Source organism: Malania oleifera, chromosome 9 (assembly GCF_029873635.1).
Source record: "Malania oleifera isolate guangnan ecotype guangnan chromosome 9, ASM2987363v1, whole genome shotgun sequence".
NCBI classification, from domain to species: domain Eukaryota; kingdom Viridiplantae; phylum Streptophyta; class Magnoliopsida; order Santalales; family Ximeniaceae; genus Malania; species Malania oleifera.
The window spans coordinates 96,330,051-96,474,229 of NC_080425.1; the positions used below are offsets into that span (position 1 = coordinate 96,330,051).

The 144,179-nt window shown below is 37.0% G+C and overlaps 3 protein-coding genes across 16 annotated transcripts; 2 read left to right on the forward strand and 1 right to left on the reverse strand.

The window, feature by feature from the left end:
* The first annotated feature begins 16,796 nt into the window (after positions 1-16,796).
* LOC131165072 (clustered mitochondria protein) lies at positions 16,797-73,384 on the forward strand. Of its 3 annotated transcripts, none has more exons than XM_058122735.1 (29): positions 16,797-17,170; positions 18,134-18,355; positions 19,536-19,597; positions 19,910-20,099; positions 20,235-20,372; positions 20,478-20,634; positions 20,849-21,042; positions 21,127-21,228; positions 37,749-37,884; positions 38,041-38,169; positions 40,512-40,902; positions 41,376-41,480; positions 41,673-41,791; positions 42,400-42,508; positions 42,610-42,750; positions 51,169-51,303; positions 51,395-51,565; positions 57,237-57,323; positions 61,807-61,938; positions 62,237-62,389; positions 62,735-62,803; positions 67,882-68,040; positions 68,481-68,537; positions 68,641-68,681; positions 70,231-70,350; positions 71,132-71,441; positions 71,520-71,627; positions 71,702-71,773; positions 72,492-73,384. In XM_058122735.1, the coding sequence occupies exons 1-29, from the start codon at positions 16,816-16,818 to the stop codon at positions 72,957-72,959; spliced, it is 4,632 nt and encodes a 1,543-aa protein (XP_057978718.1). In that variant the 5' UTR covers positions 16,797-16,815; the 3' UTR covers positions 72,960-73,384. The 3 variants fall into 3 exon arrangements, with proteins under 3 accessions (XP_057978718.1, XP_057978720.1, XP_057978719.1); XM_058122737.1 differs by having other exon boundaries at positions 16,820-17,170; positions 72,502-73,384; XM_058122736.1 differs by having other exon boundaries at positions 16,827-18,025.
* Positions 73,385-75,468: 2,084 nt separating this feature from the next.
* LOC131165074 (FT-interacting protein 1-like) lies at positions 75,469-78,996 on the forward strand. Of its 2 annotated transcripts, XM_058122739.1 has the most exons (2): positions 75,469-75,899; positions 76,146-78,996. In XM_058122739.1, exons 1-2 carry the CDS (start codon positions 75,551-75,553, stop codon positions 78,758-78,760), a joined length of 2,964 nt encoding a protein of 987 aa, XP_057978722.1. In that variant the 5' UTR covers positions 75,469-75,550; the 3' UTR covers positions 78,761-78,996. The 2 variants fall into 2 exon arrangements, with proteins under 2 accessions (XP_057978722.1, XP_057978721.1); XM_058122738.1 differs by having other exon boundaries at positions 75,551-78,996.
* A 142-nt stretch (positions 78,997-79,138) lies between these two features.
* LOC131165075 (uncharacterized) lies at positions 79,139-114,434 on the reverse strand. Of its 11 annotated transcripts, none has more exons than XR_009139404.1 (5): positions 114,131-114,422; positions 97,484-97,588; positions 96,009-96,732; positions 79,647-79,828; positions 79,139-79,547 (listed from the first exon to the last, which is right to left on the reverse strand). XR_009139404.1 is itself a non-coding variant. In XM_058122741.1 (4 exons), exons 1-3 carry the CDS (start codon positions 114,254-114,256, stop codon positions 79,647-79,649), a joined length of 342 nt encoding a protein of 113 aa, XP_057978724.1. In that variant the 5' UTR covers positions 114,257-114,422; the 3' UTR covers positions 79,139-79,547. The 11 variants fall into 11 exon arrangements, 1 of the variants encoding a protein (XP_057978724.1); XR_009139413.1 differs by having other exon boundaries at positions 114,147-114,419; XR_009139405.1 differs by having other exon boundaries at positions 79,647-79,757; positions 114,131-114,402.
* Between the last annotated feature and the right edge of the window lie 29,745 nt (positions 114,435-144,179).

The following is a 144,179-nucleotide window of genomic DNA, read 5'->3' on the forward strand; positions in this document are numbered from 1 at the left end:
ATGAAGGGGAGAGTTCGTCGACGAGGAGCCTTCTTGACCTCGTCGACGAAGGCCAGTGTATAAATAGCTCGAACTTCATTTTTAAGCATAATTTTCAGCTCAGAACCCTCTCTCTCTCTCTCTCCTCCCTTCGGTTCTCCACCCTTCTCTCTTCGATTTCGGGCTGAATTTCGGCCGGTTCGAGGATCTGAAGCCACCACGACACTCGTGTACAAGTTCTCTACATATCTATCGGAGCGGATCGTCAGTGGAACTCCGTTGAAATTCATCCTTGAGTTGAGGTAAGACTTTTTATGCCAAATTTGATCTTTTCGCAGTTATAGAAAATAATACTTACATGAAAATATTGAATTTTAGTTCTGTGAGTTGTTTGTTTTAGGGTGTTGCTCGGGGAACCCTGCGGGTGCAGAACAAGTAGGTTTTTAGGGGTGTTTTCTTTTCAGTATCAAGTAAGGGAATAAACTAAAACAGTTATTTTCCATGCAAATTATTATTATTTATCAGTAAATTAATTTTCAGGAAAGCATGTATTATATCTGTATATTACGAAGGAAATGGACATTTGAGAAAATACTGCTATTATGTTGAAATGTATATATATGTATGAGATGCTAGAAATTATGACTTTAGAGGTATGGTTTTATACATCAAATGTGTGGCATGAATATTTCTTTACGTGAGAAGTATTATGATATGACAATGTTATGAATGAAGCTTGTTTTCAGGAATATGAAATAATACAGTACAAAATGATGTTGAAAATACATGATAATTGATTTATTATTCAGAATGATATGTATGAGATATTCGGCGCAAGGCCGTGATTGATAGCTGGCGCGAGGCCGCGTTTTACTTATAATTTTAGCGCAAGGCCGAATTTATTAAATATTTGGCGCGAGGCCATATTTATGAAATATTTGGCATAAGGCCGTATTTATGAAATTATAGAAAATGCTATAAATCCATTTATGTTAAACGCTATATTATCATGTATTATATGTTATCAAAACCTGGATGTTAGTTTAATTCAATTCAGGAGCACGGTATCATAGCTTATAGATCAGATGTCTATGTTCAGATTGGTGCTAACCACCCCACGAGGGGGTGGGAGATGGATAGTCGATGTGGCTTTCAGTGTAGAGTTGTAGACGTCCACCTGGCAGTCCAAACCAGGGTGTGGCGGGCCGATCGTACTTACAGACATTTTTGACTCGGCTGTGGTCGGCCAGCCATTGTCGGGTCTAGCTTTCGGGCTGCACAACCCATCATGGGGGGTAATACATGACGTCAGCTAGCTATTCATCCTGGGTATGTTTTCAATATTATTAGCTATACCAGACAGTTATAATTAGTATGATTTATTAGAAATATGAAAGTATACATTCTTACAGTTATTAAATGATGAATGATTTCTGGTATGAAGATTGTACTGTATATCTATATTATCATTAAGTATTCATGTTGCCACACAGCTGTATTTTGTTTATTTTCCCTTATTGAGAAGTGTCTCACCCCCAAATATTAAATGATTTTCAAGAAACCTGGAAGGACAGGCGGGTCGTGGCCGCCGTTGAGTCTGTCGTGCTACACCGTTAGGAGGGTAAGTCTTGAACTAGGATCAGGAAATTATGATGTGGGATCCTAGAGATATTTTTTAATTTTGGGAGATGTATATAAACACAATATTTTGGGATTATAATTAACTATAGTATTATATCTTTTGTGGTTATGATGATGATATTTTACATTTACTGCTGCCTAGGTTCCGCTGTGAATGGCAGGTGTCCCTGTTACCCACAGGTTTGGGTTGACTATTTTATGTATTATGTTTTATTATATGTTACAATAAGCAGGACGTTACACCCTGGCCAAGTTGACAGGGTTTTCGGGTTGAATTTGGGTTAACACCCAGATTTGGATATTTTGAACTGGGGTCTAATACCTGAATTATGTTTGGTATATTTTGGAAAAGTTATTTATTTTGGTTTTTTGAATTTAAACTCTAATTGTATAATCAAAATTCAACATTTCTAGAAATTGAAAAAATTAAGCTTAAAATTAACACATACCTACCTTTGTTCCTAAATTTTCCACTTTACAATCTTCTCCTCCTTTTTCCCGAGCCTCTAAAACCCTTTTCTACAAAAACTATTGCAATCCAATACCTTTTTTTTTTTCCCTCTGCTTCTCTTTTGAACCTCAAGCTCTCCAGCTCTTCTTTCTAATTCTCACAAACTTTTCTCAAAATTCTCAACAAATAATTAACTTCTACAATCCAATACCTTTTTGCTCCTCTATTTATCTTTTGAACCTCAAGCTCTCCAGCTCTTATTTCTAATTCTCACAATTTTTTATCAAAATTCTCAACAAATAATTATTTTCTTTACTCTTTGGATCTCAGTTTCTATGTATGTCATTCTCCCTTTTTGAAATCGACTAGTTATAGACTTGGTGGATCAATTCAATTAATTCCAATTTGATCAATCAAAATTAAATGCAATTGATCAATTTATGTTTGCATTAAACCATAATTTCACCCACATGTTACTTATGAAAATTTCCATATGTCTAATTTCTATATTTTCCCTTTTATGCTTGTAGGTTTAAAGATACTCGCCTACTGGATTTTTTTTCTTCATTTTCCTTTTCTATTTTTTTTAATGTATTCAATTTTTAATTTTTTTCCATGTATTCAATTTTTTTTCTTGTACTTTTCCATTTTAATGCATTAATAAATTTTGCCCAATTTTATGTTATATAAGTCCAGGCAAAATTGTGTGTCTACACCTTTATTTATATATATGTTGGGTAACTAAATATTATATCTCATATAACTTTGATATTTATAAGTGCGTACAAAATCGAGTCTACTAAGCAATCATGAAGGTCATGCGCAAAGTAACTATATACACTAAAATATTTTCTCTGTAAGCACAAAAATGACTTTATGAATAGTGATCATTCCATGCCTCAATTTTGATAAATATTTATATTTTATTTATTATTAATTTTAATAAATTTTTATTTTTGCTTTTATTGTTTCTACAAAATTTGCAACCTTTGAAAGCTATTGAATTTATTTTACATAGCTTATTTTAGTTTGGAAACCATCCAGTTAAGGGGCAATGAGGTTTGAGAGGAAAACTACTCATTCGATATATAGCCATTCCCAGTAATCCAATCAAATCTCATGCCATGAACACGGTATATTATAGTCACACATATGTGCATATTGATTTGCTACGTGTATATATGCAATATGTTAGGATCCTATGAGCAATCAAAAAAATTGGGACACTAGAAATTTACATGGTTCGGTCAAGATCAACCTACGTCCACGGAGTACACGACAAATTCACTAAAAACCGCTGGAACGAAATACAACTCTCTTAGCTTCTCTCTTCCTCACACTCTCTTCTTCCTCTTTTTTCTTCTCTGTATATCATCTCTCCAAGCTCCTCTATTTATAGGTAGCTTGGAATCAATTACAATAAACTACATTAAATAAAAATGAGAGGTTACATTCATTAAGATAAATGACACAGCTTGCAAACACGACACATCTTGCAAAGCGCATTTCTAGCTTAGCGTCTCACGCATCTCCAGCTACAACAATCTCCCACTTGGAGACGGAGACGTCTCCTCAACCAGTATCAGTATATGAATAAATGATGTGCTCAAAATATGTCTTCAGGCATGAAGACCAACTGAAGTTAAACACAACTTTAACTTCTCTGTAGTCACCACCTTAGTTAACATATCTGTCGAATTTTTGCTACCTTGGATTTTTTCAAGTGTCAACATGTCTTCCTTTATTAGAGATCTAACGAAGTGATAACGCAATCTAATATGTTTAGTTTTGGAATGAAATGCGGAGTTCTTTGCCAGGTTTATTGCACTTTGACTGTCACTGTACAAAACATTCCTCTCCTCCTTTAATCCAAGCTCCGTTAACAAAAGCCAAATCATCTATTTACTGGCTTTTGTCACTGCTACATACTCAACTTCTGTAGAGGATAAAACAACAATCTTCTGGATCTATGACATCCAACTAACAGCTATTGTGCCAACAGTGAATATATACCTAGTGGTGCTTCTGCGATGATCAATTTCACCTGCAAAATCAGCATCTACAAATCCTTGAATTTTCAAATTGCTTTTGCCGAAACATAGGCACTTATCAATAGTGCCACGTAGATATTTCAAAATCCACTTCACTGCTTCCCAGTGTGTCTTCCCTAGATTTGACATATATCTGCTGACAGCTCCCACTACTTGGCTAATATCTGGTTTGGTACCAACCATAGCATACATGAGACTTCCAATGGCTAAGGCGTATGGTACCTTAGCCATGAAGTCTTTTTCTTCATCTGTCTAGAGAGACTGATCCTTAGAGAGACGGAAGTGACCTGCCAATGGTGTATTTACAGCTTTGGCGCTGCTCATGTTAAACCTCTGTAAAACACGACTGATGTACTTTGACTGAGATAACTGCAACATACCTTGTTGCTTATCTCTAGAGATCCACATCCCAAGAATCTGCTCTGTAGGACCCAAGTTTTTCATATCAAATTCCTTTGACAATTGCTGCTTCAATTTTATGATCTTTTCTATATCTGATCCTACGACTAGCATATCATCAACATATAACAGTATAATAATATAGCTAGTACGATACCTTTTGAAGTAGCAATAGTGGTCGGTATTACACTTTTGAAAATTATTCCTTTACATATAGCTGTCAAATTTCTTGTACCACTGTCTAGAAGCTTGTTTGAGACCATACAAACTCTTTTTCAATTTGCATACAAGATTCTCTTTTCCTTTCACTAAGAAACCTTTTAGCTGTTGCATATAAATTTCCTCATCAAGATCACCATGAAGAAATGTCATCTTCACGTCCAACTACTCAAGATGTAAACCCTCTGAGGTAACAATACTCAAAACAGACCTTATGGTTGTCAACTTGACAATTGGTGCAAAAATATCAGTTGAGTCAATTCCTTCATTCTGTTTGAAACCTTTGACTACTAACTGAGCTTTATACCTTTTAGATCCATCATGCTCTTCTTTGATCGTGTACACCCATTTGTTGTGAAGAGTCTTCTTACCATTGGGCAACTTAGCTAGTTCCCATGTTTTGTTGGAGTTAAGAGACTTCATCTCGTCTTTCATTGCAAGCTCACACTTGCTCGAATCTCCTGCCTGACATGCTTCAACATAGCATTCAGGTTCTCCTCCATCTGTAAGAAGTAAATGATTCACATACCTCCTGTTTGGTACATGTTGCCAAGAAGATCTCCTAAGCTCTAGTGCTGGAGTAGGAGATGGTGGTGCAACAATATGCTCCACATGTTCCTCTACTTAAGGATTCTCGGTATTTTGCTAAGAAATCTTGGTGTTTTGCTGATGTGTCCTTACACCTTCTAATACATCATCCACATCTACAAAGGTTGTTTCAAACTCTGTAAACTCTATTGTGTGTCTATCTTTGTACATCACATTTTTATCAAAAATCACATTTATGCTTCTGATCACCTTTTTATTTTCATCATCCCAAATGCGATACCTATATTCATATCCACCATAACCGATGAAACTGCATTTCCAAGATTTTGGATCCAGCTTATTCTTGTAATGATCATTGATATGTACATATGCAACATAACCAAAAACTTTCAAATGTGAAAGTCTTACCTCTTTATTGCTCCATACTTCTTCTGGTAGATTATAGTCCAACGGTACTGATGGACTCCTGTTAATCAAATAAGCTGCTGTGTTGACTGCTTCTTCCCAAAATATCTTTGGCAAGCCTGACTGCATACGCATGCTTCTGGCTTTTTTTGTCAACGTTATGTTCATCCGCTCGGCTACGCCGTTGTGTTGAGGCGTACCTGGCATAGTTCTTTCCATTCTGATACCATGCTCATAACAGAATTTCTTGAACTCGGTGTCAACATACTCACCATCGTTATCTGTTCTCAGCTTCTTGATTTTCAAACCAGTTTCGTTTTCTTCCATTGCTTTCCAAATTTTAAAAGTATCAAAAGCATCAGATTTATATTTCAGGAAGTAAACTCATACCTTTTGTGAATGATCATCGATAAATGTGACGAAGTAATGCTTCCCACATGTGGAAGAAATGGTTGTTGGTCCCCATACATCTGAATGGACTAACTCAAGTCTCCCTTTATTTGGGGTACTGATGTTTGTCTAGAAACTGACTCTTTTTTGTTTCCCAAATATGCAATCCTCACACGTGTTAATTCTCACCAACTGTAAATCACTCAATTTACCATTTGAGTGCATCACCTTGAGTCCCTTCTCACTCAGGTGTTCGAGTCGTTGATGCAATATGTTTCTATCATCATTTCTTATAGCAACTGTAATAGACATTCATGCATTAGGAGTTACATAAAGAGTACCACTTTTCTTACCTTGTGCAATCGTCAGTGCATCCTTCGAAATCTTCCATTCATCACCAATGAAAGTTGTATTATATCCTTCATCTACCAGTTGACCGACTGAGATCAAATTCTTCCTCAGGTCTGGAATATACCTGACATCTCTCAGTTTCCATACTGACCCATTCATTTTTATCTTCACTGTCCCTTTACCAGCAATGTCACAAGGTTGATTATTACCAAGATATACTTTACCGAAATTACCTGATGTATACTCCTCTAGGCAATCTCTACTGCAAGTGGCATGGAATGAAGCTCCTGAGTCTAACACCCAAAACTCTTTTTTTCTCTTCAAAGAGCATATCAACATATCATCATTTTCTGAAGCAACATTTGCCTTTGTCTTTGCCCTCGTCTCATATTATTTTTTCAGACTTTTACACCGGTTCTTGTAATGACCAGTTTTTCCACAGTTCTAGCACTAAATAATTTTTGTGCCTTGGGAACCTGTGTCGTGAGAACCTCTAGGATTTCTGGATTTAGACCACTTGGGCCTAGATTTATTGCGGTTTTTTGATCATCCATGCCTATTTCCTCTGCCTCGACTTTCCATGTTCAAGGCTAAACTCGAAGTGGAGCCATGGTTTGACTACTTTCTAATTTCATCCGTCAAAATCATGCTGACAACCTCATCGTATACAAACTTTGATTTCCCTGCGGAGCTACTGATGCCAGTAACAACACCATTCCAACTTTCGGAAACTTATTGAGAATCAGTAGGGCACGAATCTCATTATTAAATGTTATCTCGACTGAAGCGAGTTGATCCGACAACTCGTTGAAATTATTCAAATGCCTACTAAAACTTTCACCTGCAGACATGGTCATTGTAAATAATATTTTCATAAAATGTACATTGTTAGCGGTTGACGGTTGCTCGTACGTAATAGAAAGCGCATCCATTAGAAACTTGGTGGATGATATATGCTTGATATTGAATGCCACAGACTTTGACAACGTTATTCTGATGGCTCTAAGAGCTTTTCGATCAAGCAACTCCCACTTGTTCTCATTCATAGATGCTGGCTTACCCTTTAATGGTAAGTGCAACTCCTTCCCAAGCAAATAAGCTTCAATCTACATCTTCTAGAAACCAAAATTATTGTCATTGAACATTTTGATCTTTGAACTCTATTCGATCGACATCTCGATTCGCTGATCTAAAGATAAAATTAGCTTAAATGGATAGAATGGTTAGATCCGAAACGGTCGAAAACCTTAAAAATTGTTCAATTTATTCGAAAAATAGACCCAAAATGACTCCAAAAAGCCTGGTCAAATATTAGGTCAAACCTAGTCAAAGTTGGTCGACGATGCTGACGTGGCATGTGGGGCCCACTTGCTGATGTGGTGCTATGGGGCCCACTTGCTAACATGTCACTATGGGGGCCCACTGCTAACATGGCATCTAATGTGTCACCGTGGGACCCGAGCTAACGTGGCAGATGACGTGGAGCTAACTCAGTGCCACTGACATGGCCGGGTCTAGAGCGGGTTGGGGACCGAGTCTGGGTCTGATCGAGGGTTGCTAGGTCGGGCTGAGGTAGTTTGGGTGAGGAAGACGCGTGGGCGGCAGGTCAACGACGCGCGACGAGACGTCTTGCTTCGGTGAAGTGCGTTTTGGCGCGTGTATCTCCGTTTGAGCTCCTTTTCGAGCTCCGATTTGTACCGTTGGCTTTGTCTCGGTGAGGTGAACGTGATGGTGGCCTCAAAATTCAATTTCGAGCCACTAGACAGAGCATTGATTTCAGTGAAATACACTAATCTGGTTTTTTTGCTCAAACCGGGCTTTGATATCATTTGTTCGGACCCTGTGAGCAACCAAAAATATTGGGACACCAGAAATTTACGTGGTTCGGTCGAGATCGACCTACTTCCACGGAGAACACCACAAATTCACTAAAAAATCGCCGGAAAGAAATACAACTCTCTCAGCGTCTCTCTTCCTCACACTTTCTTCTTCCTCTCTTTTCTTCTCTGTATATCATCTCTTCAACCTCCTCTATTTATAGGTAGCTTGGAATCAATTACAATAAACTACAGTAAATAAAAATGAGAGGTTACATTCATCAAAATAAATGGCATAACTTGCAAACGCGGTACAACTTGCAAAATACCTTTCTAGCTCAGCGTCTCATGCGTCTCCAGCTACAACACAGTAGTTCAATGGTTGTGTACGAATATAACAAATTTGCACATGGCATGCATGTGTGTCACGGTCCGCCTTTTTCACACCATTGTGAAGGGCCGTGCGGCGCTAGCTAAAGCACTCTTGCTTAACTAGCCAGCCTTTTGTTTACCAACATTCATCCACGGAACACTTTCATTAACATTCAATCAGATAGCAACGGAAATTATAATCAATTCATGAAAGCCGTGGCAACCAAGCAGTAAATATTGAAGCAAACGTAATTCATTAACAAATCCTCCGTTGACATGTTGTACTTAGCGAGGGAGGCAAGTAGGCTAAGCACGTTGACAATTGCTAGTGAGTTTTACAATGATTGATGAACACTCACCCTCCCCTAAAGAGCTTTCTAGGCCATTCTCACTCTAGCACTAGGAAACATCAAAGTGACCGAGGAGTCATACTGCCTTATTTGGCTTACAATGAAAGAAATACTAGGAAATAACCCTACACTAGTATTTACATGATGGAAACCCATCCCAAACACACGAGATAAGCGGTCATAGGCAAGCATAATGCCCTGAACAAGCTTAGCCCGTGACATTCTCCCTCACTTATGCGGTCGACGTCCTCGTAGACTTTTGGCGGTAGGTACACTTCAAATTTGTCCACGAACAGTTGAATATCTTCCGCAGAAATCCAGCTGATTTCTTTGTCATCAAGGCGCTTCCACTTCACTAGGAACTTCTGCCGCTTCTTCCTTGAGGATATGAACTTTCTGCCTGCACGGATCTCTTCAACATCATGTCTGTCAGGTGGTACTGTCTTCAACTCTGCGCTGTTTGACTGACTTCTGCTCAGGTCATTGGTGTTGGCGTTGAATGGCTTGAGGCAATTGACATGAAATTGCGGTTTTCTCTGTTGATCTGCCCACTTCTTCATCTGCTTAGAAGCTTTCTCCAGATAGACTTGGGCAAAGTCTGCATTCTGTCTCCCTCCACTGGTGAAGATGTATGCCTTAGGACTCTTTCGTCTGTACGGCTCGCCCACTGTGTGAGGTAACAGCGGCAGCTGGTCTATAACAAGCTCAAAAGGGCTCTTTTTGGTTGTTGAGCACCTTTGGGCGTTGCCACAGAATGGAGCCACATCAAGTAGTTGCACGCCATTCTTCCGGTTGTCATTGACACAATGGCGCAAGTACTCATCTAGCAGCTCTCTGAATCTCTTCATCTGTTCGTCTGTCTGTCGATGATAACTCGAAGAGATGTCAAGGTGTGACCTGAATATCCTGAAAAACTCTATCAAGAAGTTGTCAGTGAACATTAAATCTTGGTCACAAAGAATAACTTGGGGAACACCCCAATATCTCACAAAAGTCACAAGGAACAATTGTGTCGTCCCCTCTGCCGAACAGTACTTTGGTGCGGCCATGAAAGTACCATACTTCTTCCGCTCCCCCTTGTCTTGTTGGCAAGTGAGACAAGTTTTGGTATAATTAACCACATCATCCCGCGTGTGCGGCCAATAATACCTTCCCAGTAGTCCTGTCATTGGAGTCATTCTCCGCGAATACCCCTTAACGAACTTCCTGCAGCATCCAGTAAGGCCAAGAAAGGAACGCAACTCCTTCACTGTTGTGGGGATCTTCCGTTCTTGAATCATCCTTACCTTCTCCATACCCCTCCGGATACGACCTTGTTCAACGACTTGACCAAGGAATTTGTTGCTCTGCCGAGCGAAAGAGAAATTCTCCTTCTTTACATTCAGACTGTTTCCCTTCAGCCTGTCGAACACCTTCCGTAGATGCTCTTCATGTTTCCTCTGAAACGACACCGATACTCCCAACGGTGTTTTGGAAGGGCGAACACATCCCGCTTCCACTTCATCAAGCTGTTTCCCCAACTCTACTATCTCTCTAGGCGCAATCCAACATGGCCTTTTAGTAGGTGATTTCACTCCTGATAACAACTCGATCTCTTGCTCCACAGTCCGTCGTGAAGGCAAATTTTGAGGCAGCTTATCCAGCAACACCTCCTTATCCTCATCCAACACCGCTTGGATGGTCGTAGGCTCCAGCTCTTGGCCTACTTCTTTGTCTACCACCACCGTGGCTAGACGTGTCTGCTCACCCTGACCCAATCCTTCATTGAGTTGTATGGCTGAAAGGGACTTCCCTTCGTCTCCTTTCGTTGCAACGACTTGCACCATGCACGAGTGATCTCCCATCAGACACAGGGAACCAGCCGAAGGCATCAGCACTGCCCTCGTCCCCATTAGGAACTCCATTCCTAGAATGACTGGATAGTCATCCAATGGCACCGCTGTGAAATTCGCATGACCTTCCCACTGTCCAAGCTTTATAGCCACTTGCTTGGCTACTCCCAGAGTAGGCTGGGCTACAGAGTTAACTGCTTTCACGCGTCCTGTATCCTTCTCTAAGGATAAGTTGAGTCTTCCTGCTTCCAACTGCGAAACAAAATTATGAGTAGCTCCCGTATCCACCATAGCGCGAGTACTCTTCCCATTTATCCTCAAGTCCACAAACATTAACCCTTTTGCTCGTGTAACTTTCGGTGTTTTGGCTTGCTTTTCCAATGCGTTCACTAACCGCACTGAACCCACCCTCGGGGCTTCATCCTCTTCCCATCGTCTTCCACTGCCTGTTCTACAATGGAAGCCTGTAAGGCATTAAGTGATGCTTTGTGAGGGCACTCAAAAACTCTATGAGGACCTCGACACAAGAAACACTCAATTTTACTCTTCCCCTTTATATTGGGTGTGTTGAACCCTCGAGATGACGAAGCTTCCTGTGAGGTTGATGAATTAGGGTCGGCTCCCCCACTCTTGGGTTTGCCATTCTTGAAAGACTTTCCACCGTTTCCCTCTCCGCCAAACCGTTTGGACGAAGTGGTCTCATCACCAGCGTAGTCTGTCAAGCGTTCTGCAGCCGCTTGTGCAGTTGACAAGTCTTGAACCCTTTGTCTATGAAGTTCAGTTCTTGCCCACGGTTTCATCCCCTCTAGAAAATAGAACAACTTGTCCTTCTCCGACATATCCCGAATATCCAACATTAAAGCAGAAAATTGTTTCACATAGTCACTGATTGAACCCGTATGCTTGAGATCTCTCAGTTTTCTCCTTGCATTATACTCAACGTTCTCAGGAAAGAATTGGGCCTTGAGCTCTCTCCTCAAGTCTGCCCAACTATCAATCACACAGTTTCCATTTTCAATTTCTCTGTACTTGGTACGCCACCACAGTTTGGCATCACCAACCAAGTACATGGTCGCAGTATCCACCTTTGCCTGTTCTGAGGCCATCCTCACAACGCGAAAGTACTGCTCCACATCAAACAAGAAGTTCTCTAACTCCTTGGCATCTCGGGCACCCCCATACGTCCTGGGTTCTGGCACCTTGGTCTTGCTAACTCCCGGAGTGTTGGAGTTCCCCATAGCAAGAACCATCACATTTACCTTTGCATCCAGATCTGCCATCCGGGCTTGCAAAGTTTCCACAGTGTGGCGAAAGTCCTCTGACATGTCGCCTATCAAACCTGCTTGATGTTTTTGTGATCCCCTCACTTCATCAACAAGTTCTCTCATCTGGGCCACCTCCGCGGCCATAGTGTTGGTTGACTCTTCAACCTGTGCTTCCAGCACGCTGATCCTCTCAGCATTGTTTGGTGCCATGGTCACTTACCAAAGCTTTCCAAACCCAACAACGAAGGTAATCGAATTCACGTAGCAACTCAACCTTGGGCTCTCACCAAGTGTCACCGACTTGGGCTCTGATACCAAATGTCACGGTCCGCCTTTTTCACACCGTTGTGAAGGGCCGTGCGGCGCTAGCTAAAGCACTCTTGCTTAACTAGCCAGCCTTTTGTTTACCAACATTCATCCACGGAACACTTTCATTAACATTCAATCAGATAGCAGCGGAAATTATAATCAATTCATGAAAGCCGTGGCAACCAAGCAGTAAATATTGAAGCAAACGTAATTCATTAACAAATCCTCCGTTGACATGTTGTACTTAGCGAGGGAGGCAAGTAGGCTAAGCACGTTGACAATTGCTAGTGAGTTTTACAATGATTGATGAACACTCACCCTCCCCTAAAGAGCTTTCTAGGCCATTCTCACTCTAGCACTAGGAAACATCAAAGTGACCGAGGAGTCATACTGCCTTATTTGGCTTACAATGAAAGAAATACTAGGAAATAACCCTACACTAGTATTTACATGATGGAAACCCATCCCAAACACACGAGATAAGCGGTCATAGGCAAGCATAATGCCCTGAACAAGCTTAACCCGTGACAATGTGCACGACATTTCAAAAATTAAACACATTTTTTCTTATGGTATTTGCACTATGTATTACTAAAATAATTTATTTTTATAGTGCTTTTATATGAAAGTGGACCAAAAAGAATGATATAAATTTGACCAAGAGGCCAAAGAATAGCACAAGAAGTACATGCAAATCAAACACAAGTGACGTTAAATTATCACTTTATTTAAAAACTTAAGCTATTAAGTTGTGGGTCAATAATATATATCAAACTTTAACACTCATCCGCACGTGCAGTCCAATAATACGTGGAGAGATAAACACACGATAAATAACACTTATGATAGGGAACACAAATTTTTTTTAAACATCATAAAATAAACACGGGCAACAAGACTAGAACTCAGGACTATCGAAAAATCGACTTTGATACCATGTTAAATTACCACTTTACTTAAAAATTTAAACTTTTAGATAAAGTGGTAATCTAATAAGTGATTCACATTGACTCCCTACTAGAGAAAGTGAGGGTATTGCATGTGACTCCCTTACTTTCATTCGTCACGGAAAACAAGTTAGTAGTAAATTTAAACTCAAAAATACACTCAATTATCTGCTCTCATCAATCTAATTATAAAGTGGATAATTCATTTATTTTTCTCCTCACCTTACTAACTTTGATTATTTTAACTTCAATTTATATTTTATATATAAATATAGATACGTGTATGTAAATATGTATCGTTTTGTCATTAATTTTGATTATCTATTTTTCTCCTCTCCACTAGTTGCTCACGTGGCTCATACAACATATATTATTTTTTTTCATCTCTCATTTTATAATAATCCTTTGCTTTTAATTATGCATCATTCCTACTTTTCTACGCTAAATGCCAAGTCATGTGCCATTAATAGGCCCTAATAAAGTTGCTACCCATATGCTATTTGTCTTACTCTAGAACTTAAACATATTAAGAATTGCACCTTTAATTCAAACTTTATGGTTGAGTGTTGAGCTACATAATGTCCCACTTTGGAAAGGAAAACGTCTTACTTCTTCTTCCTTCATAATTGACCGATAACTCATTCATTATTTACAAAATATATTAATTAATTGCATTTTAAATTTTCGAGGAAATTTTCGTGAGTATTTCTTATCATGAGTAATCTCGAAATGATTAAATTCATCAATGAAAGTGCTACTTAAATTTTTTTATTTAAATTTGAAAAATACAGATAAATTAGTTTAATTAAATGAATCTATTCTTTAGGTTTAACTCACCCAAACTAAAGATTTGGATTTTTAAATTGTGTTGGATGGACACATTTGATAGAATTGGTTAAGATAAATATACCACCATGGGTGTTTCCCTTTTTTTTTGACCAAATTATTATTAGATTTTTATAATGGAAAACCTTTGATAGAAACAAATTTTCTTCCTCATATTGCATTTCAATTTTGATTATTATCAATATGCTGTTGCTTAGGTAGTTAGATTGTGAACAACGATTTTAAGCATTTGTACTTCGACATAATTAGTATGGACAATTTGAGTTTCGTGTTTGTTGAAAAATATTGGAATAAAAATCTTGTGTCATTTACTAATTGTTTCTCTCAAATTTTCTAGTGCATCTTATATCTAATTTTGTTGACACTGTATACATATTTATAACACTATAGTGCGATATTTGATTAGTGTAACACTACTCTACAAATTTAAAACAAGTTTTAATAATATTAAAAATGAGTTACATTAATAACAACATTAATACGAATAAAAATATTTATCTTCAAAAAAAAAAAAACCATAAGAGTATACAATAAAATATAATATTTTAGGAATATTATGCATATTGTGTAATATATTAAAATATCTTGTCATTATTGTATGTTATGTGATGGTATAATATTAGTATATAGCATTTAATATCATATAAGGTGCTGTAAACATTGCAAAGTCAAACAAATTATCAAGTTAGCGTGCGATATTCTCTAAATATGGTAGTTTTTTTATTGTAGATATTACTCATATTTTCATTTAATTTTATTGATGGAAAAGAAATATCGTCACCCTTTTAATATTTAGGAAAAAATACAGAGCATTTTTAATTCAAAGTTTTATTCGGCCTTTATATAAGTAGGTCTTTAATATAAATTTATTAATTAGGAGTCACCGGGAGTTCTTTTCAATTTCAACTTAATTGAAAAGAACGTTTGGTCATAATATAGGCAAAATTACAGTATTTTAAACAATGTATTCGACTTTGACCATCATAATATACTAACAGTTCAATTAACTTTACTTATAATAAAATTCAAGAGTTTCTAATTTCCCTTCAAAAATATCGTAGAAAAGGAAATATATATATATTGGTTATGAAGGAAAGGAAAGGGAGAGGGAAGTTAAAATATATAGCAAATAATTTGTATACATCATTAACATTTGTTTTTTCTTCTTAATTTGTTACAATAAAAAATATTTTTATTACTATTTGAAATAGATATTAAATAAAATGAAAAATGAATTTCATTCTTATTAGACTTTCCTTTCTGCTTTTAAGTAAAATAATTAATCCGAATTGGCCCAAAGGATTCAAATAAATAAAGCTAAAAAAATTTAAAAATTAAATTGGCGTAGAAAATAACCAACAATAAACTCTAGCAAGTGATACCAAACAGTTATATAATACTAATTTGTTAGGAATCTTAGTATAATTTTTATGAATTTAAGGACAGATTTTCAGTGTGTATAATGTTCAAACTTGTGAGAAAAAAGTGTATTGTTTTTTTTTTTTTATAATAATTACAGTAAAAAAACATGACACACTCATGCTTAAATTACTTTGAAAGGTATTTAGTTATGATCAAGCTGTAAAATTATTATTTATTATTACTATTATTTAGATAAACCACATACTCAGCATGCCCAACTTTTACCATCTATAAGCTTTCAATAATAAGATTGATCCTTAATTTGTATCAATCGATATAATACACACATTGAACTTAAAACTTTTAGAGCATATCCTTTAAATTGAGTACTAAAAAAAGATAAAAAAAAAAGTTTAGTATCCATATAATTATACTAACATGATCTAATATCAATTTAAACCTAATCTCGTAGTAAACAAATCGAATTCAAGTTAATACATATGCTATATATAAGAAAAATGGGACAGTCTCCACTATATTTGCTTATAGTTATCATTCCTATACCGACAACAATACGTTTATTATATTTTTTTCTCCTAAAGGCCAAAATGATAAGTTTATTTAAATTAAAATAAATACGATACAATAGTTATTTGAAGTAATTTACTTTTATTTTCTTGGGTAACACATAATTGAAGTAATTTATTAGAATGTTTTAAAAATTATTAAGAAAGGAGTTGAATTCAATGGTAAAATATGAAATATCAAAATAATTAAAGCCAATAATTCACCTCGTAAAATATATTATCAAATGAAAAGGTAAAAAGGAGCTTGTCCAATTCAACAAATTGACAAAAGAATATGAAAATGTATGGTTCCGAATGGCAAAAATTTTCTCGAGAAAAGAAACCTATTATTTTACAAAGAATGCAAGTGGCCAGAGCGTCAAAACCCTAAAAACCTTAACTCATTGACCACCAGCCTGACCATATAATGTCATCGTTCGATGCCACGAAAAATATCTACTATATATATCGCTTATACACGGACTACGGTGCCCTTGCAGAGAGTACCCGTGTACTCGCTCCCCAGCCCCACTGGAATTCCCAAACTGCCCCCCGGTGACACGCTGCAGCAGCGGACAGCGAGTAGCCGAGACAATTCTACAGCTAGCGATTGGAGGGAGGAAGCTGCATGCCGGACCCAGGCTGCTAGGGCACACGCGACTGAGGACAGAGCCAAGGCCAAACAACAAAAGGAACCGGAGGAGGCCCAAGCCCATGCCCCCCCGCGTCTGCTGCGTCTGCAGTTCACAGCAACCCACTACTAGGCTTTTGGCCATAGCATTTTATAGCAATCATAAAAACTATAGCACGGCAATCAAAACCAGAAGGCCGATTCCGCCGTCTCTCCACCATTCTCTGCTCTCTCCCTCCTCCCACCCCCGCCTCCAGACCTCCGCTCGCAGCACCCCCGCTATTCCTCCCCTCTCTCTTTCTCCCTCTCTCTCTCTCTCTCTCTCTCTATATATATATATATATATATACATATATAAGTTTTTGTTTTCCTTTTTAAAAGAAAATCTTGCGCTATTTGGTTCGGTGCTTGAGCTGCGATTGGAGGCTATTCTTGCTGGTAACATCACTTGGCAGATGCTCATATTTACTTCCTATTTTAAATTTGTTCCGCGTCGCGTTGATGATTTTCCGTTCTAGAATAAATTTTCGGTATCTACTCTAAATTTGCGGTTTTGGGCATCTGCTATTGTGGACGCTGGTGGGATTTCAAGGGAACTTATGCGTTTATTTTTGAGTCTTTCTTCCTGAAGTTATCATGTAGTTATATGATAGTAGTTCTTGATGTATGCGTATTGGAGTGTATGCATTTAAGATTTTTGTACATTCCTATGGCTGGGGATGCAACCAGAGTGGTTTTCCTTTTTTTTTTTTTTTTTTTTTTTTGTTTTTTTAAATTGGGTATTTTTTGATAGCTATTTTTTTTGTTTTTTGTTGTTGTTTTTTTTTTTTAAATCCGATGGACAGAAATGGTATTGAAAATGTATGTTTTTGTACATGTGCATGTATATGCACTTGTGTACTCATCTGTATGTGGACTTGTGGGTGCATATATGTATTTGGATGTAAGCCAATTGGCTTATTGTGCTTTTCCATGGATGCAAAATATTGTGGTTTTTGTATTTTCTAAATTGGCTATTTTTGCTTACTTGTAGTTTTTCTTTAATCCAACGGACAGAAATGGTTTGAAAATGTGGGCATGTATATGTGTTTGTATGTCTACACATGAATGCATACGTGTATTTGTATGCATATTCATGTTTATATCCATGCATGAGAATCAGCGCATAATGTGCATTTGTCTGTGTTGTGAGCTCCTTGTACATTGATATACTTGTTCGTTTAGTTGAAAATGATATTTGAAAAATTTGAGGCAAATTGTATTTGTTTGTTTCTTGGAAACTGCATTTCTAAGGTAAACGCTGTAAACTGAATTTGAAAATTTTCTCTTCTCCTTGTGATTGTATTTTTACTTCTGGAGCTTTAGTTTTCATGCCCCCATCTCTTGTTTGAATGTCTGTAGTATACATGGCTGGGAAGTCCAACAAAGGGAGAAATAAGAGAGGGCCACATAATACTACGAGTTCTTTGGAAAGAGTGGTATCATCCGATGCTCTCCCAAATGATAATTTAAGCTCTTCAGACTCCAAAGTCGATGCTAATGGAGTTCCAGATGTGGATGAAACTTCAGAGGCCAAGTTGGATGAGTCCAAAGTAGCAAGTTCAGTGAACCAGGTGAAGCAAGGTAATGTTATTTTAATAATTCTTTTGGCATCTTATTCTCAGGCAATACCCCAGCATTCTGAATCTGCAAGCATATTGCTCTGCCTCAAGTATCATGTTTTGTCATTTAAATGAACAAGAAAAGTAAAAAGCTCCTGTGGGAGGAATAAAATCAGGCGTTCTATCTAACCAAGCTTACCAACCTGGTGTTCTCCAATACACAAGTTTGATGCGGTTGTAGCGTCAATATTATGCAGGGTTCACTGGACAGGATTGGGAGTTCTCATGCCAATTTGGTTACAAAAAACTTGAAAAAGAGCAGATTCTGACTCTATTCCTTTGTACTCTTTGCAAATTTTAGTTTGCAGTCTCAAGCTAATTTGTTGGGAATAACTTCATTGTCAATCTTTCTTTTTTGGGTCACATTTATTTCGCTTTCACATGTAGAATGGGCTTAAAAATTTATTAGCAATTATGGTGCTATTATTTTTTATTTTTGTTGGTTTTAGTTGTTTGGCCATATAGTTTTAGATCACTCTGCAAAAAATGTTTAAACACATTGGTTCCACCATCTTATTCATGCTTTCTTTTGCTTCACCACAAAGTGGAGCTGATCCCTTCCCCATTTATGTACATGAAAGTTGTTAATTCCTTTATTTTATTTTTTTTAAAATTTTATTTCACAAGAAAAAGCAGAGTAGAAATCCAAGGAGCAGTGGGGGGGGGGGGTGGGGTTGCCAACCCAGTAGAGTAGATTTTCTGAATTTGATGACTTTTCATATTGTAAATGATTCTGTCTTACTACTGTTAAGGATTGATAATTTGATATACATTGTTGGCTCACAACCTAATAGCTTAAGCTTTTAGGTAAAGTGTTAATCTAACATGGTATCAAAGCTAGTTATTAGGAGGTCATGGGTTCTAATCTTGTTGCCCACTTTTAATGTAAGTTTGTTAAAAAAAATTATTGTGTTCCCAATATGGGCTTTACTCATTGTTTGTTTCTCTCCACGTGCTGTCGGGCTGCACGTGCGGGGGAGTGTTAAGGCTTGATATACATTGTTGGTCCACAATCTAATAGCTTAAGCTTTTAGGTAAAGTGATCATCTAACTACTAAATTTGGAATTCTACAGCATCTTATTTCTATTTTTATGCTTCCATATGCACATACCTTATCTGGAATTATACCTCTGCTTTGCAGGTGAACTCCGTCTCTATCCTGTTTCTGTCAAAACACAAGGTGGTGACAAGCTTGAGTTACAAGTGAGCAATCATGACACTGTTGCTTGTGATTTTAGTCTTCTCAGTGATTAAAAAGCAAAATGCAAAATCATATATGCACTATTGAATGAGAAGTGTTGGTGCCCATGAATACTATTGTGATTTTTATCATCTTCGTAATCGTATGCGTCTGTAGTGGCAATTGGAGAATTTATCATTTTTTTTTGGATTCCTTGTTATTAGAATTAGAAGTGCTGGCACCCTTGTTTTATGGATGATTGACTTTTAGTGCCTTATTTGTCCTACTCCATTTTCCAATTCTGATGATGTTTTCAAACTGCCTTGCACATGCAGTTAAACCCTGGAGATTCTGTTATGGATGTGAGACAGTTTCTTCTTGATGCACCGGAGACCTGCTTCTTTACATGTTATGATTTGTTGTTGCATGATAAGAATGGTTCAGTTCATCATTTGGAAGATTACAATGAAATTTCTGAAGTTGCCGACATTACTACTGGTGGTTGTTCCTTGGAAATGGTTGCTGGTATGTTGATGCTGTTTTGCTTTTTACATTTTTTATTTAAATTTCAGCTTGACGTTATTACTGAATGTGTATGTCTATATGTTTTCTTGCAATGAAATCGTTTTGTCGTATCTAACATATAAGTAATTCTTGCAGCGTTATATGATGATAGATCGATTAGGGCTCATGTTCATCGCACAAGAGAATTGCTTTCTCTATCCACACTGCATGCTTCGTTATCAACATCACTTGCTTTACAGCAAGAGACGACACAAACTACAACAACTTCATTAGGTTTGGGGCTTTTAAGCTGCAATCTGTGTTCTTATTTTCATTATTTTTTTTTTCCTGTTATTCTGTCAAGATTTAATATGTTTCATCAAATTTATTGTGATTCAGACACAGTTAAAGCTGAAATACTAGAGCTTGATGGTTTGGGTTTTATGGAGGATGTTACGGGTTCACTTCGTAATTTGTTATCAGCATCTTCTAAAGAAATTAGATGTGTGGAGAGCATAGTGTTTTCGTCATTCAATCCTCCTCCAAGCTATAGGAGGTAAATACCTAAACCTTCCAAAATTCTTGATCACCCTTTAATTCCTTCATGTTTTTCAGCTTCCTTTTCTACTGGGCAGCCTACATGATTGAATCACTTATCATATATTTATTTAAAAAATTATAGACTTTTCCGTTGATGTCATTATATTTGTTCGAAAATTATGTACTTCTATGAAAGTGTAAGTAGCACATTGTGTGTTTTTGTTATCCAGGCTTGTTGGGGATTTAATTTATTTGGATGTAGTAACATTGGAGAATAATAAGTTCTGTATAACGGGAACCACAAGAACTTTTAATGTGAACTCAAGCACGGGGAATACTCTTGACCCAAGGCCAAGTAAGGCTAATACAGAAGCTACTACCCTCATTGGACTCTTGCAAAAAATTAGCTCAAAGTTCAAAAAAGGTAACAAATTAATGCTTTCTGTATATGTTCATTTGGCAACAACTAATTTATTTTCCTCCCCCCCCCCCCCCCCACTCCACCTAGCTTTTCGTGAAATTTTGGAGCGGAAGGCCTCAGCACATCCTTTTGAGAATGTTCAGTCTCTGTTGCCACCGAATTCATGGCTGGGATTGTATCCAATTCCTGGTAACTTCAATTTTGAAGAAGTTATATTGATATTTTGCAATGCTTGGGTGATTCATCTCTAGCTTCAGCAGTTGTAGAAATCATGCATCTCTTTGAAATTGTTTCTTTCTGCTATAATTTTAATGCAAATGACATGATTATGGCTGCAAAATACCACTCAGGAAGAGAAGTGGCTGCAAAAACACCACTTTGAAAGATAATAGAGGTTGTGGTTTACTCTGAACAGAGGGCTTAGGGGCCGTTTGATGAAAGTAAGCATCAAATGCTGAATACTAAATGCAGTTGTCAATCTGTGAACAGTATTCTGAATACTAAAACCAATATTTGAAATCATTTATTTGTAACTAACCTCTGAATATTTGCACTTTGCCTGTTTAAAACCTGTCGAGCACATCTGTTTGTTAAAAATAAGAGGAATTTTAAGGAATCTAAACATATATTTAATTGTAGTGAAAATAATGTTTCTCAAATGCAAAACATAAAATTTTAGTCAAAATTTTTTTCTACTAATACAAATGTTATAAAAATAAAAATATTATTTATTAACAAAATTAAAATATTTTCTGCTAATAGAAATGATAGAACAACAACAACAAAACCAAGCCTTAAGTCCCAATAAGTGGGGTCAGCTACATGAATCATTTTCCACCAATTTATGTGATTGCTAATAGAAATGATAAAAAATAACAATTTTAGTTATGAAAAAAATAAAAATATTTTCTGTTAATACAAATAAAAAAATAAAATATTATTTAAAGGAATATTTACAGGAAGAAAAGGAGTTTGGCTGACTAGGGGAGGGAGAGGTCTGAAGGGAAGAGAGGTCAAAAACAAACAGACAGAGTTAGTGCTTTCAAAGCCGGAGACCCAAGACCCAAAAAGCAATAGAAAGTTTTGGGCTTGATGGGGCCTGGCCCAGAATATTTAAAAAAAAATTGATAAAAAAAGTTTATCTTTGCCCTCCTATCTAATGACACTTGTGAAAGAGTGCGTGTTAAAACCAGGCTTCTCCATCCCTTGTGAGACAAGCTTTTGCAACACCTCCAGTGTGAGTCTCAAAGGGTTGCTGCAATGGGGACAACAACACTCAACAGAGGGAGAGACCCAAATGGAGGCTTCTTTGAGAGAGGGGAACCACTGGTTATTGTCTGGACGCGTCGAGAGAGAGAGAGAGAGAGAGTCAGTTTGCTTTCCTCAAATTGTGAAATAGCACAAGTATTATGAAAATAAACTAAACAATAACAGCCATCCCTAGAAATCTTCTTGGCTTGTATCATCATTGCAAGCCTTTCAAGTGTTCACAAGCTGTTCATGCGCCTAACATAAAACAAAATACCTCAAAAACAAATGCCTATATTTTGAGAGAGGGGGACCACTGACTGTTGTCCTGTTGTGTCAAGAGAGTGAGAAAATGCCTATATTTCGAGAGAGGGGGACAACTTGCTGAGAGAGCAAGTATAAAGAAAATAAATTAAACAATAACAACCATTCCAAGAAAGGGAGGGAGATTCACTTAGCTTTCTCCAAATTGTGAAATAGCACAGGTTTTATGAAAATAAATTATACAATTACAACCATTACAATAAATCTTCTTAGCTTGTATTGTCATTACAAGCCTTTCAAGTGTACACAAGTTGTTTGAGTACCTAACATAAATCAAAATATCTCAAAGGCTCATACAAATGCCTATACCCTGCTTGGCCAGCCAGTGCATAAGGTGAAGTACTGTCTGGAGGTTTAGGGACTTTAACCCAAGTGGAGGCACAATCTGTGGTATTTTTCCACAACATTTCATATAAATATCCACACCTTTTTCATTTTGAATGCTATGTAATTTAAACAAGCGAGAATAACTTTTACATCTTTGTATACCTCCTATAAAATGATTCACTATTCCAGATTTATATTTATATATATAATATATATATATATATTTATTTATGTATGCATGCATGTATGTATATGTATACACATGCAAAATATTTTTTGTCATTTTCCACAACAAAATCATCAAAATATAATAAGCAGACTCATCTCAATCATTCTGAGTTTTATATCATGGAAAATTTGAGAACACCTTTTTTAGACTTGCTAAACAAATGATTATGCATATTTTTAATGATATTTTGCTAAAAGGATTCAACTAACAAGAGTTTATTACTTTGTCTCCATTTAATTTGTTTTTTGCCCTTAGTTCCCTAGTGAATGAAATAGAGATTAAAGCTACTTACCTCAATCATCTATCTCTCAAGCTTTGCAGATGCTTTTCTTGATTTTTCTGAATTTTCTGCATAATTTCCTCCCTCCACTGACTCCTTTGTCTTCCCTTCTTCCTTTTCTAACTAGAAGTTAAAGATTTACAGCTTAGTCTTAAGTGTTGTGTGCTGAAAATAAAAGAAACATAAAGTTGATGGGGGAACAGGAGAAGTTATAACCATGAGCTGTAAGTGTCCTATCAGGTGTCTGTTTCTAACTTTCAATATGTCAACTACCCTTCTTTTATTTATTTATTTATAATTTAATCCCAAATCTTTGTCTCTTCATTCTTTATTTCATTCCCGCCTTTCCTACTTCGTCCACACTTGAAATTTATTTAGTTAACTGCACTTTTGTGCTCATTAACTTGAAGAGCACACTGCATTAACTTGAAGAGTACACTCTGTATTAACTTGAAGAGTACACTTTGTATTAACTTGAAGAGTACTTGCCTACTTTTTCTTTTAAAAATAATTTAATGCATACACATGCTTGGCATAATTTTTTTTTTTTGGATAAATAAAAATATAATAACAGAAAAAACTAGGTACAATGAGAGGAGTTCTCCTAGAACAAAATAAAAAGTTACATTCAATTACAATAGAGTTACACCCCAACCCCTTCGCATGTTGGATGATGAGAACCTCCCAAAAACTTGAATGAGCCCAAGAGGCCAGAAACACAATCTATCCCATAGCGCTCTTCTGGATTGATCTTTAGTCCTGGAAGGTTTTTGAAAATTTTAAACGAAATAATGATCTTCGGAATCTCATGACATTTTCCTCGAGACACGGCATAATATTATGGGCAAACTAGAGATGTGACACCTCCACCTCCTCCCTCCTAATTGATAAGCCTCTTGTCACACCTTCACATTCTGCATGTGCAGAAGCATCCAACTAAAAATATGCACCACCACAATTTTCAAAAAATGGAGAGAATGAATCCCCATTTCTAAGGCCCCTAGAAGCATTAAACCATATTGAGGTTGACGTGGCGACCATTAACAATAACTGACAAATTGACAAGCTCAAGCAACCCCTAATCCACTTTCTCCTTATAGCCTTAAAGACTTGCCTAACCATCACTTTATCCAAGAGACCCCAATTCATCATATCATAATGTTTCTTGAATTCCAAATTGAAGGTTTAACCCTTTCTATCCCTCTTCCTTGCATCCTCAACCACCTCATTAGCCACCAGGCACCAACATGACATCTAAGATTTGCCCGTCTTTAATGAAAGTTGAGCCATAGTCATCATATCACCCAAAACCTCTCCCAATATTTTAGATATAACCTTTGAAAGAATCTTGTATAGGCTAGTGACCAAACTAATAAGCTTGGAAGTCCCTCACCTTTGTTGGCCTCTCCTTTATAGAAATTGTGACTTAAAAAGGTAGAATTCATCCTTTGGGCTTTGTTATGGGCCCCTGGTGTTTGCCTATAAAGCTTCATCCTCCTTCCATGAAAACTTTGTTAACTATGGGCTGGCCTAGCCTCTTGCTTTGGGCCCTCCCAAATATGGGCCATAACATTGGGTATCAAGATAATTCGCGCTTTGTGTATCTCTTTTAGATGTCATATTCAAATTGGAATAATTTCCAAAAATAGTAGAAAATCTCTTTGCTTAGATACTTGTCACACGTCTTAGTCAGACTTACCTTTCTAGGAGCTTATCTTTTCCCAACCAACTCTCATTGGAGTTTCTCTATTGTTGGAGAGGTGGAGCTTCAATTCTTGAAAGGACTGACTTAGTTTATGTCTGCTAAGGCTTGATATACATTGTTGGCTCCTCAACCTAATAGCTTAAGGGCTTGTTTGGTTTCATTTTTGTTTTTGATATTCTATTTTCGTTTTATATAGTGAAAAAACTAATTATGAAAATGCATTTGTTTATGTTGCCGGTTTTTTGTTTCTATTAATTGATTTTAGTTGTTTGCAAAAAAAAAAAAAAAAAAAAAAAAAATATTTTATGTTTTTAGTTGTTTTGTCAACTTGGTGCCAAAATATTAGTATCCATAATTAAATTTTTTTGGATTAAATCATTCATTTTATCCATGCTATATAATTAAGATTAAAATAAAATGATCATATGAATTTAAAATATAATTAAAATAAAAAATGGCCATAATAATTTAAAAAAAAATAAAAAAATAAAATCCATTTACAAAATATTTTTGTTATGTTTCAATTGTCATATACAATAATATTGTTCACGTAAAATGAATTTTAAAATATAATAATTAGGTAAAATAATTATAATAATTTTTATTTTTATTCTAGTAGTTCAAATTTATATTACTTTGTATTTGTTGAGGTTTTGACTAAATGAATGACCTAACTTGAAGATAGGTCTCTCCCTCCATTTATAATACAAATATAATATATTCTAATGACAATAATACCCTTACTAACTCTCACTAATTAACATACTAACAGACTTAATAATAGTACTAGAAGACATAAATAACCTCTAACACTCCCCCTCAAGTTGGAACATAAATATTACATGCTCCTAGTTTGTTATAATTAAATTTAATATGAGCACCCCCTCCCCCCCAAAAAGCTTTGCTAAACAAATCAATAAGCTGCATATCAGACTTCACATAAGCGGTAGTAATGAGCTTCTGCACAAATTTCTCTTGAACAAAATGGCAATGAACTTCAATGTTTTTTGTTCACTCATGAAAGACCAAGTTGGAGGCAATATGAAGAGCAACTTCATCATCATACATCAACTTCATAGGCTGAGAATGTGAAAAACCTTTAACCAGACAAGTTCACAAGTAGTGTGAGCCATAGCTCTATATTTTGATTCAACACTTGACCTGATCACCACAGTTTGTTTCTTACTCTTTCAAGAAATCAAATTACTACCAACGAAGATATAGCACCCAATTGTGGATCTTCGGTTGGAAAACCTAGCTTAATCTGCATTTGTATAGCCATGAATATAAATGTGGCCTTGACATGATATAAAAGACCTCTCCTAAGTCCCAAGTGCACCTTTGAGATATCTCAAGATGCAAAATACTGCGTCCCAATGACTTGTCCTCAGAAAATCCAAAAATTGACTCACAACACTTGTTACAAAAGATATGTCTAGCTGAGTGACTATGAGAATTCAGCTTTCCAATAAGTTTTCAATATATTCTAGGATTAGGCAACAAATCACCCATATCCAACACTAACTTGATGCTAGGATCCATGGGTGTATCAACCAGTTTGGATCCCAACAGTCTAGTTTCATCCAACAGATAAAAAACATACTTCCTCTTCGACAAAACAGTTCCCTTACAAGATCTAGATAATTCTATACCCAAGAAGTATTTCAATGGTCCCAAATCTTTGGTTTGAATTTAACTTGTAGAAAAAGTTTGAGACATCGAATACTTTTATCATCATCACTTGTAATAACAATATCATCCACATACACAACAAGAAGGATCCTATGTGATGAAATATGACGATAAAACATGGAATGATCCATTGCACACTGTTGAAAACCAAACTCAAGTACTATAGCATTGAAACTACCAAACCATGCTCTGGAGATTGTTTTAAATCATATATTGCCTTCTTGAGCCAACACACTAAGCGTGACTCCCCCTGAGCAACAAACCTAGGTGGTTGCTCCATATAGACCTCTTCCTCAAGATCACCATGCAAGATGACATTCTTCACATCTAACTGATGTAGAGGTCAATGACAATTGGTAGCCAAGGAGATAAACAGACGTATTGATATAAGTTTGGAAATTGGAGAAAAAGTGTTAGAACAATCCAAACCATACACCTTAGTATACCCCTTAGTAACAAGACAGACCTTCAGACGGGCCACAAAACTATTAGGGTTGACTTTCACAATGTATACGCAGCGACGACAAACCACAAACTTGTCAGGAGGAAGAGATATCAAGTCTCAAGTGCCATTGTCCTGTAAAGCATTCATCTCTTCAATCATAACATTCCTTCACCCAAAGTGGGTTAAGGGTTACGAAATAGATTTAGGAAGGGAAGTAGATGATATAGTAGTAACAAAACAATAATAGGAGGGTGATAAGAAGTCATAACAAACATAGATGGAATGGGATGTTGGGTACATGTGTGTTTACCATTTTGAACAACAATGGGTGGATAAACATCATGAGAAATATGATCATCAGACTAGGAAACCAAAGGCATGATAGTAGAAGCTAGAGGGGACTCTCTTCCTTGGAGCCGCCATTGTGAATAAACCTACAAATTAGGACGATAGAGACGACGAGAAGGACTTGAACTACATGGAGACTTAGATGGTTGATTGGGCAAGGATAGCAAACTAGAATATGGAAGATTAGGTAGAGGAAGAGACTCAGTGAGCTTAGAAGCACTCAGGGACTGGGTGTAGTAAAGTGTTGACTCAAAAATGGTAACATCTGTAGAAACAAAGAAGCGATGTAGCGCTGGACTATAACAATGATCTCTTTTGAGTATATGAGTAGCCCAGAATGGAACATTTTATAGCACGAGGATCCAACTTATGCATCCTAGGAGTTAATTGATGAACAAAGGAGGCACACTTGAATATACTAGGAGGGAGAGAGAATAAAGGTGAATTAGGAAAGAGAATGGAGTACTAAGAACAAAGGATGGCATCTTGTTGATTTGATAGCAAGGAGTAAATACAAAATCACACCAAAACACTTTAGGTACATGCATTTGATAAAGCAAGGAGTGTGGGCATAGGATGATTGATGGACAATACTAAATTGAGTCACGTAAGTAGTGAATTGTGAATTGAAATACTCTTTAGCATTATCACTTCGAAGTATTCGAATTGGCAAACCTAATTGAGTCTTTCTTTCAGAACAAAAGGCACAAAATATATGAAATTACTCGGAACGATCTTTTATTGGATATAACGAAGTCATTTTTGAATAATCATCCACAAAGGTTACAAAGTACTGGAGGCCCAACTTGGATACAACTATACTAGGACCTTAAACATCGGAATGGAAGAACATGAAAGGGCTTGCAACCTGTTTATTGACTCAGGAAGCAATAGGGACACAATGGTGCTTTCCCAAATAACAAGACTCACAATCAAGACTAGAGATGAAACTGTAGTAAGGAACATGATGTTTCAACTTTTCCAGTGAAGGATGACCAAGGTACCAATGAATTTGGAGAGGTGTAGCAGCAGCAGTGCAAGTGGTAGAAGGAAATAGTGGCGCAAAGTGATAAAGTCCACCAGTTTCACACCCTCTGCCAATCGTCTTCCTCGTCTTCAAATTGTGAATAACCACATAATTAGGGAAGAATGTTGCTGAACAATTCATGGATTTAGTAGTTTTGTTAACAGACATAAGATTGAATGGAAACTTGGGAATGTATGAAACGGAAGGAAGAGAAATAGAAGAAGTGGGATTTTTAGTTCCAATTTCCTTGACAGCAGTGGTGGATCCATCAACAAAAGTATGCGAGGAAAATTTGTAGGATATTGAAGAGTAGAGAAGAAGCTAGGTATACCTGTGATATGATCAGTGGTAGTAGAGTCTATGACCCAAGGATTAGGATAAGAAGTATTGGATGACAGGCATATTGTGGGATTGTTTGGGAAATAGATGAAATGGGAAGAGAAGCTTGTTGTGATGCTTGATATTGTTGGAACTTAGAACGCTCTTCCTCTGACATGTGTACAGTATGTTGCTCCCCACTCGGCTCTAAAGGCGCGGAGATGGTGGTGGCTGCATTGGCTGCCCCCAAAGGTGTGAAGTTGGTGGTGGTTGCATTGGCATGTGAAGGTCTACCGTGGAGATCTCAACATTGCTCAATGGTATGATTGCCTCATCCACAATGAGTGCATTTGCGAGGAGTGCCTCTACCTTGTCCATCTCTACCACCACCATCGCTCGAACCACTTCAATAACTTCTACGGTTGTTTGCTAAAGAAAGCACGGAGGGCACGAGAATAAACATCATCAAATGATAGCAACTTTGCACTACTAAGTATCTTGGGCTGGACTGCCTCAACTCGGATCTCAAGCTCACTAGAACTCAAAGAACTATCATATGCACCCTCTGCTTTTGCATCTCACAAACGTTGGTGGTTATCAGTTGCACGATGTTAAGCTCCTCATGAATATGTTTCATCTCCAAAATAATCTGCAATGCTCCTATCTCCTTGTTGTAATTGAAAGTACTCCTGGGGATAGGTCTTTCATATGTGTAATGCTACTAGAGTATAGAAGCTTGGCATAACCCCAAATCTCCTTACACGTATCTAGATGCATGCACGTTCGTGCAATTTGTGACTCCATTCCACAAGAGACAAATAATCAAGGCATATTCTTGAATCCACACTTCTTTTCTCTTCTCATCAGAAAGATTAGATTGAAGCAAATGGTAAGATTTTCCACATCTTGCTTAACCAACCTGAATAACCTAGACCATTGTACATAATTCTTTTTCCATCTAAGTTTTGAGTTGTTATCTGTGACAGTGATGAAGGAAACATGTTTTTAAGATTCATAGACTCCATCCCAACACCCACACACTAGCAGTCATACCAATGTCAAGCAAGAAGAACAGTCAAAACTAATTGGGACAAACGCACCACAATCTCACAAATCAACTTACGAACACTGCCACAGCTCAAAGAAACTCACAAAAAAGCCTTTACGAACACCAAACAACAACTTACATATTACCACGAGTGCATGATCAAAATAGATTGGATCTCTGAGTAAAAAACATGCCCAACAACTTAATAATATGGTCTAGAGAAGGAATTATAGCATGGCTGAGGAGAAAATAAGAAAAAAGTGGCTGGAAAATCTCTCATGCGCTGGTGCGTGGGGTTGGCACTGCCGGCAGTTGGCCTGTGCATATGGCGGTGCATTGGGCACTTTCCAGGGATGGGGTTTTGTGGGGGTAGGCTTCAAAGGGTTTTGTTTTTGGTTATATGGCTGGTTTTGTGAAATAATGAAGGGTGGAGGTGGATCTGAGAAGGGCAGCGACAGGAAGGTGTTTTCAGCAATGACTGAGTATGATAGGGCTTAGGTTGGATCACACTTTGATACCATATTGAGATTTGATTAAATGAATGGCCTAACTTTGAAGATAGGTCTCTCCCTCTATTTATAATACAAATCAAATGCATTCTAATGACAATAATACCCTTACTAACTCTCACTAATTAACATACTAGCAAACTTAATAATAATTCTAAAGGACATAAATAACGTTCATAATAGTATTGTTTTAACCATATTTTTTAATTGTTACTTGATTTAAGAACATGAGCATTTGTTTAATCAAGTTTTTTATTTGGTTTAGTTCTAGAAATATTGACTAAACATGTTGCTAGTTTTCAGTTTTTAGTTTCTTTTTTTGGCTTTTAGTTTTTGTTTTTGGTGGTGGTATCAAACGGCTCCCTATTTAGCTTTTAGGTAAATTGGTAATTTGGTATTCTAACATGGTATCAAGGCTAGGTTGTAGGAGAGGTCCTAGGTTCTGGTCTTGTTGTCCGCGGTTATTGTTTGTTTGTTAGGAATTATCTTATTCCCTTTGTGGATGTTTATCTCTCTACGTGGTGTTGTGCCGCACATGCGGGGGACTGTTAAGGTTAACGACTTAAGCTTAAAGCTAAAGTGGCTTTCTAACAAAGGCTATGATCTTTCCCCACATTTGTAGAGCTGCAATCAAGGCAACACAGATTCTAGGTAGTGGTACAACTCTAAAACATAAATGAAGGGATGAACATATCTGCAGTAAGCTAAGGGAAGGGTGGTTGAGATGGTTTATGCACTTGCAATGTAGACTGAGGGTGTGTTTGTTTGCACGTAATAGCCTCTAAATAGAGCCTAATCTCTTAATGGTCTAATATTAAGTGAACCGATATTAAGTGAATCTCCTCTGACCAAATCAGCGTCCTCCCTCTTGCTGATTCGGTCAGCACCAAGCAAATGCCCCATTTCTGACTTAAATGGCTCTCCTCTCTTCTCCTTTTTTCAAGCTTTTGCCCACAAATTAATTACACAGAACCATGGCTTTCCTCCTCATGGATTATGCAAGATCGATCACAAGGAGGAGCAGGCATGGAAGAAGACGAAGAGGAGCTCTTGAAGATCAATCTAGAGGTTGTAAATTAAATCCCTTCATTGCCTGACCAAAACCACCGCTGGAATCCTTCCTTGATTTTCTAATTTTTTGGACAAAATTTAAGGGATTTAGGAACTTCAGCGAGTACTCCTATTGAGGAAAAAGTAGAGGCATAGTGTCACGGACCCCCAAAATGGAACTCAAGTAAGGACCGTGTGGCACTCGTTGAGAGCTCTCCCTCGACGAGTCAGCCAAATCTCACACGTTCAAGCCTGCGAGCATGAGCACCAGGTGAGTCTGAATACTCAAGAGAAACAAGGAACAATATGATATCACACGAGCAATATATTCACATACACGGAATAAGGCTACAACAATCAGGTATATCACAATCCAAGGCAACAAAACACCATAATGAAAAGGACTACTGTATTATTCAAATCCAAGAGAATAACCATACAAACGTTAGCACAAATAATCATATATTCATTCTAAATCCTTGGAGAATACAATTATAGCAATATCTCTTCCGCCCTTTTCTCCATTACATTGTCACTCCCTAACATCCTCCCCCACTCATTTTGCAACCAATTCCTGGTGAAATGGTATGCTTTCAGGTAATTTCCTTTGTATGGACCATCCAGAGTGTGCGGGAGAGTCGGTTGTTGACCTGTCACAATCTCAAAAGGGTTTTTTTTAGTCGTAGAAGATTTCATAGAGTTAAAACAGAATGGTGCTGTGTCCAGCAAAGTAACCCATTTCTTCTGATTTGAGTTGACAAAATGTCTCAAGTATTCTTCCAGCATCCCATTAAAACTTTCGGTTTGACCATCTGTCTGCGGGTGGTAGCTGGTGGACAGATTAAGGTTTGAACCCATAAAGCGGAAGAGTTCACCTCAAAAGCTCCCAGTGAATTTGACATCCCTATCACTGATTAGGCTTTTTGGAACACCCCAATATTTCACCACATGCTTGAAGAATAGCTGAGTCGTCTTGTTTGCTGAACATGGCTTCGAGACTGGTACGAAAGTTGCATACTTTGAAAACCAATCAATCATCACTAGAATCGTGTCATACTCTTCTACTTTTGGCAACGAAGAAATGAAGTCCAAAGAGACACTCTCCCATGGCCTTGCAGGAACTAGCCATGGCTCCAACAAACCTGAGGTTTTCTTTCTTTCTACCTTGTCTTGTTGACAAATTAAGCAAGTTTTGGTATAACTCATCACATCGTCTTGCATATTCGGCCAATAGTACCCTTGTGTAATCAATGCATGAGTTCTTCGCCATTCGGGATGACCAGCCCACAATGTATCATGACACTCTTTCAGTAAGGTTTTCCTCAAGCTTCCAGCTTTGGGCTCGTAGACTCTCTTGCCTTAGTAAATTTGTTAACGATACAACTCTTCTAGAGTACCCCTTTATAAACTTTCGATAGTAGTTGGCTAGCCCCAAGAAGGATCGCAGTTCTCTAACAGATGTAGGTGCTCGCCATTCATTGATGGTTTGTACTTTAACTGAATCCATCTATATTTGACCCTTTTCAATGATATGCTCCAAGAATTTAACATGCTTTTGAGCGAAAACACACTTCTCCCCTTTTACATATAACTGATTTTCTCGGAGTTTCTGAAAACCCTTCCGAAGGTGATCTTTATGTTCTGCTAAGGATGCGCTGAAAACCATTATGTCATCAAGGTAAACGACCACAAATTGATCGAGGTAGTCCCGAAAAACCTGATTCATTCAAGAACAAAAGGTAACAGGTGCATTTGTTAGCCCAAAAGGCATGACAAAGAATTCAAATGCTCCATACTGGGTGACACAAGTGGTCTTAGGTTCATCTTCCTCTACAATGCGCACTTGATGATATCCCAATCTCAAGTCCAGTTTAGTGAAATATTTAGCTGTACCTAACTGGTAAAAAATATTGGCAATCAGTGGAATGGGATACTTGTTACGAACTGTCACCTTATTAAGAGCTTGATAATCTACACACAAACGCAAATTTCCATCTTGTTTCTTCTAGAATAACACTAGGGCCCCAAAAGGTGTTTTTGATAGGCAGATAAATCTTGCTGCAATTAGATCATTTAGTTGCCTTCTAAGTTCAGCTAAGGCGGCGCCATTCGATAAGGAGCACGTGCTGGCGGTTTTACCCCCGGCAAAAGCTCAATTTCGTGGTCAATCCGTCGTCGAGGTGGTAAAACCCTGGGTAGCTGTTCTGGGATTACCTCCTTAAACTTTTCTAAAACTTCCTTAATTTCAATTGGATATTCTCTCTTCATTTTCTGAAACTACTGGTAGAACCACGAAAGAAGCTTCTCCCCTTTTTACTCCCTTCTTGAAATGGAGGGCTGAAAACAACTTCCTCTTATCAAAATTATTGTAGGTTGTGGGAACCGCATAGGGTGTATCTCCCATTATCACAAGACAATTCGCAGCTGGGATCGGCATTGAGTGTGTCACTTTAAGAAAATCCATCCCCAATACCACATCAAAGTCATCGAGAGGTGCCACGGTGAAATCAATTGTTTTAGCCCACGACCCCATTTGCTAGGCTACTTTAGGTGCCACTCCCACTGTGGTTAACGCTTGAGAATTCATTGCTTTCAACTTCCTCACATCCTTATCTATTTGTAACTCTAATTGTTGGGCTTCTGAATCAGCAATGAAATTATGGGTGGCCCCTATATCAATCATGGCCTTGATTTTCTTCCCATTCAAAAGTAGATCAACATACATTAAGCCCTTCTCCTGCGATTTGTTGGTAACTACTTGACGCTCTAATGCCCCCAAAAATCTCAATGCTCCCACCATATTCTATTGTTTTTCTGGGGTTGTTGTCGGGGTTTCGATTTCCCTTCGAAGGGCCTTTAGAGCATTCAAAGCCTTTCGTTTAGGGCACTCCGCCACACGATGTGGTCCCATGCAAAGGAAACATGAGACCGGTAACCGATGCTCCCCACCACTTGTTCGTCCGCCCCTCCACTCCCTATTCATGGGCGCTCTTTTATCTTTCCAAGAACTATTTACCTCCCTATCCCTTTCCCCATTTGTGGGCTTATACACTTTATTGGGTTTGAGATCATTATTGGCAGACGTGGGGAAATTTCGCTTCCCAGTATTGTCTGAAAAATCATCCAACCGTTCAGTGGCAGCGAGGGCGGAAGAGAGATCACTAGCACCTTGCTGGCGCAATTCATTCTTTGGCCATGTCTTCAAACCCCGAAGAAAATGAAATAGTCTATCTGACTCGGTCATGTCTATGATGTCCAACATCAAGGCCTAATATTCTTGTACATAACTCCTTATTGAGCCGGTCTGTTGCAATTCCATTACTTTGCACCATGCTTAGTACTCTACATTTTCTGGGTAGAATTGAGTCTTCAACGCCTGTTTCAACCCCTCCCAAGTGTTAATGACACACTTGTTGTGCTGAATATCATTCCATTTAGTTCTCCACCACAATTTGGCATCCCCAACCAGGTATACGATTGCCATATTTACCGGGTCCACTTTTAGATCCACTTGTGAGCACATGAAGTAGTGCTCCATATCAAAGAAGAAATTATCCAGTTCCTTTGCATCTCGTGTACCCCCAAAACTTTTAGGTTCCGGTACCTTTAATCGAAAACCCTCACTTGGATCTGTAATCGGCCTTCGGGCTATCTATGCCACTGCATTCACTTTCACCGTCATCTCTTGTAAATCCCTCTAAACCTGGTCCACAGCACTTTGGATATTGCCCATCTCCTTCAAATCTTCCTTCAAAGCAGTAATGGACTCCTTAACATCTTCTGCAAGGAAATCAAAATTATCTGTTAGCTCCCATAAGGAGGCCTCAAGCTCTATTGGCTCTCCTTGTTGGGATGAAAGAGATGCCAATATGCCCTCAATATGTTCCAGCCTACTCTCAAAGGCTTCCAACTGCTCGATACTCCTCTGGAAGGCCTCAAGCTCTCTTGGCCTTTTCTCTAGGGATTTTACGCGTGGAATGAATTTTTCAAGTTCCTCAAGTCTCTCTACAAATTTTGATACCCCATAGAGATTTTCTCTAGGGTTTTCTTCAGCGACCTCAAGCTCTGTTGGCACGCCTTTCTCCTTTATCAATGTTGCCACCAACCCTTGGAGTTCATAGCACATTGTCTCCAAGGTTACAAGTTTTGTCTCAAGCGCCTCAATGTGCTCAACTTTTCCCAACTTGTTTCTCATGTTACCACTCATGGTGCTCGCACACACTGTGCTTTGATACCAACTGCCACAGACCCCCAAAATGGAATTCAAGTAAGGGTCGTGTGGCACTTGTTGAGAGCTCTCCCCAGACGAGTCAGCCAAATATCACACGTTCAAGCTTGCAAGCACGAGCACCAGGTGAGTCTCAATACTCAAGAGAAACAAGGAACAATATGATATCACATGAGCAATATATTTACATACACGGAATAAGGCTACAACAATCAGGTATATCACAATCCAAGGCAACAAACCATCATAATGAAAGGGACTACTTGTATTATTCAAATCCAAGAGAATAACCATTCTAATGTTAACACAAATAATCATATATTCATTCTAAATCCCTGGAGAATACAATTATAGCAATATCTCTCTCCCCCTTTTCCCCATTACATTGTCACTCCCTATACATAGCAGTTGGACTCCACAGGGAGAGAAAGAAGAAAAATATTTTTATTAAAGAATACTTTTGTTTTTTATAACATTATTATTAAAAGAAAATATTTTTATTTTATTAAATATTTTTTTAATTTTGTACATTCGCACTAATAATATTTTAAGTGAAATGTTTATGGGAGATGTTATTTGTGCCATGATAAAAAAATTATTTTGATATTTGATAACGTATCTTATTTTTTTAATATATAGATCTGCTCGACAGGGTTATAATAGGAAAAACACATACATTTAGATGTTAGTTACCAAAAAACTGATTTATTTAGCATTCTGAATCAAATACTGGATGTAATTATATTCAGAACCGCGTTCATAGATTCTGAGTTGCATTCCGTGATTGTATCAAATGCCCACCAAAGTAACGCACCAATGAGAATGTGAGAGTTGGTTGTTCTTAGTTGGATTGAGGTTATGAGTTAGGTTTGACAGCATCTCAACTTTCAGAGGATATTGCCCTATATTGTGCAAAATGGTGGAAGAGGGTTATGTAGCTGATCTCATTTAGAGGGACTTAAGGCTTGATTGTAGTTGTTATTGTTGTTAACCACACAAATCATGCAAAGATATTTGTTTTAACATGATATTTGAGCGGCGGCGTTATTGCAAGCTCCCTTTGGAAATTGACTTCTCTCTGTACCTTCCCGTCATGCATCCTCTGTAATTCTTAAGATTGATTTTACCTCAGTTTCCATTTTCTGAACAAATGTTTCATGTTGAAAGTTCTTTTGGACCTTATTTCATTACTTGAATATTTTGATTCTCAACCAATTAGGCATTTGTATTGTCATTTATGAGGTGAAAATGATGTTGCAGTATTTTGATTGTATTTTTGTCATTTTTTCATATATAAATTGTATGGGAGGATCTCTTATTTCTTCTTATTGTATATTCTTTCTAAAGAAGGTCTTTTCTTTTCTCACAAAAATGTACTTTAGTTAAGGTAAATGTTCAAGTCCATGCTTAATGAACCAAACACAATTTTTTCTCCAAATGTGCATCTAAGCTTTGCAATAGTATCTTGTTCTTCTTTTAATGTTCAAGAATGTTATCTTTTTTCTTCTCCTTTAAAATTTTATGCCTTGGAAAGGTCTCTAGTTATCTTTAATCCTGGTAGCCTACAGCGCAAACAACTGTGCAACGGTACAAACTTTTTTCTCACTATTTAATGTAGGGATTTGGCTAGTAGATTATTATTATTATTATTATTATTATTATTATTGTTATTTTTTAATTTTTTTTTTGTGTGTGTATGTGGAGTTAAAATGGATTGCATCTATCACCATAGTGCAACTATATGATAGTACTTTTTATGTCTAATAATTGAATAAGTTTGTTTCTTTTTAAGACTATGGTACTGGTGATGATGCGAATTTTTGAGGATTGTGTTATACTGGTTGTTGGAGTCATGAGGTTGCTTGATGTCACATTAACTTTTTCCTTAGCTTTTTCCATTTTCTTTGTTAATTTGAGGTTTTTCTTGGCAGATCATAAACGTGATGCAGCCAGAGCTGAAAATGCCTTAACCCTATCATATGGAAGTGAGTTAATTGGCATGCAGAGAGACTGGAATGAGGAATTGCAATCTTGTCGGGAGTTTCCCCATACCACTCCTCAAGAAAGGTGTGTTTTTAATATTTCTTCATATTTTTTCTGTAGTTCTGTATTGTTTGCCGTTTCTATGGATTGGTATACTATTTGTGCAATTTTTACTGAATGCGGAAGTGGTCATGAGGCTTATTCAATTGGCAGTACTATAACTTTATAATTTTATTGCAGGATCTTGCGGGACAGGGCTCTCTACAAAGTGACTTCTGACTTTGTTGACGCAGCAATAAGTGGTGCTATTGGAGTCATCAGCAGATGCATTCCTCCCATTAATCCAACTGATCCAGAGTGCTTTCACATGTTAGTGTAACTTTGAATGAGTACAACAGCATCTTTTCTACATTTTGTGTTCTTGCAACTAGTTTGTTTGTTTTTTTTTTTTGGTTAATAATTGGTTGGATAACATGATTTTATAATTTTTATGAGATACTTATATGTTAGATTTTAAATGATGTACAGAAAGAATCACTTTTTCCTCCATAGTTTAATGCTGACTATGTTTTCCTTGTCTGAAGTTTGCTAGCATGGATATTAGTGTTGCCTATTTTCTCATGCTATTTTTATAATTTCAATCATTTCATGGTAATGTATTTACCTAAGTTTTGGGATGATTGGACATAATGTGTGTGTGAGAGAGAATTTTCTGGATTGAAATTGAAGTGTTTATATTGAATAGGTTTATCTTTGTTGATATATCTTGCATGCCTATGTTTTTTTTCTTTTCTTTCTATTTTTTAAAGCTTTTTGTTTTATTTTGTTTGTTGGCTTATTTCACAGCTGTCTGGTTGGTTGGGAGCAGTGTTTGTATGGTTTGGGTATTGATCATGATAATATAGGTTCCCATTTTCATTTCTCAATCAATTTCATTCCATAACATGTGTTGTAAATACTGTGAAAATTGTCATTATATTGTGTTGCAATCGACAATGCACCATCAAACAAACACGATGCCATCATTAATGAAACCGGTAGAAAATAAACAACAGTGACATTTTAAGAAATCACAAAGCTGGCCCTTCCACGGATTGTGGTGTTTTCTCCTATTTTCACTACGGTTCTCATCTTATGTGATGGGCTTGCTCAAAAATAAAATATTAATGTAATGAACATTCAACTTCCAAATGATGAAGCAGGTGGTAGTAAATTAATTTGTAACCCGTTGGAAATACATATCTTCTTTGAAGTGATGATGTTTTATGCTCTATCAATAGATTATTATTTTTTATTTTTATTTTTATTTAAAAAAAAAAATCTTGATAGGTATTTTTCATATCCTGCAAGCTGCTGTTGCACATATTTTTTTTCTTTATATAATTTCTTTCTTTAATCTGTTTCACTTTTGTTTTCATGTTTATAATGCTACCTGTAAGAAAAATATTCATGTTTTTAATGCTACCATGCTTTGATAAAAACCTCATTTCTGAAGTCATTGTGTCTAAATTCATATAGCAAATTGCATTTTTCTAGTGAACTTTTGTTATTGTTGTTATTCTTTTGTACTTGTGTTTTTGTTTTTATTGTTCATTTATTTAATTTTTCTGATTTAAGCATTGAAACAGTTTAAAAGTTCAGGGTAGAGCAAAACTAAGGATGCATATAGCTTCCGCCAATGAATAAAGGACTTTGAATGAAGTCACCTGGTTCACCACCCAAGGACCCATCTCCTTTATTCTTCTTCCCTAGCAAGAAGTCATATCCTTAATGACTTCATAAAATCCAAATCGCCTGCAACAGAGATTAAGAGTACCTACTGTTCCCCATTGTGTGGAATAGTGAGTTCTAACTTGGAATAACTTGGAAGAAGATGGATTTTAACTCTTTGGAAGAAGAGGATTCATGTGGCTGACCCTACTTAGTGGGACTTGAAAGTCTTAGTTGTTGTATTGTATTCATTTGATAGCAAACATATATTGGAATATACTAAGCTAGTGTGAGTAGGAGACATTTTTGTTAGTGTCTATTTGTGGCTGTGTAGGCAATAATTGTAGCTTGTGGCAGGTATTTGTTCCTCCACCTTCTCAAATGTCAATGCCATCAACTTATTTAAACCATGTTCCACTAATTAGGTGATTGCATAAAGCATTATTTTTAGCTGTAGGTTTGAGATTTATCACTGTTTTATTTTTTACTGTTCATTTTTTATTGTGTAATATGGGATTACCCTATGGAAGAAAATGAGGGAGGAATTTTATTATTATTATTATTATTTTTAATTTGTTTATGGACAGCACTTTATGTAAATAGGGGTAAGGCTGCATGGTGCATACGCTATGATGATCCTCCCCTACCCTCATAAAGTGGGGAGCCTTGTTGCCCTGTGATGCCCTTTTTTCTATTATACAGCACTTTATGTAAATATTTTTCATTTTAAAGTTGAGTCTTTTTCTATGCTTATTATATGCTTTATAGAATTCTGAGTGCTTCAGTGCTTATTTACTTTTCAAGGATAAAATTTGAATGCATGTTTACCTATTTGGATAAATAGTGTACTTTCATTAAAAAAGATTCTAAAAGGTGGCGCTTTGTATGGTTGTCATTCCTTTGTACTGTCAAATGCATCTCTTGATTCACCATTTCCTGGTTTTTTTTTTTGCATTTTTTTTTTGTGTCTAACATCTCTCTCACTAAATTTTTTATTCTAGGTATGTCCACAACAATATATTCTTCAGTTTTGCCGTGGATGCTGACCTTGAACAGCTGTCAAAGAAACATACATCAATATATTCAAAGATCGGGAATGTAAGTTCCATAAATGGTTCATCTGAAAAGGCTACAAACAATTTGTTGCATGGAGCTGCTGGAATTCCCAATGGGGGGAACCCTGTTGCCTCAAATGCAGAGGAGCTCAGTGGAGTTCTGGATTTGGCACCTGAATCTGCTGAAATGCAATTGGCCGACAGTGAGCAGGCAACATATGCTTCAGCAAATAATGATTTGAAAGGCACAAGGGCATACCAGGAAGCTGATGTTCCTGGGCTCTATAATCTTGCGATGGCAATTATTGATTACAGGGGGCATAGAGTAGTAGCACAGGTGCGTATTGACATTTCAAAATCGACTGCATTTTAAGACTTCATTGCCACGTTATGACCATTATAAATAGAGAGGTTATAAAACATTTGTGTGGGTATGCAATGAAATTGGGAATCGCCTTTTCTTTTCCCTTCATTTTTAAATATTGTTTGTCCATTGTCTCCCACGTGTTGAAATTGCTCATTTGCATCAGTTACAATCTTTAGAAAATTGTCATCAGCAGAAAATTGTTATCATAATGGCCTTGATAATCATATTTATTAACCAAACTAGCTACTTGATTGATTTCACATTGTCAGTGTCTACTGTTTGGCGTATTGTATGCTTTTCTGTGTCATTACTCGTATTCTCTAATTGTTTGTGCGTCCTTTGATGTGTTCCATGTTCTTGTCTTACTTGCTAATGGGAAAAATTGTTTTTAATATATTCCATCAGCTTAGTTGCTCTTCAATGTTCATTCCTTTGCTTTTCAGAGTGTTTTACCTGGTATCCTTCAAGGGGATAAATCAGATTCCCTTCTGTATGGATCTGTTGACAATGGGAAGAAAATCTGCTGGAACGAAGATTTTCATGCCAAGGTGGGTAATAACTTGGAGTTTTAACTTACTTTATTGTTTGTCCATCTTTCTAGTGCATTATTTTTGTTGCGACTCTATGAGAAAACCTTTGAGCTTCTTTTGTTTATGGAATCCCGAAATTTCTAAGTTTAGAAATTGAAGCTTTGAGAAAGAATTTCTTTGTAACAAATGCAATGCCCTGTTCCCACCTAGGTACTGGAGGCTGCCAAACATCTTCATTTGAAGGAGCATGCAGTCCTTGATAGTTCTGGAAATGTTGTCAGATTAGCTGCGCCTGTGGAGTGCAAGGGAATTGTTGGTAGTGATGACAGGTAATCACTGTCTTGTACTAGCTTTCTGTCTTTTGTGCTTTATTCTGACCTTTGTTGTTGCTTGTTTATCATTGTGACAGAATTGCTAGTTTTGTTTGCATAAAATTCTAAATTTAGAGACTTTCTAGGAAACCATTTAATGAATCATATGATATTTTGAAATCAACTGAAAGCTAGAGTGGCTTAATTTCTCCAGTGTATCTGTAAGCATACTTATTCATTCTGTAGTTTCTGCATCAATAGTTATACAGATGTGGTTCATTAAACATACCTCTGTGGGGTTATGAGAAATTAATTTGATTGAGATGGAGGGTCTGACGGGATAAGAACAGGAGTTGAGGCAGTTATAAAAAATATTATAAAATTTAGTTTTTTGTTAGTTTAACAAATTGCATTGAATGGCAAAAAAGGTTCAGGTTGCTGATACCAAATCATTCGAAAAGGCTTAGTTGTTGCTGTTGTTGCCACAGTGTATGAACAGAGAACTTTTCAAGCATCTAATATATGAAGCATACTACGGATTCATAGTGATTGGTTTTTTGAGTACTATTACTTTGAAGATTTTACCATGTTGTTTTGCTATTTTTGTGTTCTATTTTCAATTTCAGGCATTATCTTTTGGACTTGATGAGAGTAACTCCTCGCGATGCAAACTATTCTGGACCTGGGTCCCGTTTTTGTATTTTGAGGCCTGAACTTATTACTGCCTTTTGCCAGGTAAAGTTATATCTGTTTTTGTTTTTTTTTATCAGCGTTATTATTGGAATTGGTTTTTAAGTATTCCCTTTGTAATATTATATTTCAATTATTTTGAGAAGGCTGAAGCCGCAGAGAGATCCAAATGTAGGGCTAAATCTGAGGGAGAGGTTCATGTTGCTGCTGATACTCCAGATACTAGCAATATTCTTGAAATGGAGAGAATTGAGAAGAATGTTGTATCGGAGGCTTCTGATTCCCAGGTTAAGTGTGTTCTTTAACTTACTTTTGAAGATGCAATTGTTTTGATTTCGACACTAAAGCATTTAGCTGGTCTTATGTATACATGATGACATGCCTTTACTGTTTTGTGACGTTCCCTGATCTCCTTATACTTCTTTTTGCTGTGTAGGCTATTGTACTTTTTAATGCATAAACAGCTGTGTGTTGATGTGAATTTAATTTCTATGGGCAACATCCTGTTTGATCTCTCATTCTTTCTCCTCTCTTTCTCTGACATATACACTTATTACAGCTGTGGATAATCAAGTTGATTCACTGAATGGTCATTTGTGTTGCTCTTTGATGTCATTCTTAATTGTTTTCTTATATCTGTTTCATTTGCCTAACTTTTCATTCTGTGTTCTTTGTTTGAGCTCCATTTATCTTAGAATAACGTTGCAAACCTCTTGATTAAGCTTCCCATTGATTTGTCATTTGCCCTTACTTTGGTTTCGTCAATCAAACCTTATCATCAATATCATAATTGTCAAAACTTATGATATACAAGAAAATATTTGGTATGGTAACTCTGTTTAGGGAATTGATATGTATCACTAAGAAAATTGATGTAGGACAAGAAGCAAGACCTTGGGAAGATCGTTTGGTCGAGGAATTGCTGAGTTTAGTTAGCAGTTCATTAGGTGTTTAGTTGTATTTTGTGTATTTGGGGGTTTGTTTGTAGTATTTGTGTATTCTAGGGGTATGTTTGTAATGTAATGTAGTTTTAGGGGTTTATATGTAATTTCATGTGAAGAGGCTTTCTTATAAATATTGTGTGAAAGCCATGTTGTAAGCAGTTATTCTTATTTGTTGAATTTGAGAAGTGAATCTGAGTTCTCCCTTGTATCTCCTCTCTCCTCCCTTCCCCCCACCCCTTCCTCTTCAATCTCTTCTAATTGATAAAGAGCTAATGGTTTGTCTAGTGTATCTTATGATTCATGAGAGGATACAATATTCACTACACTGCTATGATTAAGAAACTTGTGGCTCCCTTTTCTTCCACATTTTTATTTTTTCTCCCCCATTTCTTTAGGACTTGAAAAAGCTATTTCCAAGTCCTTAAAGTTAAATGCTCATGGATATTAAGGCTATAATTGTGTTTTTGGCAACTTCTTTTATTTATTTATTTTTTTGGGTGGGGGTGGGGGTGGGGGTGGGGGGGAGAGGGGGGTGTGGGGGCCGTAAATAGACTAGAAATTGGTAATTTGTTTTTTATCAGCAAAATGAACTTTATTAACTGGGTATCATGGGGATGTGAACCTGGTATACAAACAGAACAAGGATCTCCCACCCTCCAGGGTGTCACAAAAATCCAGAATTACATTATGATCATTCGAAAACTGCCCACTGCTGCATGGTCATGGAGAAGGCCCTGCTCCAAAGGTTCCTGGTCCAGGCAGTGCAGGAGGATGTGGTGAACTGATTCAGCATCAACCATACATAGAAAACACCTGTTGGCAAGGGTCAACTCTCTTTCTGCAGGTTTTCAAGGGTCAAAATCTTCTTGTGTGTTGTCTCTTAAGCAAGAAAATCCATTCTGGGGCGGTTGTCTTCTTGATGCGTTTCCAAGGGAAATTGCTGCAATTTGTTCCCATTGTGTAAGTTTCCAGTAAAAAGATCTGACAGTAAATCTATGGTCACTATCCAGGACCCGTTTTGGGTTGGTTGGTGGTGTTTTGATACCGGAATCTGTACAAACTGCTGTAAAAGTCATTGAGGTGATGAATTTCCCAATCTGCGACATTTCTAATGAAGGGAATCTTCCAAAGATCCTATGATCTGAGATCTAAAGATGTTGATTGGTGAAAAGCTGAAGATGGAAGGTAATTTAGCATTAGGGACCTTTGGCCGCACCAAACATCATGTGAAAAGTAACATTGTCCCTGTCCCCCACCTGAAATCTGATATAGGGGAAAAATTGTCTAACCCTTTCGTGATGAATCCCAAATCCCCACGCCATGGGATCCTCTTTTAGCATGAGTAATCCATTTGTTGTGCTTGAGCCCATATTTAGAAGCAATGATTCCCCACCAAGGTTGTCTTTTTCCTTCATGAATCTTCACAGCCATTTCCCAAGACGGGCTTTATTGAAAGTGTACAGGGATTTCAGCCCCAAACCTCCCGAAAGAGCAGGTTAATAACTGCCTATCACTTGATGAGGTGGTATTTAAATTCCTCCCCCAAGCACCCCCAAAGAATTCAGCCAAAGAAGTCTCCTTTGAATTCCTTCAAATACTTTGGCAACTGAAACAGGTATTGGAAAGGGGGACAAATAATTGAGGGAAGGTTAGTCAAGGTGCTCTTGATGAGAGTGAGTCTCCCATTGTTTGACAATAAGCTCCTTTTCTAGCATGCCAATCTTTTCTTGAACTTTTCAATAATGGGGTCTCAAACTCCTTTATTTTTGAATTTGACTCCAAGAGCCAAGGTATGTCCGGCTAGGAGAGAGCCTACTTTGCGAACCCCAACTGGGATGATCTCGCTTTTCCCCAAAATGCTGAGGATTTGGAGGGGGTCCTCTTCACAAAAAGGGATGGTATCATATGCAAAGAGAACATGTGAAACTTCCGTCACCCTCTTGTTTTTCGCCCACGTGAGACATAAAGGAGCTCCCTTCAGTAAATTTATTCAGCATGAGGATTAATATCTACATCACCAAGATAAACAAAAAGGGGGATAGGGGGATCATTTTATCTCAAGCTTCTAGAGGAGCTAAAGAAGTCAGATGGGTAGCCATTAACGAGCATGGAGAAGCTTGGAGTTTTGATGCATTGTGCAATTCATCTGCATCAAAGCTCCCCAGAACCCATTTAAGAATATACAGAACAAAATTCCAATTGACGTGGTCAAAAGCTTTCTCCATGTTGAGCTTATGCATGACCCTCCTTTTTTTTCCTTATGGTGGCCTTCTACAACTTCATTTACTATAAGGGCTGCATTCATGATCTGTTTGCTAGCCACAAAAGTGTGTTGGTGCTGCCCAATGACTTGTGGAATGGCTTTTTTGATTCCCGCAACTAGGACTTTGTCTAGGATCTTGTAGATGCATCCCTTAAGGCTGATGGGCGAAAATCCTTGATAGTGTAAGTTTCTGCTTATTTCAGAATCAAGGTGACAAAGGTGGCACTGCTTTTTTGAGAATATCATGCTTGATAAGTCCCCTGTTTGCTTGAGCACGCCAAAGCATAGTTTGAAAACCTGGACTGGAACGGCTGGCCCAACTGGGTTGGACTGGAACGGATCACCTTTCCGGTCCAGATGACATTAGAGACTTGGAAATGAAATGAGCCGGATCTAACCCAGCCAGACACGGGTGACTCGGCCTAAATCGATCAAACCTGTTGAATCGGACGGGTTGATCCAGTTCTCACTGATACATGAAAGGCGTGTGTTGAACTCGGGGCCTCATGCTTGAGGATTAGCTGCACTGCCATCAAGCCAACATCCAGCTTCTGCTCATATTCTCCACTAAACAATTTATTTCCTCTATATATATGTATTTATTTTATTTTACACCTATATAATATATCTTCCTTATCCATGCTTTCACATTAACTACCCCTAACACAACTTAAATGAAATGTTTACTGAAATTAAACTTTCTTTGAATATTTTTTGACTATTAATGTGGTCTTATTATTTAATAAATTTCAAGAATATTTATAAATAAAATTATAATTACAACCCAAATTATTTTTTATTACAATTAGCTAATAAAAAATTACGAGTCTAATCATATATTTGTATTATTATTATTATTATTATTATTATTATTATTATTATACTACAATGCTAACATCACCAGTTCAACCGACTCACTAGTCTGATCGGTTGGACAACATAGTGGCTTCACCAGGTCAATCTCCGGGTTTTAAAACCATGTGCCAAAGGGAAACTATCCAGGCCAGGTGCTTTATCCCAGTTACTTTCCTCGATGGCTTGAAGAATTTCTGTTTCATCAAAGGGCCTATTAAGCCACACCATAGTAGAAGAGCTAAGAGATTTGAAGTTGATTCCATCCATTACTGGTCTCCGTGCTTCAAATTCATCATAGAGGTCCTCATAAAAATCACAAATTTCCTTTTTGATTTCCTCACCCATAGTCATGGTGTCCCTCTCAAATTCAATGCTGGATAGAGCGCCAAATATTCTGTGGATGTTTGCATCCAATGAAAGAAATTAGTGTTCTGATCTCCTTTAGCCATAATGCTCTAGAATAACGCTCTTTTGTCACTCCTTATTGGCATTAAGACTGTGGCTGAGCTCCTGCCTGTCAGGTTCTTTGATGCCATTAAGAGTTGTTGCCTTTTTCTGTGAACATTTCCAGGTACTTTTGTTCCATGACTTCATGTTTTCTTTTAATCCCTTCAATTTTGACACAAGAACAAGTTGGCTTCCCCTTGAAATGTGGTGTAGACCACCCTTGCTTAGCTTGGACCTTGAAACTATTGTGCTTGAGCCACATGTTTTTGAATTGAAAAGGGTTTGGCCCCTATTTAACTCTTCCCATGTCAAGGAGTATAGGAAAGTGGTCCGAGATGGGCTAGGTAGGAGATTAATTTTGGGTAAGTGATTTCGCAATACCTGTCAATCCTTGAGAAAGAAGCGACTCTCTAGAGTTGGACTAAGTGAAAATGCCACCCATGAGTGGAAGATCAATGAGGGCTTTCTCATGGATGAAGTCTAGAAATACTCATACAATTGTTATTTGAGTTCCAAGGGAAATCCACATGCAATCCTCCTTTCCCCATAAACCTTTTGACCAAAAACTGATCCACCTCTACTTCAGTTTCCTGCAAACAAAAAACGTCACCTCCCCAATCTTTGAGAGAGGACTTGATTAAAGTCCTTTTAGATCTGTCATTGATTCTCTTCACACTCCATGAGATAAGCTTTCTCAACATGATCCTGACAGCTGCAAGCTTCCGCACCGCCATTTCATAGCACCCTCCCAGTTTTTCATAATTCACATGGAAATTCCAGTCATTTTAACTTCCTGTTGGCATTCAACTTCTCACTGCTGCCCATGGGTTTTTTGCTAATAGTTCTTCCCTCCTTCCTTATCTTTTTTTTTTTTTTTAAATTTATTTGAGCAGTCTCATGGCTGTGTCTTTGAAGCCTTCAAAGGAGATTCCGATGGTTTTACTAACCAGCTTCATCTTCTTGAGAACCCAATCAGAGACCTGCTCCTTGAAGGAGGTGCTGTCTGGATCTAAACCATTCAGTAACTCAAAGTTGGGGCTGTCTTGCAAAGCTTCAAAAGCATTATGGGGACTGGAACTAATGCCAGGCCTCCAGTAATGGCCGGAGTATTGGAGTATTCCAGCTCCAAGACATTCTCTTCTTCATGATCATTTGCTTTCTAAGAGTGGGGGATCCTATAGAGAAGCAACTTCCCCAAATCTGTCTGTCTTCTTCTTTACACTGCCTGGGCCTTTATGGAGCCTGAAGGAGGTTAAGGAATTTGGCCCCAAGGTATATGCTTGTGAAGGTTAGAAGCTGAAAGCAAAACTCCTATGGCTGTGGTACTAGAGCCCAGGTTGAGGTCCACTCCAAGATCTCCAGTTGCTGTCCCTGTCACATGCAAGCCTTGTCATTGTTCAAAGATCAAGCATATCATCATGCGTTACTGCAGTGTGGGCTAGAACACAGTTTCTTGTGGATTCTGAGCTGGAACTACTTTGAGAGAGGACACCTTCTTCTCCATTTGCCTGTTGGTCGGTGTCAACCTTCTTGATGTAGAGGCCTTGGACTTCCTTTTCAAAGTGGGATCACCCAACCACATTGCTCGATTGTCTTCAATGAGATCTTCTGCCAACCCTCGGGTCTTGGTGCTTTTGAAATCTATGTATCTCCAGTTGACATTGATTATCTCCATTAGGGCAAGGTATTTTCCTTGTTTGCTATGAATGAGTCCTCCCAGACTGCAAGAAACCGTTTGATCTCATCAAGCTCCAGAAAGATGGAAATCCTCTTGGCTCTTTGGTGCTCCTCGATTTTGAGGATGTTGATGCTCCTGTCTTAGAGGCATATCTTAATTGGCAAAAAAATCTATTATACGTCTAGTAGATCTTATGATTCATGATATGGTACAGTATTCACAATTGTCTTGTAGTGAAGAAACTTGTGGCCACTTACCCTTAGTTTTTCTTACCCCCCCCCTTTTTCTTTTAAGGATTGAACTTCAAAAAGCTACTTACAAGACCTTAAAGACACATTTTATGGGATATTAAGGCGATATGGTGTTTGTGGGCATATTTTTTTGGTTCCACAGAGCTTTTTTTTTTTTTTTTAATTTCTATAAATGCATGTTTTTTGGAAGTGAAGGGGGTATAGAATTTAAAGAACTTTTAATAATTAATTTTCTTTTTCTATTTTTTTTTCAAATAAAATCAGTTCGTAATTATATTTTTATATTTTATTTATTTCTTTTTGCTCTTTATGCAAGCATTTGAAAAGTAGAGCAAATCAGGAGTGAACCTCCATAGGTTATACCCATAATGATTCTTGGAAATTGAGGTTTAAGTGAAATAAGTTGTATGCAATTTCTGGTTTTTCTTGATGTTTTAACCAATTTGACAAATTTGGTATATGATTTTGCTATGTTAAATAAGTCACTCATATGGTACTTTTGTCTCGCATTTAACAACTTTATGGTATCCATAAATGGTTTATTTGTTACACGATACTTCATTTTATTGCTATAGACAGACATGTTTCATTTCTAATTCTATAGCATTTATAAATAAATTTTGTACTTTTAACAAAATTAAAAGTTTCACACACATTATGATACAATGCATGATGCAAAAAATTGGAAAATTGATACATGAAAAAGCAATAGAGTAAACATATTTTCCATATATCAAAGTAATACCATATATTTAAAATCACAGCAACTGATTCTAGTTGAATCCTATATAAAAAAAATCATTTTCTAATCATTATTAATTATTGGGTAACTCCATCCTAAATATGGTAATTTGACTAATTCGTAGGAGCGTTACATCTAATTAATTGAATTCAAGTTGTCTTATCCAAAAAACAAAACCAGAAATCCCTAAATGAGTAAGCAAGGAGAATAAGCAGAAAGCATTTACTATAATTCCATAAATGTTTTCTACTTAATTATTTATAATTCATACAATAAACTAATTAATGAAACACTTTACCTTCAAAAAAAATTGTCCCTTCGTCAATGCCTCAAAAGATCTTTAAATCTTCAAATCTATCTTTAAATTTTTTATTCAAATCAAGCTTATTCAATAAACGCACCTAAAAATCCTAATTAGTAAACAGTAACACAGAGGACAAATCCCTAAATTATTTTCCGGTCTATTACTTGTATTTTATGCATTTAAACACAAAGTACTGCTTGGGCTCAAGAAAATCAACTAATCATCCCTTCTTTGATCCCCTAAGAAGGCCTTCATCCCTTTGATTTTTTTTTTCCCTCAAATTTCTTAAGATTGTTTCTTCGAATTGCTCATCCTCTCATGTCCTCACTCTCCGTTCTTTTTGAATCGCAGTCTGATCCCAAAATCCCCTCTCTTTTAATCAAGGCACCACAATAGGTGCTCCTGTGGAGACCCTAGAAGTTGAAGGAGCATGAGCTGCTGGCCTGGAGTCAACAGAGGGCTGTCCTATTGGTTAACCCCAACTATGTTCCTGTTTTTTTTGAAATTGAAAAAATGCCATAATTTTTTTTTTCATTGGGAACATTTGACACCTACTTTCCCCATGCTACATCTGCCCGTGGATATGATATCTGATTTGTCAACTATGAATCAATATCACCAATGAATAGAATACCAAGAGGTTTCTTCTGTGTGGTTCCAGCTATTTCTTCTGTTATTGTTGCAAGAATATGAAGGCTACCCAGACATAAGCTTATTGTCATCAAAACAAACTTGTCCCCTCAATGTCCTGTGGTACTTGGAGCTCCATCTAACATGCCTTTTGTTTGCTTATATGTATTTGGTTGGAAATACTTGGGATTCATTTCTAACCTAAGCAGCTAAGCCTCTGTATCCCTTAATGGTACATGTCTATGGAATTTTTTTACATGCTATCTACCAGTATAAGGAAACCATATGAAGGCTTTTTAGGTGCTGTCTAGTACATTTATCTTATTATTTTTGCAATTTGCCATTGGCATAAGAAATATGAGACTATGGAAATATTTATTGAGAAAAATGTGACTCTATATATATCCAGCTCCGACAGTTATCTTGCTACTCTCTGGGCAAACCTTAAATTCACAGATTTGCCTTAATACTTTATTTCTTTCAGTCATAAGATATCTGTATATAGGGCAACAGAAATTCATTCTAAGTTATGCATATATTAATATGCTTTAATATGACATATTTAGATGTAATTTGGCATCTGTACTGCAGGACATGAGTAAAGCAGGGATAACTGACACTGTTCAAGAATGCCATTCTGCGCCCGGTGCAACCAGTGAATCATATGAGGAAATACTTTTCAACCCAAATGTTTTTACTGATTTTAAGTTGTCTGGGAATCATGAGGTAAACTTTGTATCTTCTTGATCAGAGTTTCTTCTTTGAGACAATTCCAATTTCAGATTCTCATTTTATTCATCTCTTTCATATTCACTAGGAGATAGCTGCAGATGAAGAAAATGTGAGGAAAGCAAGTTCGTATCTTACTGACATTGTGCTACCAAAGTTCATACAAGATCTTTGCACGCTTGAAGTTTCACCGATGGATGGTCAGACCTTAACAGAAGCTCTTCATGCTCATGGAATTAATGTTCGCTATATTGGAAAAGTAAGATTGAACTAATGAGTTAATGATTGGTTTCACTTGAATTATTGTTTGATGCAATTACCATTTTGATTTTGGCCTATGCATAGTCGTTGGAAGGAGAATTATTATGTTTAGTTTTGAATTGAAAGCTCTAAAAAAAGTATGAAGTGGTTGTTGGGCTCATGGTAGATGTTACAATGTGAGGTTAATGAGTTGGGAATGTAAGATGCCTAGGAGATTGTGAAAAAAGGGGGTTTGGTTCAGGAAGTGGTGGCTAAATACTATCATGATGTTTTACTGTTATATATAGGAAACAAAGTTATAATGTGTGGATGGGGACATTACTAGGGAGATATGGTCACGTAGAAGTAAAGATTGTGCTATGTTATCCTTATGAGGGGATTATGGAGGAATTGCCTAATTTTGGACACTCGGGTGTCGAACATGGGGAACTGTATTATGGTATGGTTTTTTCCCCCTTGTCAGTTGTTTTCTTTTTTTTTTTTTGGTGCATTTGGGGGGTGGGGGGGGGAGTGGTGCTTTAGTTCAGTTTATGGTCCTTCTAGACCAACCATTAGATCCCTGTTTGGGAGGAGTTTGGGGCTGAGTATGGGTATCCTAGATGGGTGATTGGGGGTCACTTTAAAATAGTTAGATTTCTGTTGGATAAAAGGGTTGTGGGAGACATAGTAGTTAAAAGGCGCAAGGCACAGTGAGGCGAAGAGGCTTGCGCCTCAAACCAGGTGGGGCGAGGTGACTTGCAAGAGGCGACGCTAGGCGAGACGAGGCGCACTGGGGTGACAGGCGCAGTGAGTCGCGCCTTGTGAATTTTTAGTCATTTAAAGGAGAGAAATAGCCACAGCCAGACCCGTAGCCCTCATTTGACTCGAACGAACGTAGCCCTAGCCCCTTTCGGCCCTTCGAAGCCTTTCGTGAGTTGGTCTTGCACATTCGAACCAGCAGGAGCCTTCGCGATCCTTCAAACCAGCAGCGTGAGCTCGTCTGCGAGCCTTCGAACAAGCCGGAAGCCTTCGGGACTTCGTCTTCGAGCTTTGAACCAGGATCGTGAGTTCGTCTTCAACATTTTGAAGAAGCACGACCCTTCGCGACTTCGTTTTGAACCAGCATGAGCCCTCACGAGTTCATCTTCCTGCCTTCGAACCTTCGTAAGTCTTCTTCTTCTTCTTCTTGCATCCTGCTTCTTCTGCTGCTTGCATCCTGCTGCCTGCTGCTTCTCTTCTTCTTCCTCTTCCTCTTCTTCCTGCTGCCTGCTTGTTGCGTGCTGCTGACTGCTGACTGCTGCCTGCACTAATTATTGACACAAGTATGATAAAAAGTACCTTTTTGAAAAAAAGAACTTTTTATGACGTTCCAAAAAAGGGCTAACAATGATGGAAAGGGTCTGAAAAGGGGTTTCTTCGGTAGTGTCTGTTAGGCCTTTTGGTTGGTGAGCAGTTTTGGGGATGTTTTTATCTCTCTTCTTTTAAATTTTCTTTTTGGGACTTCTTGCCCACTTTTTCTTGTGTGCTCTTCCTCTCTTGATGTATCTTCTTTTTAGTCTGAAAAAAAAAACCATAGCTAAGTTTCTTGCTGATATGTTGAGTTCCATTCTTAGTGATATCATTTCTCTTGCTCGATGTGCCTGTGTGAAGGAGGCAAATCGCAGATGTTATCTTGATTGAAAGTGAGATGGTGGAAGATGTCTCCCATAGAAAGGAGGATGGTCGCCATATAAAGAAGAATGACATTCTATTCAAGTTAGATACTGAGAAGGTTTATGATAGAGTTAGTTGGGAGGTCTTTGATAGGTACTTGGGAGGAAATGATTTGGAGTCAAGTGGAGAAATTGGATAAGGGTGTCTTTATCTAGTGCTTATTTCTATGTGATTACTAGTCATTATGGCATGTGCGTTGCATGTGATTGTATGTGATTAATATTGCATAAAATATTTTTTAATTTTTTATTAATTTTACACATATTTTCAAAGAGAATTAATAATATATCGTCATAATTTTAGTTTAAAAAGATTAAAGTGTGAATATTCAAATTTCATAGTTATTTATAAAAAATTAATACTTTGTTTCAAAATTATAAATATCAACATCGACATGAGACTATTATAACACCATGTGAATGTAAGGTTGTGAAAAAACTTTAAAAATATAAGATATGATAGACACAGATACTTTTTTTACATAACATTAGAGATAAAAAAAAAAAATTAATTGGTAGATTTTTCAATTTTTTCTCTTTTATGAAAATCTAAATACATGACCTCTTCTGCGAAAAATATGAATAATTTTATTATCATTTTAAAATTGTTAGTTGTTACCTAAAATATTAACTGTTATTTTTTTTTATTTAATGACCAATTAAAGAGTTTTTTAAATTTTAAATAAATTTCAACTTTATTATTTGGAGGGTATTTCTAGGTCTACAAATTCATTTATAAATTTATTTTTTAGAAATTATATTATTATTTATCTAAATGATGCTAGACACCTCACAAGAACTTTAGAAGACATCATATGAATCTACCTTTTTTTTTGGGTTGCACATTTTATAACATTTATATTACCATTGCATTATTTTATTTATTGAATGCATTTTTTTGGTCCAAATTTTGACCTGTTCAAAATAATTTTTTAAAAATGTAGATTTATCTAATGTTATCAAATTTTATTTTTTTTAGAAAATTTTTTCTTCTAAATATAACAATATTTCAATCTACAAAATTATGTACACTATTTGTACTTTATATATGTTATGTGTATATACTGCCTTTTTTTTTTGGTTAAATTTAACATATCTAAAATAAATTTTATAAATGTAATTTTATCTAATTTTGGTAGAATTTATTTTCTTGTAGGAATGTTGTGTATTCCTTAAAAAATGTAGGATATTTTTGCTACAAAAGAGCTTATTTTTTAGGTTCAAACTGTAGCATATATAGAATAGATTTTTATAAGTGTATTTTTATCAAATTTTGATTGCATTTATTTCTTGTAGGAATGTCTTGTATTCCTTCCAAATATAAAATATTTTTGCCACAAAATGAAGTAATTTATTTGTACTTTTATCAATTTACTTGTAATGTCACGTGCGTTGCATGTGATTACATTAGAACTAATATTATGCAAAACATTTTTATAATTTTAAATAAAGTTAAAGAATAAATAATATATTATCATAATTTAGTTTATAAATATTAAAGAATGAATATTCACACCATGTACATACAGAGACAAGAAAAATCTTAAAAGTATAGGATACCATATGATAAGAACACTCTAATAAAAATTATGAAAAATATTAAATTTTAGTATGTGCATATTATTATAGATAAAAAATTTAACACCCTATTGTTATTATTCTTTATTTTGTATGAAATCTCAACATATGACTTTTGTTAATGAAAATAGTAATAGATTTATTGCACTTTATATGTTGTGATTAGCTACCGAGACCTTTATAATTATTCATATTTTGGTTTACTTAATGATCACTTGAGTTTTTTAAATTTAAGATAAATTTATAATTTATTATTTGGGATACTTCTAGTTCTATAATTTTAGTTCTAAACTTTATTTTAGAAGTTATATTATTATTTATCTAATAATGTAAAACGCTTTTAAAACGCTATTATATTTATTGCATTTTTAAATAAATCTGTTTTTTAGATATCAAGTCCTAAATTATTTCAACTAAAATTTGAAATGGGAATTTTTCTAATTTTATTGAATTTAATTTTTTTAGAAATACTTTGTCTTAGTTTTAAAAGATAATATATATTTTTTGTTACAAAATAATTTATACTATTTGTAATTTTGTAATTTTATATATGATATTTATACACACTGCTAGTTTATTTTCTTTTTAAACCAAATAATGTTTCCCTTTTCATGCCCAAACATTTAATTTATGCAAAATATATTTTATAAAATTATTTTATTTAATTTTGATTGAATTTACCTTCTTTTAGAAATGTTTTGTGTCATCTTTAAAATATAATGATATTTTTCAGTAAAATAATTTATTCTACTCATACTTTTATTGATTTATAATTTAAGTGTTGATATCATCATATCAATAGTCGGGTGGAGGCGAACAATAATCGGGTGTGGACCACTAAAGCATGTTAAGGAAACTCATTTCCTGGAATGTGAGGAGATTAAATGACAAAGATAAAAGGAGTCTAATCAAAGACCTTCTTAACAAATGGAGAGGTGACCTTGTCTGCTTACAGGAAACTAAAGTTGAAATTAATTTTTAGTTAGAGATCTTTGGGGACGGGAGAATTGTGGATGGATCTCCCTTGGTGCTGTGGCATGCAGGAGGCATCCTCATCATGTGGAATCTCAATGTGGTGGAGATGATTGATAATTCTATGAACTCCTCTCTCTCAAGCTTGCTTGGAAATCTGGATGACAATTATCTCTGGGTTCTCATGGGGGTCTATGGCCCAGCGAAAGGACCTTGCAGAAATTTGTTTTGGGATGCACCATGGGTAGGAGGTTACTTCAAAATGGTATTGTACTCCCATGAAAGAAGTGGTGGCGGAGTGGAGAATATACCTATGAGAGAGTTCCTAGACTTCACCAATGTGAATGCTCTGATTGATCTCCCTCGCTGATGACACTATCATTTTTTGTGAGGATGACCCTTTCCACACTATGAATTTGAGATATATCTTGGCGGTTTGAAGCGGTTTCAGTGAAAGTTAACCTTGGAAAAAGTGAAATCATTCCAACTGGAGGACATGTAGATGTGCTTTTTCTTGCTGGTCTTCTGGGCTGCAAAAATGGTGCTTTCCTTATTAACTACCTTGGGCTACCTCTCAGTGCGATATTCAAAGATGAAGGAGTGGGATCCCATCATTGAAAATTTTGAAAAGAGGATGGCTGGACGGGAGAGTGATGGTAGAGATTTGCATTTGGACTCGTCGGGTTATTATTTGTGTAAATCTTTCTTCTTGAAGATATTAAGGTTGATGTTGGTTTTTTTCTATATCAGGATTTTTTGGGAGGTTAAAGTTCCTTCTAAGATAAATGCCATTTTTGGCTGGTAGACTTTAACAGAGTTATCACCAACAATCTGCTACAGAGAAAGAGGCCTTCTAAAGCTTTTTATCCTGTTATATGTCTCATGTGTGGGAGTATTTCAGATGATGCATCTTGTTTGTATATTAGTTGTTCATTTGTTTGGAGCTTGTGGAATATTTTTTTTGGAGTTCTTGGTGATGTTGGCGTGTCCAAAGTCAGTGGAAGAGCTATTAACCATTTCTTTTACTGGTTTGGGGAAAGGTAAGGATGTTAAAAGGCTGTGGAGGTGTGCTCTTTGTGCTATGTTATGGGGAATTTGGCTAGAAAGGAATGCTGGAACTTTTTCTGGTAGGAGATTATCTGTGGGACTTTTTGGGATAGGGTAGAGTACTTGGCTTCTCTTTGGACTTGTAATGCATACTGTTTTCAAGATGTATTCCAGGATTAGGGGGCTTTATTAAGTTGTAGTTTTTATTTTCTCTGTTTTTTCTTGAGTGAGGCCTTCTTGTTTTCCCATTTTGTATCTATTGTTTCTATTTTTCAATAAAGCTTCTTTTTCCTATCCCAAGAAAAAAATGTTTGGGCTTATGTGTTTTTTTTTATTTTCTTTTGTTTATATTGCTTTCGACATGGTTAATTTTTTCTCTAGGTGGCTGATGGGACCAAACATTTACCTCATTTGTGGGATCTTTGTACCAACGAGATTCTTGTCAGGTCTGCAAAGCACATCCTCAAGGTAATCAGCATCATAGTATCTTCATTACCCTTTTAACATCTTTTGTTCCAAAAAATTTTCTTCAATTGTTCACTTATATTTTTTTGTATGGAATTTTACTTGTTGAAATGGGAATGGTTTATGGCATGGACTGCAAGTGTGATATCCTGGAAATATTACTCTTTATCATCCCATAGATTGAACATGATCATCAAGTTGAAATAAACCCTCATCAGTTACAATTGCTCCACCGTAGCTTTAGTGACCCACTTTTGCTTGATCATGGGAATGGCTAAGTTCCAAAATTTCGTGGTCCAAGAACAATGCAAAAAAGGACGTATTCTACCATTTCCGCCTACTCTAGACATAAAAAGCATCTATTAACAAGAGAAGTTCTGAAGATTGTTCATGGTAAGGATCTCCTGCCAAGAGTCGCTTCCATGTGAAAAAAACAACATTTGTAGAGGCTTCCGATTATCAAATAAGTTTCCAAGGGAATTTGTTGCTGCACTCATCTAATGAAGGTGTCTTTTTCACAAGCTAGCCTGAAGATGGAAGGAAAGAAGAGATAAGCTATGATTTGCCACACTAGATATCATGCTAGAAGTACACATCCTCTCCATTTTTCACATGAATGTAAACGAGAGAGAATAATTTCTCCCATACTCTCATATACCTCCAAACATGTGTACTTTGAGCTTCCTTCAATTCTTTTGAGGTCCAACCATTATGATGGATTCCTTACTTCATAGTTGTGATGTCCCTCCAGAAATGATTTTTCTCTGCTATGAATCTCCAAAGCCATTTCCCTAAAGGATCTACTAAAGGTAAGAAGGGATCTGAGGCCTAGACCGCCCTTTTCCAATGGTTGTTTAACCAGTCCCCCATTTAACAAGATGATATTTAAAACCTCATCTGTATTTCCCTGAAGGAATCTTCTTTGGATACCTCCATTCTCTTGGCTACTGCACTGGGGATAGGGAAAAGAAACTTGGAGGTATACTGGGAAATTGGACAAAGTAATTTCAATGAGCATGAGTCTAGTGCCTTTTGACAAAAAGTTCCTTTTCCAACCAGCAAGTTCTTTTTTCAAGCTTGCCAACAATGGGGTGCCAAACACCCGTATCCTTGAACTTGGCTCCTAAGTGGTGGCCAAGATAGTTATTAGGAAAGACTTCTAGCTTACAGCCTAGGAGACTTGCAAGTAAAGGCCCATGAGCACAAGTACCCATTGGTATGATTTTCACTCTTGCCCAGATTCACTTTTAAGGTTTAAACTGCTTCGAAACTGAGGAGAATGCAACTGCCCAGATGTCAAAATAATTATGGAGTAGGGGCGGGGTTGAGCACTTTTAAGAAATTTGAGTTCTGAGTTGGATTGATCCATTTTGGCATGTTTTTTCTTTTTTGTTGATCTCATTTTTGGTGAAAGCACTAGGCACAATACATAGGGCTGTTGGAGGCTACACAAGGTGCAGAGTGCGAGTTTGTACTCGAGTAATTAAAACACTCATCTTTGAGTTAAATGTATAACAATATATACGAAAAAAGATTTATAACCTTGTATTAGGATAGACTGATAGAGCTAAAATTCATAATAATAATTTCTAAAATTATATGGTTTAGTTCATTATAGTTATACTGTAAACTACTGAACAATAAAGAAAAAAATGAGATGAATCAGGCAGTAGGTTATCCTTTTGCATTATACGGCTATGTTACTTCTTTCTTCTTTCAGTACTTTGAAAAAAGGGAATATTTTCCCATAAAGAGTTCATCTTAAGCTCAGGGAAAAAGGAAAATAAAAAACAGGGGTGAAGATTGGGAGCCAGAGAACTGCAGAAAAAAATGCATTGCAAAGAATAGAGGAAGGAGGATGTAGACATGGTGTCTGCTGTAGACTGCCCAGAGAAAGAATCATTTGAAGTCAAGGGGAAAAATTGCGAGCAAAGAGAGGAGAGAAATGGGAGTTGAGGGGATCACATATCCTTCACATAGTAGAATTTGCCCCCGAGGAAAGTATTTCTGACAAAGTGGTGATATTAAGGGAGGGGAAAGGGAGTAGGCATTGGATCCCTGTAGAGAAAGTAGAAGAATAAAAAAAAAAATGTTACAGATAGATAAGATAGCATACCTCATAGACAAGCGATGCAGTCACTGGCATGGGTGCCCTTGTTGTTGTTTCTTTTTCTTGGCTAAAAATTAGGCACGCCTCCTTGTTAGCCAGTTAATATAAGAGTTCATTAAACAATTTGGCAGGCATGGTGTACAGCTATGTAAAGCTATATTTAATAAATAAAATTTTTTGATGTCATACTATTGAGGCATGCCGTTTCATGCCTACATAAGTTAGGATTGTACACCTCCACACACCTTAGTGAATGTTCCTTGCCTAAGGATTTAGAAGCACATCATTCTTGGGCCTTTATGACTTCTGCCTTGTGCCTCTTTGTCATCTTTGTCATCCCAGTTAGTATGCTCGAGAAACAATTGGGTTTAGTGAACTATACCCTAAAATTAAAACAAAATTTAGCAAATATAATTTATTCGTCACATAACAGTTGAGATGTGTCTTTCCATTATGCAAACTCAAAAGATTTGTTTGGTATAGAAGAATGGAATGGAATTGGTATAAATAAATTTACATATTTTTCATAGTGTACCAAACATTGTTTGGTTATGTTTCAAGAAATTAGAAAAACAAAAATTACAAGAAAAAGAAGACAAGTCATTCCCCTTTGCAGCAAAAACAAAAGCAAAAAATACAAAGTAGTTTAATCAATGCTATCTTCCAATCCCTCTGAATATTAGACAACGAAATACCCTTGAGAACCCCAAAAGGATAAGCGCAAAAACCCCAATGCATTGGGTAAGTGTGGGTGTGCACTTTGCGTCTGGTGCTCCTAAGTGAATGTGCCTCACCCAAGGTCTTAGAAGTGCATCGCACATGGGGCATTGTGCATTTGTGCCTCAAGCATGTACTACATTGATTAATTCAGCTTAAAAAAAATCAACACTTCCTCCTTTTTCCTTGTTTATTTATTTATTTATTATTTTAATGTTTAAATTTTATGACAACTCTACAATGAAGTAAGGTTTGCCTACATTGACACATTGGTGTGGGAGGTTTTTTGTAGCCATCAGCCCGCTACCTTTCCTAAGTGTTTAGTCCTTAGAAGTCAATATTTGGAGGTTGGGTTTTCCTGCGGTGCACATTTTTGCTTATGCTCACAATAAAATTGGTTAGTTCAACTGGGACAACAAGCCTAAAATAAAAATGAGGGGCAACCTTGCAGTTTAGAATGACACTGTTTACAACAACGAATGGGCTTGCTACGTTTCTAGTTTTTAGGGTAGATCGAAGGAAATGGTGCGTTGGTAGCCATCAGATGAATTTTGATATGATTAATGATGTTTTTAGGTGATTTATGGGATGAAGTAAAGGGGATGAAGTTCATTGGGAGAAGTAGAAAGTGGGGATTTGATTTTAGGATTGTGGGTTAAGGTAGGATTAGATGTTTCATGTTTTGGAAGTAGTAGTTTCACTTTTTTGTCTCATCATTAAAAGCGTGCAATATCTGCAGGGATGTTGTATTGATTAATGTAGACTATTGCACTTGTAAATTGTTAAGTGCCAACATTAAAACATTTTGTTGAAATTTAGGTCCTGTTTAGTTGTGGAAAACTGTCTTCATCTTTTAGTTTTTGTTTTTTTTAATAATTACCAAAAAAAGGTTAGATAATTTTTCGGTTTTGCAACATTTGTATTTAAAAAATGAAAAACCCAAATCCAATCCAAGCCTCAAAATCCACGGCTCCAAACCCTGCTGTGTATAATTTTGGAAAATTAAAATACAAGCAGGTTTTTGTTTTTTTTTTTTTGTTTTTAGTTTGTAATCTAGAATTAAAAAATGAATAGATGTTTTGCCCAACCAAGCAAACTCTTTATTTTTAGCCAAAAAATAAGCTGGAATATTTATAATTCGTTGGAAAACTAAAGCAAATGTTTTCCACAACTAAGCTGGCCCTTAGGTGTTTTAAGCATAAAAAAAGGCTCCTACTTAAACAAGCACTCCTTTTTTACACGTGTACACATAGGAAAACTTTTTCTAATATAATACCCAATGAAAATTATAGAAAAAATGTATAATATCCAATGATTTTGGGGAAGGGAGAGAAACTATAGCATGCATTCTTTATTTCTGAGTTGCAGATGATCAGGTAGTTAGCATCCACATTGCTTTGACAATTTTTTTATTTGTATTCAGATGCAATTATTTTAACATAAAATAAAATGTTGTGTCTAATTTCTAATAAATTTGGTTTTCTAATTAAATGAACAAACAATTTGCACAAGGATCAATTGATATATAAATGCATGGATGATTTTCTCAATCAGATGGTTTGCTTGAGGAAGTTCTCCGATTGTTGGCCTATAATCTTGTCATTGTGGTGATAATTGGCTTGGCTCATGTGTTTGCCCTTTCCTTCCATGGCTATGCAGGATGTCTTGAGAGAGTCGGAAGATCATGATCTTGGACATGGAATTTCACATTTCTTCAATTGTTTCTTCGGAAATTGTCATGTTGTTGTAAAGCATACTGCTAACAATATGCAGTTCAGGACTTATAGGAAGGTACCATAAATTCATTCGACGAGTAATTTCATAATTTTCTTTAGATTACTTGTTTTATGCTTGTTTCGACTCTGTTCTCTAATTACTAGTTCTTGAGGCCTTGTGAGAGGAAGGTTGAACAATTTAAACTTTTGGAAGTATCTCTAGAAAATAAAAAAAAAAATGTAAAAATTTTTTAAAAAATTATTAATTTATGTTTAAGGTTTCTCTGTTTTAAGGGCTACAATGGTGTCTTCATACATAGTATCCTGGAAAAAACAGTGAGCTTGAGTTTTTGAATTGCATGCAAAATTTACAGGACCAATCAGGTCACCAGGCTGCAGGCAAGTCTCGGGGGCAAGCAAGATTGAAAGGTGGAGCACCTGTGAGGAAGAATCAGTCATCATTTATGAGCTTCAGTTCAGAGAGATTGTGGTCTGAAATTGTTGAATTTGCAAACCTCAAATATCAGGTACCACTGACTCGACTGGCTCCAATTTCGGACATGCCTTAGAAATTGGGTGCAGTGTTCAATAGTTTTTCTAGTCAGCAATTGCATCGTTTTTTTTCTTATGCAAATTTTTAGAATCTGGGTATTGTAGGATTTCATGTCAAGGCACGTTTTAATTTCTCGTCTTACCATATTTGTGGTGAGGGGCCATTTTCTTAATGCCTTTGTTCTAGGTGGTGTATATTGGCCTCTAGATGATATTGGAAACAATGGATCATCCCAATTTCTATGAGACATCCTAACCTGTGGTGTCACTCCTTGCTGTGGGGCATAAGTTTATCTGAAATAAACTTTGTTTTGATGTAGTTTGAGGTACCAGAAGATGCAAGAGTGCGAGTAAAGAAAGTTTCAGTCATACGTAATCTTTGCCAAAAGGTAACTTTGATTTTCTATGGATTTCAGTTGTAATGCCATTATGTGGAGTTTGGATTTTGCATTAAATCTTCACTGTCTCAAAATTTGTTGTTTTCTGTCTATTTGTTGCAACTTCTCATAACGCTACACTGGTTTGATGCCTGGTTTTGATTTATTTGTTGTTTGTTAGGTTGTTATAAACAAGTTATTAAAGTCATAATCCTACCTAGGATCAAGTGGTTAGCAAGATTTCTTGTGAATTGGATAAAAAATCTAAGATTCTAGTAACTATATAAATAACTATGATAAAATGAATTTGAAATGCTATTTTTTTTTTTGCTATTTTATATTATATAAACCAAAAAAATTGGCAAATGTTGAAGACTCAAAAACTCACAAATAGTCGTATGGTAGAGCCGCATGTGACAAGAAAAGACGGAATAAATAATTATAAAAAACAAGAACATAAATTTTAGTTAACAAACAACTACACAACAAACACCCAAAAAAAAAGTGTCTTAGCAAATGAAAGCCAAACTATCAAGCTAGCCTCTCATTATTAAGCCAATTAAAGCTTGATATACATAATTGACCCACAACCTAACAACTTAAGCTTTTAGGTAAAGTGGTAATCTAACATGGTGTAAGAAAAGGTTGCTAGGAGGTCATGGGTTCTAGTCTTGTTGCTCACATTTATTATTTGCTCTTTAAAAATTCCTTGTAAATACTGTGTGTTATCTCTTCACGTGCTGTTGGGCTGTACTTGCGGTGGAGTGTTAAGGCTTGATATACATTGTTGGCCCACAATCTAACAGATTAAGCTTTTAGGTAAAGTGGTAATCTAATAAAGCCTATAATCATCAACGTCATTATCATTATTTTTGCCAAATGCATTAATGTATTATCTATCTTCATTCTTAATTTTGAAAGTCTGCATCACTTAATAATCATCAATGAGAAATTTTCTCTAGGTGTATTAAGAGGTTGGATGGGTGCTTTATTTTCTCTAGTTGGACATATTACTCTCATTCAGTATTGCCTTTCTAGTATTCCTCTTTATTTCTTGTCTATGTTTGGAATTCCTGTGCTGTAGCCATTAATATTGAGCAAATCATGAGAGACTTTCTTTGATCCGGAATTTCAGGAGAAAAGTATCATTTGGTTAGTTGGGAGGCTGTTTGTGGGTCTAAAATATAGGGGGATTTGGGTCTTCATACGTTGGTGTTTGAGAACATTGCTTTAATGGGTAAGTGGTTGTGTTGTTTTCCCTCAAAGGAGTCTTCCCTTTGGCACAAAGTTATTGAAAGTAATTTGGCTTGTAGGATAATGAGTCGGATGCTATCTTGGGGTTGAGATTTTTTAGCGAAGTCCTTGGAAGGGTATTTCGCTGTTAAGTCCTCTTTTATTCCTTATGCAAATTTTGTTGTGGGAAATTGATACGGGATTTGGTTATGGGAAGTCATGGGTTTTTTTTTTTGGGGGGGGGGGTGTTCTTCACTTTGCACATATTTTCCCCATTTGTATAGATTGTCTCTTTGTTGAATGAATCTATTTCTTCATTTGTTATTTCAAATGGGGCTGGATTCTTTTGAGATTTCCATTTTTTTAGAAATTTTAAAATTTTAATGATAGGGAGTGATGGAGATCGCCTCCTTATTAAGTTTGTTGGATGATAGGATTCTTTGAGAGGGGAAGGGCTTCTGTTCATGGTTTCTTGATTCTTTTGGGAAGTATTTCTATTTATTTTTTCCTCTCTTTTGGAGCATTTGACCATAAAAAACTTGTCCTTCCTGCTTCATTGTTCTCTCTGTAAGGCTAAAGTCCCCTCAGAGATTGGGCTTTTATTTGGTTGGTTTTCTTAATAGAGTTAAATGTTAACATTAACAATTTATTGCAGTAGGAGGCCTTTTAAGGCTTTATGTCCGGATCTATGTTCTTTTTGTTTTGAAAATTCAGAACCTACTTCTCACCTTATTTCATTGATCCTTTTCATGGAGGGTGTGGAATAATCTTTTTGGCTTATTTGGTGAAAGTTAAGTGTACTCAGAGTTGATGGAGGATTTTTTTTTTTTTGCTATATTATTTTTCAGATTTTGAGAGGGCTAAAGATGGTTTTGTTACGGAGATAGTTTATGATAATTAGGCTGTAAATAATTTAGTTGAAATATTTTAGTTAATATTTAGATTGTATATAGCAGAAAATTAGGCTGTAAATAATGCTGAAAATCTGGCAGCATTTAAGTGGTGAAAATATGCTGAAAATTGGGCAACAACTATGTAAATCTCTTCTATATATAAGGAAAGCAAACCCAATGGAAAGGGATTCAGACCAAAATTAACAGGTTTGAAAATATGGAGCTGTGTGATATTTGTAGTTTTTGGGGATTTGATTGGAGTGGGGTGCTTGTATTTTTACATGGAAGAGGATGTTTTCAATCATGCTTTGGCATAGGATTCATTGTATCTGGCCTCCTTGTGGGCTTTTGCAGGAGGATGTTTCAAATTCCTCCCAAAACTGTCGAATCACAAGATGGATAATCCCTCCAAAAAGGCGGGATCAGCCTAATGTGTATATAAATACAGATGTGTGCGCGTATATATATGTTGAGGTGGGGTTGCTCTGCTGAACTACTTCCTATTACTGGCCGTACCTCTACCAATGGCAGGGGTGGGTTGGTCCGGAAAGGTGGTCTACAACCTGCATGGCAAGGCTCAACAACAAAGTAAGGTGGAGAATCTCTATCGTGATGGTTGAACTTCATAATTGATTCATGAATCACCATCCAAATCTCATCTATAATTCTTGTTTGTGTATGTGAAGAGAAATTTTATTTAGTCAGTCCATTGCAAGATTTTTAACCCAATCATGGCTTCTGGAGAAAGCTAATACCATACTAAACTTGATATTGGCATGAATGCTTTAGAACACGTTACATAATCGTTATCTCAGAACCCTAAATTTGGAATTCTGATGTTTAAGTGTAATGTTCCCCATATAAAATACTTTTAAACAATATGCAATATTAGAGCTTAATACAAGATGAACATAATGAGCAGCAGTGTTCTTAACGGAAAAAATAAAAAATAATGAGCAGCAGTGTTAGTGGCCACATGAATTGACTTATGGCAGGTAGCGGAATATAGGTTGACTCGTAGCAGATCAGCATGGCAGTGTTTCAGCACTTTTGTACGTTGAGCATGACAGTGTTATGATCAGTAATTCAGCATCATGAAGGGACTTAGTATGGATTTTTCTCACGAGGGATTTGTCACTTTTTCTTCTTTATTTTTCACAAGCACTCCCCATTCCTGATTTTCCTTTCATGTCTATAGTTGTGCCTTCTCTTCCCCATGCATTTAATGCTGCACAAAGTATGGTTTAGTAGGAGCCCGACAAGGTGTCGCCATTAGACACAAGAATACTTCAATTTTAACCTCTTTGCTTGAATGTAATACGCACAATAAAAGTTAACATTGTGTTCTCTTGAATATAGGAAATTTGAATATTCAATCTTCAAAGGTAGGTTAACAGATAAATTGATTTAACTTTAAGCAAATATACAGCAATAACTCCTCAATTTCAAATTTAAATGTTGAAGGTAGGATAGAACACTCGGAAATATGGATAAGATTGTGTCCTTTTCTTTAGGAACACCAAATATTCAATCAAAAATATAAGACAACAGATATTACAATTTGACCATAACAAATGTGCAACAAAAACTCCAATTTAAATTCAAAATTAATGCACATAAAGGGTCAAAACTAGTTCTGAAACTTGCAGCTCACAATTTCTGTATTAAAATATAGGGCAAAAGATACTCACCTCCCCTGAGGTTTGCCAAAAAGACAGAGACCTCTCCTAAGGTTTCATAAATGTTACAAACGTCCCTTGAGGTTTCAAAAATGTCAGGGACCTTCCTCGAGGTTTGTCAAAAAAAAAAAAGAAACCTCCTCCTTAAAAACTTCTCTTTTTCCAATATACAAGAGGAGGTTTGTGTCTTTTAGACAAACATCAAGGGAGGTCATTGGAATTCTTGAAACCTCAGGAGAGGTCTTTAGAATTTTTTAAACCTCAGGGGAGGTTGTTGGATTTTTGTGAAACCTCAGAGGAGGTTAGTGTCTTTTGCCCTAAAATATATTAAAAAATCTAATTTTAATGCTCTGTTATCATGTATAAATATGGATTTGGACGTGGTAATGCTATATGAATTACTTCTAACATAAATATCCTAATATATAAATTTAAAACAATAAAGTCCAAATTTTCACAAAATGGTACTTTTTTGAGTCTACTCCCAAGTTTTCTCATGACCACATGCGTGTCATAAGTGTGCTTGTGCTGACTATGATCCTTCTCATGGTATGCAAGAAACATGTATATTTAACTTGCTAATATATTTGAATTCACATAAATGTCATGTATTGTGAGCAACAAATTCACATACGAATCATCACCAAGTAAAACTTTGAAACCATCAAATCATTAACTCAAAATAATAAATAAACACAATATGAGACAAATAAGTTTAGTTGTCATCAAAATCAATCTCTAGGGACAATGCTTACATCATTATAAGCATGCCCTAGTGTACCGTCTTTCTGAGCACATACCAGCCTGCAATACCATAAATATTGTTCCTGTTAAAGTAGTATCTTTGATCTCAACTATTTGATATTGACAGCACGGATGCTTTTTCTTCATTGAACTAAACAGAAATTCTGCTGAAAAATTTGTTATGCATGCTATGTGACCTGATTTTATTATTGATACTTTAAGAAATGAAATAAATCCTGAAAATCCATTTGTAGGCAGGCAACTCTCTGATTTTTGGCTACAATGGAATTTCTTCAATCTATCAATAATGCATGACACTATATAGTGAGTAATTATAGGAACACTTAAGAACAGGATGTGGCCATGTTGAGACCTCAAAATTAAAAAGAAATGTATTTTCCTACATGAATTTTCATGTCATGTATCCAACTTTAATTTTTGTGGTGGTGATTTATATTTTAGTTGTGTTGATTCTTGAGTTGATTATTAAATTTTCTTGCCTAATTTTGCAATTAAGTTTGTTCTTTGGTGTTCCTAACAGGTAGGCATAACAATAGCTGCGCGCAAATATGATCTCGATGCTGCAACACCTTTCCAAACATTTGATATCTTAAATCTCCAACCTGTTGTAAAGCATTCAGTTCCAATTTGTTCAGAAGCTAAGGATCTTGTGGAAACAGGAAAGGTTCAATTGGCTGAGGTATGTGCCTTGGGTTGTCATCTTTACTCAAGTGTATTGTGTAATTGTTCTTGAACATGCTGGTGTCGAGTTTGGAATGTATTCAAGAGTAGGAATTTTTAGAGAATTCTGGAAAATATGGATGTTTGAACTGATAGGTAAATCTGTCCAGGACAATGGGAAAAAAGTTGTGGTTAAATTGGAACCAAGGTGGCAATATTTATAAAGATGGCTATAGTGTGATCCAGAACTTATCTGGAATACTTTGGGAACCATTTTTGTGTGATCAATCTGGATTGTATTATAAATGTGAGGATCTGGTGATGTAAATTGATGGAAAATTAACACTTAATTTAGGTCCTGTCTGAATGATGAGGAATTTGTCATTTGTTGTTAGAAAGTACAACATTATAAGGAATAAGAAGATTTGTGGTAGCTAAGTCTTTTTATTCTTGTTTCAGGGAATGCTAAGCGAAGCCTATACATTATTTTCTGAAGCATTTTCAATACTTCAGCAGGCATGTTGTTCCATTATCTTGCAACTTTCTTCTTTCACTTATTTAAGCCATTTTAATGTTCTCAATTTATGGTGTTTTATGTTCTGCTTATAATTGGATTCAGGTGACTGGTCCAATGCATCGGGATGTTGCTAACTGCTGCCGGTAATTCTCTTCAGCTTAATTAATTCACAGATTTTTGTTTTGTTGACTCTTGTTTCCTTGACCTTAGTGAATGAGAATTTTAGATAAAGCATGTTTTGCTCTTATTTTTTTATTTTAACCAAAGTTTTAAAAAGTGAAGGCCTAAGGCGAGATGTTTTAAGAGGCAAGGTGTAAGCCTTAAGGCATTGGGACATAAGTCTTTTGAGAATTTTGTTTTAAATAAAAATATGTAAGTAAATTACATATTTTTAAAAGTTAAAAAAATTTAAAAAATCACGAATATATAAAAAAATAAAATATAATTTCCAAACTACTTGTTGCAATTCAAAAATTGCTAACTTGAATTCTTTGCATAGATCATGATGATATAGCTATAGCATTACAAAACTCAAATTATTTTCAAGATCTAAGATATAGCTTTCAATTATTTTGAAAAAGTTGAGGAACAAAAGTTATAAAATTCAACTCATGGACATTCCTTTTATATAATCATGGAGTTAAATTTTCTAGCCCAATCTAACTTGAGAGAGACCCAAAAAGCATATGCCTCAATTAAAGACACACAAAAGGCGTGCCTTCTGTATAAACGCATAAGCCTCATCTTGTAATGCATTAGTCTTGGGAGTTGGGATTTGGTATTTTAGGTTGAATCTCAAGGTGTTTTACACATGCCCTGCCTTGAAGACGAGCCTCGATTGGTCCTTTTGGAACATTGATTTTAACAATTAAGCATTATAACTAATTATATTTATTGACCTAAACAGCATCAGTACAACCAAATAAATTGTTGAGACACCTACTATGCAATACCAGCAGTATTTTCTTGGTTTCAGTTTATATCAAAATAAAAATTATTAGTGAGAGGGAGCAACAGGCTTTCATTCAGTTTCTGTATGAAGGTGAAGCTAATTTGAGAAATTTGTATTGTGGCAGTTATATTAGGTTGTCAATCTATGGGTTTCCTTTGGTTACAATAGTTTCTTTAGTGGAAATTGTCAGTACTTGGCTTGGCCTCTTTATGGTCTTTTGCAGGATGTTGTTTTAAAGTGGTGTTCAGATTTTTTGAGGTGAGAGTGGAAGGCTGCCTTATTTTGATTGTTTCCTAGTCTTTTTTGGTTTTATTTTCTTCCTTTGGAGGATGTCTTATTCACCTCTTTGTACATTCTTTCCTCTACAATGGACTCTCCCCTGACCTATTCCCTTGTAGGTTTAGTTCTTGGGAACAAGCGGTAGTTAATATGGTATCAAAGCTGTGGTTTTTCTTGCAGTATTGGCTTTGAGTCTCAGTTCTGTTTGATTACCCCTCTGTGTGAGGAGGCACTATTTTTTTTCCCCTAGAGATGTGTTTCTCTTTTCTCTTAATTCTATATAATTTTGGTCCATTGCCTAATCATTTGGGCATTTTTGGATTTGCTTAACAGACAATTCTGATTGCCAAGTTTATTTGTATTCTGCTCTTAAGAACATGGTGATAAATGAGTAAATGAGTGGTGGTTATGCAATTTATCTGCAAAATAATAGTATATATTTTATTGTTTTTTAATTTCAGGTACCTTGCGATGGTTCTCTATCATGCGGGTGACATGGCTGGAGCCATAATGCAACAGCACAAGGAATTGATTATAAATGAACGGTGCTTGGGTGTGGACCACCCTGATACTGCTCATAGGCATGGCTTCCTTGGCTGTTTACCCTTAACTTCTGTCTCATTCACTTGGGAATTTTTTTAAAATGTTTTTGGACGTGTAATAGAGAATAATATAAATGAGGCATGGATCCATTTATAGAGTCCATTCATCTTGAGAAGTAATATAGAATAAATTTCAAATGAGGCGGTTTGGAATTATTTCATAAAAGGTTAGGGCTCTGATTCGGATAGCCAAGAGCAAGGTCAAAAAGTTTTGCTTGAACAAGTTAGTGAGCTCTAAGATAAGACTGTACTTTGCTCATTTTTCTCGCAAATGAATTTGGATAAAATCTCAAGCAGCTTGACTTCTTATGCATGCTTGCAGTTCTGAAATCTCAATAGCTTCTTGAAACAAGCTATAGCTTTTCTCCAACATTTAATCAACTGAAAATTATGATCCAAGGTTTGCTAATTTCTTGTGAAAGCAATGCTGGATGAGTCTTTAAGTCAATCTCAGGTTGACCTCTAAGCTTGCTCGATTTTGCAGCCATCTAAAAGGGCAACAAATTGAAAAGATACCAGTGTCATGCCGCAAAAACCTTAAACCTATGCAACAATTTTGTCACTCTGCATGCTTAAAAAGGCAAACCTATTCTATATTATATAGTATAATATATAACTTCGTTTCCTTACTGTTCTTCAATTAGTCCCACAAAGTGATGTTTTTTATACCTCTCCCTTGTTCCTGTCCATTTTCCACTCCCCCTCCCCAACTCCTTCCCTAGTTCTGCCTCTTACTTGATCTCCAATTATGCCATTACAGCTATGGCAATATGGCTCTTTTCTACCATGGCTTGAACCAGACAGAACTAGCTCTACGGCATATGTCCAGAGCACTGCTTCTACTAAGCTTGTCATCTGGCCCAGATCACCCTGATGTGGCTGCAACTTTTATAAATGTGGCAATGATGTACCAGGATATTGGAAAGATGGACACAGCTCTTCGATATCTGCAAGAAGCCTTGAAAAAGAATGAGAGGCTCTTGGGCGAGGAGCACATTCAAACTGCTGTATGCTACCATGCTCTTGCTATTGCATTCAACTGTATGGGTGCCTTCAAGCTCTCATACCAGGCATGCCCTTGGGAACCTTTGTTTCATGTTGTAGGACTATAATTGATGATATACTGACCAAATAACGTTTTGGAACAGCATGAGAAGAAAACTTATGATATACTTGTCAAGCAACTAGGAGAGGAGGATTCGAGGACCCGGGACTCACAGAATTGGATGAAGACATTTAAGATGCGTGAGCTTCAGGTATATGCATTCCAGGCACTTATTCTTAAAAAAGATCTTCCTGTTTTTTTTAATCTCATGTCTTTTGTTGATAGATGAATGCACAGAAGCAGAAAGGGCAAGCTCTGAATGTAACTTCTGCTCAAAAGGCTATTGATATCTTGAAGGTGAAATTGGACTTCCATTCTCCTGTTAAGTTTTAATGTTCCCTTATATCTTTTGAAACTAGTCATAGTGCAGTTTTTGCCCTAGGGATTAGTGACACTAACTGTGCCAGAGGAGGAAAGAAAAATTCATCCTGTCTGTAGACTAGAAATATTTCACCATATTCCTATTTTATTTTACTTATAATTTTCTCTGTTTGGGTTGCTGATAGAATAGTAGAAGCTCGAATTTTTGTTCCATTACCTCTATATTAGTGCAATGATGATTGACACCCGTACATATGTATTATGTATCATACACATGCATGTATATTTTTTGTGCCTGTGTATCCAGTATTTGTATATTTTGTTTTACATTGTAAGTGCATTAGTGTTTTGTTTGAAAACATGAATTTGGAGCTTTGGAGCATTTGGACAAAAATTAATATAACCTTGATTTGAATTACCAGTTCAAGGTTCTTTTTTCAGGTTTTAAGAGTTGGAAAACCACAAATATTTAGATGGCCTTTTCCCTTATTTTATTTTATTTTTTTAAATTGCGAATAATTAAAGAAATCAACACAAGGTAGCATGAAGAACATAACATATTTTTGTCCATCTAGGCATGTACTACTATTTTTGTATTTTTCTCAATTTTAGAAATTTCTGATTTGTGTGTATAGGATGTGTTGGTGGCTAAAAAGCTGGATATTCCTTTGAAATCTTTATTTTTGCGTGGTAGGCCCATCCAGACCTGATACATGCATTCCAAGCTGCTGCTGCAGCTGGAGGTTCTGCGAGTGCTGGTTCTGCTTCCAACAAATCTCTTAATGCTGCAATAATTGGTGAGACTCTTCCCAGAGGAAGGGGAATAGATGAGAGGGCTGCTCGTGCAGCTGCTGAAGTTAGGAAGAAAGCTGCAGCAAAGGGCCTTCTGATACGCCCACATGGTGTTCCAGTCCAAGCTTTGCCTCCATTAACCCAACTTCTAAACATAATCAACTCAGGGATGACCCCAGAAGCTGTTGAAACTGACCAATCGGATCAATTGAAGAAAGAAGCAAATGGGGTTCCTTCAAATGGCCAAGGAGATGCCAAACATGACCAATCCAAATCAGGACAGGAGGATCAAACCCCCGTTGGATTGGGCTCAGGCTTGGCCTCATTAGATGCCAAGAAGCAGAAAACAAAACTGAAAGCCGCAGCTTGAGGTTCCAAATGGTTGAGATCCAATTGATTGGCAGTAGAGCCCAAGAGATGGTTTGTAAGCATTAAGAGTGGTCCAAGTTCCCATTTGAGTGGAACTTTCTTGCCTTTCTCTCTACTCTTGGAAGTCAAAAGAGTAGTGGGATGTGCCATCAATACCCTTCTGTATTCCATTCTTTCAATAATCTTGCTCTTGGTTATGGATTCAGATTCCAGCGAGCATCCGGTCAATTTCACTCGGACAAAATAAGTTTACCAAGGTACAAGCTGATAGAAGAATATATATAAAAATATTTTTTCTTATGGTCTTTTGTGTTGGATATGATTAGTGAATTTCAGTGTAGCCTTGAGCCCTGGATTCCCTTGTAAAACAGTTCGCGCTGCCATCTTACCAGTTTTGAATGGAATTTTGATCTTTCATTTGATCTATGATTGTGCGTACTCAATTTTTGACTGATTATTCTAGTGCTAGTTTATTAGTGCATTTGGTTTAGATTATTTCATAATAGTGCAAATATTTAAAAAAAAAAATTCTGGGGATGCTATGAACTTGCTCCTTTTTGTTATTTTAGTGCCCTGTATGATTTTGTTTACAAAATACTTCGGAGATTTTTAAGCTTTGATGTTCTGATACCCGCATCCAATTCTACTGACTTATCCGAGCAAGGCATGGTTCAAATATGTTCCTAATAACTTCCTATGGAAGCGTGCTATTCTCTAACCAAATGCTTGGAAGGTCTTTTTTAACCAAAAAAAAAAAAAAAATTACATATTCGTAAAGGTTAGATGACTTTAGCTTTTCTTATTTTATATAATAAATCAACAAATTCGAAAAGATTGAATGTACAAAATAGTTTTTAAAAAATAATACACGTTAATATTGAAAATTGTTGTTGGTATAATCAAAATTATATTTTAATTTGAGATACAATGGTTTATTTTTTTGGCTTGAAAAAGACCTAATAAATTTTAACTTAAAATTGACTTTTCATAAATCTATTTTAAAGTTCAATTTTGTACATAAACTAACTTTTCGTAAGATTATTATTTTTATACATAAATAGAATTTCCGTAATAATAAACTTTTTTAAAACCAACCGTTATGCATTTGTATATTTCCAAATTTGAAAAAGAAAAAAACAATACTTTAGATAAAAAAATCTCAAAAGGTTGTGTATATATATTCTTTCATTTTCCAAATTACAGACAAAACACCTTAAAAACTCAAAATTCTATGACAAACTCTCCATGTATATAAAGAATTAATTAAAATAATACACATGACAAAATCATTTTAGATTTTAATGTATACATCCGATATATTTAATAATTTTTCAAAAGAAGTGTTTCTAACTCTTCATGTGGAATTTATGGATAGGGTAGAAATGGAATTGACATGGCAAGGAGAGGAAGTTTATGCAATTTCAACACTAAAATGGATGGAAGAGAACTCAAAGATACAATAATTAATAAATAAGATTAAAGTGGCTAAAGAGAATGAAGTACAGGGAATAAGCTATAGGTTCTGCTCTTTGCTTTTCTTTCAGCCCCAACGGTGACTTTTTTTTTTTTTAACTCTCTCTTAGTTTCTCTCGTCTCTTTTTTCTCACGTTGGCCTTGCTGCCCTAAGAAGAATGGTATGTCACCAAAATCACACAGCTCCAACTAAAGCATTTCTAATCAATTTACCTTTTACCCCCTTACAATATAAACTGGCAGGTTAGTGGTGTGTATGTGCGTTTGGGACTTTTTTCTTTAATAATGAAATCAAATCACAAAAATAGCTTAACCATTTAAGTGTGCTCTTAACATACAAGCTAGTATTTGTATTCTTCCTAAATATACTTCAGGATTGTCTCTCCAAGATGATGAAACAATCACAAAAACATAACTACTTCACTCCAACAATGAAAATAAATGAAAAGCAGCAGTGGTCGATCTCATATCCATCTCCAACACCAGCTTTAAAAATATGCAAGAACAGAGAGTTCGCACATGCACAAAGTTAAAATGCAAATCTAACATGTCATTTCAGCTTATTTTAAATAAAGAGGTAATCTTTGTCATATCAGGAGAAGCTATAATCATTTGCAGCAAAAATTCCGCTTTTCTAATATGAGGGGCGGCAATTGGGATTTTGTTTCATGCATTCCTGACCCCATTATTCTGAAGTAGCAACTCGTCAATTCTTTTTTCCTTTTTTTTTTTTTTTTCCCTTTTTTTGAAAGGGGGGGAGAGGGGGGGGGGGGGGGGGGGGGGGGTGTTGTTACTTGCAGACTTGAAAGGAGGCCACTATTCACTTTATTGCTTTTAATCAAAAGCTTGTGCCTTCCCTCCATTTCCCTCCAGCAGCTTGAATCCACATTTTCTTGCAGAGCTCAAAGCTTCTCCATCAAAACATTCTTTTCTTCCACCATCAAAACAATACACACCGCATGAGAGAGAGTTAGAGAGAGCATAAAAACTTAACTATTCTTTTCTTTATATTATTCTTTTCTAACTAGAACTTCTTTGCTTCTAAACTGAGTTTTGGCTTGCTTGTTGGTGTCTACTTCCCTGTTACTTCTCATAGCAGCGAAGGAGGAAAAAAGGAGCATGGAGCTCGTGGTGGAAGTAGTGGATGCTCATGATCTTATGCCCAAGGATGGTGAAGGATCAGCCAGTCCATTTGTAGAAGTTGATTTTGAGAACCAGCGAAGTCGAACCAGAACTGTCCAAAAGAATCTCAACCCATTCTGGAATCAGAAGCTTGTCTTCAATTTTGACACGACCAAAAGCCACAATCACCAGTCCATTGAAGTCTGTGTTTACAATGAGAGGTCATCTTCAGGCCGCAACTTTCTAGGAAGGGTCAGAATTCCATGCTCAAGTATTGCTAAGAAGGGTGAGGAAGCTTATCAAAGATTTCAGCTAGAAAAGAAGTGGTTTTCATCATTTGTCAAAGGTGAGATTGGTCTGAAAGTTTATATCTCAACCAAATCAGAAACGACATCTCCCCCATCTTCTGCATCATCATTGCCACCAACACCAAAAACGCAGCCACTGCCACCACCTACGCCTCCTTCTCCTCTCCCTTCCACTGTTTCCATTTCCAAAAATACAAATCCTATTGATAATAAATCCACTGCTCTTGCTCTTCCAACAGCTGAAGCTTCTTCTGTTTCTGACATTCATAAAGTTATTGCAGCAGAAACTGAAAAAGAAACTGCTACAGTCTCGGGACTCGGAAATTCCAGTTGTCCTGCTGCAGCATCCAAGTCTACTGGCAGTGTTCCTGCTCAAGCACCAAAGAAAGAGACCAAAGAAACTGTTGAAGTTAAATTAGCAACCACTCAGCACATACACAAACACCAAGTACTACAGCAGTCAGGCCTGTCGATGGAGAAACGAACACAAGGTGTGCCACTGACCATGCAACAGGTTAATCCACAAGCTAACCCTAACCCCCAAGAGGACTACAATTTGAAGGACACAAACCCTCAGCTTGGTGAGCGTTGGCCTAATAGTGGAGCATATGGAGGAAGAGGGTGGATGAGCAGCGAGAGGTTTACAAGCACTTATGACCTCGTAGAGCAGATGTTTTATCTCTTTGTTCGGGTTGCGAAAGCCAAAGATCTTCCACCCAGCTCCATCACTGGAAGCTGTGATCCTTATGTGGAAGTGAAGCTCGGGAACTACAAAGGAAGAACAAAGCATTTTGAGAAGAAAATGAACCCTGAATGGTACCAGGTATTTGCCTTCTCAAAGGACCGGATTCAGTCATCTGTGCTAGAAGTTTTTGTGAAGGATAAAGAGATGATTGGGAGAGATGATTATATTGGAAGGGTGGTTTTGGACTTGAATGAGGCTCCCACAAGGGTACCCCCCGACAGTCCACTTGCTCCCCAGTGGTATAGACTAGAAGACCGGCGTGGGGAAGGGAAGGTGAGGGGGGAGATTATGCTCGCTGTTTGGATGGGAACGCAAGCGGACGAGGCCTTCCCCGAGGCTTGGCATTCGGATGCTGCTTCTGTCTATGGAGAGGGTGTTCTAAACATCCGATCAAAGGTTTATGTATCCCCAAAGTTGTGGTATGTTAGGGTCAATGTTATTGAAGCTCAAGATATCCAACCAAATGACAGAAGCCGCCTCCCGGAAGTTTTTGCAAAAGTTCAAGTTGGGAATCAAGTGCTGAAAACAAAGATATGCCCAACTCCCACCACCAACCCACTGTGGAATGAAGATTTGGTTTTTGTAGCAGCTGAGCCTTTTGAGGAACAGATGATCCTTACAGTCGAGGATCATGAGCACCCCTCAAAAGATGATGTGCTGGGGAGAATAAGTTTACCACTCAATGCATTTGAAAAGCGACTTGACCACAAACCAGTCCTTTCTCGCTGGTTCAACCTTGAAAGATTTGGTTTTGGCATGTTGGAAGCTGACAGGAGGAGAGAACTCAAATTTTCAAGCAGAATTCACCTGAGAATTTGCTTGGAAGGTGGATACCATGTGCTAGATGAGTCAACAATGTACATAAGTGATCAAAGGCCAACAGCAAGGCAGCTGTGGAAGCAGCCTGTTGGGATATTAGAAGTGGGAATTTTAGGCGCACAAGGGCTTCTCCCAATGAAGATGAAGGATGGACGAGGGAGTACAGATGCTTATTGCGTGGCTAAGTATGGCCAGAAATGGATACGGACCAGAACAATTGTTGACACTTTCAATCCCAAATGGAATGAGCAATACACATGGGAAGTTTATGATCCATGCACTGTAATAACGCTGGGAGTTTTCGACAACTGCCACTTGGGGGGAAGTGAAAGAACTGGTGGCACTGCAGCACGAGATTCACGGATTGGGAAGGTACGGATTCGGTTATCAACCTTAGAAGCTCATCGAATTTACACACATTCTTACCCACTGCTCGTTCTACACCCGCCTGGGGTGAAGAAAATGGGAGAGCTCCAGTTAGCGATTCGATTCACTAGTCTCTCGCTGGCTCACATGATATACATTTACGGGCACCCGTTGCTTCCAAAAATGCATTACTTGCATCCATTTACAGTGAATCAAGTTGATAACTTGAGATACCAAGCCATGAACATCGTTGCAGTAAGGCTTGGGCGAGCTGAACCTCCACTCAGAAAAGAAGTTGTGGAATACATGTTGGATGTTGATTCCCACATGTGGAGTATGCGGAGAAGCAAGGCAAACTTCTTCCGAATTATGTCACTGCTTTCGGGTATGATCTCCGTGAGTCGATGGTTTGGTAATGTCTGCCACTGGAAGAATCCCATCACGTCAGTTCTGGTTCATGTTCTGTTTCTTATACTGATCTGGTACCCAGAATTGATACTCCCAACTGTCTTTCTCTACATGTTCCTCATTGGAATATGGAACTATAGGTACCGGCCAAGGCATCCTCCCCATATGGATACCAAACTTTCATGGGCAGAAGCAGTGCACCCAGATGAGCTTGACGAAGAATTTGACACATTTCCTACTTCAAGACCACATGATATAGCTCGAATGCGGTATGATAGACTTCGAAGTGTTGCAGGAAGAATTCAAACAATTGTGGGCGACCTAGCAACACAGGGAGAGAGATTTCAGTCTCTGCTGAGTTGGAGAGACCCAAGAGCAACCAGCCTTTTCATAGTGTTCTGTTTGTGTGCAGCAGTGGTTCTTTATGTCACCCCATTTAGAGCAGTCTCTCTAATTTCCGGTTTGTATATGTTGCGACACCCTAGATTTCGAAGCAAGTTGCCTTCAGTTCCCAGCAATTTCTTCAAGAGATTGCCAGCTCGAACAGACAGCCTGCTCTGATACTATTTAATTGAAGTTCTAAAGTCCAGTATGCACCTTGCTTTCTGCAGGTTTATTTTATTCCTTGTATTACACCAATAAGTGCTCCACTTGAACTTTATTCATGATTATGTTTCTTTGTAAAATTACATAGATGTTTGTTTGAAACACAAGGGCATAATGCCTAGAATCCATGGCTGAAAGTTTCCATTGTAAGTATTTATACTCCAAGAATTTGTGCTGTTGGGTTTCCCTTATATGTCTTGAGTAGTTATGTGTAATTACCATTGTAATATCTGCACTAGCTAAACAATCCAATTCCCAAAATGCACTGCAATGATGTACGATGAGGTCAGCCTCAATATATCACTAAGGATACATATTTGAAACTAATTTTAATTTCCTACTAAAAGAACAAAAACTTTATATATCTTATTTGGACTCTAAATAATATAATCCAAAAAATATTATCAAAAGATAAACAAGAGAAAAAAAAACAGTTGCACAGAAAATTGCCTGGCCTAATGAAATTTTAAATATTTTTTATCACCAATGAAAATCATAAAGTACAGCTCAAGATTAATCTCAGACGAAGCAGAAAAATAAGAAAGCATAAGAACTGACTCATCAGCATTTTAGAACTGCTGTTCCTTTAGAAGACAAGCTCACGAGGTTTCATGCTGGCCTTGAGAGAAAACCCAGCAGCCAAATACGTTTTCAAGTCTGGAACTCCCTCAATGGATTTTGTTAATGGTGTATCAACAGCTTTCTGATCATCCTTTTTCTCTTGTGGGAGCACATCCTTTTCCTGCATATTGGCAGAAAATATTAGGTTGGGGGAAAAAATGACATCTACTGTGAAAAGGGGAAGCAGGAAACTGAAGGAAATACGAGTTGACAATCAGACCTATTTTTCTGCTTCAAAAAACTCACTTTCTCCCGTCTTTTTCTTCTTCTCAACTTCTTTTGCAAAATACTTGTCATCAAACTTGTCAACATTCACCCCAGGGATGTCAACCTTCATGGAAGTAGCAATCACATAAGATTGATTCACACATCTCATGGAAACACAATTTATCTTAAATGGTCCTGTCACAGCAAGAAGAAAAAAAAATTTAGGATCCATGTATAAAATATAGCAATTAAACAACAGGGCAGTGAAAATTTCTACTGTGAAAACAAAAGTAAATATTAGTGTGAACGAAGTTCCTACCATGACTTCAGGACATTGTATGAAGTGGTTAAGGCATATTAATTGATCTTGGTCTAACTCAATTTTAGAAGAAATAAAAACTATGCATTTAAACACAGTATAATATACAAGACACATTTATAGCAAGATAAGAAAACATATTAAATTAATTCAATCATAGATACCAAAAACCCAACTTAAAGGATCAGGAATTCAAATCCAACCTAGGTACCGCCAATTCCTGGATTGTACAATGTTCAGGAAGAGCTGCCATTTGCCTGTTCACTAGTTACTACCTGCTTTTAAGATCTTCAAAATTCAATCATAGCCTGGGTCATTAATGTGGAGCAACACAATGAACAACTCTTAGTTCACTGCAGTGAACACAAATCAACCACCAATCTATGACAGTAACAGGAATTTTGTGGGGAATAGGAAGAAAATAAATGAAAAGAAAGTAAAAAATAAAACATAAGAAAATGGGATTTCAATAAAAATCTTCAAATAATGATATATTTTGATTGAACTAGAAAAACAGTAATCAGAGAAAACATTCATAAAATATAGGGGCAAAAGACACTAACCACCCCTGACGGTTTGATAATAAGACAATGATCTCTCCTGCGGTTTCAAGAATTCCACAAATCTCCCTTGTGATCTGCCAAAAAGACACTAACCTCCCATTGTATTTTGCAAAAAACGAGTTTTGAGGGGTGTAAGTATCCCAAAAATCAAATGTCAAGGGAGGTCCCTCAGATTTTAGAAATCTCAGGGGAGTTTGCCAATCCTCAAAGGAGGTTAGTGTCTTTAGCACAAAATATAACTAGCATAGTCCCATCAGTGAAGGGTCAACAGACTTAACAATGGTTTATTTTTCAAAGAACATGCATCCAATAATTGAGAAGAAAAAAAGGAATTACATATTTACGTCCAATTAATCTTTGATTCATAAGCATGTAGCAAAAAGGTCACTGCTTAAAATCATGAATGTTCCTTAAAATTTTGTTCATGCCACTTACAAATGAACATGGCTCCTACCAATGAATTTCAACAGAATCTTGACTTCAAGAATTATTTTCTTAAAAAAAAAAAAAAAAAAAAAACAGAAGTGCACTAAATACACTCATAATATTCCAAGCAATGTTTAAAAGGCGAAGGCATAATGCAAGGTGTTTTAAATTTCAACTCGTCAATGAATTTTCAACAGAATCTTGACATCAAGAATTATTTTTAAAGAAAACAACAAAAAATGCACTAAACACACTCATAATATTCCAAGCAATGTTTAAAAATTAAAAGGCGAAGGTATGCAAGGCATTTTAAGCTTTAACCCTAATGAGGTGAGCTATAAGCCTCAAGGAATTAAAGTGTATGCCTTCTAAGATGTTTTTGGTATATAAATATATAAACAAATTACATGGATATTTAAAAAAAAACAAAAAAGGATAATTAGGAAAATTACAAACAATATATGTAAACTACTTGTTGACTAATCAATGCATACAAACCAGATCAATCAAGTAAATTATGATATGTGATAATCATAATCATAACATCACAAATTCAATTGCTTTCATGATCCAAGATTAAACTTTCAGTTCTTTTTGGAAATTTAAGGTTCAACAGTTCTAGAGATTCTCTTATATTGTAGCATTTCACATTCATTTCTTGTATACATCTTACTAAAATTTTCCAGCCCCAGTTTCAAACTAAATTTGACTAAAAATTCACAACAAACTCCACCAACAACACTAGTAATGTGAAGTTTTCTTTTGCAAATGCATGACCCTGACTGTATTATGTGTTTGGCTTTCAGGAGTTTGGTATTTTATACAATGCCTCGGGGAGTTTTAAGCATGCCCTGACTTGAAGCCTTGATTACACCTTTTAAAACACTAATTCCAATTGCACCTTTTGTACATCCTACCTTAATATTGGCAGATTTAGGTACATCATTTGCATCAGGAATTAAACTAAACACAAGCAGCATAATGTGTTTGATTGATGCCTTGCATGCATTAAATCTCATCAGACTAATAAAAACATGATCAGAAATTCCGAAAAACAAGCTAATTTAAAGATGAATCACATTCATTTCGATATAATTCTCACATATATTTATTCCATCTTATACCTCAAAATAAACAATACTGGTACTTGGTACTTATTTTTTTCCTATATCATATAAAATAAAAGATCTGCATGCTGTTAGCATTGCCAAAGGTTCGCTTCTTAAACTTATTTATTAAATTTATTTTCACTACACACATTGAATATTGGTTATTAGTAGGTTTTGATTTATAAAATTAGCATATGCATGTGACTTACTAAAACATAACAGATAAAGAACATGCATCCATCGATGGATCCATGTCTGAATTGAGACAAATATATCTCAGTGTTGATTATCATCAAACATCATTCCCAATTATTTACAATAAAAAAAGGGTAAATTGATATTTCTATGGCAGAATATACTAAAAATAATTTAAGGAAAATAACATATAAAATATTACAGTTAAAAAAAAAATTGAAGAAAAGAATAGAATATTTTTCCTTTATTCTATGATTTAAAAATAATAATAATATTTTTTAAAAATATTGATAGAAGGTTCAAGCATCTAAAATGATATTACTCATAGAAAAAGTGACTTTATGTAATTTTAATCTTTGAAAAGATGCCTTGTAACTAAATATATCAAATCAATGAATGAGCTAAAAAAATATTTGTGCATTTTGATCTAAAAACAATAAAATGATTTTTCATTCTGTATTTCCTATAGGAATGGTCCAAATGTAAGCGTGATAAGTACAAAATAAAATTGTATCATACAAAAATAAGAGTGCATTTACTACAGAAGTAGACAAGAAAGCAACATAAATGGTTGAGCAAGAGGCGAAATAATAGCACAAGAAATACATATGAATGCAATTAATATTGAGGATAATGATGAAAAGAATTGGATTGCTTTGAAAATTTTCTTTAAGTCATGAGTTCTTGTCTGACAATTTTAGAGTATTTCCTGTTAGTACTTTTTTTAAAGCTTACTGACATTTTTTTGCCTTATATGTTAGGTAATTTAAAAAAAATATATTAATAGAAGGTTCATGCATCTAAAACGATATTACTCATATAGAAAAAAGTGACTTTATGTAATTTTAATATTTGAAAAGATGCCTTGTAACTAAATATATCAAATCAATGAATAAGCTAAAAAAATATTTGTGCATTTTTATCTAAAAACAATAAAATGATTTTTCACTTTGTATTTCCTACAAGAATAGTCCAAATGTCAGTGTGATAAGTACAAAAAAAATTGTATCAAACAAAAATAAGAGTGCATTTACTACAGAAGTAGACAAGAAAGCAATATAAATGGTTGAGCAAGAGGCGAAATAATAGCACAAGAAATACATATGAATGCAATTAATATTGAGGATAATGATGAAAAGAAATGGATTGCTTTGAAAATTTTCTGGAAGTTATGAGTTCTTGTCTGACAATTTTAGAGTATTTCCTATTACTACTTTTTTTAAAGCTTACTAACATTTTTTTGACTTATATGTTAGAAATTTTAATTAACTAAAATTGATCTATATATTACTATTTAAATTTATTTAATATTGCTTTTCCTATTGTCTACTAAAAAGCTACTTTCTATGGCTATATAGACATCAACAAGTGTCACGAGCCGACTATTTCACACCTTTGTGAAAGGCTCGTGCGGCGCTAGCTAAAGCACTCTTGCTTAACTAGCCAGCTTGTCATTTACTACAATTCATCCACGAAACACTTTCATTATCATTCAATCAAATATCAGTAGAAGCAGTAAGCAATTATGAAAGTAGTGGCAAGCAAGCAGTAAACATTGGAGCAACGTAATTCATTAACAATGCCTCCGTCATTGTATGTTTAGCAAGGGAGGCAAGTAGGCTGAACACGTTGATAATAGCTAGTGAGTTTTACAAGATAAATGAACACTCACCCTCCCCTAAAGAGCTTTATATGTAATTCTCGCTCTGGCACTAGGAAACATCAAAGTGACCAAGGAGTCATACTAACTTATTTGACATAAGGAGAAATAGAAAATAAACCTACACTAGTATTTACATGATGGAAACCCATCCCAAACGCACGAGACAAGCGGTCACAGGCAAGCATAATGCCCTGAACAAGCTCAACTTGTGATGCTCCTCCACTTATGTGATCGACGTCCTCGTAGACTTTGACGCTAGGTACACTTCAACTTTGTCCACGAATGGTTGCATATCTTCCACAAAAATCCATCTAATTTCTTCATCACCAAGGCCTTTTCACTTCCTTAAGAACTCTCGTCGCTTCTTCCTTAAGGATGTGAACTCTCTATCTCTAAGGATATCTTCAACTTCACGTTCGTCAGGTTGAACTGTCTTCAATTCTACTCTGGTCGACTGACTTCTGCTTGGATCTTCGGAGTCGGCGTTGAACGGTTTGAGGCAGCTGACGTGAAACACATGATGCAATTTCATCCAAGTCGGAGGGTCGATTCTGCCCAACTTTGGCTAAGATGGGGACTGGTCTTTCATATTTGCGAAGTAGTCACCTATCTCGTCCTCGTAGTGACTTGATCTATTGAGAATTGAGCTTAACAAGCACCAAGTCACCTACGTTGAAGTGTTGCGGTCTTCTCCCCAAATCTGCCCACTTCTTCATCTGCTTAGAAGCTTTCTCCAAATAGGCTTGGGCAATCTCTGCATCCTGTCTCCATTCTGTGAAGATGTATGCCTTGGGACTCTTTCCTCTGTACGACTCATCCATTGTGTGAGGTAATAGCGGCTGCTAGCCTGTAACAAGCTCAAAAGGGCTCTTGTTGGTTGTTAAGCTCCTTTGGGCATTGAAACAGAACTGAGTCACATCAAGTAGTTGCACCTAATTCTTTTGGTTGGCATTGACGAAATGGCGCAAGTACTCTTCTAGTGGCCCATTGAATCTCTATCTATCCATCTGTCTGTGGATGGTAACTCGAATAGATTTCAGGTTGTGAATCGAGGATTCTGAAAGTTTTGTTCAAAAGTTTCCGGTGAATCTTGAGTCTCGGTCACTAACAATGTCTTGGGGAACACCCCAATATTTCATAATATTCGTAAAGAACAATTGTACAATCTCCTCTGCCGAACAGTACTTTGGTGTGGGTATAAACGTACCATACTTTGAAAATTTGTCTATAACCACAAGTATAGACCATGCATCTCCCACTCTAGGCGGGTTGGTGATGAAGTCCAGTGAGACACTTTCCCACGGTTTAGATGGCATTGGTAGGGGCTCCAGCAACCCTGCAATTTTCCTCTGCTCCACCTTATCTTGTTGGCAAGTGAGACAAGTTTGGGTATAATCAACCACATCATCATGCATATGTGGCCAATAACACCTCTGCTTTAGTAAGGCCAAAGTGCGCTGCCATCCTGGATGTCCGGCCCACATGGTATCATGACACTCTCTCAACAGTGTCTTCCTCATATCACCAGCTCGTGACACAAAGAGCCGACTACCATGGGTCATCAACAATCCGTCTTCAATCCAGAACTGACGTGCTTTCCCTTCTTCGGTCAACTTCATTAGGTTATGAGCAACTGGATCTTTGGCTAAATTCTCTTTGAGCGCTCCCGCATTGTCGTGGTAACAATACTCACAGTCAAGTGTGCTACCATCTGCAAGGCCGCCAGCTCAGCCTCCCTACTCAATACATCCGCAACTTGGTTCAAGCGCCCCACCTTGTGCTCAAAGGAGAAATCAAATTCTGCCAATAATTCATGCCATTGGCCTTGCTTGGGTGTCAACTTCGGCCGTGTGAAGAAATGGCTAACTCCCGAGTTATCTGTTTTCACCACAAACCTTGATCCAAGTAATGCCCCCACACGTGGAGACAATGTATCACCGCTAGCATCTCCTTCTCTTAAGCTGTGTACTTCCGCTCTGCTTCACTAAGTTTACGGCTCTTATACGCAACAGGATGTCCCTCCTGTAACAAGACTCCTCCAAGGGCGAAGTTTGATGCATCTGCTTGTACCTCGAAGGATTTTCATGATGTCCGGAAGAGTAATTACTGGATCTCTCATCATGGCATCCTTCAAGTCATCAAAGGCTCCCTGACACTTCTTAGTCCAGTTCCACCCATGGCCCTTCTTCAATAGTTCTATCATAGGAGTTGTTCTTCGCGAATACCCCTCTATGAACTTCCTGTAATAGTTGGCAAGGCCAAGAAAGGAACGCAACTCCTTCACCGTCGGGATCTTCCATCCTTGAATTGCCCTTACCTTTTCCATATCCATCCGGATATGACCTTGCTAAATCACATGACCAAGGAATTTGATGCTCCGCTGAGCGAAAAAACACTTCTCTTTCTTCACATATAGATTGTTCCCCTCTCAGCTTGTCAAACACCTTTCGTAGATGCTCTACATGTTCCTTTAGAGTGAACTGTAGACAATAATATCATCCAGGTACACCACGAAAAACTTGTCGAGGTACTCACGAAATACTTGGTTCATCAAGGTACAGAATGCTGCAGGCGCATTCGTCAACCCGAATGGCATCACCAAGAATTCATACGCCCTATACCACGTCACACAAGTAGTCTTCGGCTCATCCCCATCAGCAATCCTTACCTGATAGTAACTTGACCTCAAGTCAAGTTTAGTGAAGTATTTGACATGACTTAACTGATCCAACAAGTCAGCAATCAACGGAATAAGATACTTGTTGCGCACTGTCACCTCGTTAAGCGCTAGTCTACACAAATCCGCATGCTCCCATCATGTTTCTTTTGAAATAACACTGGTGCTCCAAACGGTGCTTTGGAAGGGCGTACATATCCCGCTTCCAACAACTCATCAAGTTGTTTCCTCAGCTCTGCTAGCTCTGGAGACGCCATTCGATATGCCCCCTTAGCAGGTGGTTTCACCCCTAGCAACAACTCAATCTCATGCTACACACCCCGTCGTAGAGGCAAGTTATGAGGCAACTTATCCGGCATCACCTTATACTCATCCAACACAACTTGGATGGTCTTAGGCACCAGCTCTTGGCCTAATTCTTCATCTACCACCGCCATGGCTAGATATGTTTGTTCACCCTTTCTCAATCCCTTCTGGAGTTGCATGGCTAAAAGGAACTTCCCATCGTCTCCTTTTGTCGGAATGGTTTGCACCATGCACGGATGATCTCCCATCAGACATAGGGAACTAGCAAAAGGCATCAGCATGACCTTCATCCCCTCAGGAATTCCATTCCTAAAATGACTGGAAAGTCGTCCAATGGCACCACTGTGAAATTCGCATGACCTTCCCACTATCCAAGCTTCACAATCACTTGCTTGGCTACTCCCAAAGTAGGTTGGGCTACAGAATTCACTACTTTCATGCATCCTGTATCCTTCTCCAAGGATAAGTTGAGTCTCCATGCTTCTGGCTACAAAACAAAATTATGAATAGCCCCTATATCCACCATAGCGCGGGTACTCTTCCCATTGATCATCAAGTTCACAAACATCAGTCCTTTTGCTTGTGTAACTTTTGGTGCTTTCGCCTGCTTTTCCAATGCGTTCACTCGCCGCATTGCACCCATCCTCAGGGTATCCTCCTCTTCCCCATCACTTTCCACTACCTGCTCCGCATGGAAGCTTGTAAGGCATTAAGTGCTGCCTTGTGAAGGCACTTAAAAACTCTATGAGGGCATCGACATAAGTAACACAAAATTTTACTCTTACCATTGGGTGCGTTGAACCCTTAAGATGAGGAAGCTTCTTTTGAAGTTGATGCTTTATAGTCGGCTCCCCCACTTTTGGGTTTACCCTTCTTGAAAGACTTTCTGTTGTTTCCCCCTACGCCAAGCTCTTTGGACGAGGAGGTATTAACACCAACGAAGTCAATCAAGCGTTTCATGGCAGCTTGTGCGGCAAACAAGTCTTGAACTCTATGCCTGTGAAGTTCTGTTCTTGCCCACGGTTTCAATCCCTCAAGAAAATAGAATAGCTTATCCTTTTCCGACATGTTTCTGATATCCAACATCAAAGCAAAAAATTATTTCACGTATTACTTGATTGACCCAATATGCTTGAGGTCTCTCAACTTTTTCCTAGCATTATACTCAACATTCTCAGGAAAGAATTGGGCCTTGAGCTCTCACTTCAAGTCTGCTCAACTATTCACTACACAGCGTCCATTTTCAATTTCATTGTACTTGGTACGCCACCACAGTTTGGCGCAACCAACCAAGTACATGGTCGCAGTATCCACTTTCACCTATTCTAAAGCTGTCCTCACAGCGCGAATATGAAACAAGAAGTTCTCTAACTCCTTGGCATCATGGGCATTCCCATACGTCCTGGGTTCTGGTACCTTGGTCTTGCTAAACCCCGGAGTGTTACAGTTTCCCATATAAAGAACCATCAGATTCATCTTTGCATCCAAATCAACTATCCGAGATTACAAAGTTTCCACAGAATGGTGAAAGTCCTCTGACATTTCACCTATCAAACTTTCTTGATGTTTTTGTGGTTCCATCACTTCATCAACAAGTCCCCTCAGTTAGGCCATCTCCATGGCCATATTGTTGGCTGCTATCTCAGCCTGTGCTTTCAGCACATTGATTCTCTCAGCATTGGTTGGTGCCATGGTCATTTACCAAAGCTTTCCCAATCCCACAACAAAGGCAACTCAATTCACGTAGCAACTAACTGAGCTCTGATACTAGATGTCACAGGCTGACTATTTCACACCTTTGTGAAAGGACCGTGCAACGGTAGCTAAAGCACTCTTGCTTAACTAGCCAGTCTGTCGTTTACCACAATTCATCCACGAAACACTATCATTATCATTCAATCAAATATTAGCAGAAGCAGTAAACATTGGAGCAACATAATTCATTAACACCACCTCCCGTTAACATTGTGTGTTTAGCGAGGGAGACAAGTAAGCTAAACACATTGACAATAGCTAGTGAGTTTTACAAGATTGATGAACACTCACCCTCCCCTAAAAAGCTTTATATGCAATTCTCACTCTGACACTAGGAAACATCAAAGTGACCGAGGAGTCATACTGCCTTATTTAGCATAGGGAGAAACTACTAGTAAAAAATAAACCTACACTAATATTTACATGATAGAAACTCATCCCAAACGCACGAGACAAGCAGTCAGAGGCAAGCATAATGCCCTGAACAAGCTTGGCTTGTGACGAAGCAATGAGTTCAAATGCTGCTTAATTTTTTTTTTTTTTTTTTTAAAAAAAAACATAAATATGTAATGATCTCATTGCATAAAATGCAATGATCTCAGTTGCATAAAATATTATTAGCTTGCAATCATCACAGCAATGCACGTGAGGGAAAAAAAAAACAGTTTCAAAATAAAAGGTACCAATAAAAACAGAATCACCCTTATAGATGTTCTAGATCTCTTATCTCATCATTTCCCTCCTTTCTATGACATACTATAAAACACAAAAAATGAAACAACTCATCAATCACCATTAGCAACTCAAACAGAAGCTACTTCAGGAAAACAACCCTTTTTCCCTTAAACATTCTAGCCAGTATTATTAGAATCGTCCTTGGAGTAATACTAGCCCCTACAAAAAAGAAAGACAAAAATGGAAAAGGAAATGAAGTCAAGACCTTTTTAAAAAAAATAAAAATAAATCACACATTATTTATAGGACATAAAAAATAAAAATAAAATATAAAAAAATAAAAATAAAAAAACCAAAATAAACCAAAAAGAGAAAACCAAACACTCAAATCAATCTGTTAATCAAAACATGTTCCGTAAATGAACACAACACAATGACTGATAAATGAAAACACTATCATATAGGAACTTGGAAAACATGGAGAAAGAAAATATATAAAGGAACAAGTTTTTCCTTGCTTGGTTATCTAAGAAAATAAGAAAGAAAATATATAATATAGTAAATCAAATAGCAAAATTTGTACTTTACATGACTTCAACCTGTGATTTTTCTTAATTTTCACTTATATTTGAACGATTTTCATTCCTAATAATGTTTGATAGAGAAAATACAATGGAAATTTTTTTCCCCCTTTTATTTTCATGTTCTTTTCATTTCTATTACAAAATACATGACCCAAGTGGAGCCTAATTTAGCAGGATAAATAAAAACTAAAATCACTCTCTCTCTCTCTCTCTCTCTCTCTCTCTCTCTCTCTCTCTCACACACACACACACACAAACAAAGGGATTTGAGCTTGGAGTGTTTGATAATTTTCTACAAATTACACATCATATACAATAGATTGTATGAAAACCTAAAATAAACAAAGGCAAGAAAGTAGAAAAATAATCCTGAACAATTAAATCGATCTGCTAGTCTTCAATATCGAGAAGAAATTAGGACATGCTTTACAAAAAAAAATAAAGACAATGTAAAAATTGATAAAATGAAAACACTAAGGCCTTATACAGATGGGGTATTTCAAGGAGATATTTCATATATAATAGGCACTAAAAATACCATTTTATTTTTTTTATTTTTATCAAAGAAGACAATTTATTACTATCTATATGGCTAAGTACAAGTCTTTGAGGGCAAGGGTCTACCTGATCCATAGAGCAGAAAAACTAAAGATAAACTTTAAAATAAAAATAGTACTATTATGTTTATTTAGTCACAATACAGCAGCCTTCAAATCTCTTTTGAGATTGGACAGTGAATATCCCCAGAAAAGTCTAAGAGAGTGCACCCAAAAGGAGGCCAGGAATATCAATCTCTCCCATAATAGTCTTAGGGAAGTTGTGAAGCCCTTAAAATTCAAGCGTCACTCTCAATCCACAAGGTCCTAACAATGGTGAAAACTGTCACACTCCAAAAAGCTCTACCATTTCTATTTTTCCAAAGCCCCCGAAATTAACCAACAACAACTCTCCCACCTTTCTCTATGTCATCCACTCTTCTCCCAAATAAGAAAATAGGACATTCCAAAGTTGTGATGCCACCCTACAGCGCATAAAAAAAAAGAAAGAGTGATAGTTTCATTGCATTCACAACACATAATGAACATGTTGAGACTGAGAGCCTTGTAGGGCTTTCTTCTCAAGAGTAGATCATGCTTGTTAATCTTTTTCAGAATCACATTCCAAACAATGGTCCAAATCTTCTTGGGCACCTTAACCTCTGTTTGGGGACCTGCTAGAAGGTAATATAGATGGAGGCGAGGGTTGTGATTGTCAAGCTCTCTCTGAAGATTGAGTTATGGTGGCCAATAATGAAGATAGGTGTTGTAGGTGTGGCTATGTGGTTCAAATGAACAAGGACAAGCTTCCGAAGTCAACAACAGACACCGCTAATCAGCCAAAAATCGCAGTTATTCGATTGGAGAAGAATGTCCACATAGTCCAAGTATCTAGGGTTTTGAAAGGAGCGTGGAAGCAAGTGAAAGCGTCTAGGATTGTGCTTGGGGAATACGAGACAAAGAATATTGGGCCGGGGAGTTTTGTTTTCTCTTGGACCTAGGCTAGGTAATTAAAAAAGGAGCAATTTCTATTATAACTAAGTTGGGCCAACTTATTGAATAGGGCAATAGTCTTGGTAAAAATGAATTTGGCCATCCTTTGGGAGGAAACGAGGTTTCTTATGAGTTGGATCATTCTCAAATAGACCATTTATTTAAATAGGCCCATTGTCTAAATAATGTGGACCAAGCCCAAAAGGTTGGCGTAAATGTTCAAGGAACAGTTTAGGTCTCAGTTGGCGCCCAAGAGGGTCCTTCCAATGAAATTTCTAAAGACCAAGGATGTTTGGCTGGGAGTGATGGATAAAAAATAGAGCACTTACGTGAAGCAATTATGGAAGGATCCTCTCAGCTAGAGCAGCAATTACCAGAAGGTGGAGGTCATGCTGAGGAAGATCATAAGTTTCCTACATTTCAAACCCAGGATTTTCCCATTGATTGGTGTAGGTAGACAAGGGACATAACAAATATGTTGTCTTCTAGCAGATTCTAGGTACAAATCATACCTCGCAATGTTCAGTTTCAAAGTAGATTCTTGATGGCCAAGAGGGTTTGCCATATTCATCAGAAGGAAGCAACATTACTAAAAGGGCTAAAGAGGAAGAGGCAATGAAGGAAAGTATTGTTTCAAACAATTCTAGAGTTTTGGTCGATGATTGCATTTTGGAGGAAGAGGATTCTACAGCAAAGGTTTACAATGGTGATGGTGTTTTGGTTAAAATATATGATGCCTCAAACCTTAAGACAAAGGGATCTAAGGGTCCCAAGGTTATACTTGTTGGAAGATTGTGTAGATGGATGCAGATATGAAAAATTGCTTGAAGAAAAAAGAGAGCACTCTGGTGAGGTCGTGCCAGAGATTTTAAAGAGGAATTAGGAGTGATAGTCATTGTGGAAGACATTAATGCTAAGAAAAAGACGGGCAATTTTTGTGATGGAGTTAGCGAAGGAAATGAGGTATTGAAATGGGAGGATTTATCAAATAATGAAAGCAATGATCTTAGTGAGTTTGATTGTGGTAGGGGTTTACTAATGGATGAAATTAGGGAACAATATGGATACGTTTCTGACTCCACTAATAGTTTAGGGAACTTATCATATGTACATCCATCCCCTTTGGAAGGATTGGAGGGGATCTCTACATTTGATAATGACTATTTGGTTAATAAGAGGCTACACAAGGACATTATTTTACCAACACCAATAGAGGAGATTTCAGGAAACGATTTTGAAGTACAAGATCCCATGGATAAATTGGATTTAAATTTTTGTGATCCTGGGGGAAACGAAGTGCATCTTGAGGGGTGTAAAAACAGAGCTAAAAAGGGTCAAAGGGAGTTTAGATAACTTGAAGAGTTTGGTGAAGTATGAAAGAAAAGGATTGAAGAGGGGGTTCTTTGTTTAATTATTAGTTTTTATTTTTTTATTTTTATTATTTTCATTTTATTTTATTTTATTTTTGTGTGATGGACTTCTTGTCCTCTTTCATTGTAATCTCTCTTTCTCTACTTAATATACCTTCTTTTATTATCAAATATATATATATATATATATATATATATGATAGCCATATGTTATAAATATCCACTAATAGTAGAAAATACTTAAATGTTATATTATTTTACTTAATATATAATATTTAAATGTTAATTAAAAACAATTAACATAATTATCAATTAAATTGTAATTAAAAATATTAATATTTTTAATTTAAAATATATTAAAAAAATCATATATTATTTTATTATATATTATAACATATCTATAGATGAAATATAGCAATATAAATTCATATAGCACCTATAATAAAAGTGAATATCCAAATACTACTAACTTTAAACACAACCAAACACCACTTGTAACTTTTCAGCATTCTCCAATTTAGCACTAATTAAATTCAGCAATTTATTTTCTGAAAAACACTTCTCCTTAAGTGGCTCCAAACAATACCTTAGCCCTCCAAAGAAAGTGATTCCAAGGGAAAATGTTAGGGGCTGGGGATTTCAAAAGGTGTGCAAGAAAAATTTTAGAAGTGAACCTACCTAATGAATCACCCTCCCACACTCTCTCATCCTCTAATGGAAATAATATGATGGTCCAACAAGTGAAGTAGCATAGTGAGCTCATTAATGTCTCTTTCATTGAGATACCTGAAAAAATGGAAATGCCGTGAAGAAAAGTGCCCCTCAAAAGAAATGAAAGAGATGATGGGAGCATTATGCAACGATGAAAGCTTAAAAAGACGAGGAACCTTCAGGTCCAATGAGGACTCCCCCACCCACACATCCTCCTAAAACAACCATTTTTACTGTTACCCACTTTGTATTGAATGAGAGGAACTAACTAAAACCTAGGATACAAATTTCCAAGGACACGCATTAGGGATGATACCACTGCCTCTCGTATACCACCCGACCGTTCCGTTGGATCTCATACTTGCTCTTTATCACCTTGTGCCACAAGTAATCAACTTCCAATAGGAACCTCCAAAGCCATTTGCCTATAAGAAAGATGTTTTTAACATTCTTGATGCCGAGACCCCTTTCACAAGGTCTGCCAACCGCCTCCCAACTAACTAGATTGTCTTTCCTACCCTTCCCCAAACCCAACCAAAGAAAATCACTTATCACCCCTCTAAAGATCTGGCTACTTCAGAGGGAATCTTGAAAAAGGAGAAGTAATAAAATGGGATGTTGGAGAGGGAAGCACTAATGAGTGTGGCATGGCCCCCGAGTAAAAGTATGCCCTCTTCCAACTCTCCACTCTCCTATCCACCCTTTTTCTAGCACAAAGTCCCAAAAGGCTTCAAACTTTGGGTTACCTCTAAAAGGGAGACCAAGATAAGCGAGGTGCCAATCAAGGGAAGCACAACCTGCTAACAATTTGAACTTCTAAAAGACCCTTATTCTATCTATCCCTCGCCCTTCCAACCAAGTCCAATCGTACCACTTGCACCATAGGGATGGATGTTGGGTTATGCTTGGAAAGCTTGTCCTTTCCCTCTGAATTTTTTAGTAATTGTTTTTATTATCATTTTGGAAATATAATGTATAAACTCCTATTGAAGTATCCAAACAAAGTCAAAATGCAGGATTTTATCTTATGTTTACCCACCCTCGTTGGAAGGTCTGGAGGTTGTTTCTACTTTTGATAATGATGGGTTGGCAAATCAATTTCAGTGTGGGGATGGAATTTTGCCCACACCAGTGGAGGAGGGTTCGAAAGAGGAGATAGAAGCTCAAATTTTAATGGATAAAATGGATTTAAAGCTGAGCGATATTGGAGGAAATGTAGTGTGTTTGGATGGTGGCAAAGTCAAAAGGTGAAGGGTCCAAGCCTCCACTGGTGTGGGCAAAATTCCATCCCCACACTGAAATTGATTTGCCAACCCATCATTATCAAAAGTAGAAACAACCTCCAGACCTTCCAACGAGGGTGGGTAAACATAAGATAAATCCACTAACTCATCGCAGAAGTCATAAATGTACCCATATTATTCCCAAATCTCATCCAACAACAACCCCCAGCACAATGAAAATCGCTATTATCATCACTTTATAAATCTGAAAAATCCCCCTAATTCTTCACCTCCTTACCTTTTCTAATCTCATTAGAACCTACAACATTATTCTTAACTTGAGGAACTTCCACAATACCGAACTCACCCTTAGAGTCTCTCCTTAATACCTTTGTAGTAGACTCACCAGAATTTTCTCTCTTATCTTCGATTTTCTTCTACATTTCAGCGCCCCAACAAGATGAATAGTTAACAAGTACCCCATCCAGAAGTATCCTCAAGTAGCAGAAAAACAAATCTGGACACTAAAATCAAAGGCTTAAATAGAGAGAGAGAGAAAGAAACAGAGAGGTTATGAGCTTGGAGAGAAACGTGAACATGAAAAAGGATGAAGTTAAAGCATTTTTTTTTTAAAATAGGACACCATATATAATTAGAATAAATGAAGACCCAAAATAAACCACAACTAGAGAGAGAAGCATAACTTATTGTACAAGTCAAAACAATGTAATGATCAATAACATGAACATACTACATTAAACAGAAAAACAAAATAAAAAAAATTATTGGAAATTAAATTAAAATTTTTTGTTCGTTGTGTTTGGTACAAGTATTTGGACGGCTAGGAGGCCCCAATACTGACATAGGGCACAAATACAACATGACATTGACATGGTGATACAACGATTTTGGAAAAATGAGGATACAACAATTGTAAATTAATATAAAATGCATATATTTAGGCATGTTTTCCTTTTGAAATGACAAATATTGACATAATTCTAATTTAAAATAAAATATAAGGATCTTCATACACAATTCTACATTAATATTAGAGAACTCGAGAAACTTTCATCATTCTTCAACAACCAAAAAATCATCCGAGGTTTTCAAGAAAAATACAAAGAGTACAAAAAACAAAACATAAGGAAAATATGAAAACAGAAAACAACATCCACCAACTAGGGATTTCATTTTCACCATCACTGTCTCTAAAAAAACACACCTCCATATCTGGTTCATTAAGGAAAAGACACACAACATTAAGTACCTCTGTACATCCAAATGGCTCATCCCAAGTATCTCCTCCAATCTCCCACAATGAGATGACTAAAGGCAAAGGCACAGTGAGTTGTGCCTCGATCATGCTACCTTTTACCCTTTTGGTTTTCACCTTTTTCAAAAAAAAAAAAAAATCTTCTATTTCTCACTTTGAGCCCTAGGCAGACCTCTCTGCATATTCAAACCAGTGAAAGAGCCTTTGTCTTCGAACCAGTTGGTTCGTGAGCCTTCATCTTCAAACCAGCAGCTCTCTGCATCTTCACGAACTAGCAGTGCAGGTAGGTCCAACCAATGAGGCAACTGAAGGCAAGAGGCAAAGTGAGTCATACCTCGATCATGCTACCTTTTACCCTTTTGCTTTTTACCTTTTTTTTCCGAAAAAGAAAAAAATTACTTCTATTTTTCACTTTGAGCCTAGGCAGACCTCTCAGCATATTCAAACCAGTGAGAGAGCCTTTGTCTTTGAACCAGAAGCTCTCTGCATCTTCACAAATCAGCAGCCCCCAATTCTTCTTCTTCTTCTTCTTCTTCTTAGTAGATTGAAGTGCTGAAGCATTAGAGACAAGAAGCAGCAGGTTCTGGAAATTTTTTCTTCTTCTCTCTTGCAGACCAGGTTTCAGAAATTCAAAGCAGCTCAACCGGTGTTTTCTTCTTCTTCTTCTCTTTCCTCTTCTTCTCTTAGAGCAGTTTGTCTATCCAGAGAAGATATGGCTCTGGATTTCAGAATTCAAGTCAGTATATAGTTTAATGCAAGTTAGTATATATAGTTAATGAATTTCAGATATAGTGAAGGACTAAAATCACTAAAGAGAGACTTTTAATCTTGCTTCTTATGAGCAGAGCATACATAGTTTAATAGTTGTAGGAAATAGTGAAATACACAACAGTATACATTTTTCACTGAATTTTAATAAATGTGTGCCTCACCTTTGTGAGGCATGTGCCTTTGCCTCACTCCTTGCGCCTAGGATCCAAGTACCCTCTGTGCCTTGGTGCACCCTTGTGCCTTTGACTACTAGAATTTAGCTGGCATCATGTCCCTCTAGAATTAGCGGAAATGAATGGGTAGTCCACTTCCTCTCACAACAAAATGATGAGCAAGGTTATCCTAGAAGCTTGAAGACAAATATGAACCATGGAGATACCACCAAAACTTTGGTCCCAGGGTGTATCTATCTTGCATAGATTCAGGGCCAACAAATACATCCATGAAACAAAAAACCTAGCAAATTCCACATTTGCATTATTCATATTCTCAGGAATGGGAAAAAGTCCTTTGAATACATTTGCTCCTTTCCTAAAAACATTATCTACATGTGGAACAACACAATTTATACCTAACGTAAGCCATTGCTAGCTACATAACCTAAACGATTTACATACGTTTGTTAGAAAAGGGAGTAATGAGCTCATAATTTACAGAACTTGAAACTTGAAAGGTTATAAAAGGAATAAAGAGATCACCTTGGATTCAAAAAGTGAGCCAAGCAATGAAGTGATGTACAATTTTTTGTCCATCGAGCAACTGGTCTGTTTTATACACCATCTCACTTCTTCTATCATGGTGTCCTATATTTCATACAATAAACACAAAATAGTTTTATCATAGATGGGAAGATTTCAGTATCAGCTACTCAAAGCATATCATAGATAGGATTGGTGAAAGATTAAACATAATCAACTTTTCCGCACCAAACTTGATTTTGAAATGATTTTCTTCACATGCATAGTTTTCCCAATATCATCTTCTTTATAAGAAACCCACTCATCACTAATGACCATGCTTTGGAGGCTTCTATTTATCAATTTCATCCTTTTAAGCATAATTACCACTAAGGCAACTTAGTATCAGCTACGGTGAGCAATTTGAGTGGCACATATCCATTAAAATTTTCCAATCCAATCAAGTGATTGTAATGAAAATGTGAATGAAGCATTCTTCGTGATATTAGTGATTCAACTACATTCCCGATAAGCAGTTTCATTTTGCTCGGTGTTTTTTGCTGCACATATATTCTTCAAAGTAAGATTAAGTGTGTGTACCGCACATGGAGTCCAAAAAATACATAAGACAGTTAGACTCCACAATTGACTCCACACAATTCATCACACAGGCATTCTAAGTTACAAATTTGGACCACATTTTCTAATTCAACCTCCAACATTAACAGGGCAATGTAGTGCTTGTCCTTGTGTTCTTTTGTGCCATCAACAACCTTAAACAAAATTGGATCCCCTCCTAATATAGTCATAAAGTTAAACAACAGCTTTTTTTGTGGACCAATCCACTCATACGACACAGTAACCACCCTTTTTTCTTTCCAAGTTTCCATAACTGATTGCAACTTACTTTCAATCATGGCTATCAAAATCCCAATTTGGATCAAGCAATCGTACGATCCAGACTTGCCTACTCGAACCATATCTTTAGCAAAATCTTAATCAGGTAGGATCCTAGTAGGATCCTATCTGAACCACTAGGATCTTAGGATCGCGATCACACTTGCGATCGACCAATCCTACTTGTGCAATGGAGTACGGATTTTTCCTATTTAGGATTTTAAAGAAAAAAGGCCCAATATATATTGAATCTTATGATCCACGATTCAATCCTATGATCCAATCCTGCAGACCCTCCCAACAATCCTATGTAGGATCCCGATTCTTACAACCTTGTCTCAATGTGTGGCTCCTCCTCTTGTAAAAGAGTTGTTCTCAAAGTTTTATATCCTAGAGAAATAAAACCAGCAATAGGATTGTTGGCAGCATAAATAAATACTTCCACATAATATGGATTTCTAGCAAAGGGTAAACCATGAGAATAAAACATCCTTACAACCAGGCATTTCAAACGGTCCTTCATTTCCATTTGAAATGCCTTCTCCAATGGAGAATTTCCAGCCCCTTTTTCCTCTTAAACAAAGGCAAATCCCAGGCAGTAGATTGGACACAAAGTGTGGTGGAGCCAAACAAGGCAACAGTACTTAGGCTCTTTCCTATTTTCTACTTCATTTTCCAATCTCTGCATTTCAGCAAGATACTCCATAGACAACTTAGGACATGCCATTATTCCTAACCCTAGAATTTTCAATAGTGAAATTTTAGTCTAGAATATGAGCCCTCGTGTAAGAAAGCTGACTATAGTTGCATTGACAGCTGGAAAGTCCTCATCAAATTTCCTTAGTTTACTAACAGAAACCCAAACTGGGGCATTATCATCCAATACACAGTTGTAATATAATCCAACTTTACTGGTTATGGAAGTAAAGGATGATGAAATCTCTAAAGCCAACAATGTCGCACAATGTGCACTAGTTCAATACACTCTAATCCAAACAATTAAACAAATGAAAGCTAATTGTCTAATCCTAAGTAACTAATATCATATTATCATCCATTTACAAAAAAGAAACAAACGAATGAAAGCAAGTTAACTTAGCTAAGCAACTAAGTAAGAGCAGTCTGAGTCCCATACTCCTGTAGCAATATTAATATTAATAATTTCACAATAATAATGAAGTACTTATCAAAATATTAATATCATCCATTAATTTAAAAAAAAAAAAATAGATAATAATAATTGGAAAAAAAAAAAAGGCAATGGGCTCATGAGCATTAGCAAACTGCAGAACTCGTAGTCTAGCAAAGAGGGGAGGAGGTTGGGAATGAGAAAGGGAAGATGATGGAGGAGAGGAAGGAGGGAGGGAGTGAAGGACTCATAGTTCCAACTAGGAAGCAGGAAGAGCCTTCAAGAGTTCTTCCTTCCCCAACAATTTTAGGCCTTCAAAAGAAGAGGCTTCAAGAGAAACCAATATCAAAATCAAACAAAGGATAGGAGGTTCAGATGTCCAACGAACTTGTGAAGCTGGGAAACTGAGAGGTATAGCAGGATAAGCTCATGGCCACAAACTAGGACTCTGAACAACGAACTCAAGAAGCTTGAGTACTTGTCTACCACTTTTTTTTATAGGGTATAAAGTGACAAAAGGAAACAAAAAAAGCAATGTTTTAGCTGCAGGCATGTCCTCGATGTGTCAACACTATTTTGCACCATGTCTGGGGTTGTGCAAACGTGTTTGTAAATAAAAAATGTAAAAATTAATTTCCAACGTGTCGAACACACCATGTCAGGCATGTGTCAGACGTGTCAGTGTCTGACACATGTCAAATACAACACCTCGGCCTCTTAGGAGTGTCAGTGTTTCCTACTTGGAGGGTCTTTTTGGATTGGGTAATATATCTAAAATGAATTCATGTATCGAGGTAAATAAACCACATAAAAATAGATCTAGGTATGTGCATAAGGCTCCATGTGAAGCCATTTTTTTTTATAGCAAAAGAAATTCATTAATAGGAGGAGAATTTAAAACATCAAAAACAGAAATCAAACCAATCAATTCCTCCAATATCTATTTAAATCCCAAGAGCTAGCTTCTCTAAAAATTCCAAATGTAATACACCACCATAAAGAAATCAAGAACTGAATCTTTTCCCGCACCAAATATGAATTCAACTCCTTCCCAGAAAAAATCCGCACATTACATTCCAAACCAAGACCCCATAAAACTGCATACTTACTACACTTCCATAGAGCTGCCCTTTCCTTCCTTCTTCCAAAGCCCGCAAAAAAATGTGATTAACAAATCTTCCACTAAGGGCAGACACAACTCTCTTCCATAACACCGAACAATTTATTCCAATTCCTCCATGCAAAATGACAATGCAAAATGAGGTGAGAGGCTGTTCTGGAATTCTTATACAAAACATGCAAACATCTAAAGGGAGAGCCTTCAAAGGTCTCCTAATCTGCAGCAAGTTACTGATATTAATTTTGTTAACCATAGCCAACCAAGTAAACACTTTAATGTTTAGGAGAACTTTAACCTTCCAAATAACTAAATAAAGAGAAAAGGAATAATTTGAATAGGCCAAAAATTCAAAGAATAATTTACAAGAAAACACCCCCCAATGATCTAGACACCAAGAATGAACATCCCTACCTGAGGATAATTTGCACTTGTTCAATACGGACAACAAAAAAGACAACTCCACCATCTCCCTATCATTGAGTGGTCTCTTGAAATGAAGATTCCAAGAGACCGCAGGGCCCCTCCCACTATCCACAAAGAAAGAAATAACTTTGTTTGGCTCGGAGCACAATCTAAAAAGGCATGGAAAAGAAATGGGAAAAAAATCATTTCCAAGCCACAGGTCTTTCAAAAAAATAATTTGGGATCCCCTCCCCACTACAAATTTAGAGTGAGGGATCTTTCTGAAAATGAATCCATGGAATCCCTAAAGAAAATCTCAAGCTAGTATTGGTATCCCACCCATTCTCATCCAACCCAAATGGCATAGGAAATTATATTAAGGGGACGTGCCATAACCATTTAGCTAAAAAAGTAGTGCTTTTAGACACCAAGTTACCAAGACCCAAACCTCCCCCCCCCTTTTACTTTTTAGACTTACAAACCTCCGCCCAGTTTACTAAATGGTCCCTATGACCCCTCAGAATAGGGGTGAGCATAATTCGAGTTAAACCGAATTAACCGACCGAATTCGGTCGATTCGGGTCGGTTATAATATAGGTTATGTTCGGTTTGGTTTGAGATTTGGATAATTTCGGGTATTCGGTTTTCAGTTCGGGTATGGGGAATCTTTAATTCGGTTAACTGAATTACCCGAAGTACTAATTAATTAATAATTAAATATAAATTAGTTTTAATATATGATATATGTTAAATCTTAAATGTTTAATCTTAAAATATCCATTTTATCAATAAACTCTTTTATTAATTAAGCTGGAATTGGTAAACTAGAAACAAAATTTGCAATCATATTTTGTTTTTATAATTAATTTTAAATTTATTCGGTCAAATTCGGTTAACCAAATTATCCGAAAAGTTGGTTCGGTCGGGTATGGTTCGATTACAACAATTAATTCGGTCAGTTCGGTTAGGGATTAGTGTTAACCGAAAAATTCGGTTAATTTGGTTAATTAACCGAATTTGGCCGAACCGACCGCTTGCACACCGCTACCTCAGACCAAACCACAAAAAATCCCTCATAATTCTCTCAAGCTTACTCACAACTCCCACCAAAATTCTAAAAACAGATAAAAATACAAAGGGATACAAGAGAGACAAGCCTAGATAAACGTAATTCTACTGCCAAATGAGAAAAGGGCACCCTTCCACCCATCTAATCTCTTCATAATCCTCTCCACTATTGGACTCCAAAAATCTGCCCCTCTTGGATTCCCACCCATTGGAACCCCTAAATAAGATAGGGGATTCCAATAAACCACACCTAGTGTCTACTGCCCAAACTCTAATCCTCTCATCAAGGAGATTTAGGGCTGGTAAACCACTTTTCCCCATATTAATCTTAAGCCTAGAAACTATCTCAGAAACATTAAAATACCCAAAATCCTTCTAAACAAAAGATTATGGTCATCAAGAAAAAAATCATTATCATCAACAAATTAAAGATGAGAGACTACTACCCCCTCATTCCCCACATTTAATTCTTTAACCAACACTCTATCAACCACCCTATCCACCATCCTACTTAAAACTTCAGCTACAAGTACAATCAAAAAAGAGGATAATGGGTCACCTTGTCTAATGCTTCTCGAAGCAATAAACCAACATTTAGGTTCACCATTAACAATAATTGAGAGCCAGACATTAGACTAGCAGCCCCTAATCCACCTATTCCATGACTCCCCCAAACCCTTCTTCACAAATACCTTATCTAGAAAACTCCAACTCAATTTGTCATAAGCTTTCTCGAAATCTACTTTAAAAACAAACCCCCTTTTCTTATTCGTACAAATGTTCTCCATTACCTCATTAGCCACCAAGGTAGCATCCACTATTTTTCTCCCCCCATAAAGCACTCTAGGCTCTAGAAATAGAATTATTGAGCACCACACCTATTAGCTAAGACTTTACTGATAATCTTGTACACACTAGAGGCAAGACTAATAGGTCTAAAGTCCTCCACCTTAGAAGATCTAGCTTTCTTAGGCACTAAAGCTATAAAGTTAGAGTTGATATGCCTGCTTAAAATTCCATTCCAGTAAAACTCATCGAAAAATGTCGTCAGATCGGCCTTAACTATCTCCTAAAAATCTTGAGAGAACGTCGTGTTAAACCCATCCAAAATCGGAGCCTTATTGCTATCCATCCCAAAAATCACCCCCCTCACTTCCTCCTCATCGAAAGGTCTCTCAAGCCAACACAACTGATCAACAAAGATAGGATCCCAATCTAAACTCTCAATCATAGGTCTATTAAGACTATCCTCGGAATACAAATTGTGAAAGAAGTCAGTAATAATAGAAGATATCATACGTTGATCATTAGTACTCCTTCCGTCCCGCAACTCCAGCTCCCTAATCAAATTCTTCCTCTTACTTCCATTGGCCAATCTGTGGAAAAAATAGGAAATTACAATCACCGTCTTTCACCCACTTAAATTTAGTTTTGTTTCCAACTCCTCATTTCTTGAAAGATAAAATCTTCTAACTCGTTTTTAATAGAGATTTTTCTAGCCTCCTCGCTGTTCAACAACATTATCTCCTCCTCCTTAGTATCCAAACCTGCCAACTTGCTCAAACGACTAGATTTTCTAAGCCTAACATCACCAAACTCCCCCTTATTCCAAGCTTCCAATTTTTCCTTCAGCCTTTTTAACTTCCTCATAAATCTAAACCCATCCCAACCCCTCTCCACATCCTCTCCTCAGTAATCCCCAACCAAAGGCTTAAAAATTGCATGGTTAAGCCACATGTTCTCAAGCTTGAAAGGAGTAGGACGCCACAACAACTTGCTAGACTCCAGAAAAATAGGGAACTAATCGAAAGTTGTCTATGAAGAATTGTATGAGATAGATTAGGAAACTTATCCTCCCACTCGCTGCAGAACAAAAATCTATCCAATCTATTAGCTACTACTCTAGCACCCCCCCCCCCCCCACCCCCACAAAAACAGACCAAGTGAATGAAGCATTTCCTAAAGGAAGATCTCTCAACTCGCAATCTCTAATAAAAGAATCAAACTTAAGCACATTCACAGTAGTTCTACACCCCCTTTTTTCTCTTTAAGAAATCTAGCCGCATTGAAATCACCTCCAAAATCCACCTAGGGGAGCAAAAGCCAAAAATAGAGTTGAGCTCATCCCAAAATTAATTCCTCAAGGTAGGCCTAGAAGGACCATTAACTAAAGAGACCCATCATTAACCCCTCCCTCTAAAATCAAATAGAATCAAAAGAGAAAAAAAAAAATCCTGTCAAGGTATCCACTTTCAAATAGAGCATGAATCCCATAAGACAAGAATGCCCTATAACGCACCTCTTGAAGGCAAAAATCCCATTCCCTACACCGCCCACCCCAAATAATCTGCACCAATCTCCCATCTATCGTTTCCAATTTTTCTAGATAAGTACAATATCAATGGAGCTCTTATCAAATACCTCCTATTCCCTACACCGCCCACGCCCATAATTGATCGATGACACCAAGTTATTTAACTCCTTTTGGACTTTCTCTTCTCATACATCCGAGGACTCAAACCTGACCTAAACACTTTGCCAACAAGGTCAACCAACTCCAAACCTATGTCTTCGAGGAGTTCTTTTGAGTCAAGGCAGTCTCTCTCACCTCCCTAACTCCCTTAGAGCTAAGGTCAAGACCTTAGATATATACGAGGGTCCCTGAAAGAAGACTTGTTTTCCCAATAAGATTGCCCCGAACATCACAACAAGGAACAACCGACTCAGAAACAAGGTAGGGACTAAGCCCATGGCCGGGGTCAAAAGGCAAGTTTCCCACAAGGGCCAGAACATTTAAAGCATTCACATGGTCACAATTGCACTTAGAAAAATTTGTACCTGCTTGTGCAAGAACTGAGTTTGAGTGAAGACTAACAATCTCCATTTGTAGCAAACCCGATTTTGAATTCTCCACCCTGTTGCCCTCACCCTCTTCTAGCTCTTCATCGAGATTTTCAAACAACTGAATTGATCCTTCGTCCTTGAATGCAGCTCTCATCTAATCAACTAAAAGCTCCTTCTTGGACTCACACATGCTACCCGTCTCTAATCACCCTCTAGAATGTGGACAGCATATAGAAACTTGCTGTTGCCTTTCACCAAGCATATGTATCTACTCCTAACATTTTCACAGAGCTTCAAATCCATACTAGTCCTATCCTTGCAGAATCTTGTTCCTTGTTGTCTCTTTGCAACTACTACATTAGCCTTAAAAATCACTCCCAACATCTTCATGATCCAGACCAGTTCTTCCTTCGACAGCATAATGGATGAGACGAATTTCCCAACGTTTCTGTAAAATGGTAAGTCACAGAGTCCAGTTAAACCACCAAGGACACTTTCCTCTCAATTATGAGGCAAGCGAACTCTCCCATCCTAGATTCGAGCACCTGCAAGGACCTTAGGCAAACAAAAAAGTTGAGAGGGAAGGATAAGAGTAGACAAGAGTGAATAGTAGAATGATAGAAGGAAGTAAATTGAGGCTAGGGCTCAGCTCCCGATCTGTCAAGTGATCGAGAATATCAAGACATCATCGCAAGGGTTGGGAAGGTTTAAATGATCATCAGGTAAAGGAAATGATCATCGCGAAGCATCAAGGAGAGAGATTCAGTTGAGATAAGTGGTCCGGTTAGAAATCGTAAGTCTGAGAAAGGAATGCAATCGTCATGGGGGCCTCTGCCATCGTTGGTATTCGATTCGAACTCAGCAAGGTTGTCAAAGGAAGCTAGATAACAAAGGTAACTAGAGTCAAAGCTAGGGCTTGCGAACAAGATGGACAATCGATGGCGAGGAAGGCTTAGAAGGGGCTAGGAAGAGACATAAAGGAGAAGGCCGCCATGCTCAAGTGCTCAAAGGGTCAACCCAAGAATTTTCTTCTAGGTTTTTAAGCAAATTCCTCCATGTGAAGCCTATAAATAGCTATGTACTCAAGAATCAAGTGTAACCAAAGTTACAAAGTAATTTATTTTTTGGCTTCTCACTACTTATCATGAATCCTCTTTTATTTCCAACAAAGTGATATCAGAGCCTAAGTGTGTGAATAGTGTTTCAAATGATGACAAGTCATTTATTTTTTTTTATAATAAAAGAATCTATATTAGATAGAAAGAAGAGAAGGTCCAACGTGCAAGGACAAGGAGTCCAGCAGATAACAACAAAAGACCATCAAAGAAAAAAAAAGGGAAAAAGAATGAATGCAAAAAACACAAGATTAAAGGAAACCCTTTTCAAGCTCTTTCCATCATAATTTTTTACCAACCTTTTCAAATTTGCTAATACCCTTTGACCCTTCATCTTTCAGCTTTTGTCACCATCCAATCGAACTTCATTTCCCTCCAAAATCAGTCATCTTTAAATCCATTTATTCGAGGAAAGTTTGTTTAAACTCCCTCCACTCTCTAAAAATAATTATTCTAATTCAAGCATAGAGAGATGCCTTAAATGATTCAAGAAATAAAGATCAAACGCTCTCACCCTTATATATCAAGCTTTGGATGAAGTCATATTTATAGAAATTGCAAGTGCAACTTGTTCTAAAGAAGCATGGGACAGCTTGCAAAACTCTAGAATCATTAAAGTGGTGGAAGTTCATCACCAAACACTATGGGTTTGAAACACCACATATGAAAGATTCTAAATTTAATTATTTGTCGTAGCAAGTGAAGAATCCCAGGATTTGGAGTCCATGATTCATGGGATCTTTGCGAGCTTATAAAGAATGGCTTATTAAGAGGAAGCAAGAACCATTGGCACACTTCAAACCAAATATTCTTTGGAGGAGAGAGAAGAGAAGTCACAGAAGAAGACATCATGGATGAGGATGGTCATGGTCGAGGTTGAGGAACAAGAAGAAAAAGTGATTCAAAACTCATCAAATAATGATGGAAGGACCAAAACTCTCAATTCACCAAAGGACGTGGGGAAGGATCAATTTAAAAAGGCAAAGGTATGAAAAACTCTCAATTAATATCACAATTGTAATAGATATGGTCATTATTCATACAAATGCAAAACTCCCAACAATGTTCAAGAAATTAGCAATTGTGTTGAAGAAGAAAAGGAAAAGAGCTAGAGCCTACTTCGCTTCCTAGCATATAAAGGAGATGAAGGAGAAGAAAAGAACATATGGTATTTTGTGGAGCTTGATGAATCGGTGAGTGGCAATGCTACTTTTGGAGGCTTATCCAAGATTCCAGCAAAGGGGATAGGCAAAATATTGAATGGTCTGAAAGACAAAAGACATTAATATATTGAAAAATAAAATGTAAATTATTTGCCAAATATGAAGGATATCCACATGACAAATCATAACCTTTTGAGTTTGGGGCATCTCTTAGAATAGGATATCCGCATGACAAATCATAACCTTTTGATAAACAACAAAGAACAACAACAAACAAAGCCTTATGTCCCACTAGGTGGGGGTCGACTACATGAATCCTTTTCCTCTAATTTACATGATCATGAGCAATTTCCTCAAACAAATTCAAGGCTATTAAATCCTTACTCTTTGATTCCAAGTTATTTTACCTACCCCTTTTACTGCCCCTCATAATAACTAGCTCACTCCTCCTCACTGACATGCTATAAGGCATACGTTGCAATGCCCAAACCATCTAAGTCGTCCCTTCCTTATCTTATCTTCCACAAGAGGTACACCTAACTTATCATGAATATGATCATTCCTTAGTTTATCTTTTAATATTATACTACTCACCTTAACATTCTCATCTTGACAACTTTTACTTTTTAAATATGTTGTTACTGAATCGTCCAACATTTTAAACCATATAGCATAGCTGGTCATACAATCAACCTATAGAACTTTCCTTTTAATATTAGGGGTATTCTACAACCACACAACACACTTGAAGCACTTCTATATTTTCCCCAACCTACTTTAACTCTATGAATTACATCTCCTTCAATTTCTCCTTCAGTTTGCATGATAGATTCAAGATATCGAAATCTACTACTGTCATTGATTTGTTGACCATCAAATTTAACCTTTTCTCTAATATTCCTCCTACTATGATTGAAATCACATTTCACATATTCTATCTTATTTCTATTTATCCTAAAACCTTTAGATTCTAAAGCTTCTCTAAATTATTCTAACTTAGATTCTACTCCACTCATCTACAAACAACATACACCATTGAACCTTATTTTAGATACTCTTAGAAAGTTCATCCATCACTAAAGCAAAAAGATAAGGGCGCAAACAAAATTATTGATATACACCTATTGTGATTGGAAATTCCTAACCTCTACACATGTAGTCCTAACATAAGTCATGACTCCATCATACATATACTTAATGACATCACTACGCCTCCTCCCTAAAACCCACCATAGAACTTCCCTAGGTATCCTATCATATGTTTTCTCTAAGTGAATACAAACCATATACAAGTCCCTCTTCCTTGTCCTAAACTCTTCCATTAATTTTCTTAAAAGTTATTTAGCTTCTATAGTAGATCTCATGGGCATAAAATCAAATTGATTTTTTGAGACCCTCATTTCTAATCTTAATCTTTGTTCAACTAACCTTTTCCAAAATTTCATTGTACAACGCATAAGTTTAATTCCATGATATTACAATTTTGAATATTTCCTTTATTTTTGTATATATGTATGAAATTATCTTTCCTCCATTTGTCAACCATTTTCTTAATTTTTATAATTGTATCAAATAAATTAGTTAACCATATAACTTCATTATCACCAAGGAATTTCCAAACTTCAATAGAGATGTTATCCTGTCCTATAGCTTTTCCATTTTTTATCGTTTTTAATGCAAACTTAGCTTCATTAACTCCAATTTTGAACACACACACACACAAAAAAAGAATCATATTTTAAGTCTTTTCCTCATTTGTTAAATTCTAAATTTAAACCTTCCACTTGGTTTTCATTAAATAGCTCATTGAAGTAACTTCACCACTTTTCTTTATGTCTTCTTCCTTAACCAAGACAATATCATCCTCACTTTTTATACATTTTACATTACCTAAGTCTTGCCCTTTCTTTCTTTGGCTATAGAAGTTTAAATATGTCTTTGCCCTTCTTTGTATCTAATTTAGCATATAAATTATTAAATGATCTATGTTTAGCTTCACTAATGGCCTTGTTTGCATCTTTTCTCACCTCTTTATATTTTTCCAAGTTTTCTATGTTTTTACATTTTTGCCATGTTTTATAAAAAAGTTGTCTTTACAACTTCTTTGACATCTTGATCCACCACCAACTTTCTTTGCTATTCGAGAATCTTCCTCTTGATTCACCTAAAATCTCTTCTGCTATCTTTTTAATAAAGCTAGCTATCCTACTCCAAAGAGTGTGTCTACACCATCTCCTATTGCCCAATCACCATCTTTGATCATTTTACCTTTCAATTTTATAATAGTTTCCCCCTTTTGGTTCCACCACCTAGTTTTCTTGCAATGATTTATATTATCGTTTCTCTTCCATTTCTTAATACATATATCTAACACTAAAACTCTACATTTTGTAGTTAAGCTTTCACCTAGGATAACTTTATAATCTTTACATGATAAACAATTGACCCTCATAGTTAAAAAAAATCTATTTGACTTTTATTTCATCCACTCTTGAAGGCTCCTCTCTCCTTAAAGCAAGTATTCATGACAAAACCTCATATCATATCCCCACACTCATTTTTATCTCCATATCCATGTCCTCCATGTATTCTCTTATAACCTTTATTATCCTTTCCAATGTGTCCATACAAATTAGCTCCTATAAATATTTTATCAATCCCTAATATCCCTTGTTTATTATTATTCATATCTTCCCAAAATTGCTTATTAAGATTTTCTACTAGGCCTATTTAAGGAGCATAAGCACTAATGACATTTATTATCTCTTTACCTAAAGCCATCTTGATTTTTATGATTTTATCCCCTACTCCTTTGACATCTACAACGCTATCTTAAGTTTTTGTCTACAGTGGTTTCTACCCCATTCTTATGTTTTTCTTTTCCTGTGCACCAAAGTTTGAATCTTGATTTTTCAAATTCTCTAGCTTTCTCCCTTACCATTTAGTTTCTTGAAGGCAGATTACGTTAATTTTTCTTCTAATTATTGTGTCCACTATCTCCATGCTTTTAATCGCAAGTGTCCCTATATTCTAAGTTGCAAATCTAATCCTAGTACCTAAACTAACTACTTTACCCGCCCACATCTAGGATGATGCAAGAACCCTCGCATATTTGACACCATACCTGAGCACCAACATGGCGCGTTGCTTTAAGACAACAACCTAGCCCACAGTTGCCCACTATTCGTTACACCAGAGTAGTATAAGTGCAACACCTCACTCATAGGGTACACCCCACAGATAATCAAAAAGAATTCATATAATATGGTGGCAAAAGTGATGATGGCACAAAACTGAATGTTCAAATTAAACATTTGAACCTATGTTGCTAAATGTTTAAAGGCTTGCTTAAGAGATTTGTCCCGACTTTAGCATCGAAGATATGGTTGTGTGAATTTTAATGGTTTGAAATTGACGAGCAACAATGGGATAGGGAAAGATTTGCCTTTGATTGAACACCACCAATTATATGAAGGACGTATTTTTGGGTTGAAAAACTCAAGAAGAGTTTCCTAATAGAAGCTAGTACAAGAGCAAATAAGTTGCTAGAAGTTATCCATACAGAAGTTCATGGGCCAATTGATACCCCATTACTTGGTAAGAACAAGTATTTTTCTATGAATTTAGCAAAAAAACTTGAGTTTGTTTTCTAAAAAGTTAAAGGTGTTTGACACTTCTAAAAAATTTAGGGTCACTGCTTGAAAAGAAAGTGGTTATGAAATCAAATCTATGAGGTTAGATATCACATCAAACAAAATTGTGATAACAATGGAACTCGCCATCTTTTAATAGTTTCAGGACCCCTCAACAAAATAGAATTGCAGAACACAAAAATTGAACTCCTTAATATAGCAAGAAGTATACTGAAGAGCAAGAAATTGTCTAAAGAATTTTGGGTAAAGCAATTGATTGTGCAATATACTAGTTGAACCAATGCACTACTAGAAGAGTGAAATTGAACCCCATAAGAAGCTTGGAGTGGAAATAAGCCAAGCGTCATTTGCCTATGTTCGAGAGTCTAGCATATGCACATGGAGTTCCAAGTTGGAATGACAAGAGTGAGAAGTGTGTCTTTGTCAGATATGACTCAAGTTCCAAGAGATAAAAGTCGTATAATCCAAGTAGTAGAAAAGTAATAATAAATCGAGATGTTGAATTTGACACCCAAGAGGATAAGTATAAATTCTTTTTCTTCCTTTACAAAAAATACAGAGCAAGAAGATAAATCCACTGCAGTGCCTACTACACCACCATCTTCCCAGTTAAAATTCATCAACATCATTGCAAAGAAGACAACCTCGAATGAGAAGCCCTCAAGAAATCTAGGAGAAAATAGAAAAATGAATGATTTAATCCTTTTTTGTCTTTTTGCTAGTTGAGAGCACTCGATTTTGATGAGGTTGTCCAAAAGAGAAGTGGAAAATTGCAATGGATCAAGAAATTGTAGGGATAGATAAAAATGATACATGGAAGTTAACCACTCTATTGTAAGAACATAAAACAATGGAGTCAAATAGGATTACAAAGTAGAGAAAAATGTCAAGGGAGAAGTTGAAAGGTACAAGAAAAGAATGGTGGTGAAAGGATACAATCAAATACTAGGAATAGATTACAGAAGTATCCGCACAAGTTTACCATTTATAAACAATTTGGTTCATTATCTCCTTGACGACTCATAACAGATGGAAGATTCATCAAATGGACATCAAACCTCAACAAAGTGCTAAAGCTCAACAAAGTTTATAGGTTGAAGCAAACGCATCGAGCTTGGTATATTAGAATTGATCAATTTTTTCAAGAAAACAATTTAAAAAAATGCCCTTGTGAATATGCTCTTATAGACTCTATGGATGGAAAAGAATTCAAGAATCTTCAAGGACGTCAAAACTTCTCCTAGTTTCTTACGGGATAGAGTTGTGTTTCTTGCCTCTTTTTGGGTTTACTATTTTGGGTTTTTGTAGGGATTGTCGTTGTTAGACTTGCGAAGGGATTGGAAGGCAACTCTTTTGTAACTATTTGTAATTGTTTTTATCCTTTCTTTTGTTTATTTTGACTTTAGAGGACATCTTATTCTCCTCTCTTGTTACTTTTTTATTCCTTTTTATCTTATCCCAAAAAAATCATGCGCGTCACAATAAGTTAGATAAAAATGAGGGCATGTTACTTGTTTGTAAATTGATGACTTAATCTTCAGAGGAAAAAATCCTAGCATGTTTGCAGAGTTCAAAAGGGCAATCAAGAAGGAGTTTTGAAATTACAAATTTTGGGCTCTTGTCATAATTAGGGCTTAAGTAAGTCAAAAAGATGGAAGGAATCTTCATCTCTCGAAAGGTATGCAAAATAATTTCTCAAGAAATTTCATGTGGCAGATAGTAAGCCGATAGGCACACCCATGGAGCATGGAATTAATTTATAGAAGAAAGATGAAAGTAAGGTTGATCCAAACTAATTTTGAAGTCTTGTGGAAGTCTCCAATATGGCAGTATTTGAAATGCACAAGATTGGATATTCTTTTTGGGGTAGCGTTGCTACGCAGATATACAAAGCACCAAAAACAACTCAAGTGAAAGCAGCCGCCGAAAGAATTCTTTATTGTATCAAAGGCATGCTTGATTTTGGGATATGCTATTCCTTTTCTACTGTTTTTAAGCTTGTGGGATACAATGAGAGTGATTGGGCTGGAGATTAAGATGATGATAAGTGTACTACTGATTTGTATTTTTCACGGATCAAACAACATTTAAATCAGTCTCAAAGAAACAATCCATAGTTATTCTTTCAACTTGTGATTTAGAGTACATTGCAGCCACATCATGTGTATATCATGCAATTTGACTCATAAACTTGTTGAAGGAACTAAATATGGTGCAACAAGAACTATGCGTGAATGAAAAATCAGCGATTGCATTCACAGTGAATATATTATTTCATGATCACAGCAAACACATACACAGAGTTTCACTTCATCAGAGGGTGCAATGAAAATAAGGAAATGCAACTCAAGTTTGTGAAATCTCAAGACTAAGCTGCAGATATTTTTACAAAGCCTATAAAATTTGACAATTTCAACAAATTGAATCTTCTTGTGACGAAGAGATCAAGTTTAAAGGGAGCGTTAGAAATTAAATTTAAATTATTTATTCATTGTGATTGATACAAGGATTTGGAAATTCTTTCTAGATTGAGTGATATATCTAAAATGAATTCATGTATCTAAGTAGACTATATTAAATAAATTAATTGTAATAATACTGGCATGTGAAGAGAATAATAACTATGAAGTCAAGCCACTGTAATAAAATGGAATCAAAATTACAATGTGCTCCACATTTCTTTCTCCATTCTCTCAATCCATCTTGAATTTTCTATTCCCCATAAAAAACATTGAAATCAAATCCTAGAAACTGCCTGCCGATGTGTGTGCGTGTGTGTGGGTGGGGGGGCTTGGTAGGCTTAGGCTTCCGCTTGTTGACGAGGGGCTTCTTGACATCGTCAGCGGGGTAGAACTTCGGTGGCTTCTGGGAGGGTATTGGAGGTAGGGGCTTGGGGTTGTGAAGAGGCAATACGCCGCCGTTTCTGGGGTTGATGGCCCCAGATGCCTCGCTTGTGGTACATCTTGGACCTGGAAAACTTCTCTACGCCCCTCACCAGTCACCAGCTCCGGGTTTCTGCTAACCCCGGGCGCTCTCTGTTTCGCCGCCATTGAAGAAATGAAGCACCACACTCCCTCTCTCTCTCTCTCTCTCTCTCTCTCTCTGCGAACACTAGTGATATAATATTCTGGTCTGATAATATATGCATATTTGGTTCACAAAAAAAAAAATTTAGACCAATTATATCATTTAACCACCTTTTAGGGAAATCTTATTCCGAGATGGTATCGTAACTTTCTTAAATTTCAATAATGTATTCTTGGTAAAGAAAACTTACAATGAAGAAGCCCAACCTGCTACGATAGCACGCCGACGAGCGCCACCATGTCACCATTTTCACTCTCGCCATGAACCATCCCCGTCTAATAAATCCCTCATGGACGATGAATTGACCATCTCCCATTAAACCCGTTCGATGACCATAATAAATGTTTTTCGTCGAACAGGCTAATCGGGCCAATCTTGCAGAAAGAATGCCATGTATACTCTCTCGCAGTTTTCAGAGACTTGTTCTACACTGGTTCCAACAGCAAGAACAACGCAACCGGAAAATTTTGAAGGAATTTTCCATTTTCAAATCCAGCAACTCTAGCATTTATACCGAAGGATATGTACCACATGAATAATGTGGTCACAGGAAATGTATCTCATATGATAAGGATATGAATTAAAGATTATATGAATTAACTAAAAAGTTAGCTTATTTAATATAAGAAATTAATAGTAAAAGTTTAAACAGAATCCTATACATAAATATTATAGATATATATGTATATTATATATATATATATATATATATGTACATATATAAAATATATATTAGCTACTATTATGGGTATAGCAATAAGTGCATAGGAAGAAAGGAATTGCCCTCTCTCTGTCTCTACTTCTCTAATCATCGGGAGATCCCATAGATCTGGTGAAGGAAGGAAAGAGAAAGAGGAGAAGTGGGAGAAACGATTTCTTCGAATTTTTCGGGTGTTCTTCTCGATAAGTTCAGTATGGCCGATTTCGGTATGTAAAGTTTATAGTTTATGATTTATTTATTTTCTGCATAAAGTAATTGATGTGAAGTTCATGATAATTGAAAATCCTTGGTTGCAATATATTTATGAAAATTTTCAAACACGTGGTATCAGAGTCAAGTTTGAAATTATCATGATCTTCCTTTCATGATAAAGATCGTTTAAATTAACCCCTTACAATCTTGTTATGGGTTCTGGTGAAAATTTGTGTCCATAATATTTACTGGAATCAAACTGAAGAATTCATATGATAAATGATTCCTTTAATGGATTTATGGGGTTTTTTGTTGATTTGAAAATTTTCTTTCATGTGAATTGTTGACGGTTTTCCTCTATAAAGTAATATTAAAGTAGGGCTGCTGAATGATAAGCATGCAAATAATTTTATTAATAATATAATACTCACATATTATACATGCATAAGTTAGAGAATTTTACATGAAAGTAAGTTAGTAAAATGCTTATATTGGGAAATTGATTATCTGTTATGTATTATGGATTGGTATTTTGAAATGAATGTTGGACTGAAGTTTTTTTTAATATATGGGCTGCAGTTTTTAATTGTATGGGCTGCCAGTTTTTTAATATATGGGCTCCAGTTTTTAAATGTATAGGCTGCCAGTTTTTTTTTTTTTAATTTATGGGCTGCCAGTTTTTAATTGTATGGGCTACCAGCTTTTTGAATATATGGGCTGCTAGTTTTTAAATGTATGGGCTGCAGTGTTTTTAATTCATGGGCTGCCAGATTTTACATAAAATAAAATAAAATATTAATCCAAGTAAAATTGTCATTGTGAGAAATTAATTATCAACTTTAAACTTGGATTAATTTAACTGAGTATGAAGTCAATCAATGTTTATATTATGATTAGCTTGTTATCACCAAAGTGATTTCGTTAAGAAAAATTATAAACATTGTATTGAGATATAATCTTGCAAAATTATTACAGAATAATTATATGAATATTATGGCTGACCCAAAGGTGCACCAACTTTCAAATAATCATTGATTTAATCAGGATAATTAATGAATAATAGTGAGATTGGGATGTCTTCCGAAAGGTGACAGACCAATCAAACTTTATAAAGGTTATCAATTATGTCTTGATAAATGAAAATTACCAGTAAGTGTAAGGATTAGTATATTGCATAAGTTGATCCAAAAATTGAACGCAATTTACTAATGAAATGTTCTAAACTCAAAGCATTAATGTAGTGAGCATTTTGTGTTATTGCAGTGTCTGTTCCGGTTTCATTGCATTCGCTGGCTTCTTCTGTTCCAATCTTTAATAGGACAAATTTATCTGACTGGAATGAACAGATTTAGTTTCACCTAGGTGTTCTAGATCTGGACTTAGCTCTGCAAATGGATAAATCGACTGCTATTACTGAAACCAACAGTTCGGAACAGCAAGCTTTGTATAAGTCATGGGAAAGCTCGAACAAATTAAGTATGATGTTTATGCGAATGTGTATAGCAAATAATATTAAATCAACACTCCCTCAACTAGACAACGCAAAGGAATATCTTAAGGCAGTGGGAGATAGATTTCGTTCAGCTGATAAGTCCCTTGCAGGAAGGTTGATGGTTGAACTAACCACAATAAAATTTGAGGGCAGCAAAGGAATGAATGAACATGTCCTAGAAATGTCTAATCTGGCTGCTAAACTTAATACTTTGGGAATAAATGTTAATGAAAATTTCCTTGTTCAGTTTATTTTGAACTCTTTGCCTCCTCAGTACGGGTTTTTTCAGATTCACTATAACTGTAGTAACGGGGAAAAATAAAATTAAAATAATAATAATAATAATAATAAAATAATAAAATAAAATAAAATAATTAAATTAACAAGTAAAATGAATAGTATAATAAGGAAAATATATATAAATAAGTTATTAGGATATATATGTAATACATATAAGTTAAAAGTAATAATGATATATATATATATATATATTTATATTTATATATATAAGATATGTAAGTTATCTTAAAGTAAATTTCTCCAAAAAGCTTTGTTTTGAATTCATGAAATCCAATTTGAATTGGATTTCATTCCTGCACCAGTGCACACACACTCTCTCTCTCTCTCGCTCTCCTACGACTCTCTCTCTCTCTCTCTTCGATTTCGGGCCAATTTTACGTCGGATTGACAAATCGAAGCCACCATGACGCTCCTGGCGAAGTTCTCTGTAAATCTGTCGAAGCGGATCGTTAGAGAAAGCAATTTGGAAATTATCCCTAAGTTGAGGTAAGATTTTTTAAGTCAAATTTGAAGTTGTGATAGCTGAGAAAAGTGTTATACGCGCTGAAATATTAAAGTTTAATATTAGGAGTTTTCATTTCCAAGGGTATTGATTGGGAACGTTGGAAATCATCCCTAAGTTGAGGTAAGACTTTTTAAGCCAAATTTGACTTTGTGGCTGTTATAGAAAATGTTGTACGTACGAAAATACTGAAGTTTAATACTGAAAATTTTTGGTTTCAGGGTATTAGTCAGGAAATCTTACAGGGGTTAGACTAGATTGTTTTGGGGGCTTTCTCAGTAGTCAAGTAAGGGGATAAACTAAGGTAGTTTTGTTTTGAGAAAATGCATGTATATATATGTAGCATCTGGTTTCAAGAAAAATAAATATATTTATATATATGATTTATATTTGGAAAATACTGCTTAAATGATGATACGTTGAATACGTGGAAAATTTGTTCAATGTGGCATGAGTATAAAAATATTGTGAAATACTGTTTTCTGGGAATGGGGATTATATGAATTTCTATGATGGAAAATCGGCGTATGGGCTGAGATATTTATATATATATATATATATATATATGTGATTTTCCGGCGTACGGGCCGTGCTATGTGGATGAAATTTGCCAGCGTACGGGCCGAGCTATGTAATTTGCCGGCGTACGGGCCGAGCTATGTGATTTGCCAGCGTACGGGTTATGCTATGTGATTTGTCGGTGTATGGGCCGAACTATGATAAAATGTGAAATACCAGCGTACGAGCCGATGATTTTCATGATATATGTATATGTGAAAAATAATATGAATGATTTGATAATTAATGATATGAGTTATCCATGTATCACGATTTTAGTATATGTATATGATATCAGAACCTGGTTGGCTTGGTCTAAGCTAGCACTTGCACGGTACCGTTGCTATGTGTCCATGGTTTTCGTGATCATGATATTTGTGTTAACGCCGCTGTACGGAGTGGTGTGAGATTGGATGGTCGATGTGGTTATTTTCAAGAAGTGCGCTGTTATCGCCCCTGGTGTACGGACCAGTCTAGATAAACCCATCGGACCTACAGACTACTGTTTGACTTGGCAGTGGTCGGCCAACCATTGTCAGGTTCCACCTTTGAGCCACACAACCCAGTCATGTGGGGGTAATACATGACAACAGCCAACTAACCTACCAGGAATGTTTTATATTATTATTATTATATGAGATGAAATATGATTATGAAAAATGCAGTATGTTTTGCCATGTTTTGATGGTATATGTATGTTTTTCTAGATTCGATAACATGTTATGTATGATATATGTTGAATACAGAATACTCATGTTGCCACACATTAGTATTAGTTTATTTTCCTTACTAAGAGGTGTCTCACCCCTAAATCTTATTAACTTTTCACGAGCCCCAGATAGGAGAGCGGGAAAAGCCCCGCTGATATAGTACGGTCTATCTGCCCTTTTTGAAGGGTAAGTTTTGTAGGGACAGTTAGATTTTGTGGGAAATGTCCCTAGGTTTTATTTTTGGGATGTATATATGAAAATACAGTGATTGTAGTAACTCTGGTATATTGTGGTATATGGTATTGAGATGTATATGTTTGTATATTTTTTGCTGCTAGGGCTTCTGCTTTATGTTCTGATATATCCCTGGTGCCCACAGACCCAAGTGGATTGTGACCTGCTGAGCTGGAATATGAGATATGTGATATTGATATTATATTTAAAAAAAAAATATGTGGAAAAATGAGCAGGTCATGACAATAACACAATTAAAGAAAAATGGAATGTGAATGAATTGGCAAGCATGTTAGTTCAAGAAGAGGCAAGACTCAAACAACAGGAACAACATTTAGTAAATGTCATGAGTCACGCAGCTGGAAGTAAAGGAAAGAAGATAAAGAAAGATCCATTGAAGGTGGCGAGTACTTCGTATGGTGGTGAGGCTCGCAGGAAGGAACATTATGGTCCCAAGTGTTACTTTTGTTGTGGCTATGGGCATTTAAAGAAAAACTGCCCGAAACGTAAAGCATGGTTTGAAAAGAAAGGTAAGCCTTTAGCTTATATATGTTTAGAATCAAACATGACATAAGTTCCTTCTAACACTTGGTGGATTGACTTTGGTTATACTGTTCATGTTTCCAATTCGATGCAGGAATACCTTACGATCTAGAGTGTAAAGGAAAATGAACACATGATAGTCTTGGGGAATGGAAATCAAGTACCAGTTATGGGTGTTGGAACTGTTCGGTTGTATCTTGAATCGGGTCATTGTTTAGACCTGTTTGATACTTTGTATGTTCCAAATATTACTAGGAACTTAATTTCCATGTCTAGATTAGATAATGATGGTTATGGTTTGTATTTTGAACATAAAGGTTTCCGTATTATGAAAGGTGACTTATGTGTTGGCTTTGGTATTTTGTATGAGGGGTTGTATAAATTTAATCTTAATGAAAAGTTTGCTGAAACACTCCTCACTCTGTATCATAATATTGGAACTAAGCGTAGTAGAATAAACGAGAATTCCTCTTTCTTGTAGCATAAAAGACTGGGTGATATATCCAGAAAAAGAATGGAGAGATTGGTAAAGGATGGGGTTCTTACAAACCTTGATTTTACTGATTTTGATGTATGTATTAATTGCATTAAAGGAAAGCAAACTAAACATACAAAGAAAGGAGCCACAAGAAGTAAGAATCTATTGAAAATTGTTCATACTGATGTATGTGGGCCTTTTGACTCACCATCTTTAGGTGGAGAAAAGTATATTATCACCTTTATTGATGATTTTTCATGATATGGCCATATCTATTTGTTGCATGAAAAGTCTCAAGCAATAGATGCTTTAAAGGCATATGTTGCTGAAGTGGAGCGACAATTAGATAGGAAAGTGAAAATCATTAGATCTGACAGAGGTGGTGAGTATTATGGTAGGTATGACGACATAAAACAATGTCCAAGACCATTTGCTAAATTCCTAGAACAACATGGTATTTGTGCTCAATACACAATGCATGGTACGCCTCAGCAGAATAGTGTGGCTGAAAGGTGGAATCGTACTCTTATAGAAATGGTTAGGAGTATGTTGAGTAATTCCTCAGTACCCATTTCATTATGGATGGAAGCCCTTAAAATAGTAGTGTATATGTTAAATCGGGTTCCTAGTAAGGCAGTTCAGAAAACTTCTTTTGAACTGTGGACTAGAAGGAAACCGAGTTTAAGGCACTTTCATGCTTGGGGTTGTCCAGCAGAGATTAGAGTCTATATCCAAATGAAAGGAAATTGGATTCAAGGACTGTGAGTGGGTATTTTATTGGATACCCAGAAAAGTCTAAAGGGTATAGATTTTACTGTCCTAATCATAGTATGAGAATAGTTGAATCCGGCAATGCAAAGTTCATTGAAAATGGTGAAATTAGTGGGAGTGATATATCACGAAATGTGATCATTAAAGAAATTCAGGTTCCTATACCGATATCTAGACCTTTAATAGACATTATTGTTCCTTTAGTTATTGAAAGGCATGATAACACTGAACAACAGCCTAATGATGTATCACTTGGTAATGAAAATGTCACCATCAAGCCAATTGCAGAACAATCACAAGAAATAGCATTAAGGAGATCTCAAAGAGTAAGGAAACCAGCTATTTCTGATGATTATTCAGTATATCTGCAAGAGGCTGATTATGATTTAGGAACTAGTAAGGATCCGGTTACGTTTTCACAAGCCATTGAAAGTGATGATTCTAAAAAGTGGATCAATGCCATAAATGATGAGTTGAAATCTATGGAACAGAATAAAGTCTGGGACATCGTTGATTTGCCTGAAGGGTTTAAAACAATTGGGTGTAAATGGGTCTTTAAGACCAAATACGACTGTAATGGCAACATTGAACAATATAAAGTTAGACTTGTAGCAAAAGGTTTCACTCAGAGGGAAGGTGTTGATTATAAAGAGACGTTTTCTTCTGTGTCTAAAAAGGACTCTCTTAGAATCATTATGGCTTTGGTGGCTCATTTTGATTTAGAGTTACATCAAATGGATGTGAAAACTGCTTTTTTAAATGGGAATTTAGATGAAGAGGTATATATGGATCTTCCTGAAGGTTTAATGATTAAAGGAAAAGAGCATATGGTTTGCAAATTAAAGAAATCAATATATGGACTTAAACAAGCTTCCAGGCAATGGTATGTTAAATTTCATGATATCATCACGATCTTTGGTTTTAAAGAAAACATTGTTGATCGGTGTATATATCTAAAGGTCAGTGGGAGCAAGTTTATCTTTTTGATTCTATATGTTGATGATATTTTACTTGCCAGTAATGATCTTGGCTTATTGAATGATACCAAGAGATTTCTTTCTATGAACTTTGAAATGAAAGATATAGGTGAGGCAACTTATGTGATTGGAATTGAAATATTCCGGGACAGAGCACTTGGATTGTTAGGGTTGTCTTAGAAAGGATATATTAATAAAGTTCTAGAAAGATTTCATATGGCTGATTGTAAACCAACTCCTGCTCCTATTTGTAAAGGGGACAAGTTCAGTCTAAAAGATTGTCCATAGAATGAATTCGAAAAGAAAAATATGGAAAATATTCCTTTTGCATCTGTTGTTGGGAGTTTGATGTATGTGCAGACTTGTACGAGACTAGATATTAGTTTTACAATTGGGATGCTCAGGAGGTACCAAAGTAATCCCGTAATGGAGCATTGGAAAGCTGCAAAGAAAGTCTTAAGGTACTTAAAAGGAACCATACACTGTATGCTCACATATAGGAGAACAGATCAGTTGGAGGTGGTTGGCTACTCTGACTCAGATTTTGCTGGATGCGTTGATAGTCGTAAGTTAACGTATGGTTATTTGTTCCTGTTAGTTGGAGGAGCAATAGCATGGAAAAGCGCCAAACAGACTATCATAGCAGCATCTACTATGGAAGCTGAATTTGTGGCGTGCTTTGAGGCCACGATTCAGGTTTTGTGGTTGCGGAACTTTATCTCAAGACTTGGGATTGTCGACAGTATAGCCAAGTCGTTGAGAATTTATTGTGATAATTCCGTAGTAGTCTTTTTCTCCAAAAACGATAAATACTCTAATGGCGCTAAGCATATGGAGCTCAAGTATTTGGCCGTTAAGGAGGAAGTTCGGAAACAGACAGTACTTATAGAACATTGATTACGCGCTTAAAATGCGTAATTAGGTACTTTAATTCATGCATTGCAAATGATATTTTGTATTTAAATGCCTAACTACTCTCAATATTCTAACATTGTGTTCTATTTATAAAATTTGGGTTTTATTGAGTAATGTATGAAATTTTGGTGTTTTTTATTGCAGAGCAACTGTTGGAAGCTAAAAAAACCGACGGTACTTTGCAATCTGTGCGTAACTCTCTCATCCAACCTCTGATTCAGATGATTCAAGATGCCGTAGAAAGATAAGAAAACAATCTACAATTTTTGTGTTTTGTGTTTTGCAAAATACTGGCAGCATCAAGGCCGAAATCATACGTGAAGTTAGCATACGCCGTTTTATAGATTTTTTCGACAATTCTTCGTAATCTTGGCGTAACTTTCTCATACGAGCTCCGATCGAGATGATTCAAAATTCTGGGAAAAGCTGAAAAAGAGCTCTACATCTTTTGTGTTTTAAGATTTGAGAGTTACGAGCTGTAGGAGGATCGAAAGTGGGCTTGAGAGAGGAGGGCAGTTCATGTACCTTTGAAAAAAAAAAAAATCAAAAAATCAAAAAATCAAAAAATGAGATGTGACCCAGCCATGCAGCCAGGTCATCTCATGAGGGCAGTGTGCGCTGGGTACATACAAAGGAAAGACAAAAGAATGGAAAGAAAAAAAGAAAGGAAAGAAAAGCAAAGAAAGAAAGCACAAAAGGAAAGGATGGAAAAGTCAACAAGGGAGGGTTTCCTTGTGGGGGGAGTGCCGTGTGGAAGAGGAGATTTGGAGAGAGCAGCGTGCGCTGGGGCTGGACGGGAAGGAGGCTGCACCATAGAAAGAAAAAAAGGATTTTTCGAGAGGAGACGAAGAAGAAACACACAAAAAGTTTCTGGGAAAAATTATTTTTGGGAGAGCTTTCTTGTGGTTTTCTTTTGGGGGTGCTGCGAATATACACACACAGCTAGCAAAGGAGAGTTGGAAGCACGCAAAAATACTATCTTTTCATAATCGGAAGGCGGCGAACAACGGCGGTGTTCGGGGTGTTCGTGACACCCGACGGCGGTGCGGCGAGTGTTGATCTTTTCCGTACGCTCCAAATTGAAGAAAATGTGGTGAAATCTGTTATGTTGGATTTAATTTTCGGAATGAACTAAATTTTTGAATTCTAGGAAAACGATGTAGCCAGTTTCGAACTATGCTTGCTCTTTGATGCTAATTTAAAGTAGTTTTCATTAATGTTTGTTTGAGTTATTCTGTGCCTAATGCTTTTAATTAACTGGCCATTAATTAAATGATTTTAGTCTTGTGATTTGCTACCGAAAGGGGGGATTATAGGATAGATCTTGGATAATTCAGCGTAGGTAAATATAGAGATCGAAAGACTTGTATGAACCTACGTAACATTAAAAATCGAGGGTCTTACTGCATTTTTGCGTTATTAATTTGCATACTCTTATGTTAAATAATAAACAAGAATATGTTCCGATTGACTATCGAAAGAGGCTTTTGGAAAAATTGACGATTTGCTAACAAACAGAGAAAACGAAGTTAAATTAGCTAAATGAGTAAAGCATAGTGAGAAACTAGTTGAAATCAGTTTACTAGAAGTTTTCACCATCATCAATTTGACACGTGATATCCAGTTTTAAATTCTCCTGAATAGTTTATTTAAAGTAGCTTTGTTTAAATTTCGCAGTCTAAATTTATTAATTTTTCTAAATAAAATCAAGGTTAGTAAAATTTCGGTATTTGGTAAAATTAAGACATCAATCCCTGATGACGATACTCTACACATCATTATATTATAAAACTACGATACTGTGCACTTGCAGTTTGCACCGGTCAAACATATAAGAACTAAACTCATGATAGCAGATCCTTTAACGAAAGGATTGACACCAAAGGCATTTAAAGAACATGCTGATCACATGGGTCTTTGTTGTAATCCTTGATGTATACTAGTGGATCTTTATGTTTTGTTCTATAATATGTATAATGATATCAATAAAAGTGTTTCTGAACATTATTTTTGTTTACCATAAATCACGTGATTATAGAGATGGTTCATTGTTAAACAGAAATGGTCTTTAACAAAGACATTAAAGGGACAGTATGGTAACTTCCTATTATAGATCATAGTTAAGTGGTTTATTAGTTTTGTGGTACATGGAAGGGAAGATGTCGCTCTAATGACATTTACCGCCATGACTCATACTAATGGGTTGCTTGATTATGATATTATGTTAATCTCATTGAAAAGTATAAATAAGCTAATGTTTTATGCACATTATAGATATTTGTTAATCCATATTAATATCATTCATATGGGCCAAGTGAGAGAATGTAGGATTTATATCCCAAAGGATATGTCCCACATGAATGATGTGGGTCCCACATATAGGAAATGTATCTCATATGATAAGGATATGAATTAAAGATTGTATGGGTTAACTAAAAGGTTAACTTATTTAATATGAGAAATTAATGGTGGAAGTTTGAAGAGATTCCTATACATAAATATTATAGATATATATGTATATTATATATATATATATATATATAATATATATTAGCTACTATTATGGGTGTAGCAATAAGTGCATAGGAAGAAAGGAATTGTCCTCTCTCTGCCTCTACTTCTCTAATCATCAGGAGATCACATAGATCTGGTGAAGGAAGGAAAGAGAAAGAGGAGAAGTGAGAGAAACGATTTCTTCGGATTCTCCGGGTGTTCTTCTCGATAAGTTCGGTATGGCCGATTCCGGTATGTAAAGTTTATAGTTTATGATTTATTTATTTTTTGCATAAAGTAATTGATGTGAAGTTCATGATAATTGAAAATCCTTGGTTGCAATATATTTATGAAAATTTTCTAACAGCAATGGCCTCGTTAAAGCTATTGTAATCTCCAGCGATCGAGTCTTCACCGGCCACCAAGACCGCAAGGCCCGGATATGGAGAATCTCCTCCAAAAACGCAAGCCTTCACAAGTGCACCAGGAACTTGCCTACCTCAAAAGATATCTTCAAGAAATCCATCAATCTGAAAGAACTGCGTACAAATCCGTGCACCGTAGGAACATCCTTAACGTTGTGTTGTGCCTATGCTTGGACGAGGAAGACATGCTTCTTTACTATGGATTTTGACGAATCTAGCTTAGAGTGGAGGAAGACCATGTTCTTTGAAGATCTGAGTTGAAACTTTTTTTTTTTTTGGGGCTACTCTAATTGATTTGAACCAAACGGAGGAATGATGCATGAACGGTAATTTGATTGCAGAAATCTAATATAGTAATACCAATTTTTACTAGAATGTTAATTTTCGTGAACAAACACCCCCTTAAGTCATTAAAATAATTTATATTTCTCATCTTTAATTTTTTAAAAAAAATCATTAAATTTTTCATTGCTATGAAAAATATAAATAATTCTCCTCTCATTTTCCACCACCATAAATAATGTACTACTAGTCTTTTCTCCCACTCATCTTTACATCCACACATAAGGATTGAAATAGGTATATGAATAGAAAAGATGAGAGATAGAAATAAAGAAAGATATTTTATATAAGATCAGTTACAAATCATCTTATAATTTATCCCAAAATAATGAAGTTTTTTATCTCATCCGTCATGGAGTAGGCATAGCCGAATCACGTAAAATTTTTGTCTCATCTCTATTTATTTTCCTACATCTTTTATGACATGTTAACTATTTGAAATATTTCTTTACATCCTATTTAATTTATTTCTTCTAAGTTTTACTCCACAACAGTATAATATTCTCCAGAAGAAAATATGTAATCTCTAGAAGAGATGGTAAGATAGAGGTTATATATTTAAATCTCTCACCTATATATTTAATCTCCCGAAGAGATAAACCTCCTAAAGAAAGTATATTTTTAAGCTCCCGAAGAGATGTTAAAATCAACCTCCTTAAGAGGTGAGACGTTTATCCTCCAAATGAAGTAGTACATTTAACTTCAGGAAGGTGTGGTAAATTATTTCTCATTTTCATATTATAATTAAAATCATACTCCATCTAAATGCAATGAACTTGAAAAACACTATTTTAGATGAAAATGCCGCATCCCTACAGGATCACGCAAAGGTTATGATCTTCCTTCGTCATCATTTAGATGAAAAATTAAAAATCGAATACATCATTATTAAAGACTCATTTATCTTATGAAAAAAAAACTTTTAAAAAAAATAGATTTGACTATCAAAAGACTGTGATTTTACCAAATGCTCGACATGAATGGTTGCACCCGAGGTTGCAAGATTATAACTCAGCTCTGCATAAGATTAGTTTGAAAATAAAATTATGTGGTGAAAATATTACTGATGAAAACATGTTTGAAAAGACATTTACTACTTTCCATCCCATTAATGTACTCCTTCGTCAGCAATATAGGGAGAGGAAATTTACAAAATTTTCTAAACTTATGTCATGTTTTTTTGTTACTAAACAAAATAACGAGCTTTTGATGAAAAATCACCAAACTCATCTCACTGGTTCAATCTCATTCAATGAAGTGAATATGAATACATCTTGTGATCGTGGTTGAGGACGAGGCAGCAGACATGATCATAGGCATGGTTGTGATCGTGGTCGAAATAATAACTGACATTGATGTGAGGTTGTAATCCCCCAGAAGAATGATGACCCCCAGAAAAGGGATGACCCTCAAAAGCGAGATAATGATCAGGATCAACGATCCAAGCATCATGAAAATAAATGTTACAGATGTGGAAGAAAAGATCATTGGTCTGACAGTAATGGTGTGATCTAAAGAGGGGGGTGAATTGGGTATTTAAAATTTCTTAGGTCAATTTATCATTGTTTTAATTCCACAACCAGTATATCACAACCTAGGGTCTTTCTAAGCAATTACAAATTCCATAAATATTTAGATATACAAATATTTAAAATATGCACAAAAAATCAAATGTAAATATAAGTGCGAAAATGTAAAGAGAGTAAGGAGAGAGAGGGGGGGGGGAGAGAGAGAGAGAGAGCGCAAATACAAATTTTTAATGAGGTTCGGCAAATCCCACCTACGTTTTTGCCTTGGGCAAACCATCCAAGGATTCCACTATCCGCTCTTTAAAACACGGACGGAGCTTCCTGTTACAATCCGCTTCTTCCCATGAGGCGAAGCTACCTCTTACAATCCGCTTCTTCCTAGGGCGAACCTTCCCTTTACATCTGCTACTCCTAAGTGCAGCTGCCTATCCAGGCGATATCCCCACGTCTGGCCCGGTTCACAACTCGAACCGTAAATACAAATGATATGAAATTTTGCATACAAATAAGTGCTTCTTAATAAACAAAGATGTACAAATGAAAATATAATATACACTCTCAAATGATTTTCAAATGAAGCTTAGTAGAGTATATGTAACACTCTCAAAATATTTTTCAAATAAATGAGTGAGAGTATGCATGGAAAATGATTTTTCTCAAAGTGATTGACCTTTGCAATTTTCAAATATAAGAAGCCTCTCAAGCAAGAATATATAAGTGAATATGTTGCTCAAGGCTCTCAAAGATAACTCAAAAATATTTTCTCCAAGGAGATTTTCAATAAGAATAGTATGAGAAATATATAAAAGATTTCTTCGAGATTGACCTTCTAAGAAAACTAGCAAGAAGGCTTTTCAAGCAAAATATATGGATATGAGTATATGCTCAAGCTGTCGTGACGTCTCGGACCCAGCCAAAGAACCACTCTCTGGCAAAAAATGTGGGTACGACTGCGAACTGGGAGAAATGAAGATTTGTATTTTGAAAAAGTGATTTTGTTGGAAAAATAATGTGTGATGGAATCACCACTAACCTTTTGAAGTGCGGTTAGAATACTTGATTGCTACCCCGTTAGGAGTAGAATCGGTCTGCGTCACCAGAGTCGGGCTCGGGAGTATGGTTACGCAAGGGGAATGTATTAGCACCCCCTACGCGCCCGTTCTTATGAACGGTACCTAATTAATCAAAAAATTATCCCAAAATAAATCTAATAAGCCTTTCAAAATTACTTCATTCCAAAAATCAAAAAAATGAAAATACTATATAGGTATTCCCTCACAACTGGAGGCAATCCAATACTCGGAAGAATCCATGCCCTTTGTAGCAATCATTGGGAAATAAAATCGAGAAAATAAGGTACAAAATATACTCTCGAGGGTTTTGAAATTTGTTGGTTTTTCTAAGTAAGAAAATATTATTTCGGGAGGTTTTTGAAGTTTGTTTGGGATGAAAATTATTTTCTGGGCTTAAAAATATTTTTGTGATTTTTCTAAGTGTGAAAACATTTTTTTGTGATTTTTTGTGATTTTTCAATATTTTTCCCGAACTTTAAAATAGCACAAATAAAAACCATGGAAATCAAAATATGAAATTATTTTTTTGGATTTTCTGAGAATTTTTTTATTTTTTGTGAATTTTCTGAATATTGAAATAATAATATACAAGTGAAATGGAGAAAACTGGCGTGAACCAGTTCCGGGAATGATGAACCGATTAAACGTTGATCGATTCGGGGGAAAACCAGTGTAAGGTCTTGGTCGAGACCAAGGTCAATATGTGTTGTAGTACGCGTGAACTGTGTGTGTTCGGGTGTATGTTAGAGTGTGTGCATACGTGAATGTGCGCATATGAGCGTGTACGCATGCATGACTGTGTATGCATGAATATGAGAATGTGAGCATTGCACGTTTGTACATGTATGAGTGTGTGTGAGTGTTATGTACACCATGTACGTGCATGAGTAGGTGACGGTTTATGGAAGTGCATGCACATATGTACATGGATACGTGTGAATGGGTATTAGTGGGCATGAAATAAACACGTGCATGCATGTGAGTGGGTAGAAATTAGTGGAGTGTGGGTGATTTTAAGTTTTGTGTGTTAGTGGAGTGTGCAGGTGTATGTAGGTGGGTGTCAGTATGTGTGCCGGAGTGAGTGTGTTAGTGTTGCGTGTGTTTTATTGGGTAGCAGTAGGTGTAGTGTGTTTGTGAGACTGGGTGTGTAAGAGTATGAATGGTGACCGGGGTTCAATGGTGCGTGTGTTGGTGTGCATTGCTGCATGCGCGAGTCGTTCCCGATGGCTGTGACCAGTTGCTGTCCGTGAGCTGTTTTGGTTATGTCGGTGACATCTGCTGCTGCCTGTGAGAGAATCTGTTGTTGTCCATGAGAGGTCCTGCTGCTGGCCGTGTGAAATCTGCTGCCGTGAGTGGTGCTGTGGTTGGTGAGCCATGGCTGGGTGGCTGTGAGCTGCGGATGGGTGTGAGGCTATGGAGGTTGAGGGGAGATTGCAGGAGTTGGTGATGTTGGTTAGTTGCATGGGTGTGCATCAGTGTGTAGATGGGTGTGTGTTTTGCTAGGCGTGAAAACTGCGTGTAGAGTGTGTAAAAATCGTGAGTGTTTGCAGCAGGACGAGCAGTGTGTGTGGATATGTGCGTAGAAGGGTGTGTGCATGCTGTGTATGCAAGTGTGTGAGTGTTCTGTGGGTGAGTGTTGTGAGTGGGTGTTCTGTGAGTCAGTGTTTTGTGGGTAAAAGTGTGTGCTGTAGTGTGAGGGAGGCAGGATGTCCGGCAGCCGTAGGTGGTTGTGGTTTATGGTGGCTACCGGAGGTGCATGCATGGGGTGAATGTGTGTGTGTTGTGTGCGTGTAACAGATGCCAGGTTAGAAACCACTCCACACAACAATCAAACCAAGCTCACCATCGATCATGGCTACATCAAAACCAACCACTACCATGGCAATGAGCCAGGATGCCAATACACAACGGTGAACTGAACATGACGATGAAAATACGCAAGGTGCTAAACATGATATGAGCTAAAGCAAGAACCGTAAAATCCTAATAAAGGCCATTAAAAAAGCTGAAACAAGAGTAGTTACCACCGGAGGTGGGTTGCCGTGTTCGACAGGAGTGGTCTGCGAAGAGGGAGAGTTCGGGTGTTCCTGTGCGGCTTCTAGCAGTCACCCCAAGATTGAGAGGCTTCGGGTGCCGCTGCGGTGCTAGCCACCCTATAACCCAAAAGATGTTGGACTAGACGGCAGCCATCACGTGAACCCGAGAGGCGCAGGAGTTCTGCCGCTGGTCTGTCACACCCGAGAGGATCTGCTGCTGTATAGAGATGTCAGATCTGGTGAAAGCGAAATGGACTCAAATAAAAACATCGGGATCGACTAAAAATATTAGGATTCAAATAAAAATAATGGGACACTGGAACTCAAGTTAAATACTAGGACTCATTTTAAAATAACGGGCTTTTCACAAAAAGGTCTTCCAATTTTTGGAATTCGGAGTCAACTTTTATTGCACCGGGTCTTTCCAAAAAGGGCCGGTAAAAATTTGGATATCAATAGTTGCCCCTCTTTATAGGCATTGTTGCTCAAAATAACAGTGGACATTGCTCCTTTGTTATTTTAGAGCAACATGACTATAAAAATAAAAGACGACAATTTTTACCAAGCCAAAGCACATTGATCATCAGGGAGTTTTTTTTTTTTTTTTTGAATGGTGATTGTGGTGGATTCCATGGTATCTTGTATTGGATTTGAGAATTTGAGCACTATAACAATTGATGACTCATACTAGGATAAACCTGAATACAATAGAAAATGAAGAACTCGTACTGGGATGAACTTGAGTACTATAGCAGATGACAAACTTGTACCGGGATGAACCCGAGTACTATAGCAAAGACAACTTGCACTGGGATGAGCCCAAGTGCTATAGCAAGGACAGCTTGTACTGGGATGAACCCGAGTGATATAGCAAAGACAACTTACACTGGGATGAACCCAAGTGTTATAACAAAGATAGCTTGCACTGGGATGAACCCAAGTACTATAGCAAAGACAGCTTGCATTGGAATGAACCCAAGTGCTATAGCAAAGACAACTTGCACTAGGATAAACCTAAGTGCTATAGCAAATGATGGCTTGCACAAGGATAAACCCAAGTGCTATAACAAAGACAGCTTGCACTGGGATGAACCCAAATGCTATAGCAAAGACAACTTGCACTAGGATGAACCCAAGTGCTATAGTAAAGGATGGCTTGCATTGGGATGAACCCAAGTGCTATAGCAAAGGATGACTTGCATTGGGATAAACCCAAGTGTTATAGCAAAGGATGGCTTGCACTGGGACGAACCCAAGTGCTATAACAAAGGATGGCTTGCACTGGGATGAACCCAAGTGCTATAGCAAATGATGGCTTGCACTAGGATAAACCCAAGTGCTATAGTAAAGACAACTTGCACTGGAATGAACCCAAGTGCTATAGCAAAGACCACTTGCACTAGGATGAACCCAAGTGCTATAGCAAATGAGGAAAATTCTAGAAAAGATCATTTGAATGTTGGAGACATATTTTAGGATTTGAAGGCCTGTGCCCCTGTCTCAAGGTGGTGTTTCAAAGCATGTTATTCTGTGTTTGGGGTCAATTGCCCCAGTTTCATTGTAACGACCCCGACCCGCCACGTGGGCCCGGAGTGCTACTTTAGTGACGTCAATATACCTGATACCTTATTCATCAAATATAGAACACACATACGCAGCGGAAATAAAAATATAAAATCCTCAAATTACATTACCAGAGTTCTAACTACCTTTACACACAAATATATCCATTTTCACATAATTACATCTTATAAAACTAAACAAAAAGAAAATATCTATCTACACACTACCTACGTAAAATTTATAACTCTAGCCCGCTAAACCTAATCTCTAGGACTTCCTGAAAAAATAGTTTGTAAAGTAGGGGTGAGGCACAGCTCAGTAAGGGAAAGATTAAGTTAATATCAGTGTGGGCCAACATGCATTCAGTGTACAGAAAATAACCAGTTCACTAAGAAGATAATCACATTTATGAAAACATTCTTAATTTACACAGACACACAATTAGCCGAGGATAGTGAAGATTGCTTGCCGATACAAGTAGCTTCCCTCTACTCTAGTACCATTACTGCTACCAAGGCTCACCTTTCTCAGTAAGTCCTCGAAGTTATCTTATTAATTAACCGTATTCACATAAATTAACAGATATGCATGTAAGACACTTCCTGTGACAAACACGCCATTTACTTCCCCATAGCACGGGTTGTGCGGCCCAAAGGCTGCACTAAGCCTGGGTGATCAGCCCAAACAAAGTAAAAAACAACATCCTCTGCAAACACATTTGTAGGCATCCACAGCAAAGTTGTAGGTCCGATGCCCTTACTTCAACCTCACGTAGGTAGTCAGATGGACCCCCTTCACTTCTATCCAAACAATGTGGGTGCACATGGTCAACTAGCAACGGTACCGTGCTCACAATACACTGGTCCCTAAGGTTCCTAAAGCATATCATGCAATTTAAATAATAGAAATCACCATTTAAAATTTTAATTCACATATTGTCATGGACCGAACCCACGAATGGGTCCCAAGTGTGAATAAAGTAACATAACCTGTCTCTGTATCAATTAAAACATACATGATACAATACCAAAACGAGGGTCCGACCCCATGGGGTGAACGGATGCCTTATATACATAGACATAACCATTCATACTCATCAAAGTACGCAGCGAAATACGGTCTTTCTATACATAAACGGTACCATACCAGAGTCTATCATACAAGGATATACGTCCCTGTGAATACCATACATACTACGGGCGTCTACAAAATCCATCACGACAACCCGGTTACAAAAACTCGTACCTATCAGGCACTAGTAGTAGCTGAACGACACCCCTCGCTTTCGGACTTTAGGATGCTAGTTTCGGCTACCCGAAGGACCTAAAAAATATTTATATATATTCGGGGTGAGACACCTCTCAGTAAGGAAGAAAACAGGTTATATTAGTGTGTGGCATACCAGTGTTATTTTACATACTTTATAACAATATAAAATACAATACAGCTCGAAACATTTCCATACAGTTCCAGTATTTTCACAAAACCATTCTAGTACATACGATATCCAAAACATATGGTCAGTGTCGTCACACTAGTTCGTAACTAGACAAGGTCACCTCGTCTCACAGCGATTACATTGCCACATACGCAACTACGCTACGACGACCGAGACCCAATAGTGATTACATTGCTCCATACGCAACTACACAAGGTCACCTAGTTTCACAGCGATTACATTGCTAAACACGCAACTACGCTGCGACGACTCAAGTCCATAGTGATTACATTGCTACATACGCAACTACACAAGGTTACCTAGTCTCATAATGATTACATTGCTACATACGCAACTACGATGCGACGACTCAGGCCCACAGTGATTACATTGCTACATACGGTGTAGAACATACCCTTCGGTGACCAGTCGGAACATACTGATGATATTTCACACCCCGGATATAGAGCTGACCACTCTCGCCCACGGTAGTTAACCGATACATGGCTATTTTTACAAATCCCTGGAATCATTTTGGAACTCACGTTCCTATACATTTCAGCGTACGGTAATAAGCCGCCACCTAACTGTTTTACAAATATTTGGAACAAATACATACAACCATACATACCACACTTATTTGGTTTACGGCAAATCATATCGTTCACAAATTCAAGTATACAGTTTATGCAAATATGGATTACGGTTACATCAATAATACAGTTTTAACACAACCAACTGTTTTCCAAATAAAGTAGAGATGATACTCGAAATCCTCAATTTTCTTGAAAACTGTAACCCGAAAACCCCGTATTTTTACCTGATAGATTTCCCCAAATAAGTAACCAAAACATACATACGATCGTAGCCTACAAGCTTACTGATCATAATTTCAAAAATGAACTAATATAAACTGAATCCCCTTACCTTAACTCGAATTCAAATTACGAACTTTACGGTCCCCAAAACTACGAATCGAGACTCCAAAACCTACAAACCACAATACAGTACATGCTTACAATCCGCACTACTACATATATACTGAATCAGAAATAAAAACTGAGTCTTACCTCGATTTTAGCTCGAAACTCAAAATCGCTCAAAACGAGATTTTGATCTGCTAGAAACATAGAGAATCTTTCACTGATCCTCGCAGTAACTTTAGATTTACGACTCAGGCGACAAACGGTGAAGGAATCGAGGAGAGAGAGAGAGAGCTTCGAGTTCTAGAAAGAGAGAGAGAGTGTTTAGGAAAACTTAGCCCCAAAGCAACCAAAAATATCATTTATAGCACCTTTGACCTGAGGGGATTCGTCAACGAATTCTTCACTAGCTTCGTCGATGAGTTAGTGGCCTCGTCAACGAACTAGATATTTCCATTTTTCCTAACCCTCTCGGCATTTACTCGTCGACGAGCCTCTGAATTTCGTCGACAAGAAACCTTCAACCTTCGTCGACGAATTATGGCCTCGTCGACGAAGTCTATACAATTCCCTTTTTTACCCCTCTTTTACATAATAAACCCATATTTCACGGTTCGGGTTCTTACAACCTCCCCTCCTTACAAAAATTTTGTCCTCGAAATTTGCAATCTCTCTTTACAATCACATTCATACTACTACATACACACATACTCTGAGGTGAAACGGTGACTATCTATACGCAGTCCCTTTATGATATATACCTACACACTCTAGAGAATACGGCGGCCATTTATACGTAGCCTCGTTACATCACATACATACTTTCTCTAGAGAATACGGCAACCATTTATACGCAGTCCCGTTACACATACACATACATACCCTCACTTATGGCGGAGGAATACCGTGGTTACATACATACACGGTCTCGGAAGTTTACAATACTACAAAACTCTCCCAGAGACTAACCACACAATACTAATACGATAACAGAGTACTACATACATACATACATACTCATTCCACCCTACTATCCACATACTACTAAGAACAATTGCGGATACATCTGGCGTATTTCCATTTCCAGTTCCCAAGAAGCTTCCTCAACCTCAGGGTTTTGCCACAATACCTTTACTAACGGTATTTCTTTGGTACGAAACTTCTGAACTTTACGGTCTAGAACCTGAATAGGTATCTCCTCATACACTAAAGTATCCTCAATTTCCAACTCATCATAACTGATAACATGAGATGGATCCAAACACGTACCTTCTCAGCATGGATACATGAAACACATCGTGAACCCTCGAGAGTGCTGGGGGTAATGCAACCCTGTAGGCTACCGGACCCACTCGCTCAAGTACTTCGAATGGTCCGATATACCTCAGACTCAGCTTGCCATTCATCCTAAATCTCATCACTCCTTTCATCGGAGCGATACGCAGAAATACCTTACCTCCTACTTCAAACTCTAACTCACGGCGGCGAACATCCGCGTAACTCTTCTGCTGACTCTAAGCTGATCTAATCCTTTCCCGAATCAAACCTACCTTCTCAGACGCCTGCTGCACAAGTTCAGGTCCTAACACCTGACATTCACCAACCTTATCCCAACACAAAGGAGATCAACACCTCCGACCATACAAAGCTTCGAACGGTGCCATCCCAATGCTAGACTAGAAGCTGTTGTTATAAGTGAACTCTATAAGTGGCATAAACTGAATCCAGCTACCACCGAAGTCTAACACACAATCTCGCAACATATATTCCAATATCTAAATCGTCCTCTCCGACTGTCCATCAGTTTGGGGGTGGAACGCTGTACTAAAAATAAGCTTCGTCCCTAATACCTCCTGCAAGCTCGTCCAGAATCGAGAAGTAAACCTCGGATCTTGATCCAATGCTATGGACACCGGTACCCCGTGCATTCTCACAATTTCATGCACATACAAATCTGCTAGCCAACTCAAAGGATAGCCAACTTTCATCGGTATGAAATGAGTAGATTTCGTCAATCTATCCACGATCACCCAAATAGCATTCTGCCCGTAAAGAGCTGGTGGCAAACCAGTCACAAAATCTATGGAAATATGCTCCCATTTCCACATCGGAATAGGCAAAGGCTGCAACGGCCCTGCCGGCCTCTGATGTTCAGCTTTCACCTTCTAACACGTCAGACACTGCTCCATGAAACGGGCAATATCCCTCTTCATACCACTCCACCAGAAAGACTCACGCAAATTCCGATACATCTTCATACTATCCGGATGTACCGTATACAGAGAACGATGCGCTTCCTCCAAAATCGTCCTTCTGATCTCATTGTCGCTTGGAACACATAGCCTGGTCCCAAATCTCAACACACCTCTGTTAGAGATGTTAAAATCCGCAGCCAAACCCTACTGCACTTTTTCCACAATCCCAGCTAATTCTACATCATTAGCCTACGCGGCTTTAATACACTCAAACAACGTCGGTTGAATCACCAAATTAGCAATGAGAGCCTGATGATCACCGGACACCATTTCCATGCCAAGACTTTCTAGATCCCGCCTGACATGATGCTGAGCTACCACTGCAGATACTGTTGCATGTTCTGACTTCCCACTCAACGCATCAACTACCACATTACCACGTTAGCCTTCCCTGAATGGTAACTAATCGTGCAATCGTAGTCCGTGATCAACTCTAGCCACCGCCTCTACCTCATATTCAGCTCCTTTTGCGTGAAAAAGTACCTGAGACTTTTGTGGTCAGTGAAAATCTCACACTGAACACCATACAGGTAGTGTCACCAAATCTTTAAGGCATAAACTACAGCAGCCAATTCCAAATCATGCGTAGGGTAATTCTTCTCATACTCCTTAAGTTGCTGAGAAGCATAAGCTACCACTTTACCCTGTTACATAAGCACACATCCCAAACCCTTTAGGGACGCGTCGCTATAAATCACAAAACCCTCATTCCCTGAAGGAATGGTCAACACTGGAGCAGTAACTAGCCGGTGCTTCAACTCCTAAAAGCACTGCTCGCAATCACTGGTCCACTCAAACTGAACTCCCTTCCTGGTCAATCGTGTCAAAGGTTCAGACAATTTAAAGAAACCCTCCACGAACCGACGATAATAACCTACCAGTCCCAGAAAACTTCGAACCTCCTACACACTCTTTGGTCTAGCCCAGTTGACCACAACTTCAATCTTGCTAGGATCAAGGGAGATATCGCCCATAGACACCACATGGCCTAAGAATGCGACCTGATTCAACCAGAACTCACACTTCTTCAGCTTGGCGTACAGCTTCTTCTCTCGCAGAATCTGTAGCACCAACCTCAAATGGTTTTCATGCTCTTCCGGACTCCTCGAGTATACCAGAATATCATCAATGAACACCACTACGAACTGGTCCAGGTACTCATGGAAAACCTGGTTCATCATATCCATGAACACTACTGGTGCATTAGTTAACCCAAATGGCATAACTAAGAATTCATAGTGGTCGTATCTGGTTCGGAAAGCGATTTTTGCTACATCCTCAAATCTAACCCTCATCTGATGATACCCTAACAGTAGGTCGATCTTCGAAAAGACCTACATTCTCTGCAGCTAGTCAAAAAGATCATCTATATGAGGTAAAGGGTAACGGTTCTTCACCGTCACTTTGTTGATCTCACGGTAGTCAATGCACATACGCACCGAACCATCCTTCTTCTTCACAAATAATACCGGAGCTCCCTAGGGCGAAACACTCAGTTGAATAAAACCCTGGTCTAGTAGTTCTTGCAACTGCTCCTTCAACTCTCAAAATTCTGCTGGGGCCATCCGGTACAGAGCTTTAGAGATCGGTGCCTTACCAACCAGTAACTCTATAGCAAACTCCACCTCACGATCCGGAGGTAAACCGAGTAAATCCTCTGGAAACACATCCGGAAACTCGTTGACCACCTGAATATCCTCGAGTATCAACCCATCCCACAGCGGTTCCTTCACGCAAGCTAGGTACCCCTGACAATCATCCGAGAGTAACCTCTTCGCCTGTAATGCCAATAAAATCTGTGGCATTGAACGCACACATGATCCTACGACCTCATACTCCTACTTCCCAGGAGGTCTGAACACTACTACCTTTTTACGACAATCAATCACTGCATAGTTGGAGAATAACCAATCCATTCCAGTATAACATAGAAACTCGACATGTCATATACTACAAGATTTGTCGGTAGCAGTCTCTCCTGAATCACAACTGGGCAGTTTCCTAACATCTTACCACAAATCGGTACACTCCCAGTCGGCGTAGTCATAGACAACATCTCATTCATCACACAGGTTTCCGCCTCACACAACTTCACAAAACTAGTAGATATGAATGAATGGGTTGCCCCCGAATCAAATAAAACAACAATCCTATTTGAAAGCAATAACATGGTACCTGTCACCACGTTCCCAGCGCGTTTCGCATCTGCTGGAGTCAGTGAATATACTCTCGCCAGAGTTGTGGTTGCCTAGTGGTTTTCCCTAGGCATCTGATTACTCCCACGGTTTTGACTCTATGCAAGCATAATCCTCCTCTGTTCCTGACAATAATTCGCCATATGGCCCGATTTGCCATGGTTGTAGCAAACACCCCAGAATGGCTGACATTCGCCATCGTGCCATTTACGGCACTTAGCACACGGTGCGGAGGATGGATCCCCCTGAGAACTCGGCCGCTCGGTGTTCCGCTGATAACCAGAGCTGTAGTTCTTCTTCTTCTTCCATTGACCCTACCGAGGACCACTCTGAGGACTAGAAGATACTGGCCTCTTCCCCTGATCCTACACTCCTTCATCTCCCCGAAGGTTGGTCTCAACTATGGTGGCTTTATCCACCAGAACAGAGAACTCAAGGATCTGTAGCATCCCCACAAGATGGTAGATGTCTTTCCTCAGATCCCTCTCAAACCTCCAAGCCTTCTCATGCTCATTCGGAACCAAGTATGGCACAAATCGAGATAACTCGATATATCTAGCAGCATACCTCTACACTGTCAAAGTTCCTTGCGTCAGGCTTGAAAACTCATCAACCTTCACATCCAGGGTGGAGACCGGGAAGTATCTCTTGAAAAATACCTCCTTGAAGTGGCCCCACATCATACCAGATGGACCAGCTCTCTGCTTCTCAAGCAGACTTACTGCCGTCCACCATCGCCCTGCCTCCCCAATCAGCTGGAAGGTAGCGTACAAGGCCTTCTGCTTCTCAGTGCAGTGGAGGACTTCTAAAATCCTCTCGGTCTTCTCGACCCAGTCCTCCGCCACTATCGGATCCGATCCTCCCATAAATGTCGAAAGGTGCATGCGTGTGAACCTCTCGATGGTACACCCCGCATTAATAGGAGAGCTCTCGCGTCTCCTAACACTCTACCCAATCTCTCGAATCACCTGTCTTGCCAAACCATGAGACACTGAAGGAGACTCATCACTTGTCGTCTCCTTGGAGCCACTCTCCACGTTATTATCCTTGGACTCCATTCTGAAAGCAGAATAGGAATCGGTTAGAATTCCTATATCGTACGCAGTTAACACAATCATAGACCTAATCATGTCAACTATTACTCTCACAGGTCTAAGCCTGTCCCGTCACACTGACACGAATCCATTAATGGTCTGCCCTGCCTTTACTGGAATCGTCATTCTAGGAAAAACACGGAATACCGCCGACATATACCAATCTAGCAACAGAACAACCCTCGACCAACACTACCCATTTCCTACATCCTATACTCTAGTATGTACACATCAATACTCCTAACCAAGTCTACAAGACCTAACAATCTAGTTAGCTCTGATACCAAGCTGTCACACCACGAGCTCGCAAATGGGTCCCATGTGTGAATTTAAGTAACCTAACCTATCTCTATATCAATTAAAACATACATGATACAATATAAATAGAGGGTCCAACCCCGTAGGTGAATGGATGCCCACATACTCATCTAACATACACAGCGGAATACGGTCTTTTATACGTAAACAGTATCATACCAGAGTCTATACAAGCTAGGATATACATTCCCATAATACAAACATACCCCATGTGTCTACAAAAACCATTATGACAACCTGGTTACCAAAACTCGTACCTAACAGGTACTAGCAGTAGCTAATGATATCCTCGCTTCCAAACGCTAGGATGCTACTTACGGCTACCTAAAGGACCTGAAAAACATTGTACATACATTCGGGGTGAGACACCTCTTAGTAAGGAAGAAAGCAGGTTATATCAGTGTGTGGCATACCAGTGTTATTTTACATACTTCATAACACTATAAAAATACAATACAGTTTGAAACATTTCCATATAGTTTCATACAGATACATACAGTTCCAGTATTTTCACAAAACCATTCCAGTACATACGATATCCAAAACATACGGTCAGTGTCGTCACACTAGTTCGCAACTACACAAGGTCACCTTGTCTCACAGCGATTACATTGCCACATACGCAAGTCACCTTGTCTCACAGCGATTACATTGCCACATACGCAACTACGTTGCGACGACCGAGGCCCAATAGTGATTACATTGCTACATACGCAACTACACAAGGTCACCTAGTCTCACAACGATTACATTGCTACATACGCAACTACGATGCGATGACTTAGGCCCACAGTGATTACATTGCTACATACGGTGTAGAACACACCCTTCAGTGACCATCCGAAACATACTAGTGATATTTCACACCTCAGATATAAAGCTGGTCACTCTCGCCCACAGTAGTTAACTGATACATGGCTGTTTTTACAAATCCTTGGAATCATTTTGGAACTCACGTTCCTATACATTTCAGCGTACAGTAATAAGCCGCCACATAGCTGTTTTACAAATACCTGAAATAAATACATACAAGCATACATACCACACTTATTTGGTTTATGACAAATCATATCGTTTGCAAATTCAAGTATACAGTTTATGCAAATATGGATTACAGTCACCTCAATAATACAGTTTTAACACAACCAATAGTTTCCCAAACAAAGTGGAGATGATACCCGAAATCCCCAATTTTTTCAAAAACTGTAACTCGAAAACCCTGTATTTTTACCCGATAGATTTCCCCAAATAAGTAACCAAAACATACATACGATCGTAGTCTACAGGCTTACCGATCCTGATTTCGAAAATGAATTGATATAAACTGAATCCCCTTACCTTAACCCGAATTCCAACTACGAACTTTACGGTCCCTAAAACTACGAACCGAGACTGCAAAGCCTACAAACCATAGTACAGTACATGCTTACAATCCGTACTACTACACATATACTGAATGAGAAATGACAACTGAGCCTTACCTCGATTTTAGCCTGAAACTCGAAATTGCTCAAAATGAGATTCTGATCCACTAGAAATGTAGAGAATCCTTCATTGATCCTCGTAGTAACTTTGGATTTACGAATCAGGCAACAAATGGCGAAGGAATCGAGGAGAGAGAGAGTGTGTGTTTAGGGAAACTTAGCCCCAAAGCAACCAAAAATATCATTTATAGCACCTTTGATCCGAGGGGATTCATCGACGAAATGGTGCCCTTGTTGACGAATTCTTCACAAGCTTCATCGATGAGTTGGTGGCCTCATCGACGAACCAGATATTTCCATTTTTCTTAACCCTCTCGGCATTTACTCATTGACGAGCCTCTGAATTTCATCGACGAGAAACCTTCAACCTTCATCGACCAATTATAGCCTCGTTGACAAAGTCTGTACAATTCCATTTTTTACCCCTCTTTTACATAATAAACCCATATTTCACGGTTCGGGTTCTTACATACTTGGTATTTTTCTTTTTATATTTTTCCTATTTCCCTTTTTGCAATTGTTTCATAAGGGCTTGATTTCCAAACACCAGGGGATCCAGACCTGGAAAGATGACTCGACAAAAATGTTCATGTAAAATTCATTTTAAAAAAATTAAACTACTTGACTCTGAAAACTTTGAAAATTTTTGAAAAACTCAATTTAAAAATTGAAAATGCTTAAATTGAAAATTTTGTTATAAAACCAAAAAGACTTATTTTTGAAAATAACGGGATTCGATTAAAAAAATCGAGACTCATCGAGAACAAACTAGGACTCGAAAAAAACACAAGGACTCAAATAAAAATACCGGGACTCAAATAAAAACATCGGGACTCGACTAAAAATACTAGGACTCAAATAAAAATAATGGGACTCGATAGAAGACACCGGGACTCAATTTAAAATAACGGGCTTTTCACAAAAAAGGTCCTCCAATTTTTGAGATTTGGAGTCAAATTTTATTGCACCGGGTCTTTCCAAGAAGAGCCAGTAAAAAATTGGGTGTCAACACCTTGCAAGTATAAGCCCTAGATAATTTCCCCAAAAAGATTTTCAAAAGGAAGAGTAGGAGAAATGAGCTTTGATCTTCAAAAATGGAGTGTAAAATATGTTTGGGAATCAAAAATAGGCAAGTATGCTCTCAATACCTTTGTCTAACATTTTTAAAGTTGTTTAGGCTTGTATTTATAGGCCAAGATCCTTTGTAGCCGTTGGGGTATTAAAATATAATTTAATTTGAAAACTAGTTGTTTTTCGGCCGTTGGGGCACTTTTTGCACAAACACCCTTTAGATTTTCAAACATAACTTTTTCTATATAACTTCAAATTGGACGTCCTTGGTATCACTAGAAAGTTAAGAGAAAATCTCACAACTTTCATGTTGAACACTATTTAAGATAAGGAGTGATTGATTAATAAAATTGCTCATCAATGAGATAGAATAAAGATGAATGAAATTTTTCTGCTACGGACACCCTTCAGTACTTTAGGCATTACTTTTTTTTAGAAACTTCCAAATGAGACGTTATTGGTATCAAAATAAATTTAAGAGAAAATCTCACAATTTTCATGTTGAACAAATTTTAATATGAGAACTGATTGATTGATAGAATTGTTCATCAATGCGATGGCAGAAACTTGAAAGGGATTTTTTTTTAAATTGTTTTGGAGTTTTTCACTTGAAATAATTTTTGCACATTTTTAAAATGATTTTTCCATGAAATATAGAGTGCCTAAGGTCAATCTAAGGTCATATGGGAGCTTCACATCAAATCATGAGATGCACACACAAATTAAACCTATAATTATTACAATTGAAAAATAAATAAGTTTTCATGCTTTTGCTCTTTGCAAATCCATGGAATTTGCCAATTTGATATGAGCTTTAAAGTACTTCTTGACTTCTATTTTGCATCCATCATTTGCGCTTATAGATATATAAATATATATAAACACTCAATGCACAAATGAGATGTTGTTGTTTGTTATAATCAAAATAGGGATCAAACTCAAAAAGTCAACAATGTGTACCTGTTGTACGCGCAGACACTTGGTAGATCTATACCAAGCGTCTATAAACGAAAATAAAACGAGTAAAGAAGTTGAAACAAATTTTGTTGATAATGTTGTTCCAGTGGACCTTGATGCTGAACCATTCAACTCTGTTTATCTTGATGTTGCTGATTTCCTTGTAAATTAAGAAAAAAATAATGATTTAATATTTTAAGATATAAAGTAAGTAATATTGTATTTGGATTTCAATAAATAAATTATCGTATTTATTGTTGGTATGATCAATTATAATAATGAATTTTTAAAATATGTATTATAGCGTGGATTGTCCTAACGCTTTGATTGATTCTAAGATGTCTATGGAAGAAGTTTGTTTAACTAACAGTGCTACAACACACGCAATTCTTCGAGATAGGAAATATTTCTAATACTTGAATATATCTTCAGCAAATGTTAATACAATATCTAGTTCTACAAATTTGATTAAAGGCTCTGCAAGAGCTAATATAAAGTTATCCAATGGTACTTTATTACAAATTAATGTAAATTTATATTCGAGCAGATTAAGAAGAAATCTGTTAAGCTTTAAAGTTTTAAAACTCAATGGATATCACGTTGAAACTACAAATGAAGGCAGTAAAGAATTCCTTTATATTATTTCTATT

Excerpts from the sequence above, each read along its gene's own strand:
- LOC131165072 (XM_058122735.1), top strand. The coding sequence starts at position 16,816 with ATGCCCCCCCGCGTCTGCTGCGTCTGCAGTTCACAGCAACCCACTACT. Across the intron at positions 62,390-62,734 it reads TTGCAAACCTCAAATATCAG|TTTGAGGTACCAGAAGATGC; the intron begins GTACCACTGACT and ends GTTTTGATGTAG. Across the intron at positions 71,442-71,519 it reads CCTTCAAGCTCTCATACCAG|CATGAGAAGAAAACTTATGA; the intron begins GCATGCCCTTGG and ends GTTTTGGAACAG.
- LOC131165074 (XM_058122738.1), top strand. The coding sequence starts at position 75,551 with ATGGAGCTCGTGGTGGAAGTAGTGGATGCTCATGATCTTATGCCCAAG.
- LOC131165075 (XM_058122741.1), bottom strand. The coding sequence starts at position 114,256 with ATGGGAGATGGTCAATTCATCGTCCATGAGGGATTTATTAGACGGGGA. Across the intron at positions 97,589-114,130 it reads GCAGGTTGGGCTTCTTCATT|GACACCATGATAGAAGAAGT; the intron begins GTAAGTTTTCTT and ends TATGAAATATAG. Across the intron at positions 79,758-97,483 it reads GCTCACTTTTTGAATCCAAG|GTTGACATCCCTGGGGTGAA; the intron begins GTGATCTCTTTA and ends ACTTCCATGAAG.